At 42.7% G+C, this 118,133-nt stretch overlaps 1 protein-coding gene across 1 annotated transcript; it reads left to right on the forward strand.

Annotated features, from left to right (window-relative positions):
- The first annotated feature begins 18,786 nt into the window (after positions 1 to 18,786).
- Positions 18,787 to 109,254, forward strand: LOC124798666 (UDP-glycosyltransferase UGT5-like). Its single transcript, XM_047262166.1, has 7 exons — positions 18,787 to 18,851; positions 65,335 to 65,584; positions 70,796 to 71,050; positions 88,111 to 88,431; positions 97,957 to 98,179; positions 101,697 to 101,916; positions 108,446 to 109,254. Exons 2-7 carry the CDS (start codon positions 65,348 to 65,350, stop codon positions 108,720 to 108,722), a joined length of 1,533 nt encoding a protein of 510 aa, XP_047118122.1. The 5' UTR covers positions 18,787 to 18,851; positions 65,335 to 65,347; the 3' UTR covers positions 108,723 to 109,254.
- The last annotated feature ends 8,879 nt before the right edge of the window (positions 109,255 to 118,133 follow it).

The following is a 118,133-nucleotide window of genomic DNA, read 5'->3' on the forward strand; positions in this document are numbered from 1 at the left end:
GTTATGTACTGACCAAAGTACACGGCAGTTTAAGACTGAGTATCAGTACAAGTTTCAGCAACATGCATACAGTATATTATTTTCCACTTCATAGGTCTGTCACTTGCATTTCTGCGAAGACAACACATTGTGAGAAACACAATCAGTAGACTGGAAAACTGGAGCTACATTAATTGTACTGCTAAGCAAGCCACAACTCAGGGACAATGCAACTTTGAGCCAATTTTCTAACTGCCCTTTGTATATGTCTAAAGTGATGCCAAGGGTCAGAGAATCTTCTCCTGAAAAACAGGAGACGAGGGAAGCTGCTGCATTGAAAGCACCATTAGGGGCAACATTAAATCACTAGAAGAATATAATAAGAAGCTTTCCTTCAGTTCATTTCGTGACTAAGACAAAAGCTTGACTGTATTACTTGTAGTAAAAAGTGGTCTACAGTGGTGAAATATTCATATATACTCTTTTTTTATTTATATATCTAAAAACAAAGATGATGTGACTTACCAAACGAAAGCGCTGGCAGGTTGATAGACACACAAACATACACACAAAATTCAAGCTTTCGCAACCAACGGTTGCTTCATCAGGAAAGAGGGAAAGAGAGGGAAAGACAAATGGATGTGGGTTTTAAGGGAGAGGGTAAGGAGTCATTCCAATCACGGGAGCAGAAAGACTTACCTTAGGGGGAAAAAAGGACAGGTATACACTCGCACACACACACATATCCATCCGCACATACACAGACACAAGCAATGTCTGCAATGATGCAGAATAATATTTACAGTACTACATATGACTCTGTAAGCATGGATTAAAATAAATACTAAAAGACTGGGAGAAATATAAATGACCTGGGTGACAATCTGAGCAGTTCTCTTAGGTTGTTCGCAGATGATGCTGTAATTTACCATATAGTAAGGTCATCCGAAGACCAGTATCAATTGCAAAGCGATTTAGAAAAGATTGCTGTATGGTGTGGCAGGTGGCAGTTGACGCTAAATAACGAAAAGTGAGAGGTGATCCACATGAGTTCCAAAAGAAATCTGTTGGAATTCGATTACTCGATAAATAGTACAATTCTCAAGGCTGTCAATTCAACTAAGTACCTAGGTGTAAAAATTACGAACAACTTCAATTGGAAAGACCACATAGATAATATTGTGGGGAAGGCAAGCCAAAGGTTTCGTTTCATTGGCAGGACACTTAGAAGATGCAACAAGTCCACTAAAGAGACAGCTTACACTACACTCATTCGTGCTCTGTTAGAATATTGCTGCGCGGTGTGGGATCCTCACCAGGTGGTATTGACGGAGGACATCGAAAGGGTGCAAAAAAGGGCAGCTCATTTTGTATTATCACGTAATAGGGGAGAGAGTGTGGCAGATATGATACGCGAATTGGGATGGAAGTCATTAAAGCAAAGACGTTTTTCGTCGCGGTGAGATCTATTTACGAAATTTCAATCACCAACTTTCTCTTCCAAATGCGAAAATATTTTGTTGAGCCCAACTTACATAGGTAGGAATGATCACCAGAATAAAATAAGAGAAATCAGAGCTCGAACAGAAAGGTTTAGGTGTTCGTTTTTCCCGCGCGCTGTTCTGGAGTGGAATGGTAGAGAGATAGTATGATTGTGGTTCGATGAACCCTCTGCCAAGCACTTAAATGTGAATTGCAGAGTAGTCATGTAGATGTAGATGTAGATCCTAATACTTTTAGAAGCGTCTGTGCAAATGTTGATGTTAATCCTGACAGTCCAAACTTTCTGGCTTATGTTAGGGGGAAAGTATAAAATCTGAATCATCATGATTGCTTTTTACACTCATGTTAGATGATATACACATTAAGCCAGTCATAGACAACTAAGGAGGAAACTTAGTTCATGTGGCACATGACACCACTACTCTTGGAACACCACTACATGTATTTATGGTGCAAGGTGCAATGTCATCATTTAAAGATGTTTATTTATATATTTTTTCTATTTATATCATCTTTGAGCACTTTTCATGCTGTGATTCTTCAGTTTCTCCCGGCATATTTGTTGCTCGAACAGCGCCCGTTGGACACTATGAACCGGCAGTATACCCGTAGACTATTCAAGCATTTTTCATGCTATTGATGTAAATAGTTTGTGCAAATTGAATAATACATATAATAATAAAGAAAACAGTTAAGCCATGTAGATTTGCATAAAGACATATGATGAGTATAAATTAAAATTTTAAATCTTTCCTTCCACAACAAAAAAATTCCTCTGTGCCACAGAAATCCTTTTTTTTAAGCCAATTTTGTAAAAATTTCTTAAGGTTTTTAACGAGGTAGTGTGTGGTTTTGGCAGCAGTGCACTGAACAGTTTTACTCCATGGTATCTATAGGTATTAGGCAACGGGCTTGCCTCAGTGGATACACCAGTTTCCATGAGATCACCGAAGTTAAGCGCTGTCGGGCGTGGTCGGCACTTGGATGGGTGACCATCCAGGCCGCCTTGCACTGTTGCCATTTTTTGGGGTGCACTCAGCCTCGTGATGCCAATTGAGGAGCTGCTCGACTGAATAGTAGCGGCTTCGGTCAAGGATACCATCATAACGGCTGGGAGAGCGGTTTGCTGACCCCACACCCCTCCTATCTGCATCCTCCACTGAGGATGACACGGTGGCCGGATGGTCCCGGTAGACCACTCGTGGCCTAAAGATGGAGTGCTTTTTTATGTATAGCTATTGTAAGTTTTGTAAAGAACTGGTAAATCTTTTCTTTGTGGCATGTATTATGACAATAAAATGATTGCCTTACCTGTAGCTCTCTAGATTTTCTTTTGTGTAGACTATGCAACTAAGAATAAATAATGATGGGACTGTCATGAGACACAGTTTCTTGAAAAGTGGCCTACAAGATACATTGTCTTTGAAAATACTTGCTATGTTTATGATAGCATTTTTCTGCCACATAAACTCTCTTTTTGCCCCAGTGGAGCTGCACCAAAGCAGTATGTTATGTGGCTACGAAAAAATAGAAAGTAGGAACTGACCATCATGTTTTCACTCACACATGTTCTAACTTCTTTATGTGATAGTTAAATGACTCTTGATAAGCTAGTGCATATTGGATCTGTGTGGAGGTTCCTGGTTAAATTGGAATTCAAATGTACACTAAGAAGTTTAACTGACATACAATCATTGTTGGTACAGCATACATTAAAAATTACATTTTCAGTTTTATTTCAATTTACAGTTAATTCATTGTCTTTAGATAAGTTACTGCAAATTCTGAGGTTGGCTTTGCTTTGTTCTTTTGGATCCTCTATGTCATTTCGAGTTGCGATGAAAGTGGTATCATCAGCAAATAGAAGAGATTTACATCGCATAATACTAGGTAGATCATTAATATAGGTTATAAAAAATAAGGATCCCAGTACAGAACCTTGAGTCATTCCTCTTGAAACATCTAGGAATCCAGAGCTCATACCATTAAAGCGTACCTCCTGCTTCCTATTGTCAAGATATGATTCTGTAAGGCCAAGTTCTCCACCTCAAATGCCATAGCATTTCAGTTTATCTATTAGACTCTGATGACTTACAGAGTCAAATGCCTTGCTTGGGTCAACCACTAGAGCATCAATGGATGATTTTACCTCAAAGATACTGAATTGTCAAAGCAGCATTTTTAACAGCTTTCAGTGTAGATGAATTTTTGCTGAAGACATACTGAGTGTTTGTCGGTGTTCCTTTTCAGGTGAGATGTTTGTAAATTTGTTGGTACATGCAATGTTCTACTATTTTCAAAAGTATTGGTACAAGGGAAATAGGATGGTAGCCATCAACACATGACTTGCCTGCTTTTATATGTAGAGTGATAACTACTGTAATTTTTGAGCAGGCTGGAAAAGAACAACTCATAAAAATCCAGTTCATTAGTACACAGAGTGGTTGTACTATCATGTCTGCTATCTTTTTAATAACAAAATTTGACATATCATACAATTCTTCTGATTCTGAACTGCTGAATTTTGCTATATATACTGCAAAATTAGTCACAGTAATTTGTGTCCACTTGAATGAGAATGTTGCAGGTTTGATGTGTGTTATGAAGAACTTTGTTTTTTCTGAATTTTTATTAATTCCTGATTTACAGTTGTCATTTTGTTGAGCTGGATGTCCTTTGTTACCAGAATTAGTGAAGAAGTTGTTCATTTCATTGGGTGTGATATTGGCAGTATCACAAGTGGCTTTATTAGGATTACCCAGTTCTGCTTTGATGATTTTCCAAGCAGCCTTGCATTTGTTTTGTGATTACTGGATACAGTTATCATTTGCCATTCATTTATGTTTTATAATTTCTGATCTATACCTTTTCTTTAGTTGGAGGTACTGAAGTTTATCTTCTTCACTGTTCTTTGGTATGTCATAGAGACTGATGATCTATGTTCTTAATTTTTTGAGGTCAGATGTGAATCATCGATGTAAACTTCTGATTACTTTTACTTGGTTTCCCCTTGCATCTTTTTAATACCTTAGTGCAGTGCTTACTAAATAAATTGGAAACAACATTGTCATAATCTTCATCAACATTTGTAAACTGAGACAGGAAGTTGGAATGTTCTATCATACACACGCCTGTGATCTAAAAGCATTCATAAGAGCCTCAATAACAATTCTAACATACTTGGATTGTTAACATTGCTCTGTGGGATTTTTTCTCAGGGATTTTAACCATATCCCTTAATGACCTAAGAGATACATGGTATTAAAAAGTGCTGTTTCATACATATTTCTTTCCACGTTTGTTATAACATTGTCCAGACATGACAGCTGTCTTGTTCGCTTGTTACTTATGCAAAACATTTTGTATGATCTGAGGACATTAAGTAAGTGCCTGTCAATACAATAACAGCTGACCAGCTGTTCAGTGTAATAAAAAAGTATGGATTGGACTGAAGACTTAGGTTTAAAAGTTATTTGTATTTCTTCTGACAATAACTCAATCAATAGGAAAGCTGTAATTTTGCAGTTCCATCACAGCTTAATATTGTTTACTCACATCCTTCAGATCATTCCAGACCCTTGTTTTATGTTACAAACACTATGCATATTTTAAGTACATCAGAAATAACTGTCTGAATTTGAAAGATGGATCTCTGATATTTTACTTTGCCAGCTTTGACAAGGCATCTGTAAGGAACCAAGCTTCATTTTATGCAGTCAGGTCCATATTTGATGTTGAAGGCAACAAATTATTAAATTTCGTATGGTTTAAGTATGAAACACTATGGCCCTCATCTGAAGGAAAACAAAATGTAAAGTTTATTTATCAAATTCTGTATGACAACATCAGGTGTATTTTACTGGAATCAGGACCTATAAGTAAATTGAAAATTATGAAGCAACCATTGATTTTATTAAAATAATAAGCACATGGTGGAACACTTTGAATGTGAATTCCCCTTTGGAAGGCCTTGGACATAGGATGGAAATGCAAAGGCCTCTAACAAGTCACAAGGTTGATTAAAAGTGTAAATTTCTAGAAAAGTTTCTGTTGGCTTGACAATTGGAGCTCCAGGATTTTTTAAACTGGTAAGCTCAGTAAAGAACCAAAACCATGCACTTGAGAATATAACAAACACATTAATAGAACTGAGAACTTATTGTCTGTCAAAAATTAAAGTGTCATACATGCGACATGGAAATTTTCAGACTGATTCCTTGGAAGCCAGATTTGGACTGGATCAATGGCTGTCTGGATCCCAGTACCATGTGTCAATAAGGCAAAGAAAGAGCTGAGATTATCAGCTTTGTTAGAGCTCTCATTACACTGTGATTCAGTTAAAAAATTAGATCTCTACAAAGTTGTAATCTGTATCTAGATGTAGTCTTGGACACCTCAGCATCAAATATTTTTAAGTGTCAGTGAATGCAATTTGGAACTTATCAATCCAGAGTTACCAGTGCTTGCATTCATTGCTGGATAGTTCTTTATAGTAGAATGAAGAAGTTAAAGTGTGGCAACTGCACTCAATTTCTAACAGTAGATAAGCAGTTGGTGTGTGATGCTGAGCATAAGCTCATTAAGACCTTGACAGAAGTGGCCTATGATATCGACAGAAAATGCTATTGCTGATCATAATGGATTCTTTCTGTTGGGTGCAACAACTATTACCTGATGAGCGCTGTGAGTCCTTCACTAGGCTTTAAAACCAGCAGGTAAATTCATTCTTGACTGCATCATGGCCAATGATGATTTTGCAGTAGATATCTGTGACAGACATTCAGCACTGGAACTGTGGAAATCCGTTGTACAGACAAATGTTAATATTTTGCTTAATAGTTATTGTAGAATGGAAAATGGAAAGATGCATAGGTTATTAAACAAAAGAAAACTGGAAACTCTTGCAGAAGGACATATTTAAAACAAAGAAACTAAAAAGAAGTCTACCCAATTTTCATAACAATTTATCTGTTTTTACTAACTTTATTAAGAAAGCTTTTGCTGCCAACTACAGAAAGTGTAAGCCTTTGCTGATAATTACAAGAGGTTTAAACATTTATTTCCTCAGAGCTGATGTCACAAAGATTTTAGTATTTCCAGTGCAGATAACATACATATACTTCTTGTCTGCTCTATTACTATCACACATCTGACTTAATATGGATGTGGGAGGGTGTGAGTGACCTGTTAGGTGGTAAGACGAAGGGCAAGTAAGTCTGTTTAGTCGTAACTGTTTGCCTTGTTCCTCCTATTATTCTCACAGTGTTTCAAATATATTTGGTTTCTAATATACACAGGTCATTGAAGAGATGTATATTTTGTATTATCACTCTTTGGATGTTGCTTTCCAGAAGGATGAAGTGTATACTACTGCTGACACCTGTTATTCCCATACCTGTGACTATTTTCCCTGATGTGAGATATTATGGTTGTAGATACTATGCAAATGTCAAAGGAGTTGTTTCACACTTCTGTGTCCTGACATGTTACTTAGATATTTGTTAAATATTCTTCTGGTCATTTGCACCACTTTTGGCACTGATATCTAAACTAGTAATGTCTTGGATTCCTAATGTTTAATAGGCACTTTTTCTTAGTTGTGGTGCTTATCTGCTATATAAAATCATTCATTAAATTCAAAATGACTGAAATGTGGTAAATTTATATTGACAGCATAGACTGTGTCAACAGGGATCTCAACAATGAGTATTATATTTTTACTGAACAACAGTTAGTTAATTCCATGCAATGAATGGGTTCACTTTGTAAAAATAGGTGTATTTATATGTACCTTTTCCTAAATAAATATTCTTAATATGGTACCAGTCTGCAGTTGTAAACTAAAAAAGAAAAGTGTTATTTGGAGAAGTACTGATCAGTTACGAAATAAAAAGAAGGTTGTTATTCAAGAAGTGTACTTTGTGAAATTGGAAACAGCTAAAATTAAGACACCAGTTTTTGATGGAGAAGACCATTGTAACTGGAAATGGAGAATGGAACTGTATCTGAAAATGAAGGAGTGCTATACAGAGGCTTCAAAAGTAAAAACAAGCATGGACATGGTGGATACTTGGGATGAAGAAAATCTGACTTCAATGAACTACAATGAATCTCAAACAAGCACTTAGAATATATGAGTGATAAGGAAATTGCATTTGAGATAGTGAAAAATTTCGAAAATTTATTCCTATGAACCAAAGTTTATTAAATTGTGTGCAGAAACAAGTGACATTGAAATACTATAGTTATATGGCATTGTTCTTCAGTATTTTTGGAAAAAAAACAGTGAATGAATCAAAATTAGCAGGTGTGAAAGTGATGGAAAAGGAGAAACTAAACTATATGTTGAGAGTCTTTCTAGAATCCTTGAGCTATATCAAGGACTTGATATAAAATGACTGGCAAAATTTACAAGAAAGAGATTGTTGTAAGTAGTGTCAGTCAGTGTCAATAAAGGAGAAATGGCACTGTACATCTGGACATGTAAATTTAAACAATTTGGATACATTGTGCAAACTTAAGTTAGCAGATGGAATGCCAGCAAATTTAGAATCAGAATTTATAAAGTGTAAAGCTTGTACTAAAAACAAAATGCACAGTTTACCTTTTGAAAACAATAGAAGCAAAGGGAAAGAAACATGAGTGATTATTGATATTGATATGAATGGGCTCACTCAATTTATGGTTGCCATGGAGAAAGATATTTTGTCACTTTTTTTGATGATTATAGTAAAGCAGCTAGAGTCTACAATTAAAATATAAAAATCCAGTTTATGATTGTTTAGTGAAACATGTTAATGAAATTGAAAGTATCTAGTAAAACTGTTAAGAAATTGAGATGTGATACTGGGATATAATATTTAAATTCAGATGTATATCAATTTATAATAGAGGCAGGAATCATTTAAAATGCATGTCCTCCCCATGTACGTGAATTAAGTGGTACAGCTGAAAGATACAACAGGTCAGTTACAGATATGTCAACTCCTGTTTGCTGAAGAAAGAATAGATAGGAGATTTTGACCTGAAGCAGTTTGTGCAGTTGCATACCTTAAAAACAGAACTTTAGCTAATACTATTGAAAGGAAAACTCCTTGTGAGATATTGTTTGGGAATAAATCTAATGTTAAATATTTAAGGTTGTATGGAAGTAGGGTTTCTGTGTGTGTGCCATAACAACTGAGAAAGTCTGAGTGGGACTGTAAAGAAGACTTGTGTCCAATTTTAATAGGATACAGTGAAGTTGGATAAAGACTATTGATTAACAACAAAGTTATCATTGCCAGACAGGTTGATATTGTGGAAGATGACATCAGATGTAATGATATTAAGGATGCTGATTCAGGGAGTGAATGTTTTAGTGATTTTGAGAGCAAAGCATAGATAATGAATTGGTAAACAAGCAAATGGAAGAAAGGGGTATTGAAGGGTGGCCAAGCAATCATACACAAAAATGAGAACAAGAGCTGAGAAAGGTCAACTAGAGAATGTAGAATGCCTGATAGATTTAATGATCATGTCATGAGTAACTTCATTTATGTAAACTTCTGTGGTGTTGATACTCTAGAAAATTTTGAGGAGGAAATGAATAGTAATGAGTCAGAAATTTGGAATGAGCTGTGGATAAGGAGGTCTAGAGTTTAAATAAAAAGAAAACCTGGAAACTAGTAACTATACCAGTGAACATAAATGTTCTTGATGTAAAGTGGGTTTTTACAAGAAAATTAGATATTACTTGTAAAGCAAGATTTGTTGTAAGGAGCTTCCAACAAAAAGAAATTGTAGATGATTTCTATTTGCCATTTGCTGTGATGCAAACATTAAAATTTTTGTTGTCATTCTGTTGTCAAAAGGTTTTAATTGTAGAACAAATGGATCTACAGACTGAATTTCTTAATGATAAATGTTTCTCAGAAATTCATGTGATGCAACCTCCTACATACAAGGATGGAACATACAGAGTTCGTAAGTTAGTTAAGAAATTATATGGCTTGAGGGACAGCCCTAAAGCGTGATATGATTGTTTGGATAAGTTTTTAAAAGGCCAAGATTTTAAAAGAAGTAAATATGATTACTGCCTATATGTACTGACGACTAGAAATTAAGTGAACTATATAACTGCTTTTTGATGATTTGTTAATTTGTCGTAAAAGTAGAGGGGAAATACAAGAAAATCTGTTATCCAAGGCCATTTCAGATGAATGACTTAGGCGAAGTAAAGAATTATCTTGGGATAAGTGTCAATTATAATTATGCAAAGACTGTAATGACTCTTAGTCAGGAAAGTTATTTTGAACATCCAGCTAAGAAATATTAGATTGTAAATTCAAAGTTGTACAGTATTCCAATGGAAGTAAATTTGAAGTTAGAAGTGGCACAAGGTGGTGATGTTTGGTTTGTGGGGCACTCAACTGCGCAGTCATCAGTGCCCGATGACACAAGATGAAAGTCCTGATGTTAAGTACAGGAACTTGATAGGTGTTCTCCTGTACATTAGCTCAGGAACACAGCCAGATGTAAGTTACAGTGTAAACTATTTGAGTAGATTTCAAAATTGCTACAATGATACTCACTTTAAGTGTGCTTTGCAAGTACTGAAATATTTGTATCAAACGAAAGATTCAAAGTTAACATATGAAAGGGGTGAATATATTGATTTCTTAGATTGTTTTATAGATGCAGATTTGGCAGGTGATTCTGTAGATCAAAAATTCACATCAGGCTATGTAATTAGATTATTTGGAAATATAATTCTTTGGAAATCTAAGACACAAGGAATCTTCTACTTTTGTTGAGTATGTAGCATTGTCAGAAGCTGATGTCACTGACATTAAGTTAATTCTAGATATTTGTAATATTTTTGGTGCAAAATCTGACAAGCTTGTTAAAGTATATGAAGACAGCTCAGGGCAGTCAATATTGCTAGATACTGCAACTCGATTAAAAGTGCTAGGTATATTGAAGTACAATACCATTTTGCGAATGAATGCTTTATGAAGGGAATTATAGACATCTGTATAGCAGATTCAGAAAGCAATATAGCAGACAATTTAACAGATCTTTGAGTAAGGATAAAGTTGTAAAATTTTGATAAATGCCAAATGTAATTTGATTGCAATATAAATGTAAGAAAGTGTGTTGGAATGTGGTACATTTATATCAATAGTACCGACTGCATCAACAGGGATCTCAACAATGACTACTATATTTTTACTGCACGATAGTTAGCCAGTTACTTCTATGCCATGAATGTATTCCTGTGTAAAGACAGATGTATTGATATTTATTTTTTTCTAAATAAGTATACTGAACAAAAATAAATGTGTTTTGTCCTTCCAATAATATGCTGGTAGTTTGTCCATATGAGCTGGCTAAAGTTTTGTTTCCAAGAAGATAAGTGTACACATTCAACATGAAATGATATCAATTTTATTGTGTCTAAGATGATTCTCATTCATGTGGCTTATTATCTGTGTGGCATTCTTTCCCACATTGTCATCTTGTAGTGTTGGGTGAGATGTATTTGCATGTCTTCGGCCAGGTACCATGAAGATGCTTCTTTGAAAGTAACTTGTGGTCTGACAAAGATGTCATGTTTATGGTTTTGTTGTCATGTCATGCATTTGTCTGAAAAAGTTATTTTTATGTATTTCATTGAGTATTTGAAATCTGGTAGTTGGATGTGATTTCACCTTTGACAAATGAAATCTATCATTTTCTCTACATATTGTGGTTTGTCCATTAGCACAATTTAGTACCACACTGTTAATGTTTAAGACAAGTTGTAGAAGAAACTTTGCTACCTTTCCCACATGTGTGATACAGTCTCAGTAATTACTATTTTCTATTCATACAGTAACTATTAAGATGCTTTGGGATCAGTCATTATGTCTGTGAAATAAACATAGAAAACGAAAATGAGATTTCTTCATTTTAGATATATACATTTTTTGTGAGTATTGCTACTGTGTGACTCTGTGCAATGTTTCCACAAGCATAATACAGAATGAATGCTTTCATTGTCAGAGTAATGCTGGGCTGTTTCATGCACTGACCCTTGTGTATATTTTGATTGTGCTCATAGGTTTAGTAAGAGAGTTATTGGTAATCTTTTCTCACTTTTATTGTTTATAATTTACTTCACATCACATGTTTGAAATATGTAATGGTTGTCTATTATTATGCCACAGGTTTTCAGTTTGGACATACATGTATGCAGCTTTTATAATTGTGTAATTATGAAGCCTCATACTGCCACAATGTAATACTTTTTCTAAGTTTTTAGTTGAATTTTCGCCATTATTTAGAAGTACAAACAGTATGTTCTACCATTTTATTTGTGGCAGTGTTATGACAATACAGCTGTATCAGCATAAACAAAAACTTTGATATAATTGACAGAGTTGGCAGAAGAAAATGCTAACCCTCAATTTAGTAAGGATTAGACTGAAAACATTATCTGTTGTTTATGGATAGACCATGTACTGGGAGCCTGCTATACAAATTCTTCTATCTTTCTCAATTTATGTTCCTGTCTTTAAATATAAGGAAAAATATAGCAAACAATAACTCAAAATATGCTCTTGTTAGTTAGCACTTGCTTCCGACATCTCCTTCAGTATCATATCTGTTATTCTCCACTGGATATAACAACGCATTCCATCTAAACAGGCCTTGGAAGGCCCAATGGGACCGACCAGCCACCATGTCATCCTCAGCCCACAGGTAGTCACTGGATGTGGAGATGGAGGGGCATATGGTCAAAACACCATTCTCCCGGCTGTATGTCAGTTTACGAGGCCGGAGCCACTGCTTCTCAATCAAGGAGCTACTCAGTTTGCCTCATAAGGGTACCTTGCCTGGAATGCATGATGTCACAGTTGAGCTGTGAGGTGTCGCTGTTTAGGAGACACTGTATGTATTCTGTATAGGGCTGCTTAATTTAAAAAAATAAAATCTTAAGACTTTTTCACTAATATGTAGTCACCTTATAAAGATTGCCTGAGTTTGCAACTGGATTGTGCGTACCTAATTTAAATGAAACTTGCACTAGTACAAACCAAAACCCTCCAAAAGTAGTTGCAGAAAAATGTGTAAAACAAGATAGTAAGTGCTCGGGCACAGAAGAAGAAACATCTGTCTCAACATGTTGCATTGTTCATGCTAGTGGCAACACAATTCCACCTGTGGTGATTTTCCCTAGGGTTTACTTCAAATCCCACATAACTGATCGTGCTCCTTCCTGAACTCTAGGGCCAGCTAACAGTTCTGGCTGGATGACAGCCGAACTTTTCATACAGATGATGAAGCACTTTATTAAACATTCTAGATGTCTGAAACAGAAACCAACTTCAATTCTCTGTGATAACAACAAAAGTGTTTTATCACATGAAGTGTTAGAAATAGTGAAGAACATGTCTTCACAGAAGTAGACTTTGTAGGTCGTTACATCACTGACCACCATTTTGAAGCTTCAGTGGAAAAGGAGTCATTGTTGATGGAAAATGATCTCCAACAAGAGGCTTCATGCACAAATGAATTCCACTCATCAAAGGAAAATTCACAAGTCTTCAAATATGCTCTTGGAAACATCTGTGGTTACCCCAAAGCCAGTAACAGGAAAAATGAAAGACATGGTCACAGGAAGGGCAAAAGGGTCATTGCTTCCAGCACACCAGAAATGAAAGCATGGTAAGAAAATTTAATGCACAAAAAGGTAATATCGTAAATGAAGACGTCACTTTTTGCAAAGAGAAAATGGGATGACTCAGAATCTAACAATGACAACACTGATGATATTATCTTAGATGATTCTGACAAAAATAAAGAAATGCTTGAAGAACTAATGTCATCATTAAAGCCAGATGAGTTTGAGGATCTGGGGAAGGATGCATAAGCAAATGATTGTTTATGGTGCAATTTGAAACTTCCAGCAGGAAGAAATTTTGCATTGGTGTTGCAACCAAAGAAAAAAAATCTATGAAGTAAGCTTTTTTAGGTCCTGCACAAAAAGGAAAATTCATTTCTAAAACCAAAGTTGCACCATAGCCAAATAAAAATGATTCTCTTGAAACCTATTCAGTATAGGCAAACAAAAAGACTCAAGTGTATCTTGTCAATTGGAGCTGACTTTTCTTCTATAAATATGGGATAAATCTCACTGAGTAGTTCCTCAAAGTTATTAAAATTTTGTGTTTATTTGGTAGGTGCAGACATTTTTATTCCACTATTATGAATCATTCAAGTTCTTATATTTAAGCCTAGGTAGCCTGTATCATTTCAGGGTTAAGAGTACAGTTTTTTGAGTGATAATGTCCAATAATTTTCATGCTAATGTGTTTTTGGGTAAAACCAGATAAATGATACACGTTGAAATATTAAAAATGTTTTATCACTGTGCCCCATCAACCATTTGAGTGTTCCCTATACATGGGGCACAGTGAAACAAATATAAGGTTGATTTAAAATTATAATTACAGATAGCAGAAAAATTTCTTGACTCTGACAGTTGTGTTCTACAATATGCCAACAAGTATCTATTTCTCCTGTGTCTTACAATGTTATTGTCATAAATAAAAGTGGATTTATAACTCAATTTATATTATTTGTTTCACTCTGCCCCATGTTCCCCTACTTATTTTCTTCAATCAGAAGGTTACAAGACTGAACAGAAAAAGCTTTGCTCATGTGTGGGCATACCTCTTTGGAGTAAGGTTATTAAACACATTTGAGTCACCAGTAGAAAAACTCCTGGTCAGTTGAAACTGGTTGCAACCATCCACTGAAAGCCGCTCGAATAGCTTTTGCCCAGTCAAAAATCACGAGAACTGGGAAAAGCTCGCATCAAAACATTCGCATGATCCCTATAATTTGATCAGTACATGAAAATCTGTAGTGTTCTCTCGGGCATTAACAAGTGAATAGAAGGCAGCATACACACAATGGCAAAACAATTATGTGATAGTAGTAAGTTCAATGGAAAGTGTACTAAGCAAACCAGTTGCTGAACTTGTGATGATGTGCAGTGCTAAAGAAATACAGCAAAAACACTGTGTGCAATTTGAATGTTGAAGCATGTGATGTTTAAATATGTTAACTGGAACCTTTTTTGGGTCAAATGTGATAAAACAAAAGATATTAGCTAATATGTAACTAAGTTGCAAAAGTTATTTGTAGATCTAAATGAGGAATTAATGAGACATGAAGAGAATGCATTGTATGAGATAACATTAAATGGTCAAATTTTATCTATGCTGGGAAAGAAATATAATTTTAAAAATCTCTGGGACACAATACCAGTCAAGAAGCACAGTTTGAACTTAATTCTTGAAAAATTTTGTGCCACTGAATTGCATGGACAAAATACAACAGACGTAACTGTTTTGTCATTTCTAACACATGGAGAAAGAAGATGCTGAAAGAGTGGGAAAAACAAAAATTTGCGTGTGGTAAATGTAAACAACTAGGTCACTGGCATAGTCTACATTACTCAAGCTGGAGTCATGAAAAGTGGCAATGCTGTGAAGACCGCCTATTGAACTTATGCAGTTCTCTGTTATGAGATGTACAGACTGTGTATGTTCGTCTTTGTTTGCTCTGAGGTCTGCTACTTTTGTTAAACTTTTTGCCATGACGTCTAAAGGTCACTGGTCTGTCTACAAGAGTGAGTTTTCTGACTGATATGTTTCTTTTTTTTCTTTTCTTTTTTTTATATATAGAAGCAAAACGTAAATATAATGTAGAGTGTGAAGCCACATGGTGAGCATCTTACTGATGCGTAGTTTGTTATCTACAGTAAGTGTGTATTACCATTAATTTAATGATATTCCTTCAGATGACAGACAAGTGTTGTATCCCAGGATGCTCAAGCAATTACCGTTCCAGTGGCGATAAAAACTATATGACAGTATTCCGGTTCCAAACAGACAAGGATGCGCACCATGAATGATTAAAAGCCATCCCAAGTAAAGACTGGTTACCCCCAAGAGATATGCAGTTTGCACTAAGCATTTCAAAGAAGAGGACGTAATAAACTTTGATATGTTTAACGATATGCTAGGAAATGAGCATAAGTACTCAGGAGCTTGACTAAAATTAACAGATGGCTCAAATACCAAGAATTTTCACCAGCCTACCGCATTATTTAATCAAACCATCAAAGTCTGATTCTAGAAAAGAGTCAAATGAAAGACGATGAAAGTGAGAGAGAGATCTACATAAGAGTGGCGAAAAGTTATCAAAAGTTTTACAGACCCGTGTGAAAACTAAGTAGAATTGTGCCAGGTGACAAGTGGTGCCATACTGCAATTATCCCAAAAATTCAATTTACTGTAAAGAATTGGCAGTTGTATGTGGGTTCAAGTATGTGTTGGAAATAATATTGTAAGAAGTGCCCATGATCTGCAATGGATAGTGCTTCTAAACTTGAAAATAACTCGGTGGTCAACCCCTAGACAACAATCTGCAGAAGTATGTAACTACTGAAACATCCAGAGAAAGTTGTGAGCATGATTGTGTCACAAAACTAAAAAACTAGGTTGCATATTTAGAGCAAAATTTGACTGAAGACAAAGGAAGCAGCCTTTGTGTCAATTTCTTGTGTGAACAAATTATGTTACGTGGCAAGAAAAAGAAAAGATAACTACTCTGTAAATACATTGCTTTACTATTTCTTAACATTTGAACAGCAAATGGAGAAACTTACTGCTTAAACATTTCGGCAGAAAATAAGTCAAGTGATTGTCATTTTCTTAAGATTGTAGCAGTCATATTGCCTGAAGAGGAAAGAATACATTTTTTACAGTTGGATAAATTTATATTAATCTGAAGTTCAGTTCAAGGGAGGTGTTATAACTAGTGCTACTGAAAATTTGTAAGAACTGAAGCTACAACACTTCTAGCTTTTCTAGTGTCATCTGCATTTGGCAGTATGAGGGAGATTGTTTCATTGCATCCAATGGAAAACATGTCTGGGCATGAATTATATGAAAAACACTAGCAATTTTACAATCTGTAATGTCTTGTGGACTTAAAGTCATAACACTGTAATAACAATACTTTAAATAAAAACTTGTTCATGGAATAACAAAAAACTATGAAAGCAATTATTACTTCCATTTTTCTTTTGACAGTAAAGATAATATGCTGGTATAAGTCATGCATGACACTGTGCATCTATTTAAGAACACAAGAAAAAATTAGATAAACTTAGCAGGTGCAGACAAGATATTTATCTTCCCCTTATTTGAACAGAAATGTGATCAAGTTTTGGAAGCTAAGCTATAAAAGCAGCTCCAAAGCTCAATTACAAAAATTTACGTCCCAATGACATTAAACATCAAAATGTGAGCTTGTCAAATAATGTTTTTCATGACACAACTGTTAATGCTTTGAGTGTTTTGAAGTGCAGAGTGAATGTACAACACACTTTGTATGAATAATTATCGATTGGTGGAAGACAGTGAATGTGAGAAACTCAGTACAGTTGCTTGCAATGACTCTATGCCACAGTTTTCAGAAAGCTTCAAATTTTGATTAAGCAGGTGGCAGTCATTAAATGTAAAGTGCTCATCATTTTCAAGAGGATCACACAAAGCTTTGTGCCACACTAATGAAGTTCTTTGCTTTATTCAGTTATGTTCCAATAATTTCAAAATGCAGAATTTTCTGATTGGAAACTTTCAGACTGATAGTTTAGGAGCAAGATTTGGATTGCACAGACAACTATCTGGAGCAAATTATCACATGTCATACACCAAGATTTGAGAATCTGGAAAAAAAGAAATTGTGTCAAGAGTTTAGTTCGTTTATGGTCTGAATAATGATTTTGGAATGTTCCAGTCTGACTGTGCTGATATGGATCACTGCATTTTTCTAGAAAGCACAGTATTTCAAGGTTCATGTGTATATATAGCCAGAAATTATATTGCCAATAATAATCCTGCTTTTGTTTATGTTTGTGGGTATGTAGCACAGAAGGCTTTATAAAAAGAAGGATCATTTGAAGCTTGTGTTACAGTTCTAAAATCAAGTAATTGCAGCAGCCTCTATTCTGACATACCTAAACACGGTGGCTTAACTTTGCCATCCTCAACAGTTATAAAATTATGCCACCTGGCTATGAGTATTGTGTGTACTGATATCAGATTCCTATGAATCAAACCTTTTAAAAACATGTAAGCAGAAACAGGTTCTAAATTTGATTTTGAAAATAATAGTGTTGTCAAGCACCAGTTTCTTCATGATACATGTGTGTGTGTGGTGATGTGTAGTATGAAGATATAGCAAATACAGATCTGTTTCCAATATTCTGCTTAATAATAATGCAAAACGAAAAAATGATACCATAGTTGCAAACAAAAGTAACAGGAAGCTTCATGTATTTCAAGGAAAATAAAAATTTAGTTACATAGTGATGTTTTATTTGTGCTGGAAACCTATATCAAAGTAATTTCACGCTTTGAACTATTGTTATCTGATTCTGGATTTTGCCTGTTGATTCTCCTGATTTAGAATGTGTGGTATATTAAATCTTTTCTGCCACAAAGCTATGAAAACGGTTACTTAAAAGCAACATTTTCCCTCGAATTATCTAATTTGTGAGCCTTCAGAGTAATTACAAATGGATTTAAGGACACAAGGAACTCTGTGAAAATAGATAAAACGTTTGCTGCTTTTTTTTCTCCATCAAATTAGAAATGTTAGTGCTTCCTCCAGTAAATAGACCCCAATGAAATTCTAATGAATAAAACGATTGCATAATGACGTTACAAACCAACTGATACACTTCTCATTACGTAATACCAATGTAATATCATATTTTACGTTTGTCGGGTTGGAAAAAGTTTTGTTTTTAATGTGCAGTTGATCGTGCTGTTCTATGCAGCTGCACAATATCTTTGTTTTCGTGAAGAATAAGTTTTCTGTGTAAAAACTTCACTCTTGGAAATAAAAATTGGCAGCGTAACAGTGATTTGTTCGTGCACACTTATATCAACCTTAGAATTGCGCTAATTAATGTGCCCACCACACGTCTTACTGCATAATTGACTTCTGCACTATGTTCTGGTTTCGTGTATTACAGTTTATGGCTCTTGATAAAATTGCATTAGTGGCTATTTAAATCGTAAGAATATATGTGTTTCATTCTTGTGTGCATGCTACAATTATACTATTGCACATATTACAAAGTAAAACTGTTTTGGTTTTAAAGTACAACACGTCCGTTCTGTCTAACCGGATGTCTATTTGACACGTCCGCGACGTTGCCATGATGAAGATTCCGGCTTGTGTCAAGTTGGCAGCCTCACGGGGCACCGGTGTGTCGATTGAAGGCTCTTCACTGCGACAGCGCGTGGCAAAACCAGAAGGTGAGTGGAAAGGCAGTATCTGCTTCAAGCGCCATGGATACATGTAACAGAAACTATATTGACGTAAATAAATAATATTGTGATAGCCGTGCCACGAGGCATAACATTCCGAATAAATGGTACTCCGTTTTGTAGAGTGAATTTGATGTTCCTGACGTTGTTTCATTAGGAAGACGAGGTACTAATATGCGAAGGAGAGGAGATTAGTGTTTAACGTCCCGCCGACAATGTGGTCATTAGAGACAGTTCAAGATCGGATTAGAGAAGGATATCGGCAGTGCCCTTTCAAAGGAACCATCCCGCCATTTGCCTGAAGCAGTTTAGGGAACTCAACGGAAAACCTAAATCAGGATGGCCGGACGCGGGTCTGAACCGTCGTCCTCCCGAATGCGCTACCTCGCTCTGTGAACAGCCGCGTGTAATGGCTACAATATAACGTTCTACTGCAAATGTGTTTAGGAATGAGGCTGTCTCCTGTCCCCGCGTATCAGCCCATTGATTTGAGAGCTGGAGCTCTGCAACACCTATCTGTTGACCTACATCTTCGTCCATACTCTGGAAACCACTGCGAAGTACATGGGGTCGGTTCTTTCCACTATACCAGTTATGAAGGCTGCTCCCCGTTCCATTCACGAATGGAGTACGGGTAGAATAAGTTCGTAAAGAGTTTCTGAGCGTACTGTAAGTAGCCCAATCTTATTTTCGTGATCCGTATGGTTGTAGTATATTCCTGGAATTCTCACTTAAAGTTGGTTCTAGAAGATTGCTGAGGAAGCTTTCAAGGCATGGTTTGCGTCTTATCTTCAGGCATTTGTCATTCATTTTTCAACATTTGTGAAGTTCTCCCACAGGTGAAGTTAACACGCTGCGTCCTCCCTTACCAAGAAATCCTTAATCCATTCATAAATTTCTTTTCCTACCCCACACGATCGTATTTTCGACTATAAGCGTAGATACGGTACTGAGCCAAATTTCGGAAGGAACCTGGAAAGAATACCTGCTGTCTCGACCTTAGCGCGTACTCCTACAGCTGCCGCCCTTGGATTTATTATTCTCGACCATTTGTGCACTCCTATTACCACAGTCTAACATAGACTGTGCTACTACTACTCTAGCATTATTTCCAAAATTCAACATTATAAACAACGACTTGAAAGCATATGTGCAGATCAATAAGCTCTACGTACAATGCGGTAAGCCAATAGCGACTGAATGGGTTGGTTACTCCCGAGCGAATGCTACTATTTTTCTGTTTGCTGAGCACAGTCGAAGATATTTGTCAGTTTCGGTCATCAGGTCTGTCAAAAATCTTCTTTATGGATGTAAATCATCTTGGATTTTGTTCCTTTTCCCTGGCTTCAGAACCGAATTTTATTATTGCGGTTTATAGTTAGCAATATTATCCGTATCATGAAAGAAGATAAGCTCAGATACAATTTATCGAATCACACGAAGAGTTTACATAATCACATATCCTCTTATCTTTCACACTGCAATATGATTTCGCAACAAATCTCACTCAAGTGGCCCCTAGTCTGTCAATATTACTGTACAATAATGTTGTGCAATAACGGTATTATTTAAGTTATCTCTAGACTGCTGGAAAATAATGTGCAGTACAAAGTCTGGTTCGAAATTTTGGACGCTCAAAACATTGTTGCTATAGTAATTGCTCTACCTTCTTTCAACCTGAAGGAAGAAGGTGGACGAGAAACTGATATAATGGGAGTATGATATTCACTTAAGATATATTATTAAGAAAATTGTGGTTCTACAAGATAAATGATTAGCGTATTTTATTTTGTGTTTATGGGCCAACATTTCATAAGTTACTGGAAATGGCTACCCTTACGTTTATTCTTAAAGATTTTTTTCCAGAAAGCTTCTCTCGTAATTGTAGGACACAGTACTTCCCTGCGTATTTAGTGAGCACCAGCTTTTCAGAATTATTCTTAATTTTCCGGGTTTTTTAATTCATCTTCCATCCCATAACATCGACAATAATTTGTACATTTAGATGCACTCTAATACGAGTGACTGTAGTATATTCGTACAGTAATCATTTAAAGCCAGTCCTTGAAACTTTGTTAACAAAAGTTGTCGGGATAGTTTACTTCCGCCTTCAACAGTCTTCCAGTTCAGTTCCTTTAGTATCCCTGTGACACTAGCCACGGATTAAACAAACCTGTGATCATTCGTGCTGTTCTTCTCTGTATACGTTCAATATCCCTCGTTAGTCCCACATACTTGAACAACATTCTAGGACGGGTCACATGAGTAATTTCTAAGCAGTCTCCTTTGTAGATATATTGCACTTCCCCAGTATTCTACCAACAAGCCAAAGTCTACCACTTGCTTTACCCGCGACTATGCCTATGTGATAATTCCATTTCATGTACCTTCAATGTGTTACACCCAGTATTTGTATGAGTTGGCCGAATCAACAGTGACTCACTGATATTATAGTCATAGGATACTACGTTTTTTTCAGGTTTTGAAGTGCACAATCTTAAATTTCTCGACATTTAAAGTAAGTTGACAATCTTTGCACCACATTGAAATCTTATCAAGAGCTGACTGAATATTTATGAAGCTTCTTTCTGATAATACTTCATTATAGATAACTGCATCATCTGCAAAGAGCCTGACATTACTATTAATATTGTCTGCAAGATCATGAATATACATCGTGAACAGAAATTGTCCCAACACACTTCCCTGGGGCACATCCGAAGTTACTTCTACATTTGATGATAGCTCTCCATCCAAGATAACATGCTGTGTCCTCCTTACCAAAAAATTCTCAATCCAGTCACAAATTTCACTTGATACTCCATATGATCGTACTTTTGACAATAAACGTGGTGTGGTACTGAGTCAAATCAAAAAATACTGCATCTAATGATTGCCTTGATCCAAAACTTTAAGTATGTCATGTAGAAAAGTACAAGAAGGGTTTCACATGATCGATGTTTTCGGAATCCGTGCTGGTTGGCATTGAGGAGGTCATTCTCTCCAAGGTACCCCATTATGTTTGAGCTCAGAATATGTTGTAAGATTCTACAACAAGTCGATGACAAGGATACTGGAGGGTAGTTTTGTGGATCGCTTCTACTGCCCTTCTTGTAGAAGGGTGTGACCTGTGCTTTTTTCCAAGAATTGGACATGGTTTTTAGTTCGACGGATCTACGATAGATTATAGTTAAAAAGAGGAGCTAACTTAGCCGCAAATTCATTATGCAATCTGATAGGCTTTCCATTGGGCTCTGGAGCTTTTTTCAGTTTTGACGGTTTCATCTGTTTCTCAGCACCACTGACAGTAATACATATTTCATTCATCTTTTCAGTGGTATGAGAATTAAATTGAGGCAATTCTCCTGGATTTTCCATTGTAAAGGGACATTTGAAAACGGAATTAAGCATTTCAGCTTTGCTTTGCTACCCTCAATTTTAGTTCCTGTCTCATTCGCTAGGGAGTGGACCCTAACATTGTTGCCACTAACAGCCTTTACATACGACCAGAATTTCTTTGGGTTCTGTGAAAGATCACTGGACAATATTCTGCTACGGTGGTCATTGAAGGCATCACGCATTGCTCTCTTGACAGCCAAACTCGTTTCATTCAGCATCTATCTATCTATAGTCCTACGCTTTGTTTTACACCTATTACACAGTAATCTCTGTTTCTTTAAAAGTTTCTTTAGAGTGACTGTATACCATGGAGGCCCTCCTATTAGGGACTGTTGTACTAGGTACATATCTACCCAGTGTGTGGTCAACTATTCTTTTAAACTTGTGCCATAGTTCCTCTACGTGTCCCTGCACTGTACTGAAAGTTTCAAGTTACTCATTGAGCAATGGCATTACTGATTTTTTATCTACATTAATGAATATGTGTATCTTTCTGCTTGTTTTGGTTGTTCTTTGTACTTTGATAATCATTGTTACCACAACCGCATCATGATCACTGATGCTGGTTTCGATGGAGACAGCCTCAGAGAGCCCAGGTCTATTCGTTGCCATTATGCCCAACTTATTTTCAACGTAAGTGGGGTTCCTAACTATCTGTACTAGGTAGTTTTTAGAGAAGGCAGTTAGTAATGTTTCACATGATGTCTTATCACGCCCACCACTAACAAAATACTAATTTTCCCAATTAATTGTTGGATGATTAGTCTCCACCAATGATTACAGTATGGTTGCTCAATTTACGTTCAAGCGAACAGAGCAGAGGTTTCCTCTAGATTACGTCAGGAGATGAGTCCGGAGGGCGATAGGAGGATCCAGTTATCATACTGTCACCCCTGATGGTGAGTCTTGCCCAAACCATCTCATGTACAGTTTCAGTTTCTATCTCAGTGAATTTAAGTTTCTTGTCTACTGCAACAAATATACCTCCTCCAGTTCCCATTTGCCTATCCTTTCGATACACACTTAAATTTTCCCTAAAAATCTTACTGCTATCAATTTCAGTTTTCAACCAGTTTTCTGTACACAGTATTATGTGAGCCTCACCGCTTTTCGCCAGTGCTTCAAACTCTGGCACTTTGTTGCGAATGCTTTGGCAGCTTACCATTAGGACTTTAATACTCTCGCCTGAGAGGCGCGTTCCTTTCGATCTTACACTGATGCTTCTGGGTTTCCTATAGCTATCTGGATTGGTTGGAGAGAGTCCTGAAACCATTTAGGGGGCCACTACGGTTCTCAACCCTATGGTGCAATCCAGGAAGTCGCAGCCTAGCTTGTCAGAGAAATTTCGAAATATCTGATTCAGCCCTTCCACTCGATTCAGAACCAAAGAGCCACAACCAGTTCTGGAGGCAATGCTGCAAATTGTGGGCTTCGTTGGAAGTACATGAGCAAGGCTGGTCTTCTCAACCTTCTCTGCCAGTCGCTGGAATGACCCAAGAATGACCTCAGAGCTCAGACGATAGGCATCATTTGTTACAACGTGTGCCACAATCTGCAGTGGGTTGCACCTTGTTTCCTCAATGACTGCTGGAATAGCGTCTTCAACATGCTGAAAATGGTTCAAATGGCTCTGAGCACTATGGGACTCAACTGCTGAGGTCATTAGTCCCCTAGAACTTAGAACTAGTTAAACCTAACTAACCTAAGAACATCACAAACATCCATGCCCGAGGCAGGATTCGAACCTGCGACCGTAGCGGTCTTGCGGTTCCAGACTGCAGCGCCTTTAACCGCACGGCCACTTCGGCCGGCCAACATGCTGAATGAGGCCTCCAAGAATACACACTGAGTGCACCTGGTGCCCTTTCCTGTCCCTTGGCGCCATTTCCCTATGGGGTACCATCATTCGCCGTACGTTTGAACTATCGACGATTAATAGACCCCTACCTTTTGCGTTTGCCTCCTCTCGACACCTGACAAAAAAAAAATACAGGTTTCCGTGTTTCCCAAAACTGGTGAAGTGAGTACCACAGGCTCAATTTCAGTTTCGGTGAGAGACAGCACCTCAGACTTGTTGGTTAGGGGGATCGGTACAACACCGTGAATCCTCCACCGTCCCCATCCACCCTGTTCTTGTACATATTGTATATTACCTATCTTTCGCTATAGCTTACCCCTATTTTTCTCAGAATTTTGAACATCTTGCACCAATTTACACTAGTGAATGTTTTTTCTAGATCGACGAATCCTGTGAGCATGTCTTGATTTTTCCCCTGCCTTGCTTCCATTATCAGGTGCAACGTGAGGACTGCCTGTCTGGCGCCTTTACCTTTCCTAAAGCCAAAAAGATCGTCACCTAACAGATACAGATCTTCAATTTTCTTTTCGATTCCTCTGTGTATTGTTCCTGCATGCAGCGTGGATGCATGAGTTGTTAAGCTGATTATGCGATAGTTCTCAGACTTATCTGCCCTTGCCATCTTTGGAATTGGGTGGATATCTTTCCTAAAATCGGATAGTACGGCGCCAGTCTCATAGATTCTACACACCAGCTTGAATACCGACTTCCCCCAACGATTTTAGAAATTCCAATAGAATGTAATTTACTTATTCTGACTTATTGAATATCTTATTTCAGAGACCTCTGAAATTCTGACCCTAATATAGGATCCCCTATGTCATCCATATCGGCTCGAATTTCTTCTTCCGTTACATTATCAGGTAAGTCCTCCCTCCCAAATGGTTCCAATGGCTCTGAGCACTATGGGACTTAACATCTGAGGTCATCAGTCGCCTAGAACTTAGAACTACTTAAACCTAACTAACCTGAGGACATCACACACATCCATGCCCGAGGCAGGATTCGAACCTGCGACCGTAGCGGTCGCGCGGTTCCAGACTGTAGCGCCTAGAACCGCTCGGCCACTTCGGCGGGCCCTCCCTCTCATAGAGGCCTTCAATGTACACCTTCCACTTGTCCGCCTTCTCTTTTGCGTTTAACAGTGGGATTCCCATTGCACTCTTTAATGTTACCTTTTTTGCTTTGAATTTCGCGGAAGGTCGTTTTGGATTTTCTGTATACTGAGTCAGTCCTCCCGCCGATAATTTCTTTTCTGCATCCACTTCGCGTTGGCTGCATTCCACGTACAATTTATTTCATTCTTAAGATTTATATTGGTGTGTTCCTGTTTTTCCCTGAACATTTTGTACTTTTTTCTTTCGTAGATCAATTGAAGTATTTCGTCTGTTACCCAATGTCTCTTCGCAGTTATCTTCCTTGTACCTATGTTTATGTGTCAAACGTCTGTGATTGCCATTTTGAGAAATATCCACTCCTTTTCAACTGAAATATTTCTCTGGAACTCCTTATCACAGTATCCGCATCCTTAGCGAACTTCAAATGCATCTCGTCATTCCTCATTACCTCAGTAGCCCACTTCCTTCCACACTGAGTCTTTCGAACGATTCTCTTTAACTTCATTCTGTTCTTCATCATTACTAAGTTGTGGTCTGAGTCTGTATCTGCACCTGCGCCTTACTGTCCAATACTTGATATCGAAATCTCTGACCTTGATGTAATCTAGCTTGCGCTGAACCGCCGATCCTGTCGCAGCAACTCAGCAACGATGTCTGCAGCAGGGGAAAGAAAGGCAATCTGCAAACCAAGAGGCTTCACAACAGCCTAACCGTGTACCCAATATCGACAGTCCGCCGCAGATCAAATTATAAGTTCTTTTCTCAGTTTCTTGAAAAATCCATAAAGTAAAACATTAAGCTGTAGCAGATTCAACCTAGAAGATAAGGATAGAAGCTACAAAATTCACCAGTTCCTGTTGTAGAATAGTTTTATCGTAAAAAATATTTTTAACAGTTCAACAAAGTCACAGAGTTTTTATATGTTTATTGTGCGGTCTGACACTCCTTGATATCTTTGCCAGAATAAATTGAAATTCTCCTAATTTTTCCTTAAATAATTAATTAATGTCACTAAAGAATCAATCTTGTTCTCATTTAATGAAATATTCCACTTTAAAACCGATCTTCTTGACCACAATCGCCGATAAAGTTTTAAAACAGAAATTTAATACACTTCATAGTACCGATTATTTTCAAAACGTCAATACGTGTCGACTTCTCATTAATAAAACTTTAAACTAGTTAATTATTGAAGATCGTCCACACTCCTGATAAAATTCTGCCAGAACCTCTTCAAGACGTCTGAAGTTTAAAAAAATTTGCAAATTTCACACATAAGTAATAATTACAATGTACGTCGAAACAAGAGTCAACTGACTGTTTTAACTTCCAATTCAAAGTTTATTTTAACAGTTGATAACCAATTGACATCCAATTACAAACTTTATCATTCCACATTCAACATTGAACTCCTTTTCATTTTATAAAAGAAACCAACATAAAACCTATTTTAATAATGGTCAGCATGATGTTTCAACGGTTCTTCCAGCCGCCGGCCGTCGACTACGATGCAATAGTGGTTAGCTCTCGTCGTCCGCCGCGTCTGGAGTCCCCACTAGATCATTTTGCTGCGACGATCCACATGAAAGAAAAGAAACAAAATCTTTTTAAATAACAAGTCTCCACTTTACATACTACAAATAAATAAATACATATATTAACATTTCTTACCTGGCATCGCTCAAGCGGTAAAGAAACGCGATGTTTCCTGATTAGACTTTTGAAACTCCACAAGCTGGAACCTTCCAATGTTTCCGAGTCTTTTCCTAGTATACCTCCTCCTCTTGTGATTCCTGAACGGAGTATTCGCTATTACCGTCTGAAATTTATCGCAGAATTCAATTAGTCTTTCTCCCGTCATTCCTACTGCCAAGCCCATATTCTCTCGTAACGCTTTCTTCAGTTCCTTCCCCTATAGTTGTGTTCCAGTGCCCCATGATTATTAAATTTTCATCTGAATTACCTGTTCAGTATTGTAATATACTTGCTCTTTGTCTTCATCTGCTGCTTGCGACGTTGGCATGTATACTTGAACTATCGTTCTCGGAGTTGGTTTGTTGTCGAATCTGATGAGAACAACCCTATCAATGAATTTTTCACAGCAGCTCACTCTCTACCCTACTTTCCTATTCATAACGAATCCTGCTCCAGGTATATCATTTTCTGCCGCTGTTGACATTACCCTATATTCATCTGACAAGAAATCCTTATCTTCTTTCCATTTCACTTCATTGGCTCTCACTACATGTAGAGTGAGCCTTTGCATTTTCCTTTTTAGATTTTTCTAGCTTTCCTACTACGTTGATACTTCTCTTCAGAATACAAACAGAAGATTAAAACAATGTAACCCAGCTGTCGTTGGGAGGCGCTAGGTCAACGAAGAGAGAGAGAGAGAGAGAGAGAGAGGGGGGGGGGGGGGGAAGAGAGAGAGAGAGAGAGAGAGAGAGAGAGAGAGAGAGAGAGAGAGAGAGAAACTTGCCACGGTAGTGAGTGCTTTTCATGGCCTGTGGTCGGCGTGTAACAGTCTAGGTATGCTGGGTGAGACAGTATACTGTCCCGCTACGGTTAAATATTTCTCTCTTTTTACTTTTAAAGTAAATATGTGCTACGTATATGGCTGTACGTGGTAGAGAGAAGTACAAGCAATAGCACAAAATGGAAAAATTATTTAATTATCCCTTCTGTTACTTGAGATCATGTTCTCTGAATTTAAATTTTTGCTGTCTTAATTTTAATGCTTTAGAGAGCCTCGAATAAGGTTGATGAACATCATTCTTAGTGAAAATATTTCTATCGGTACGTAAGAACATGCCACAGCCTGTTGCGAAAACACTCATTAAGAAAATGCAAACTGACTTTAAATTATGTTGCTCCCATTCATTAATATGCCGAAAATCAGAATGTATAATTTACTTTCCTGTCTCACAATTTAAAGAAAATTAAGTCTGCCGCATAATGGCGGCGTATTGTTGCGCGGCAACTATGTTATTTCTCGAAGCTGAAGTCTTACGTAAAACATGACAAATGCTTAAATATTTGAGATGGAGGGTGCCATTACTACATAAATAACCGCAAAGTATTGACTAATACATATATTATTGTTATTTCTCACAATATAGACCGTATACAACAGTGTAAGTAATATGCGTCTACATTCCGCTACTCCAGAGAACAAGGTTCATTAATGTCCGATCTTGTGCATCCTTTTAAGAAGAAGACCTCAGAGTTTATTACATAATATGCTATTCACAGACGTTACGGCACTCTGTTAATTCTTTGCGTAGGTAAATAAAATTCTTTCACACTTTTTCTCACATCAACAGTGTTTATCACATTTTCATCGTAACACGTGTGAAAATTAATAATCAGATGCCACATGGGATGTTCTTCACGGTGATGCGTGTAAAATTTTACATTATTTAAAATGTTTCTTCCATATGGGGACGCTGTACCAGAACTTTCTTTCAAAGAATGTTCAGGGATACCTTCTAAGTATTTTAATACGAAGGTCCCAAACTCTCCTGCAGCTCGTTACGTGATTATTGCATTTCCATTGGTTTCTTTCCCCAATTAGCTTTGTATCTGTATTGCACTGAAAATCGTGCACAAAATTTCAAATGTCGGTGATATTCGTTGTGTATAATTTTTTTTTTTCACGCTCTAACTTTGCACTCGATGTTAGGAACCCAATCGATGTACAGTAGTTACAATATTGTTTTTGTCGTGGCGGTCCTCTTCCTTGGCCAGCTTGGTCGCCTGACATGACGCAAATGGACTTCTTCTTCTGGATGCAAGTGCAGAGCCGAATTTACGAGATTCCGGGTGATATTCGCACGGATCTGGTTGTTTGGATTATCGCAGACGCCGAAGTAGTACGCCAAAACGCCTGGAATTCTTGAGCGTGTAAGACAGTCGATGGTGCGTCGCTGAAACACACTGCCATGCTCATGGTGGTCGACAGTTTGAACGAAATCTGTCAGGGAACAGTCCTGCATTTATTACGCGCTGTACTGTACTGTACATCAGCGGCGGCTCGTGACCAGAGAAGAATGTGGTGCACTTTGCTCACGAAGGAAAACATCAACAAAAGAGAGAATGCTCATGTTTTTGTAATGCCTGTTATAAAGACTGCTCGCTCGTGTCACTCCTGCATTTACTCATAATAAAACCAAAAGGTGTACACAGAAAAAAGTATTACTTTTGCAGAATAAAAGGAATTAAAATCAACTGCAGCTCTATGTACTCAAAAAGTGGTAGGTATGGCTTACTAACCTTTTCAGCAGGACTGATGTTAACGCCGTTCCATTTTATCTCTAAATTTGAATGTGGTGGTGATCACTTGTACAGGAACTCCAATCTTCTTTCCTTCATATTTGCAAATCTTTCAATCACTCTCTGACTGATGTCTGCAATTCCTAAGACGAGGCCTCGCTCAATAGAGAGCATCGCAAGTGCTGATAGTCTTTCTTGGTCCATAGTATTCCGCAAGTAGGTTTTGATGCGTTTCAGCGAAGAAAAACAACGTTCTGCTTCTGGTGTGGTCATTGGAATTGGAATTATCGCTTTCAGGAGCTTCACAGATTCGCTCAGTGTATCACAAAGATTATTGTCTGTTATGTAATCCAGAAAGCTCAAAGCTCCACACAAGCTTTTGAACTTCTCTCTTCCATAAATAACAGAGAGTTCTGTTCGAAGTTTCTTTGCTTCCAAAAAAAGAGCAGCATTCTATAGCAGCTCTGAAAGAAGTTTCTGGAAAACAGGAAGAGTAAGTAGCGAATTTCTCTGGTAGAAAGAGAGAGGCTGCAACTAGGTGTCCAGGAAACTTGAATGTTTCTTTTGCCTCGTAACTTATGACATCACATACTTCTTTTGCCTCCCGCAGTAGATTACACATCGCTGCGCCATCTTCATTCAGTTCTCCCTCTTTTATGGTACTCGTGTAAACCTGTTGAATTTTCACTCACTCCTTCCCTAATGTTCGCAATTTCACGCTCAAAAGCTGTCAGCTGATTTTGTGCGTAAGTTGGGTCAATATCCCTTTTTTGTAGCTAGTTGTACAAAATATCCACATGGATCAAGATTTTATGAAAAAATGAAACCCAAAAAATGAACTTTCCATCCTTCAAAATTGTTACCAAGCCACAGGCTTGCAGGATCGTGTTCTCATTACACAGTTATTGACGCTCCTTGAGTGAAAATTCCAACGAGTAGGCACTGGACGTGGCAGTCGTTTTCGTACTATTTCGTCGAGAACTGCTGTTCTTTGAGGAGATGCTGAAAAGAAGCTGCAAAGTCCCTGAAGTTTAGTGAAGAATATTCGCACATTTTTATTATTGGAAGCGGCTTTAAGCATAATGAGATTCAACTGGTTGGCATAACAATGAATGTATGAAGCATTGGAAAACTTTTCCTTGACAAGAGCCTGCACCCCAATGTGACGAACCACTCATGACTGCTGCACTATCATATGTTTGCGCTATTAGCTTATGTGGGCAATTCCCCAAATGATTACCCTTAGGGGGCTCAGCATTTAGTTGCTGGGTACGGGCTTGGCGACCCCGGGGTCCCTGAGCTGGGGACTGGGAAGCGCCACCAGTCCTCAATACCGTAAGCTCTGAGCGTGCTTCAACGACCACCGTAAGGCGCGACTGTGGAACGTTGGACGGTACAGAGCCCGGGGATCTTGGCTTAACTGCCTGGGTCGCGAGGATGGTATAAATCACTATAAAAAAACCTCAATCTCAAGGTGTGCTGCGCGCCGAGGAGACGCATGGCTGTTGATGTAGAACAGCTGCTAGCGGGCGACCTCTGAGGAACCTGCCGCCCCCTGGGTATATTAGGCTTACCCAGGGAAGCAGGGCTCTGTCTGGGTGGACATTCCTTTCCCTAGCTGCTCGTGGGACCACCATGAAAAGAAATACGAATAGTGTGCAAGCACAAGTCTCTAAGAAAGGAAAGTTCAATGCTTTACAGTATGACTCCCAATCGTTCCCTTCCCTACCCACACCAGGGGAGGAACGGCAGTCTAAATTACCTGGTGAGACGTATTCTCCTCGATTTCTGGTTTGCAGCTGAACAGGTGGGGACTCATTTCTGACCACAAAGCCTCAGTTTTTTTGTGGAAAATTTAGAGGACAAGTTTGGAGAAGTTGAGGGCATGTCTAAAATGAGGTCTGGAGCAGTCCTCATACAGACAGCATCCCCAGCACAGTCATGGGCATTGCTTGCTTGTGACAAGTTCGGTGCTGTTGCAAGTCTCCATTACGCCACATAAGATCCCCAATATGGTTCAGGGACTTATTTTTCATTGTGATCTGTTGTTGCAGTCTGACAATAAGCTCCGTGCAAATCTGGAACACCGCGGTATCCACTTTGTACGACGTGTCTTCAGGGGACCTAAAGATAGTAGGGTCGCCACCGGCGCCTCCATCTTGGCTTTTGAGGGTGACACCCTGCCCGAGAAGGGCAAGGTGATGATATGTCGATGTGATGTTAAGCCTTATGTCCCTCCTCCCATGCGCTGGTTTAAGTGCTGGAGGTTTGGGCATATGTCATCGAGACGTGACGCCAACCCTACCTGTTGGGATTGTGGACGTGCCTCCCACGCGAACGTCCCATGTTTGCCGCCCCCTGTTTGTGTCAACTGCAGACAGAAACATTCACCTTGCTCATCAGACTGTGCGGTTTATCAAAAAGAATGGAAGATTATGGAGTATGAGACCTTGGACAGGCTCACTTAGACAGAGGCTAAACGCAAGTATGCCCGACTTCACCCTGTGAGGCTTTCATCGATGTATGCTGCAGCAGCTTTGATGTCTCCATCCCTGGCATTGAGCCCCCAAGCTCAGCCACTTTTTGTAGACCCTTCAACCCGGCTGTCTATTCCTGCCCCTCTGGTAGATGGGGGAACACCCTCTTCCGTTGCTCCCCTGTTTTCAACATTGGGAGTAACAACCCCTCCTTCTATGGGGACATCAATCCCCACCTCTGAGCTGGAGAAGTTCCTGCCTCCTCCAGCTCCCGTCGCGCGGAAGTCATCGCTTGGTGCCTTCCATTCCACAGTTACTGCCTCTCCAGATGTCAGCCAGTGGCTGAAAAAGCCACCACCTGAGGGTCATAGGGCTTCCAGGTCTTTCTTGGTCCATGAGACTGGGTCAGAAAAGCCCACGCAGCCTGATAAACCAAAGGACAAATGGGACCCTACCAAAAAGAAGAAAAAGCAAAAGGAGAAGGACATAGAGACATAAAAGGAGTTCACCACTGCACCTGAAGATGATGTGGAGCATCTAGCGTCCACTCAGGAGCTAGATGTTGCTCGACCCAAAGCTCCTATGGAAGTTGATTAGGCTACTTCACAATTGGTGGCGGCGAGTGCTTCTAAGGCATGACCTATCCCCACCCCCCCAGGTTCTTTCATGTCTTCACAGTCAGATACCATTATCCTTCAATGGAATTGCTGTGGTTTTTTCCACCACCTTGCTGAGTTGAAACAGCTTTTGTGCTACTTCCCTGCCACTTGTCTGGCCCTACGGGAAACCTGGTTTCCTATTCAGCGGACCCCCTCCCTCTGTGGCTACCGGAGTTACTGTAAGAACCGCGTAGAATACGACTGGGTGTCTGGTGGTGTCTGTGTTTATGTTCCTGCCACTGTTCCTAGTGCCCCAGTGCCACGTCACGTGGCTCTCGAGGCTGTGGCTGTTAGAATCCGGGCAGGAATGGAGCTTACCATCTGTTCCCTCTACCTTCCCCCAGATGAGATTGTCCCTCTTGGCCGACCTAGCTGCCTTGTTTGCCCAGCTCCCCTCGACATTCCTCCTTTTGGGGGACTTTAATGCCCACCACTCTTTATGGGTTGGGGCCCAGATCTTGGGCCAGGGTAGGAATGTTGAGGCTCTCTTGGCACAGCAGGACATTTGCCTCCTTAACAGTGGTGCTCCCACATATTTTAGCTTGACTCATGGCACATACTCGGCCATTGATCTCTCTCTTAATAGCCCAGGTCTTCTTCCATAGCTCAGTTGGAGGGTCCATGACGACCTCTGTGGTAGTGACCACTTTACTGTCCTGGTTTCTCTTCCTCTATCCCAACCCCTTGACCAGCTGCCACGGTGGTCTCTTTGTGGAGCTGATTGGGCAGCCTACACGTCAGCTACTATGGCCATTGCCCCGCTTCCTGGTGACATTGATTTGGCAGTGGACGAGGTCACTATGGCCATTGTTTCTGTTGCCGAGGCAACTGTCCCCTGCTCTTCAAGCACCCTAAGGCGTAAGTCAGTCCCTTGCAGAAGCTATCTGGGACTGCTGGCGAGCCCTACAACGACATCGGCGTCATCCTTCCCTAGAGAATCTGGTTGCCTTTAAATGGCTGTGGGCCCGGGCTCCGGTTAATCCAGAGGAGAAAACAGGACTGCTGGGAACGATATGTTGCCACCATAGGTTCTCGCACCTCCCCATCGCAGGTGTGGTCGCGGGTTCGGCGCATTTTTGGCTTTCGCCCTCATGCATCTGTCCCTTGCCTTTCTCTTCGGGGTACACTGTGTACTGATCCAATCGCCATCGCCGAACATCTGGCAGAGTACTTCGCTTGTAATACTGCGACAGCAGGATACAGCGCAGAATTCCGCGCCATTAAAGTGCAGGCTGAGCATACACAGTTGTTTCGCACGCACCGTTGGGAACGATACAATGCCCCGTTTAGTGAATGGGAGTTCCAAAGTGCCCTTACAGCTTGCCCCGATACATCTCCAGTTACTTCGCCATCTGTCGGTGCACTGTCAGGGAGAACTACTCGCCCTGTTTAATCGCATCTGGATGGAGGGCGTTTTCCCAACTCGGCAGGATAGCGTTACCATCCCAGTGCTGAAACCTGGTGCAGATCTGCTGGTGGTTGATAGCTATCACCCTGTCAGCCTCACCAACGTTATGTGCAAACTCCTGGAACAGATGGTGAGTCGGCGGCTCATGCGGATACTCGAAGCTCGAGGCCTCCTAGCCCAGCAACAGGGGTGTTCCCGTCAGGGCCGCTCAGCGATTGAAAATTTAGTCTCGCTAGAGTCGGCTATTCGTACAGCTTTTACCCGGTGAGAACATCTAGTTGCTGTTTTCTTTGATCTTCGGAAGGCGTATGATACCACCTGGCGCCATCATATCCTTGCTACACTGCACGAATGGGGCTTACGGGGTCCACTTCCGATTTTTCTACGGAATTTTCTCTCCAATCGCTCCTTTCGGGTTAGAGTTGGCACTTATTTTAGCTCTACTCATATTCAGGAGAACGGTGTCATGCAGGGCTCAGTTCTCAGTGTTCCCCTCTTTTTGGTGGCAATTAATGGTCTTGCGGCTGTGGTGGGCTCATCAGTCTGTTCCTCTCTATATGTCGATGACTTTTGTCTTTATTACAGTTCCCCAAGCATCAGTGTCGCTGAACGGCGGCTGCAGGGAGCTATCCGTAAGGCACATTTTTGGGCATCCAACCATGGTTTCCAGTTCTCAGCCTCTAAGACCCGAGTGATGCATTTCTGTCTTTGTCAAATGGTCCACCTCCATCCAGTGCTCTACCTTGCCAATGAACCCCATATTGAGGAGACGCATCGCTTTCTTGGCATGCTGTTTGATGCTCAGCTCACCTTCACACCTCATCTTCGCAGGCTTAAACAACAGTGCTGGCAGCACCTCAACATCCTTCGCTGCCTGAGCCACACTGTTTGGGAGGCTGCACGAACAACCCTCCTACAGCTCTATAAGGCCTTAGTTCAGTCCCATCTCGACTACGGGAGCGTGGAGTACGACTCAGCAGCACCTTCAACATTGCAGATGGTGCAGGGACTTATTTTTCATTGTGACCTGTTGTTGCAGTCGGACAACAAGCTCCGTGCAAATCTGGAACACCGCGGTATCCACTTTGTACGACGTGTCTTCAGGGGTCCTAAAGATAGTAGGGTCGCCACTGGCGCCTCCATCTTGGCTTTTGAGGGTGACACCCTGCCCGACAAGGGCAAGGTGATGATATGTCGATGTGATGTTAAGCCTTACGTCCCTCCTCCCATGCGCTGGTTTAAGTGCTGGAGGTTCGGGCACCCGATTCTCCATTGTGGCGTCAGCCTAGCGACAGGTGCCTTCCGCACTAGTCCGGTGACTAGCCTCTTGTAGAAGCTGGAATCCCTCCCCCAAGATACCGCCGACAACAGTTGCTTGCGTCATACATCGCCCGCGTCCATGCCTCGCCCGACCACCCAAACCGCAGGCTCCTTTTTCCATCTTCTGCACTCCCCTCCCGACGACGGTCACCTAGGTCGGGTCTCCCGATCGCGGTCCGCATTCGTTCCCTTCTCTCGTCACTCGAGTCCTTTCCCCTTCCTCCATACGTCCGGCCGTCTTCCTCTACCCCTCCTTGGTCGCTCCCTCGCTTGCGGCTTTTTTTTTTTTTTTTTTTTTTAAAAAAAAAAAATTTCTTTATTCAAATTATTTCATACATAGTAACCCACCACCTAATACATTAGTGGGTCTTAGATCTACATTACATTTAATTGATATTAGCAGCATTGTTAACTTCTATTACTAGTGTTAGTGAACTTACTTGCTACAGGAAATGAGGAGTTAGTTTCTTGTTGGGTAGGATCTAGTTTTACTCTTAGCTAACTAATCTAAGGGCTACTTCCTGCAGCGTTACAGGCGTGCCAGTTGTTTTAATATAAACCTACTGTGTGGCCGTGCCCACTGAGCTAACCCCAGTGAGCATGCCCCTGGCACTGGGCTGGCCTTAAGAAAGTCGCTGCAGGTTCTTTTAGGGGTCTTCTATCTCCTATCTGCTAAGTGGTTAATTAGTTCTAAGTCACAATCGGTGCGCAGTTGTCAAATTCGGGTATTGGTGCTCCCTCCCCCTTGTTCCAGGGCATGGCGGATTCCTACCGTCACGGCGATTGGCCAGTCCACGCCCTGGCGGAATGGGATGGGTCGCCTTCAATTATGTCATGTCTGGTGGCTTATATATTTTCCCTAAGGTATTCTTGCAGGACTTTTGCTGACACCTCGCTGGCAAGGCGATTTAATATGGTGAATGTAGTAGGGTCTCTAATTAGCTGGTACGTGTTATTGTGAGGCAGCTGGTTTCTTAATTCCCCGGCTACGTCATCAAAGACCGGACACTCATAGATCACGTGATCCGGAGTGCCCCACTCAGCTCCACAATCACACGAGGGGGTAGCCCTTTTCCCGAATCGGCAAAGATATGCCGGATACGGTCCATGCCCTGTGAGGAAGTGCACCAGTCCCTTGCTTGGTTGAAAATGCGAGAGTTGGAGGCGTTCTTTGATGTTGGGGAGCAGCTGGTAAGTCCTTCGGCCTGTTGTTTCTGTGTCCCAAAGTTCTTGCCATAGCTCTTCTCCTCTCCTCTTAATTGCAAACTTGTCCCCCACCCGCACTCCCATGATGCTCTCGGTCTTTTCTATATCTCCCCTCTTCACCCAGTACCAAGCTGCCTGTTCCCGGATTTTGATGTCCAGGGGACATACCCCCATGAGTGTTAGTAGTGCCCCTCCTGGAGATGTTCTGTACGCTCCAATGGAGCGCAGAAGCATGTTACGTTGCACCCTCCTCACAGACATAGCGGGCACGACCCTCGTGAGCCTGTGTGCCCACACTCCGGATCCGTAACCCACGATGGAAACGAGAATGGTGTTGTGGTACAATTTTATGAGTTCTGGTGGAAGGTGAAACCTACTGTGTCCTATCATGATGAGATAATTTAGAGCTTCAAGTGATCTTTGTGTAACTGTTTCGATGTGTTTGGCAAAGTTCCACCTTTCATCAATTGTTACTCCAAGGTGTCGGGCCTCTCGACGCCGAATCACTGGTGAGCCCTCAATTCTTACCGTTGGATTCCTGGCCAATTGGCCTTTTAATAACAAGTATGTTGACTTGCTAGGCGCAATAGTCATTTTTGTGTTTTGGCACCACTGTGTAAGAATTGCTAGTGTCCTATTAATTTTAGGTTCGAGGTCCTCGCGACTTCGGCCGCCAACCAGCAGAAGGAGGTCGTCAGTGTAAGCTATCGCCTCTAGCACATCCACACTATTTTCCAAGCTCTCCAGGAGAGGCTCCATATTGATATCCCAAAAGAGTGGCCCCAGGACAGAGCCCTGTGGACACCCCTTCGTGATTTTCTTACCAATTCGCTCGCTAGGGGACGATAGCCAGACCTCTCTTTCCATACAATAGCTCCTAAGACAGCCGTATAGCGGCCCTGGACACTCCTTCTCCCGCAAGCAGGAGAAGAGCGAAGGCCACCACAGGTTATCAAAGGCGCCACTGATGTCCACCATGATGCCAACTATGTACTTGTGCGGAGACGACCCACAGACCTCGGATGCGAGGGCAATTGCGTCACACGCAGATCGCCCCTGCCGAAAACCGAATTGTCTGTCGCTCATCCCGCACAACATCCGGTGTGCTGTCAGTCTATCAGCTAGTAACCTCTCCAGCAATTTGCCTAACAGGTCCAACAGACAGATGGGTCTGTAAGATTTTGCTTCTTTAGGGTCTTTGTCCCGCCCTTTTTTGATTATTACAACATTGGCCTGTTTCCAGATTTTGGGGAATGTTCTGAGGCGCAAGGCCTCGTTGTAAATTCTTGCTAAAGGTGTCACCAGTTGAGGAGCGAGGTATTGCACCACCTCCGCGATGATGCCGTCTGGTCCTGGGGCCTTTCCTTTCTTTAGTAATTTTATGTGGGCTGCCACTTCCTCTTCTGAAAAAGGGTACACCATGGTGTTATTCTCGTAGTCAGCCTGCATAGCCTGCCTAATTAGGCATTGTTCTTCTGTGTCCTCTTCCTCTTTATCATCAGGGAGGAGGGAGTGGAGAAGGACCTCAGCAGTTTCCTGCCAAGATCCAGTCATCCGGTTCCCGTCCCTGATAGTGGAGAGCACCATTGGCGACCTGATTTTCTCTCTTACTATTTTGTAAGGAGTGCCCCAGGGATCCATAGCCAATTGGCTGTGCACATATTTCTTCCAGCTTTCCAGTCTGACAGTTCGCAGTTCCTTCTGGAACTGCTCTTTAGCTTCCCTGTATGTTCGTAGCCATGTTTGTTTTTCTTCCCAGACGACACTTCGCTGGTAATACCTCCTCGCCCTCCTGACAGACTGACGCATCTGCCCCAGTTCCGCTGACCATGGTGATGGAGAAGCCGCAACGGCTCTCCTCCTGGTTGGTACGGCAGCCTTGACTGCCCTGGTAAGAGCGCCCACCAGATCTTCGGCGTGTTTGTCGATATCTTCGTCATCATCTGGCCATGTCGGAGTGTCAAACTCTCTTGCGAGGCGCTCCCAATTGGTCTTGTTATAGTTTAGTTGTACTTCCCACCCTATGTCCCAGTGGCACTCCCAATCTGAAATTGTAAATGTGATCCAAGTTGTGATCGCTGGTTGTTTCTCCATCAGTGACAATCCAGTTTTGTATATTGGCAGCGATGTTGGTGGTCATCAACGTGATGTCGATATTAGTTCCATCTCCTCCCCCTCCTGTATAGGTGGGGGGGTTTCCTGGTCTATTGGGAATGAGGAGTTGTAGGGACATGATAGTCTCTTCCAGCTTGCCTCCTCTTTCATCTCGGGTGCCACTGTGCCACAGGGGGGATTTGGCGTTCGCGTCCGGCACCACAACTGCCTTTCTGCCCCTCAGCACCGTTGCCACTTGCGTGAGTTGGTCAAGGTAAACGTCAATGTCTGTACCGTATTGAAAATACATGTTTATTAAGTATATCACGCCAATTGGTGACTGAAGTTCGATGACATTGCAGTGATCGTCCGAAAGATGTGAGAGCACCGTTACTCGCAGTGCCTTGTTGGTTATTATGATGGTGGCTTTCGGGTCATCTCCGAAACTAACCACTTGCCAGCTCATGGCAGCAAAGGCTATATTCCCCGCAAGAGAGTATGGCTCCTGCAAACAGAGCACATCAAGGCTCCTCTCCTCCACCACTCTTCGAAGCTCCTGCATGACCAGCCTACTATTATGTGCATTTAGCTGCCCTATCTGTATTTCTGTAATTATGGGAAATATGTGTGTACATATGATGCTGGGAAGGTTTTCGTCCAGTCGTAGGCTATTCTCCCATTGGATAGGACAGACTGACTGTATATTTCATCTAAGTTGAAGGTCTCATTCCTTCTCTCAAACACCTTCTTTACTAGGTCACGCAGGGCGCCAAAGTCGGTGGGGAGATTCATAGTCTTTAGTTGTACCCTATCAACAGCCTCCATGACCGAGAAGGTGACCTTACGCCCGTACCTATGTCCTACCCGCACTAGATGTCGCAGTGCAGTGGTCAGGACAGCCGGCTCCTCCAGGCGGGATAATTGTAAAGAATGTTCAAGATTAGGGTATATTCTGATCGGATCAACCACTGTTCTCACAGCTGTTGGTTGTCTCGAATCAGTACTAGCGTTGGTGTTGTTGGTTATTTGTGTATTTGAACTTGTAATTGTGTTGACCTGCACCGGCAATTCCAGTACAGGACTCCCCTGAACGAATGCTGGTCGGCCCACCGCTACAGGACGCCTGACTTGAGTTGCCTGATTTCCTGGCGTTCGTGATCCCCAGCAGTAGGGAGAGGGAGCTGCCGCTTGTTCTTGTGGATCCGTTTGGACACACGCATCCTTCATTCTCTTCCTACCATCTCTTCCTTCTGCAAGTGTTGCAAGGAACTGTTTGAACTGGGCTGCTCTTGCCGCGTCCCTTCTCCTCTTGCATGGGGATTTTCTTTTAGGCATCCTGGGTGCCGTAGTTGACTCAGCCATAGTCGGTTCTTGATATTAGCCTCTGCTCCAGCATCCTGTACGTTGGGCAGTTGCGACCAGAGGCATTACAGGTCTTTTTACCTCTTCTCACGCAGGGGATGCATATTGCAGATTTTGTGCAGTTTTTTCTAATGTGATTTTCTTCTCCACACCTGGAGCAAGCCGACTTCCTTTCACAATATTTATGCACATGGTCAAGATCGCCGCAATTATGGCAGCGAGGTACCACCAAAAAGTCCCGCACATTGATGGCGTGAAAGCCAATGTAGATTCTACCCATTGAGGTTAATCTCTTCCACATTTGGCCAGAGACTTCTGCTACATGATGTACAACGTCTTTGTCTCTTGGCCCCGTTTTAAATTTAAGTTTGAATTCGTTTTTAAATTCATCAGTACTCATATCATCAAAATTCTGATTTCGTATTGTTTCCTGGAGTTCATTATTATCAAATGTTACTGGTATGTCATACATAATAACAAGAGGATTTCTCTTTCTTGGTGGCTCACATTTTACTGCTTTACATAGTTTCTGGTTGTTTAGTATCTTATTCCGGTCATCCTCCGTTGCCACATCGACTATTACCACATTCTTTGTAGCTTTTACTTTATTTATTTTTATTTTATCTTTAGCAGGATTGATCGTTGTTGTAAAAATTTCCTGTACTTTCTTAGTGTCTTGACTGGGCAGTGGTCTCAAAAAGACAGCAGTATCCGGTCTTTGTGACACTTTTACTATGGTATCTCTTGTGGACTGGCTCTTAGGTGCCGTTTGAGCGACTACATTAGCCCATGATTTTGTTGGCTGCTTGCGCAGCCTTTCGTTTTCCTTCTGTAATTCTTCAACTCGCCCCTCGAGCTTCGCATGGGCGATAGCGCAGGAGGCGAGTTCATTTTTTAGGGTCATGATCGCAGCCTGGCTTATCTTTCCATTTTTTACATTGGCTTCCAGGTATTGTGTAATCCTGGCATGCCTCTCACTAATGCTTTCCTCGATCTGCCCCGTGCCCCCTGATGGGGAGGGAACAGTAAGCAAAGAAGCCCTCGAAGGCACGCATGAATCGCTTGTCTCTGTCTCAGCCATGTTGTTGACAAGCGAAAAAAGGGGTTTGGAGCCCGTCTCTTGCCCCGGACCGGCTCCTCTGGCATGGGGGGGGACTCTTGCAGCTCGCCCACCGACCTCGCCCCTAGGTCAAGGGCACTCCAGAGCTGCAGGGTTCAGCGCGCCGTTGCCAGCGCACTGGTCCCCGTCGAAGGCCTCGTCGTCGACGATTTCACTCGACGCTCCTCGGCAAGTGCACCCCGCACTCCGGAGAGGCGGATGCACCCCTCGCCCTTCGCCGCCTACTAGCCCGAGTTTCCACCAGAAGGCCAGGGACCCACTCCTACTCAGGTGGTGGGTCGGTCTCCCAGTCGTTCGGCGGTCTGGGCCCATCTAACCTAGCCCAGGCGATGTCACCACCTCCTGGGTTTGGCAGAACACGCCCCGGTTACCCAGGGGCGCGGCGAAGCACCCTTGCCGACTCGCGCCGTGATCCCACGCCGACAAACGAGGTCGCCGGCATGCAGAGCACCTGCTGGTCTGTGCCCTGCGAACAGAAAAGGGACTGGTGTTCGGTCCCTCGACACAGCTCCCCCTGTGCCACGCACCCTTCGCTTTCGCATCGGGTTGGGTCGCAGCTCTCCCTTTTGACGCAAGGCAGAATGCCGAGCTTGACGTCTGGCACCACGGGAAGGCGGAAAGAGCCACTTGGGAAGGAGAGGCTGTAAGAGACGCTTCACTTCCCCGAGTGAGGACTGCCGCGGCACGCCCGACTGGAAAGCGATACGCCCCAGTGCGAGCCACCGTGCCTTACGGCGCGCCGGCAACGGGCCGGCCCGCGCCGAAACGCGCCGTCAAGCGACTGACCTCACGCCAGACTCGCTTGCGGCTTTGCTTGGATTTGTCCTGTGACTCCAAGTCCTCCGTTCCACCTGCCAGTCTTCGTCAACAATTCGTGGCTCTTCTTGCCATGTTTCGCGACGAAGATGTAGTCTACACCGATGGTTCTGTGGTCGATGGACGCACTGGGTTTGCTTTCCTCCACGGCGACTACATTGAGCAGCATTCCCTGCCTTGTGGGAGCAGTGTTTTCACTGCGGAGCTGGTTGATCTTTTCGTGCACTCGCTCACCTTTCCTCCTGCCCTGGGGAGTCACTTGTCATATGCAGTGACTCCCTGAGTGGATTGCAAGCACTCGACCAGTGTTTTTCTAGGGATCCTTTGGTGCGCGGTATTCAAGATGCTGTTTTTGCTCTCGCCGAGTGTGGTCGTTCAGCGGCGTTTGTGTGGACCCCGGGCCATCAAATAGAGCGAGACATAGATTATAGTGGTTTCAAGGGAAGCAATGGATGGTTGCATGACTTCAAACAATGCTGTAGAATTAAACCACGTAAGATAGCGAAATGTCAAACAATTTCCAGGGTATATATGATAGTGATCTACCACGTCATGCACATGAAATTGCACGCGACATAGATTATAGTAGTATCAAGGATAGCAATGGGTGATTCCATGACTTAAAACAGTGCTATAAAATTGGAAGAGGTAAGATAATGAAATGTCAAACAACGCGCCAACTTGACGATGCGCAGCAAACCGCAGAATCGGCCCGAAAATTTTTAGATGAGGTAAACAAACTTATCCTATCGTTCAGTAAAGAATTTGTGTTCAGCTCTGAACAATCGAAATTTGAAGCGGAAATGTATATGGAAGGAACTCTGGAAACAGAGGTACCAAGATTAGCTAACATCAGTGCCTTAACGTATTCGTATGCAATTATTCCGAGTGTTAATCTGGATGGTAAATTGGCTGGAAAGTGATTTACTGTGCTGCGAGAAGTTGGGAAGGCCCTGCCCCCTACGATTCCTTCTCGTGTACGCGATCTTGCAAGGACATTAGGGAATATTTACGTCACAGCAAGCAACAGTGGGAAAATAGGCGTAACAGAACTAAAACTATCGTATGAGCATTGCTTTTGGCCAATAGCTGGTCAAAATAACTTGCTTTTGCTTGATTCCTGGTCTGCGTATAAAAATTATACTCCTTTAGAGCAAACATTCCCTCCTCAAAAGTATATGACGTTGCACTTTATACCACCTGGAACCACTGGACAAATTTACGACCTATGGGTGTTTGTGTTTTCCGTGCCTATGAAACATATTATCGTACTATCTGCAATTACGCCTTAGAGGAAAGCCACTTTTACGATAACCTCCAGACTGTTTCGCATTCGGTTGCATGCCATAACATTCCATCAATTCTCATCACCACGTTACAGTAAAATGTTTCTATATACATTCTTCAAGACTGGATTACCTAGCTGAACGTGCTGTATGATTTGTAACTTCCAAGGAGTTTACCTTTGAGCTTGATGGTGTGAACCATTGTGGTCACTGTGCCGTGCCATTTTTCATTCGGTGTTTGTGGTGCAAGTTAATGGTTTGTTTTGAATATGTCCTGAATGTCGACGATATCCACCTTGTGACGTGTAATGCATACATCGCACAGAAAGTTGATCTCTGCACCTCCCAAACACTCATTTTCTGTCGCCCTCCTGATGCACTCTTTAAATCTTTTTTTTTTTTTTTTTTTCCTTCCTCTTCCTTCAATCTTCTGACTGGTTTGATGCGACCCGCCACGAATTCCTCTCCTGCACTAACCTCTTCATTTCAGAGTATCACTTGAAATCTACGTCCTCAATTATTTGCTGAATGTATTCGAAGTTCCGTCTTCCTCTACAGTTTTTGCCCTCTGCAGCTCCCTCTAGTACCATGGAGGTCATTCCCTGATGTTTTAATAGATGTCCTATCAACCTGCCCTTCTCCTTGTCAGTGTTGTCCACATATTCCTCTCCTCTCCGATTCTGCGCAGAACCTCCTCATTCCTTACCTTATCAATTCATCTAATTTTCAACATTCGTCTATACCACCACATCTCAAATGCTTCGATTCTCTTCTGTTCCGGTTTTCCCACAGTCCATGTTTCACTGCCATACAATACTGTACTCCAGACGTACATCCACAGGAATTTCTTCCGCAGATTAAAGCCTATGTTAGATATTAGTAGATTTCTCTTGGTTAGAAGTGCCCTGTTTTGCTAGTGCTATTGTGCTTTTGATGTCCTCCTTGCTCCGTCCCTCATTGGTTATTTTGCTGCGTAGGTAGTAGAATTCCTTAACTTCATCTACTTCGTGACCATCAGTCGTGATGTTAAGTTTCTGGTTGTTCTCATTTCTGCTGCTTATCATTACTTTCGTCTTTCTTCGACTTACTCTCAATCCATATACTGTACTCATTAGACTGTACATTCTATTCAGCAGATCATGTAATTCTTCTTCACTTTCACTCAGCGAATCTTATCATTGACTTCCTTTCACCTTGAACTTTAATTCCACTCCTGAACTTTTATTTTATTTCCGTCATAAGTTCTTCGATGCACAGATTGAAAAGTAGGGGTGAAAGGCCACATCCCTGTATTCTACCCTTCTTAATCCGAGCACTTCGTTGTTGGTCGTCCACTCTTATTATTCCCTCTTGGCCCTTGTACATATTGTATGTTACCCGTCTCTCCCTATAAAAATGTGAGTGAAATCTTCCTAAGCTTACATACTACTTAACCTAAATTATCTTAAGGACACACACACACACACACACACACACACACACACACACACACACACACACACACACACACACACACACACACACACACACACGCGCGCGCGCGCGCGCGCGCGCGCGCGCGCGCGCGCGCGAGGGAGGACTCGAACCTCCGCCGGGACGAGCCCCACAGTCCGACTGCAGCGCCAAAGACCGCTCGGCTAATCCCGCGCAGCTCTCTCCCTATAGTTTACCCATATTTTTCTCAGGATTTCGAGCATATTGCACCATTTTACACTGTCGAATGCTTTTTTTCAGGTCGACAAATCCTGTGAATGTGTCTTGATTTTTGTTTATTCTTGCTTACATTATCAACCGCAACGTCAGAATTCCCTCTCTGAGGCTTTTTCCTTTCCTGAAGCCAAATAGATCGTCATCCAACACATCCTCAATTTTGTTTTCCATTCTTGCGTATATTATTCTTCTCAGCAACTTGGTTGCATGAGGTGTTAAGCTGATTATGCGATAGTTCTCGCAGTTGTCAGCCCTTGCAGTCTTCGGAATTGTGTGGATGATATTTTTCGGAGAGTCAGATAGTCTGTTGCCAGATTCATACATTCTACACACCAGCGTGAATAGTCGTTTTGTTGCCACTTCCTCCAATGATTTTAGAAATTCTGATGAATGTTATCTCTCCCTTCTGCCTTCTCTTAAATTCTAATACTGGATCCGCTATATCTTTTAAATCCACTTCTGATTCTTCTTCTATAACATCAGACAAATCTTTCCCCTCATACAGGCCTTCAATGTACTCTTTCCACGTATCCGCTCTTTCTTCTCTGCATTTAATAGTGGACTCCCAGTTGCGTTCTTAATGTTACCTCCCTTGCTTTTAATTTCACCGAAAGTCGTTTTGACTTTCGTATATGCTAAGTCAGTCCTCCCGACAAGCATTTCTTTTCCGATTTCTTCACATTTTTCACGCAGCCATTTCGTGTTAGCTTCCCTGCACTCCGAATTTATTTCATTCGTCAGCGACTTTTATTTCTGTATTCCTGAATTTCCCTGAACATTTTTATACTTCCGTCTTTCACCGATCAACTGAAATATTTCTTCTGTTACCACTGGTTTCTTCGCTCTTACATCTTTGTACCTATGTTTTTCTTTCCAAATTCTTTGACTGCCCTTTTTAGAGATGTCCATTCCTCTTCAACTGTACTCCCTACTCAGCTATTCCTCATTGCTGTATCTATAGCAGTAGAGAACTACAAGCGTATCTCGTCATTCCTTAATACTTCGTATCCCACTTTTTTGCGTATTGATTCTTCCTGCCTAATCTCTTGAACTTCAGCCCACTCTTCATCACTACTGTATTGTGAACTGACTATATCTGCTCTTGGGCATGCCTTACAATCCAGTATCTGATTTCGGTATCTCTGCCTGACGATGATGAAACCTAAGTGAAATCTTCCCTTATCACCCGGCCTTTCCCAAGTATACCTCCTCCTCTTGTGATTCTTGAACAGAGTATTCGCTATTGCCCGCTGAAATTTATTACAGAGCTCAATTTTTCTCCTCTCTCATTCACTGTCCCAAGCCCATATTCTCCTGAACTTTTTCTTCTATTCCTTCCCCTACAACTGCACTCCAGCCCCTCATAATTATTAGATTTTTCATCTCCGTTTATGTACTGTATGACCCTTTCAATCTCCTCATGTACTTTCTCTATCTCTTCATCGTCAGCATGTATACCTGAACTACCGTTGTCGGTGTTGGTTTGCTGTCGATCCTGTTCAGAACAACCCTATCACTGAACTGTTCACAGTAACACACTCTCTGCCCTACCTTCCTATTCATAACGAATCTTACTGCCGTTATACCATTTTGTGCAGTTGTTGATGTTTACCCTAAATTCATTCGACCAGAAACCCTTGTCTTCTTTCCATTTCACTTCATTGACCTCTACTATATCTAGATAGAGCCGTTGCATTTCCCTTTTCAGATTTTCTAATTTCCCTACCACGTTTAAGCTTCTGACATTCCACGCCCCGACTCGTAGAACGTTATCCTTTCGTCGATTATTCAGTCTTTCTCTCGTGGTCGCCTCCCCCTTGGCAGTCCCCTCCCAGAGATCCGAATGGGGGACTATTCCGGAATCTTTTGCCAACGGAGAGATCATTATGACACTTTTTCAATTACAGGCCACGTGTCCTGTGGATACACGTTATGTGTCTGTAATGCAGTGGTTTTCCGTTGCCTTCTGCATCCTCAGGCCGTTGATCATTGCTCATTCTCCTGCCTCTACGGGCAGTTTCCCACCCCTATGGCAAGAGTGTGCCCTGAATCTCTGTCTGCTCATCTGCCCTCTTTGACAAGGCCGTTGGCAGAATGAGGGTGACTTCTCACGCAGGAAGTCTTCGGCCACCAATGCTGCTTATTAATCAAAATTTAAGCGGTGGCGAATTTTGAACCAGGGACCAATGACTCTACTCCCCCTTTTTTTGCAGTTTGTTCGTTATTGTTCGTTGTATTTGGGCGTAGCGGACGTCACATGACGTCCGTTGAAGTTCGTTGTTGATCCCTTAACTCAGTTGTCGTTTTTTTTTTTGTTTATATATATATTACAGAGACCACCTAGCTCTCTCACTGAACGTGCTGAGCTAACGTGCCCGCAACCCCTAGACCATCCGTCGGTGGCTCAAATGGCTCTCAGCACTATGGGACTTAACTGCTGAGGTCATCAGTCCCCTAGAACTTAGAACTACTTAAACCTAACCAACCTAAGGACATCACACACATCCATGCCCGAGGCAGGATTTGAACCTGCGATCGTAGCGGTCGCGCGGTTCCAGACTGTAGCGCCTAGAACCGCTCGGCCACTCCGGCCGGCTCCGTCGGTGGCAGCTTAGTTTTTTTTTTCCTGTCGTAATTGTTAATAGAAGACTTTCACTAAATATTGAACATGTGACCTCGCACTCAAGGGGTTCCTACTTAGTTCCGAAATTTTAATTCGATCACACGAAACCGCAATATCGACGACTGTTTCGTTACTTGAAGTCAATTCTTCCTTTAAAACTGAAGTAACATCTCGCAGCACAAGCGCTAATAGTATTGTGAAACGTTGCTACCTGATACAGCCCACTGACTCAAAAGCAAAGTTTCAAAATAATTATTAATGAGTTTAAATAAACCTTACTCCCTAAAATCCTAACAAAAGAACGAGTAACCCTTTCGGAAGTACTTCAACACGAGTTATCTCTGCTTACCTGTTCAGTGCTTCACGTTTATTCTGAACGGTAGAGCTCAGGATTCTAGTCTATCTGGTTACATTCACATAGAAGCCTAGTTTTTTTTTTTTTTTTACAAAAAGTAAAAAAAAGAAACCGCGATAAATGGTTCAAATGGCTCTGAGCACTATGGGACTTAACAGCTGTGGTCATCAGTCCCCTAGAACTTAGAACTACTTAAACCCAACTGACCTAAGGACATCACACACATCCATGCCCGAGGAAGGATTCGAACCTGCGACCGTAGCAGTCGCACGGTTCCGGACTGCGCGCCTAGAACCGCGAGACCACCGCGGCCGGCAACCACGATAAGCCGAAAGGAACTGAACAATATTACTCAAGTACAAATGATTTATCCTTGTGCACGTTAGTTTAAATTTTTGCGTATATGAAATAGGATAAGGCCAGTGTGTTGCTCGGCGTAGATATCTATGTCAGGCAATGGCGTTCACATTTGGTAGCCTGATGCCCGCTTCTTGATAGCGCAGGGCTGTAGTCGATAAGATAGTAGCTTTTACTGGGGAGCTGGCAGCCTCGCTGGAGTGTTTCGATAAGGCAACCGAAGATCGAGCAGACATGCAACGTGGACGGTCGGCACCTGTGGGCATTTCAATAGCTACCACGCCTCCGGTAAGTACTGCTCATCCCATGGAAGTTTGTCACTGTGTACGCCTTTGGCAACTGGACGGATCATAATTTCTGCACTCAATCTAGGATTGCTACAGGCAATGTATGTAGTGTAGATCGTTCGGTACCACTTCTGCAATCTCGTAAGCAGTATGTGAAGGGCCACACACACGAGCCACCGTTCCAAGCGATCAGTTGCGTGGGAAACCGATCGCTTCGTAGACGGCACATTTGTGGACAAATCGAAGCGATCGGCCGCTAATTGCTTGAAGTCCCAGGCAGTCTGGTGGATCACATGCGATTCGTGTACGCAATATGGCTGCCTGGCTGGTTAGCAGCGGTGTGTGGCAATATGGCTGCGATCCGTTTCTCTGGTTATCAAGCGTGGTTGAGCAGTTTTGTTTCATTTCGCTTTGCCCACCTTCAGTAGGAAATTTACATTAGAATTTATACTTATCCAGCGATCACGAACTACTCAGAGAAGTGAAATGGAAGCCGGAGTTGCCATTTACATTAAAAAGTAGTACAACAAACCCTTCTGATTTTGCAGTGATTAGCATTTTGAAGATTGTGCTGTAGAAGTGGAACTGATGGGAAATTCATTGTAAAAGTCGTGATACAGTGCGCACCTTATTAGGATTTTTAGTTTTTATGAAATAATTATAAGCATTATTAAGTTTTTAACATTTAAACAGAATTACATCATACCTTCTGTAGTGTTAAGAAGACTTTTAATTTAAAAGTTCAGGGTAAATCCATTATACAGTTATACTTAAGTCTTTTGCCATTTCATATAATCTCACTCTCCTTCATACAATTTATAAGAAGAGTTACGATAGTAGTGTTACTATTGACAACATGTCTATATTTGGCACATGAAGTAAATTGTGTAAATACTTACAGTTTAAAACATAAGACTAATGGATAAAAAGGAATTGAGAACTAAGAAATGTAAAACGAATTCTATTGGCACACAAGAAAAATGAAAATAGCCCATTTGATGTCTGTGAGAAATGTAATATATTCTATAAAGCAACTAAAGGTTCACAAGAAAAGCGTTTCAAAACGAGTTTAATAAATTATAATTCTTGTTTATTTTAATTTATGTTTTGCAAGTATTGGTGGGGATACGGAAATCAACTGCAATGACTGCTAGACATGGCAGTTCATTTTCCATACCAGAACTTCTTGACACCAGGAAAAATTTTCAGTTTTGGGAAATCTGACGGAGCCATATCAGTTGAATAAGGCGGGTGTGGCAACAATTCGTGTAATTTTGCCATGGCGACGGCACATGCGTGCGGGCGCGCATTGGCTTTATAGAAGATGACTTTCTTCCTTGCTAAACCTGGCCTTTTTCGCGTATCCTTGGTTGCAATTTGTCCAGGAGGTTAGCATAGTACTCTCCAGTAATTGTTTGCCCAGTGGGGAGGTAATCTACAAACAGAGTCCCCTTCGCATCCTACAACACTGATGCCATGACCTTTCCCGAAAGGAATTGTATTTGTTTTCTTTGGGGGCGGAGAATCAGCATGTTTCCACTGCTTTCACTGCTGTTTTGTCTCTGGGGTATAGCAGTGCACCCAAGTTTTATCTGAGGTCACAAACCGGCACAAAAAATCTTGTTCCTTTCTCCTAAAACGGGCCAAACCTTGTTCTCATATGTTCATTCTCATGCGTTTTTGATCCAGCGACAAGAGTCGCGGCATCCATCTTGCAGATATTTTTTTTTTTTCGTTTCTAATTCTGCAGTTAAAATGTGATATACCCTTTCAGATGACATCTGGCAAGCGTGAACAATTTCACGCACTTTCAATCGGCGATCCTGCATGACCATTTTGTGCACTTATGCAATGATTTCTGGAGTAGTGACTCATCTTGGCCGACCATTGCGCGGATCATCGTCTTAGCTCTCCCAACCAAGTTTAAATTCACTTGTCCACTTCGCAACAGTTGCTTATGAAGGAGCAGAGTCCCCCAGAGTATTCTGGGAAATCAGCATGAATGTACTTTGCTTTCATACCTTTCTTTACCAAGTACTAATCCACTGCTCGAATTTCGATTTTTTCCATCCTCGCAAATCAGTATGCGGGAACAGCAACAGAGCCACGTCACCGCCACAGCTCAAGAGTACTGACGTGGCACGTTTTTACAGGCAACAGTCCAATGAATATTACGTGAATAACTCGTTGCGCTGGCGCTGACCTCTCGTGGTGATTCTGAGAACTTTTCAAACCACCCTCGTAATTCATTTCATGTATTAATATACTTTAAATTTGATCTCTTTTGTTTAGGAGTCTGACGAGATCTGTGTGCTACTCCAAAGTTATTCACATACTCAGTCGGACTCATTCCCAACTCAGGCCTAGTCTTGCGTGAAAATGTCGAATTCTGCCTCCGATTCACATGGCTATGACATATTGTCCTTAATTTATATTCACGGTGCACAAGAAATGTGACCTTGGAAGATTGTATAGCTATTAACATTTTCCAGTAGCTACAATATATGAATATTGACGTGTTGGAAATCTTGTATCTATTGCGGATGCTTCTTACCAGTTTGGAAAGAAAGTTATAGATCGAATATAAGTTGTATTTGTCTATGCACATTCAGTGACATTTCAGTTGTTTCAGTCGGTGGTTATATCGCTTTCTCTAGCAGACCAATGGAAGAAGCGACAAGAGAGTATTAAGGTCGGATGCACATCAGCTGACCGCACAGAAAGCCATTAGAAAAATAACTTTTTTTTTTTTTACTTTAAATTCATGTCAACACTGAAATTCTTAAAAGTTGACTACCAGGGAAGAAGCAAACTAGGTTTCGACATAACGATTCGGACTGTTAACTTGTTAGTTCTTACTTGAGTGCCCGAGAATTTCATTTGGTTATACCGTGAAGCAGCTTGGTTTTATTTCCAGAAAGGAAGATCGCATGTAACGGATTTGGTACACCTAGCTGAGGCAATAAATATTTTAAGCTCAATTGTCTCTACTTCATTTTTATCCTTTTTCGACCACTAGTCTATTAACAGATGCACTAATCAATTGAAGGACAATGGCAGCTCAGAATTTTCAGTTAACACCTACAAAACAGTAACACTTTGAGTGTTATCGTCACATAACTAAAGAGACACAATATCGAAATGGTCTGTTTTTTTCCAACGTACAGTGGTGAGTGGTTACCTTGGATTTATGTAGAAATACAGCCTGAATGAAACGTACGAAGCAATAGAACAAACAAGTTTCTGCTCGGTGACGCAAGTTAAAGTACAACGCGATGGAAGGAAGAGCCAAGAAATATTCTACAAGTAAGTAAAATAAAAACAGGCAATCGGCTGTGTGGAAAATGAAACACAACATGCAGACAATAAACGCGAAAACGTAGAGTACATTAGATTAGATTAGATTAGTACTTGTTCCATAGATCATGAATACGACACTTCGTAATGATGTGGAACTTGTCAGGTTAATAAAAAATGTCTATACAAGATATTACATTACACAAAATATTATACATGACACTTAATATTTTTAATTTTTTTGTGGGGGTTGCGGAAATTACCCACTTACTATATCAAAAACTTCATCTAATGAGTAGATGGAGTTGCCATTAAGAAATTCTTTTAATTTCATTTTAACTGCTAAACGGCTATCTGTCAGACTTTTGATGCTATTAGGTAAGTGACCAAAGACTTTTGTGGCAGCATAATTTACCCCCTTCTGAGCCAAAGCTAGATTTAACCTTGAGTAGTTAAGATCATCCTTTCTCCTAGTGTTGTGGCCATGTACACTGCTATTACTTTTGAATTCGTTCGGATTGTTAATAACAAATTTCATAAGTGAATATATATATTGTGAGACTACAGTGAAAATCTCTAGCTCTTTAAATAAGTGTCTGCAGGATGATCTTGGATGAGCTCCAGCAATTATTCTGATTACACGCTTTTGCGCAACGAACACTCTTTTACTCAGTGATGAGTTACCCCAGAATATGATGCCACACGAAAGCAGAGAATGAAAATAGGCGTGGTAAGCTAATTTACTGAAATGTATATCGCCAAAATTTGCAATGACCCTAATAGCATAAGTAGCTGAACTCAAACGTTTCAGCAGATCTTCAGTGTGTTTTATCCAGTTCAGCCCCTCATCAATGCATACACCTAGAAATTTTGAATATTCTACCTTAGCTACCGATTTCTGATCGAAGTCTGTATTTATTAATTGTGTCATTCCGTTTACTGTATGGAACTGTATGTACTGTGTTTTGTCGAAGTTTAGTGAGAGCCCATTTGCAGAGAACCACTTAATGATTTTCTGAAAAACATCGTTTACAATTTCACCAGTTAATTCTAGTCTGTTGGGTGTGATAGCTATACTTGTATCATCGGCAAAAAGTACCAACTTGTCAAATAACGCCCAAAAACTATGTTAAAAAAGCTGTTCTGTATCTAAACTTGTATGAGAAGTGCCTTGACGCATCTAACATAGGCTAGTAATTCGTGGGTATTAATTCGTGTGACCAATAGTTGGTCAGCAGTGTTCACTTCAGGTAACAGTTAGCTTCAAAGACTGTTAACGCAAGGTTGTAAAGGTGGAACACTCCCATTGGAGAATTACAGGGTCTGATAGATTGTGGTACTCGTGGATCGTACACGTTGAGTTTTACAGATAAGCTGATAATAAAGAGTGAGTCAACAACAAGTGTCGCAATACGAAATGGAGATAACTTTGAGCACGTACTGTACACGTGACACCGCGTGGTCGTTTGGACTTACAAATTCCCTTATGAAAAAAATGCGCAACACCAAAAAAATAATTAGAGTAGAGTAATGAAATTTCGGGAATACGTTTATCTAGGCAACATATTTAAATAATTACCTTGCAAGATCGCAGGTTAATGTACCCGCAAAATAAGCCATTGCAATGTGAAATGGTGGTACATTAATAATCGGCGCAAAACGTGCATGCATTATGTCTTACAGGTGCCGGATGTCAGTTTGTGGGATGGAGTTGTATGCCTGTTGGACTTGGTCGGGCAATATAGTGACGGTTAATGCTGTTCGTGGATGACGCTGAAGTTGTAGTCCGATGATATCTTATAAGTGCTCGATTGGAGACAGATCTTGTGATCGAGCAGGCCAAGGCAACATGTCGACACTCTGTAGAGCATGTTAGGTTACGAGCGTTATCTTGTTGGAAAACGCCCTCTGGAATGCTTTCGCGAAAGACAGCACAGCAGGTCGAATTACCAGATTAACGTACAAATTTGCAGTCAGGGTGCGTGGGATAACAACGAGAGTACTCCTGTTGTCGTACGAAATCTCACCCTAGACCATTATTCCAGATCTAGGTCATGTGTCTCTTGCACGCAGACAGGGTTGTTGCAGGCCCTCAACTGGCCTCCTTGTAACCAGCGCACGACCATCACCGGCACCGATGCAGAACCAGCTTTCATCAGGAAACACAACAGCCCTCCACCCTGGCCTCCAAAGAGCTCTCACTTGGCACCACTGAAATCGTAAATAGCGGTGGTGTGGGGTCAGTGAAAAGCACGCTAGAGGGCGTCCGGCTCGTAGCTGCCCTTAAAGTAACCGATTTGTAACAGTTCATTACATCACTGTGGTGTCAACTGCTGCTGAAGAAGCAGTCCGATGCGCCAGAGCAACAGGTCGAACACGATGGTCTTCACTCTCGGTAGTGCCACGTTAACTTGCGACCATCCACTCTCTTGACTACCGCTGCCAGCAGTTACGTACAGTGGCTACATTTCTACTAAGTCTTTCTGCAGTATCGCAAAAGGAACATGCAGCTTGTCGCAGCCGTTACTAGCGCCACTCTTATGCAACTGGCGCGAAATTTGAATAGACAAGGAAGGAGACAAAAATTGCCCATCTAGCTATCGTCCAATATCTCTGACACCTATTTTATCTAAAGTTTTGGAATCCGTGATCAACTCCCAGTTGTGTGATTATCCGACAGGTAATAACATTATTACTGCAGTACAATTTGGCTTTAGGAAGGGCAAATCCACCGTCCATGCCATTGACTCCCTGATTAAAAAAGTGCTTAATGCTTATGAAGGAAAAAGGGAAAAATTTTGCTCAGGCTACCTTTTGTGATCTTAGCAAAGCCTTCGATTGTGTGGAGCATATTTCACTCCTCAACAAACTAGTTTATTATGGAATCACAAACAGTGAAGTTGACAACATATTCGAGTCTTTCCTCAGCAACCGTAAACAAATTGTTTGTATTGGTAAACAGAGATCACACTTAGTAGCTGAAGTTAAGTGCAGTGTGCCACAAGGCTCAGTATTAGGACCTCTGCTATTTATCCTAATGACAAACGATCTACCATCTTACATAAATACTCACTCCATTCTCTATGTAGATGATACCACTTTTTTCAGTATCAGCTCAGACGTGGATATGCTCCAAACTGTGGCAAATGACACAATATCACAAGCATCAGTCTGGTTTCGAGCTAACAGGTTCCTGCTTAATGAGAGTAAAACTCAAAAGATTGCATTTAGATTAAGATATCTGCCAGGAGCAGACTTCATGGATAGTGTTAAGTTCTTAGGTATTGTTATAGATAGTAAATTGACTTGGGAGCCACATATTAAATACATTAGTGCAAGGCTGTCTAGAGTGATGTATTTGTTAAGGAATTTAAAAAACCATGTACCTGCGGCCTGTGTAAGATCGGCCTACTTTGCTTTTTTTCAAAGCATTATATCTTATGGGCTTTTAATATGGGGCAATAGCTCACACCTTCAGGACATTTTGATACTTCAGAAGAAAGTAATTCGAATTATCAAAAACAGTGATTAACTAGCCCACTGCAAACCACTGTTTATCAACTTAAAAATATTAACTGTTATAAAATTGTATATTTACACTGCCCTACTGCGTATAAAGAGCAATTTATCAGAATACCAGCGTAGAAGAGATGTACACTCTCATGGAACCAGAAATAGTAGCCATCTTGACATACCTTACTGCAGATTATCCAAGTCACTGAGCAGCTACGAAGTGGTGGGCATGAAGATGTTTAACAAACTGCCACTAGAGTGGGTAGAAGCTCCATTTGATTTATTTAAAGACAAATTATTCAGTTGGTTAGCTGCAAATCCTTGCTACTCACTTCAGGAATTTTATGACTCTAAAATATCATAGTGGTACCGGTTTGGAGAGTACAGCATAATTTCCTTAACTGAGTAATTTATGATGCAATGTTTTCATATTATTTGATGTTAAATATTGTATTTTATGGAAAATCAATAGTAACAGAATGATCTTCATGTATATATGCTTTATAACTTGTCAATTGCTGTAATAGCTAAACGACAATAAAATTTCATTCAATTCAATTCATCGTCTTTCAGATACAGAAACACGTCTGCCAACTTAATAAATGTAGTAACACTACAGGTGGTCTTCTAACACAAGTTGCAACTAGAATGTCATCAGATGCTTTCTTTCGTTGATTATCTGACTGTTCTTCACCATACAGGCTCCACATGTTCGTAGGGAGCGATCTGTCATTGATGAATAGGGAAATCTTCTGCAGCCAAGATCACTTGGTATTTTTGCTATATTTCACAGTGACCAGTTTCGACAGAATCTTGCTGTCATCATCGGGTCTTCGGAAAATTCTTATTAACGTACACACATAGCACCAATACAATGAAGACACGTTCCGCCCATAGGACCCGACACAACGTTGGTCTGTCAAACACATGAAAAGAATTTATAAAATATTCATTGCACCGTCTCTGAGCTCAGAAGTGAAGGTGAACAAAGCGGAAAGTACAGTCCTAGCCCAAGCGCAACAAAGAGTTTCTTTGTGTTTGCTTCATACAGTGTTTTGAGAGCACATTTAATCATTGTTGGGAAACTGATTGATGAAATGGTGAGATGCAAGCAGTTACAAACTCGGATTCAGACGTAGCACAGCCACACGGAACACTGTCCTGCTTACCGTGGACAACACGGTAACCCTTTGGCAACAGCCTGTGACTACCTGTGGTGTCGGACGTATATCTGGGCCATACGCACACGTTTCTTCAATATTTGGGTGTATTGGATCAACATTAACAGCTGCAGTATTTCAGCAACAAATAAATGTAAAAAATGGCCCGTTTGGTTCACATTAGGGAGCGGTAGTGCAATCGTTGGGCTGTATGCGTCTAAATGACATAGGTTATTTGTTTGCGAAACCATTGGAATGCCATATCTCGTTTCTCTGAAAGAGATCGTACTCCCTTGCGCTTCGATGTTTTTCTGTCAAGAAGTGGATCTTGCAGTCGACTGTTTTACCGGCTCGCGTAACGTAAAAACCGACGCATATTCACTTAGACTATCACAGTTTGTGTGTGTGTGTGTGTGTGTGTGTGTGTGTGTGTGTGTTTTAGTCGAACTTCGGCTTTCTGTCAAGTTCTACCACTTATAGCTTCACTGTGGCATATAAAATTTAAAAAAAATATCACTCGATGGATATCCCCTTAGGCTCATTCTCTAACGGTCCTAATTAACCCTAACGGCTATTACTCTGCAGAACTGAATTAGCTAAGACTGTTTTACAAGATCTGATTAAATTTAATAATCGTTGAGATAAGCCAGAACACTTCCTTCTGTAATGGAATGTGATATCCAAATCCATACTTTCATCCCAATGTCTATAATGCTCTGATAGCAAGTGTTCAATGTACTGTCGCAAACACTTAGCACATTAAGCGTACAGCGTGGTCACATCTGAACCTTCTTGACCAACGTTTATTTCAAAGTGCCAGGCCCCTTTAGGCAGATTCTGCTTAACGCAATATGCTCCAGTTCGGAATGAATGGACCTATAAAATGGTATTGGATCTATTGTAACGATAATTGCTGAAAAGTTAGCTGTTTATTATCGAAAACGGCTACGTGGTGAAGTAAATAAATTGTGTTTGATGTGGTGTTACACAGACAAAAAGTGAATACATGCGCAGTAATTATGCATATTGCTGTTCTGTATTTCGGAAGATTTTCAGTTCTAAATTGATAACAGACATTGAATACTGTAATATCAGTTTTGTATGAAAGTGAAAAGTTTAACGAGAGAGAGCCATAAACTGAAAAAGGGCTTCTGAATAAAATATGAGATTCAAGATAAACGTTTTGTTTTTCTTTTGTGTCACGACAGGTCCTATCCTTAATCTTGTTCTTGTTAAAAAAATATTTTCGTCAGTCCATTCCTTTTATAACTCTCGAACGTATTTAGTGAAATTATTTCAGTTATGACAAGATTATTCGAGTGCCAAACGTAGAAGCATAATATGATACATACACAAGTTGCAATGCTTACACAGTACCGGTTATACAACACCTACCCCGTGTAAGAACCGTGCTGCATTGGCTGGTTGATACAGTTGAGGGCCGTAATTGGAGGTATACTTCATCAGGTAATTCCACAGTTTTTTCTGTAGAGAACTCATCTCACGTCTTCTAAACATGTCCCTCCCACTGCAGAAGATAACGCTCAGTCGTGGCTTCATATACAGGGCTACTACTAATGATTGAAGCGATTTCATAAATTCACTGTAGCTCCATTCATTGACATATGGTCACGACACACTACAGATACGTAGAAAAACTCATAAAGTTTTGTTCGGCTGAAGCCGCACTTCAGGTTTCTGCCGCCAGAGGGCTCGAGAGCGCAGTGAGACAAAATGGCGACAGGAGCCGAGAAAGCGTATGTCGTGCTTGAAATGCACTCACATCAGTCAGTCATAACAGTGCAACGACACTTCAGGACGAAGTTCAACAAAGATCCACCAACTGCTAACTCTATTCGGCGATGGCATGCTGAGTTTAAAGCTTCTGGATGCCTCTGTAAGAGGAAATCAACGGGTCGGCCTGCAGTGAGCGAAGAAACGGTTGAACGCGTGCGGGCAAGTTTCACGCGTAGCCGCGGAAGTCGACGAATAAAGCAAGCAGGGAGCTAAACGTACCACAGCCGACGGTTTGGAAAATCTTACGGAAAAGGCTAAAGCAGAAGCATTTCTTAAACAGGAGATTGGAAAACTGATGGATCGGTCGTGGTGGAGATCATGATCAGCAATTCATGTCATGGCCTCCACGCTCTCCCGACTTAACCCCATGCAATTTCTTTCTGTGGCGTTATGTGAAAGATTCAGTGTTTAAACCTACTCTACCAAGAAACGTGCCAGAACTGCGAGCTCGCATCAACGATGCTTTCAAACTCATTGATGGGGACATGCTGCGCCGAGTGTGGGAGGAACTTGATTATCGGCTTGATGTCTGCCGAATCACTAAAGGGGCACATATCGAACATTTGTGAATGCCTAAAAAAACTTTTTGAGTTTTTGTATGTGTGTGCAAAGCATTGTGAAAATATCTCAAATAATAAAGTTATTGTAGAGCTGTGAAATCGCTTCAATCATTTGTAATAACCCTGTATGAAGTGCTGCTGCAATTTTGATGATCATAGCTATGCCTATCGAGTAAATTCTTTAATGAAAACTAGCCGATTACCTATCGCTTACATTATTCAATATTTTTTACATCCCCTCCACTAATCTGGTCTGTCTGTTCCAGCTGGTTTTCTATTATATTCCATGACTTACCTTTATTGACTTTGTTAACCCAAACATAGATCTTTTTATTCGTAATGTTACTCACTTACCTTTGGTTGTTCTCTTAACTTGTACAACCTTTAATCATCACATCTACCATGCTTATGTTTGTGTGCGCAGACAGATTTGGTTTATATTACGTCTGTATGCGTAATAATGAATTCTTTGTTTTTGTCTCGTTTGTAAGCAAGTTATACGTTTTTATGGTACATCCTATCGTACCATCAAATATTATTTTTGTGTATCTCTCTGCACCTGTTAAGTTATATGTTATCTTGTCTCTTGATTTATGACATATTCATTACTTCCACTACTTCGTGTGTCTCAATCATGACTTGTCTTTTAGAGACAGCTACAGAGAAAGTAGCTTTACGCTTTGAAAGATTTATAGAATAACAGAAGATTCTCTGGAGATACAAGCAACGAAACAGAAGCAATATCGTCAGTAACTTGGGATCTTGTAGTCGCAACCACATAGTTTGCAAAGTACGAACTCTCTGAGGTTGTACTGTAGACTACTGCACTCAGATTTTACCATATAAATACTGAACTCCTCATGGTTTTCCAGTAACTCCATTTCCAGTTCCTCACCTTCGGCACTGCTTTAACTTTCCACATTTTCTATTTGCAGTCTCATTTGGTGGATCAATTCGTAAAAAGGGGTCCATACTCTCGTCGGCAAACCAGTTGTTATAACTTTGGCTGTTGTTTCTCGTTTGTAATTTCTTTATACTGTAACTTATAATCCTCCCTTCCACTCATAATCAATGTTTCCTAAAGCACAAATGTTCAACGAGTCATCGTTCCATGGATTTACAAATGGATTAACAAGACAATCAAATTATATGGAGTGTACCTCTTGTAGCACAAGGTAGATTGTTTGCAGATGACGCTGTAATTTACTGTCTAGTAAAATCATCAGACGATCAATTCCAATTACAAAATGATCTAGAGAGAATTTCTGTTTGGTGCGAAGTGGCAATTAGCTCTAAACAAAGAAAAGTGTGAGGTCATCCACAAGGGTACTAAAAAAATCCGATAAATTGTGGGTGTACGATAAATCGCACAAATCTAAGGGTTGTCAATTCGACTAAATATCTGTTGTTGTTGTTGTGGTCTTCAGTCCTGAGACTGGTTTGATGCAGCTCTCAATGGTACTCTATCCTGTGCAAGCTTCTTCATTTCCCAGTACCTACTGCAGCCTACATCCTTCTGAATCTGCTTAGTGTATTCATCTCTTGGTCTCCCTCTACGATTTTTACCCTCCACGCTGCCGTCCAATGCTACACTGATGATCCCTCGATGTCTCAGAACATGTCCTACCAACCGATCCCTTCTTCTAGTCAAGTTGTGCCACAAGCTCCTCTTATCCCCAATTCTATTCAATACCTCCTCATTAGTTATGTGATCTACCCATCTAATCTTCAGCATTCTTCTGTAGCACCACATTTCGAAAGCTTCTATTCTCTTCTTGTCTAAACTATTTATCGTCCACGTTTCACTTCCATACATGGCTACACTCCATTAGGAATTACAATTACGAGCAACTTAAATTGGAAAGACCACACAGTTAATATTGTGGGGAAGGCGAAACAAAGACTGCGCTTTGTTGTCAAAACACTTAGAAGATGCGACAAACCCATTAAAGAGACAGCCTACATTACACTTTTCCGTTCTCTGCTGGAATATTGCTGCGCGGTATGGGATCCTTACCAGGTAGGATTAACGGAGGACATCGAAAAAGTGCAAAGAAGGGCAGCTCGTTTTGTGTTATCGCGCTAAAGGGGTGAGAGTGTCATCGATATGTTATGTGAGTTGGGGTGGCAGTCACTGAAACAAAGGCGGTTTTCTTTGAGGAGAGATCTATTTACGAAATTTCAATCACCAACTTTCTCTTCCGAATGCGAAAATATTTTGTTGACACCCGCCTACGCAGGGAGAAATCATCATCATAATAAAGTAAGAGAAATCAGAGCTCGAACGGAAAGATTTAGATGTTCCTTTTTCCCACGCGCCGTTCGAGAGTGGAATGGCAGAGAAGTAGTATGAAAACGGTTCGATGAACCCTCTGCCAGGCACTTACGTGTGAATTGCAGAGTAACCATGTAGATATAGCTATAGAATATAACTTATGTCGGAGTCTGAAACTACATGCATGCTTTCTTCACAGTCAGATGATGCTTTTACTTGTGTGTACCGTCTATATATTATCTTTGCATATATTATCCACCTCCTTTCCACGTGAATCTTACTTTCTTGAACTATTGTCGTCTTATTTTTTTTGCTAAACTCAATTTTGTTTTATGCGGTCCTATAGATCTGTGATCGGACAACAATGAATATGAAAACATATACATGAATGTAAACCGCCTGAAGATGGGCACAAGCCCGAAACCGGTCGTGTGCTAAATAAAATCACCTTATATTGTGATTGGTAGCGGTTATTACTCTGTGTAGAAATATTACGTATACAGATACGTTACAGATATTACAAATTAGGCAAATGAAATTGTTACATTATTGTGGAACCACACTGTCATTTATAATGTATAGAATGGTTGCTGGCGAATAGAATCAGTTTAAATAGACGTGGTCTTTTTTTGTTGCATAATTTTAACCCAGAAAAAGAAATGGTCAAAGTCATGTTCACAGTTTTTAAGCAATGTTCTCCCGTTCAGAAAATGTGTGGTCTTTACTGCAATGATTAAAAGTCACTGTTCTGTCGTAAAGATAAAGCCACTGTTATTACAGGTTCACTGTTCGATTTTCCTACAATTATTCACCGTCACAGTCAATCCAAATCAATCCTGCGACGGATGCCATATACAACATCCCCACTCTGTAAAAACCGTGCGTGGGTGGCTGGATATAACAGCCTAACTATACACATGTGGGCTGAAGGCTGTAGTCAGAGATATGCTGCATCAGTTACATCGGCAGTTTATCTAAACGAAGGGACAGTTTGACAGGACAAGTCCTGAGCCATCAAGAAATACTTAGTTTGATAATGCAGGAAACCGTGAGAGAAATAAACTGCAGAGGGCGACCAAAAAGTGATTAATGTAGGCAGATGAAAGTGGATGAAGGTTTCAGTAACTACGCAGAGTTGAAGAGGCTTGCACAGAATAGACTATCGTGGAGAACTGCATCAAACCAGTCCTTGGATTGAGGACCACATCAACAACACAAAAAAATGCTGTGTTCGTGTTCTTGTACGAGGGCCGTTCAGAAAGTAACCTCCGGTTGATTTAAAAAAATACACCAAGTTAAATAAAAATATTTTAATATATACATCTTACAACTACATCTTTGCACTATTTTTCTACATAGTCTCCATAGCGATTGAGGCACTTATCGTATCACTTCACAAGCTTTGAAATTCCTTCTGCATAAAAATCACCCGCTTGTGCCTGGAGCCAGCCTGTGACCGCATCTTTGAGCTCTTCGTCGTCATCAAACCGCTGTGACCCGAGCCATTTCTTCAAATGCATGAAGAGGTGATAATCACTTGGCGCCAGGTCTGGGCTGTAAGGTGGATGGTTGATAACGTCCCACTTGAAGGACTCAAGAAGGGCCGTTGTTCTGCGAGCAGAGTGAGGACGGGCGTTATCGTGCAAAAAAACGATACCGGAAGTCAGCATACCACGGCGTTTGTTCTGTATAGCCCGTCGTAACTTTTTTATTGTTTCACAGTACACGTCTTGATTAATGGTCGTACCACGTTCCATGAATTCAACCAACAACACCCCTTTGGCATCCCAAAACACCGTTGCCATCAGTTTTCTGGCAGAAAAATCTTGCGAGGCTTTTCTTGGTTTGGTAGGCGAATTTGAATGTGCCCACATCTTTGATTGTTCTTTTGTCTCAGGGTTCACGTACTTAATCCAGGTTTCGTCAACGGTCACGATTCTGTTTAACAATGGTTCTCCTTCGTCCTCATAACGTGACAGAAAGTCTAATGCAGAGGCCATTCTTTGAGTTTTGTGGTGGTCGGTAAGAATTTTGGGCACCCATCGTGCACAGAACTTACGGTAACCCAATCTTGCTGTCACTATCTCGTACAAGAGAGTCTTAGAAATCTGTGGAAAACGAGTAGACAACTCCGACATTGAGAAACGTCGATTTTCACGAACTTTTGCATCAACTGTCTGAACGAGTTCGTCAGTCACCAATGATGGTCTACCACTCCTCTCTTCATCATGAACGTTTTCTCGTCCACTTTTAAATAAACGTACCCATTCACGGACAACTCCTTCACTCATAACTCTTGGTCCGTACACGGCACAAAGCTCACGATGAATAGCTGCTGCAGAATATCCTTTGGCTGTAAAAAACCTTATGACAGCACGCACTTCACATTTGGCGGGGTTTTCTATTGCAGCACACATTTCAAACTGCCACAAAAACTAAACTAGCGCAGGTACGACGTTCACTCGACCACGGCTTGATGCCGACTGACCTGTTGAGTGCGTGAACGCACAGATGGCGTCGCTACTCCCCCCACAACCCCCACTGTGACCAATCGGAGGTTACTTTCTGAACCGCCCTCGTACATAGGTGCCATTCCACTTATACACTGAAGAGCCACAGAAACTGGTACACCTGCCTAATATCGTGTAGGGCCCCTGCGAGCTCGGAGAAGTACCTCAACACGACATGGCATGCACTCGACTAATGTATGAAGTAGTGCAGGAGGAAATTGACACCATGAATCCTGCAGGGCTGTCCATAAGTCGGTAAGATTACGAGGGGGTGGAGATCTCTTCTGAACAACAGGTTGCAAAGCATCCCAGATATGCCCAATAACGTTCATGTCTCGGGCATTTGATGGCCAGCGGAAGTGTTTAAACTCGGAAAGAGTGTTCCTAGAGCCACTCTGTAGCAATTCTGGATGTGTGGGGTGTCGCATCGTCCTGCTGGAATTGCCCGAGTCCATCGGAATGCACAATGGACTTGAATGGATGCAGGTGATCAGACAGAATGCTTACGTACGTGTCACCTGTCAGATTCGTATCTAGACATATCAGGGGTCCCATATCACTCCAACTGCAGGCACCCCACGCCATTACAGAGCCTCCACCAGCTTGAACAGTCCTCTGCTGACATGCAGGGTCCACGGACTCATGAAGTTGTCTCCATGCCCCTACACGTCCATCTGTTCGATTTGAAACGAGACTCGTCCGACCAGACAACATGTTTCTAGCCATCAACAGTCCAATGTTGGTGTCGACGGACCCAGGCGACGCTTAAAGCTTTGTGTCGTGCGGTCATCAAGTGTGCCCAAGCTGGGCTTCGGCTCCAAAAGCCCATGACGGTGATGTTTCGTTGAATGGTTCGCACGCTGACACTTGTTGATGGCTCGGCACTGAAATCTGCAGCAATTTGCGAAAGGATTGCACCTCTGTCACGTTGAACGATTCTCTTCAGTCTTCGTTGGTCCCGTTCCTGCAGGATATTTTTCCGGTCGCAGCGATGTCGGACATTTGATGTTTTACCGGGTGTCTGATAAGCACGGTACACTCGTGAAATGGGCGTGCGGGGAAATTCCCACTTCATCGCTACCTCGGAGATGGTGTGTCCCATCGCTCGTGCGCCGATTATAACATCGTCTTCAAACTCACTTAAATCTTTATAACCTGCCATTGTAGCAGCAGTAACCGATCTAACAACTACACCAGACACTTGTGTTGCATTGGCGTTGCCGACCGCAGCGGCATATCTGCCTGTTTACACTTCTCTGTATTTGAATACGCATACCTATACCAATTTCTTTAGGCTTCAATTTAGTATATACGTTCTTGCGATATTACTCCATTCAAACGTCCATGGGGTGTGGTAGAGCTAAGTTGGTACTAACAACCATCCATGAACAAAATTAGGAACGGTGAGCAACTATTAAGACAGGATAGCTTAGGTTTTCTTCTGATGACTTCCATCCACATCTTGATCTGATTCCATGGAAAGTTGTTACAGTCCTTCAAGGTTCTGGAGTGTTCGTCTAATGTCGGATGCTGCTGAATCGCTTTTGTGCTATCATCGTGTTCTAAGCTTTTAGATTTACACCAGATATGGGACACAAGGCAGCGTTTTCAGTGACTTCTTCGTCTGCTCAGGCACAAGACCACCATGTCTCCGTTGGCGGTGGTCCTGCTGGCGCTGGCAGTGGGTGTTCCGTCGGAGGCGGCGAACATCTTGGCGCCCGTGTGGTTCTCTGGCGCCAGCCACTTCGCCATGTTCGGGCGACTCTTCAGGGAGCTGGCGGCTAGAGGCCACAACGTCACAGTCATCAGCCAGTTCCCGCTGAAGACTCCTCTCAAGAACTACCGCGACGTGAGCATAGCATCAAACGAGAAGAAGCCAGAGGTTAGTTATCGCCGCACATTCACCTTCCTTTACTCATCAATCTGGAAGTCGATAATTTGCTTCACGTGTCGCTAATCAGTTGGATCGTTTATTGATTAGTACGATTTTAGTAACCCGCTACTCAATACAGCACTGAACAATAATTAACAGACATACAACAGCAATGAAACTTCTTGTAGTTACACATTAAACACAAGCGTGTGCATTTCGCTTCAACACATCATCGGCGGGAAATTAGGAACGTTCCGGAACTTTTTGAACAGACCTCGTATATTCAGTTAGACAGCGCCCGTTTCATTATTGTTTGAAGTATACAGTAGGCAATCGCTAAGCCGCTGCGCCGTGTCGCAGCTGTTTAAAGAAGTGTTGTTACATGGTTGTAGATGCGTGAGATTTGATTGAAAGGAAGACTTTGAACAAAGTCTGGAACATAATACTATAACAGGAGCACGAAAATTCAATAACCGATACGGATGATTCCGTTTTGGAGGATGTAAATGAGATATCGACAAGCATGCAGATATGCTAGGAATGTGATGCCGATGATATGAAAGAGTAGCTCACTTGTGACTGTAATGATCAGATCATGTGGGATGACGAAATTATTGAAAACATATTGCAGGCAAACGAACACCAGGAAATGCAAGAACATAAAACAAAAGAAGCCGTAAATGTAGAAAATGATGCAGGATCACGTCATGCGGAAGTATTTCGAGCCCTGGAAACAGTTTTCAAATGGTTCGAAAATAAAGCGTGTGATATCGTGAGTTTACTACAATTAAAACGAATTCGTGATGTGGCAGCAATAAAGAGAAAAAAATGTTTACATCAGATGACAATTACTAAATGTTTTAAACAAAAACTAGTGTGACTTTTGTTAGGTATTTCATGATTAAGCTTGCAGTATTTTAGTAATTTTATTAAAATATGTAGCTATGTACGAAAATGTCTCTATTTTCTTAATAAACATTGTTTTTATTGAGTTTAATAAGTTTAATTTGTTTTTGTTATTCTGAATAAACACCTAACATTATTTATTAATCTTAGAAAGATAACAATATGACAGTGTACCTAAAAGCCAACCAGACACAGGAAATCTAGATGGTCTTTCTATAGTTAATAACACAAAAATCGCTTTTCTTCAGCCATTCAATTATTCGGATTTTCTATAATCCTAAAGACGTACGGCAACAATTAGTCCTGTTAATCGAGTCTCCACTGTGGCAGGAAGAATGCATGACGGAATTTGTAGGCGAATTGTGGTATACAGGGTGCAAAATTTAGTATATAGAGATGCCACCTATGGGAGCAAGAGTGGCTCTAATCCGGCTGAGCACGACTGAAGTGAGGTAGGTTGACAGAAACGCTGCTTCAGATCTGTGCCAGAGTTCACCAGTCGTTGCAGCTGGTGAATGGAGGCATACCAGTGTCTTGGCAACCCGTGACCAGATGTTTTCAGTGGGTGTGAGATCTGGAGTGCACGATGGCCGGGACAGCACGGACACCGTATGGTTTTGCGTTATCTTGTTGAAAGATAACGACTCGGCAACCTCGGCCATAGTGCACAGCCGGTTGCGTTAATGTGTCAGAAGTGTAATGGCTGTTGTCCAAATTATTGACTACATGATCCAGAAGTGATTGTATTGTGTACGTAATAGCATCCCATACCATGATGCTTGGTCCTGCGGCCATATGGGAATAATGAATGCAATCGAGCAACATTCGTACTTCTTGGAGCCTCCTACATGGTTACGTATACCATAATGCTTTACACAGAACCAAGACTTGCCTGAGAGGTGCCACGGTGCCACTTCCATTGTCCAGTGTTGCAGCTGGACGAACCACTCTTGGCATACCTCTCACTGCTGCCATGTCAGGGGAAGCGACAACACTGGTTGCCGTGCTGGCAGTCTGTCGTACTCCACATCTGGAGCACTGTTATTGTGGATACGTGTTTGGCTACAAACAAACCCAATTCCTGAGTCAATATTCTTAACCAATGCAGCATGATGGTGCACGGCCAGGCGAGCAGTGTACAGGGATCAGACAAAAATATAGAAACACCGCGTGAAATGCATATTTGAACATAAATGCAGATGCTAGCCAAGTTTGCAAGTTTTGCTGTTGTGCTTGACCACGAATAACGTCTGTACAGTGTCCTCAATATGTTGCAAGTATTAGTCGTGGCCAGAACAATGTGTTATGTAATTGAGTATGCATCACATGGGAGCTAATTGTGTTCGAACGTGGGGAAATTGTTGTTGCTCGTATGGTGAGTGCTTCCATAATCAAGGGAGCCAAAATTTTTGATGTTTCAAAAGGCACCACATCGAAGATCTGTGGGGAAAGCGGAAAAACATCATCTGCTAAGTCACAATGGGGACGAAACTGTGTGTTGAGCGATACTGACAGACAGTCATTGAAGAGGATTGTGACAAAAAGTAAGAGGGCGATAGCAGCAAAAGTCGGAGCGGAACTGAATGGCGCCTTCACGAACCCTGTCAGCACCAAAACTACAAGAAGAGAGCTCCATAAGCAGGGAACTGCACAGCGTGCAGGAATTCCAAAGCTAGTTTTCAGTGATGCAAATACCCATAGCAGGTAAAATTGGTGTAGGATCCATAAGACGTGGACTATGCGGCAATGAAAGAAAGTCATTTGACTGGAGTCTTGTTGCACACTGTTTCCGACTTCTGGTCGAATTTACATCCGAAGAATGAAACACAGCGGGGGTTCTCCGATGATATGTGCAGCTGTATCGTGGTGGTCCATGGGCCCTCGTTACTGCCAAGGGTTACATGGACTTTTTGACTGTCCATCCCATCGCACAATGTTTGCTCCCCAATGGTGATAGTATGTTCCGAGACGATGGGGCCTATTCACACAGCTCGCATGGTCCAGAAGTGGTTTTGCAAGTACAAGAATGAATTATCGCATCACTCCTGGCCACCACAATCACCATATCTCAATATTATCAAGCCTTTGTGGTCTACTTTGGAGAGAAGACTGTGTGATCACTACCCAATTAGATGATTTTTTCCAGTTTTTGCCACTATTTTGCAGGGGGAATGGTATAATATTCCCTTCAAAATCATAGAGGTCCTGTGTATACGTGATGTCTGTTTTTCGGAACTGTCCTAAAGAACAGGCATCATTTTGATCAAACAGCATCTATCAATTAAGACACATAGGAATTACAGACATTGGCTGGGAGTGAGTATTGCTGTAAATCAATGGAGTAACTTCAAAATTTATGCTAGATCAGGATTCGAACCTGGGCTTGCTGCTTACTAGGCTATCCAGACACAGTGGTCTACTTGAAGTCTGAACGAACAGATACCTCACATAGACTGCAGCGCTATGCGTATTCAAATACGGAGATATGTAAACAGGCAGAATACGGCGCTGCGTTGCGGTTAGCTATGCCTATGTAAGGAAACAAGTGTCTGGCGCAGTTGTTAGATCAGTTACTGCTGCTGCAATGGCAGGTTATCAAGATATAAGTCAGTTTGAAGGTGGTGCTATAGTCGATGCACGAGCGATGGGACACAGCAAATGCGAGGTAGCGATGAATTGGGTATTTTCCAATATGACCATTTCACGACTGTACCGTGAATATCAGGAATCTGGTAAAACGTAAAATTTCCAACGTCGCTGCGGCCGGAAAAATATCCTGCAAGGATGGGACCAAGGCGACTGAAGAGAATCGTTCAACGTTACAAAAGTGCAACCCTTCCGCAAAATGCTGCAGATTTCAATGCTGGGCAATCAACGGCTGTCAGCGTGCGAACCATTCGACGAAACATCATCGATACGGGTTTTCGAAGCCGAAGGCCCCCTCGTTTACCCTTGATGACTGCATGGCACAAAGCTCTACGCCTCGCCTGGACCCGTCAACATCGACAGTGGACTGTTGATGACTGGAAACGTTGCCTGGTCGGACTAGTCTCGTTTCAAATTGTACCTAGTGGATGGACGAGTACGGAAATGGAGACAACCTCATGAATCCATGGGCGCTACACGTCAGCAGGGGACTGTTCATGCTGGTGGAGGCTCTGCGATGGTGTGGGACGTGTGCAGTTGGAGTGATACGGGACACCTGATACATCTACATACGACTCTGACAGAGACACCTATGTAAGCATCCTGTCTGATCATCTGCAGCCATTGAAGTCCATTGTGCATTCCGACGGACTTGGGCAATTCCAGCAGGACAATGTAACACTCCACACATCCAGAATTGCTACAGAGTGGATCCAGGAAGACTCTTTTGTTTTTATACACTTCCACAGGCCACCAAACTTCCCAGTCATGAACATTATTGAGCATGTCTGGTGCTCCTTGCAACGTGCTGTCCAGAAAAGATCTCCACCTCGTCGTACTCTTACGTATCTATGGACTGCCCTGCAGAATTCATGGTGTCAACTCCCTCTAGCACTGCATTAGTCAACTGCATGCCATGTCGTACTGCGGCACTTCTGTGTGCTCACGGGGGTCAGTGTACCAGTTTCTTTGGCTCTACAATGTACAATTAAAGCGAGGCTGGCCAATGATTACTTCAGTGCAGATGGACACCACACTTGAACTCTTGCAGGAACTGGCGGAATTCTGTGAGTAATGAGAATAATGGGCAATGGGTAGTACGTTAGTAGTCTGTGGATAAGTTGCGAATTTGGGTATGACAGGAGGCGTCTGTGCAGTTGCAGTTGCGATGACCACTGTGTCGGGATGGTGCAGTGGTCAATACATCTGCGTAGCAAGCAGGAGACTCGGTTTTGAGTCCTGACCTGGCACAAATTCTCAACTTACCCCACTGATTTATATCAGTGTCCACTCGGACCAATGTCTGTAATTCCTTTGTGTCTTAATAAAGGACCTGCATTTATCCATTCTGGAAGTTGTTTTGAATGCCAAAGGTTTTCCTACACCATATTAGGCATGGCAATGTATTGTGTTTCTGGGATTTCCATGCTTTTGTCCGCCCCCTGTATGTCCTCACGGGCACTAGTCGCATAGAGTTGTTGAGAGTATGGCCTCGAGTATAGCCCTCCAGATCTCATCGATCCCTTATGGCGTTGCAATTTCAACATCCAGCAGTTTTTTTGTGCTGATCCAAGTGGAATAGGAAACGAGTAAATAGCGAGCTTGCAAACAGCGCGCTACTGCCTGGTCCCATAAACTGTACAGTGTGTGTGTTTGTTCCGACTGCAGCTGACGTGGGACCTGATAGAGCGGGCCCGCTCCCCGCCGGTGAGCGCCATCATCATGAAGTACATCGCCAGGCAGCAGTGCACCGACGCCCTGGCACTGCCCCAGCTGCGGCACGTGCTCTCCTCCGGCGACCACTACGACCTCGTCATCACCGAGTTCTTCCACGCCGACTGCATGGCCGCGTTTGCCGCCAAATTCGGAGTCCCGCTGGTCGGCATCACTTCCAGCATGGCTCTGCCTAGGGTGTATGACAGGGTGAGTATGTCACCTCTAGCACGACTGTGGTGCATGTGCCAAAAGCCGCGTGAGCTGCGAACGTGACCTCTTGCACATCAGGTGCTCCAACGGTATGCAGATTAGAATGATGCAGAATCACCCCAGATCATATAAAATGATACATTCTATTCAGAAAAAAACAGAACGCCTTGAACGACTAAAGATAGGACGTTCGTGTTCACAGCACATGTACATTAGTATGTTCTGCAGTAACGATTGGCATTCGTACCATGTGGACCCGCGGGTTCAAGGTCAACAACGACATCGCGACACAACACCACCTACCGGTAAAATGTGCCTGCGGCTCTCGTTGTTGCTATAAAACGAAGGTAATGCATCGGTGTGACTTGAGCAGACGTGCAGGATGCCTCGCAGACGTATGTGTGAACCGCACTATGCGGCGGCGCGGTTCTTTCCGTCCCTTTACGACGAACTCGCCCCTACCTGTGAACATTGTCTCAGCATATCATCAGCAAGGAAGCCGAGCGAAACCTATTGTACTTCGATGTGAACCAGGCTGCAATTAAAGTCACTAATCTACGTTTCGGGAGAAAGTTTTCACACGAAATGAAAGGTTGGAAATTTTGTCCTCAATTAATATATTCTGAAACTTAGGTGAACAAGTATCACTGCCAAGCCCGTGCCAGTCTTAACAGAGTCACTCACAATCCCTTTCACTCACGTCATCAAGTTTATGGTGTTGCATTTCCCGAAAACGTAATAGCTACAAAAATACTTATTGTTTTTGATTGAGAATGCTCGTCAAATATTAAGTCTGTCGGTACCAAATGCAGTCACAGTTTTTAGCCACCGACCTGTTCAATATATGTCTTTTCTCGTCACAAAATTCACTTAAGAATTCCGAAATTTCTACACACCCATCGGAATAATTATGCCGTCACTTTACCACACTTTTGATGTATGAAACACTGCTAGATCCGGCAACTTATTTCCATCGGAACCACCACTACACGCGTCCGAACTGTTTCATGGCTAAGCTCCGACTCTTCTCTAGAATACTCTAAGTCCTCTTTACCAGCAGAGAATAGCGCGCGAAGAATATTGCTTTACCATTTGTCAGTTTACTAAACAGCCAATAGCAAAACAACATTCTCCCGCGTCAGTCCACGCTTTTCATCAATAACCAATCGCAAAATAGTAAACCTAACGACTGCACTTTTGACCGACGTAATTATCTAATATGCTGAAGTTTTGTTTATGCATACAGTTATTTACTATTGTTATTTATACCTGAATTAACTTTCCCTTTACCATAAACTTACTTTACAAATCTATTCTACGAAAATCCCCTTTGTGCACATCCATACTTCTTCGAAATGTTCCCACACTAAATCCCACTACATAACTCGTTAAACAATTATCTTTATATTAACCTTAAACCACACTGACGCACATTCATACTGCTAAAACACATTTATAACATTTTACCTACACAAAAAGACATAATAACACTTGATGAAAATACTGGAACGGTTTATGAAAAACATTCTATTACTTTAGTGCACTCTAGTGGGCACAATCGCAACTAAATCAGTCCCCTATCCAATACTGTCCTCTATCGGCTGATTCATAAACTACGTGCGCGTCCAGTCTCGCGTCACCATCTCGCTCTGAGACACATCTCTCATTTAACCGCTTCCAAGGCAGGATCGGTATATGGCGCTAAGTCTCAACTATCCAATCAGTGAATTTGAAAGAGGGCACATTATTGGCATGATGGAATGTGACGCATGAATCTGGGAAACTGCTGCTCGCGCGGGACGAAGTGTTTCTCCAGTGCAACGGGTGTGTGCAGAATGGTTCACTGAAGGCCGTAGAACACGGTGAGATCGGCCGGGTCGCACAACCCAGACCACCCGCCGAGAAGGTCGACATCTCATCCGAGTGGAATTGCAGGACAGAACTGCGTCCTCCTCGACTCTGACGCAACAGTGGAACAGTGCAACCCATCGTACACTATCAGTGGTGACAGTGCATCGCCGTTTGTTATAGGTTACGTGCGCATCGTCCACTTCTCCGCGTACCTTTGACGAATGTGCAGAAACATGCAAGAGGCAATGGTGTATGGAACGACGTCACTTGGGGCAGTCATGGGGTCAGATAGTGTTTTCGGGCGAATCCGGGTCCTGTTTGTTTGAAAACGATGCCTGCACATTGATTCGCAGCAGACAGGGGGAGCGGCATCACAGTGACCGCAAATACACAAGACATACAGCGCCAACTCAAGGCCTTATGGTGTGTGGTGCTGTTGAGTACAACCACAAACCACAGCTGGTGCGTGTCCAGGGCACTGTGACCAGTGTGACCTACGTGAATGACACCCTTCGACCTGTAGGCTTACCCTTTCTGCACAACACCCCAGACACCATTTTCCAACAAGACAATGCACGACCACATGCTGCTGCACGAACACGTGCGTTCTTGGTGTCACAGGATGTCAACCTTCTGCCCTGGCCCGCCAAATCAACAGACTTGTTGCCACTCGAAAATGTGCCGTATATGGTGAAACGACAGGTGCAGCGCTGTGACCCAATGCCAGCCACCACAGATGGACTTTGGAACTAGCTGAATGCAGCATGGATGGCTATACCAGAGGACACCATTCGTGCATTATACGCGTCGATGCCATCATGCATTGAACAATTTGTCAGGGTCGTTGGCGGACCCTGTGCTTGCTAGGGAACATAACATATGCTGAACACAGGTGAGTGAAATGCTTATCATTTCTGCAGACTGCGGAACATACTAATGTACGTCTCCTGTGAATATTAATGCCCTGTCTCTAGTCGTTCAAGGTGCTCTGTTTTGTTTCTGAACATCAATGTAGATTACCCACCATACAGCTAATAGGCTACCTGAAAAAATCAACTGCCACCCACACGTCGGAAAATATTTGGTAAGTTCCTGAACTCGACAGGGGCCGCGCCTATTGCTAATGATTGGAGGACGTGGGCACTTCAATTGAATATTTTACTTTAATGGTTCCTGAATGATACAGTTTGATCTGGTAAAAATACAGGGTTATTACAAATGACTGAAGCGATTTCACAGCTCTACAATAACTTTATTATTTGAGATATTTTCACAATGCTTTGCACACACATACAAAAACTCAAAAAGTTTTTTTAGGCATTCACGAATGTTCGATATGTGCCCCTTTAGTGATTCGGCAGACATCAAGCCGATAATCAAGTTCCTCCCACACTCGGCGCAGCATGTCCCCATCAATGAGTTTGAAAGCATCGTTGATGCCAGCTCGCAGTTCTGGCACGTTTCTTGGTAGAGGAGGTTTAAACACTGAATCTTTCACATAACCCCACAGAAAGAAATCGCATGGGGTTAAGTCGGGAGAGCGTGGAGGCCATGACATAAATTGCTGATCATGATCTCCAACACGACCGATCCATCGGTTTTCCAATCTCCTGTTTAAGAAATGCCGAACATCATGATGGAAGTGCGGTGAAGCACCATCCTGTTGAAAGATGAAGTCGGCGCTGTCGGTCTCCAGTTGTGACATGAGCCAATTTTCCAGCATGTCCAGCTACACGTGTTCTGTAACGTTTTTTACGCAGAAGAAAAAGGGGCCGTAAACTTTAAACTGTGAGATTGCACAAAACACGTTAACTTTTGGTGAATTGCGAATTTGCTGCACGAATGCGTAAGGATTCTCTACCGCCCAGATTCACACATTGTGTCTGTTCACTTCACCATTAATAAAAAATGTTGCTTCATCACTGAAAACAAGTTTCGCACTGAACGCATCCTCTTCCACGAGCTGTTGCAACCGCCCCGCAAATTCAATGCGTTTGACTTTGTCATCGGGTTCAGGGCTTGTAGCAATTGTAAACGTTAAGGCTTCTGCTTTAGCCTTTTCTGTAAGATTTTCCAAACCGTCGGCTGTGGTACGTTTAGCTCCCTGCTTGCTTTATTCGTAACTTCCGCGGGCTACGCGTGAAACTTGCCCGCACGCGTTCAACCGTTTCTTCGCTCACTGCAGGCCGACCCGTTGATTTCCCCTTACAGAGGCATCCAGAAGCTTTAAACTGCGCATACCATCGCCGAATGGAGTTAGCAGTTGGTGGATCTTTGTTGAACTTCGTCCTGAAGTGTCGTTGCACTGCTATGACTGACTGATGTGAGTGCATTTCAAGCATGACATACGCATTCTCGGCTCCTGTCGCCATTTTGTCTCACTGCGCTCTCGAGCGCTCTGGCGGCAGAAACCTGAAGTGCGGCTTCAGCCGAACAAAACTTTATGAGTTTTTCTACGTATCTGTAGTGTGTCGTGACCATATGTTAATGAATGGAGCTACAGTGAATTTATGAAATCGCTTCAATCATTTGTAATAGCCCTGTATATGGAAAACACGTGTCGCTCCATTCCCACATACAGACTTTTTTGTCGGAAATTGTGGAAACGTTGGGCTTCACACAGCATTCCCATGGGAAGAGCAAAATTTGGAAATTTTCAAACGCACGATGGCGGGAGACCATACACAGTGGGATAACAGCAAGTGGACAGTTGAGGACTTCACCAAAAGGTTACACCTATGTAAGGATCCTGTCTGATCATCTGCAGCCATTGAAGTCCATTGTGCATTCCGACGGACTTGGGCAATTCCAGCAGGACAATGTAACACTCCACACAGCCAGAATTGCTACAGAGTGGATCCAGGAACACTCTTTTGTTTTTATACACTTCCACAGGCCACCAAACTTCCCAGTCATGAACATTATTGAGCATGTCTGGTGCTCCTTGCAACGTGCTGTCCAGAAAAGATCTCCACCTCGTCGTACTCTTACGTATCTATGGACTGCCCTGCAGGATTCATGGTGTCAACTCCCTCTAGCACTGCATTAGTCAACTGCATGCCATGTCTTACTGCGGCACTTCTGTGTGCTCACGGGGGCCTTACACGATATTGGTCAGGTGTACCAGTTTCTTTGGCTCTACAATGTACAATTAAAGCGAGGCTGGCCAATGATTACTTCAGTGCAGATGGACACCACACTTGAACTCTTGCAGGAACTGGCGGAATTCTGTGAGTAATGAGAATAATGGGCAATGGGTAGTACGTTAGTAGTCTGTGGATAAGTTGCGAATTTGGGTATGACAGGAGGCGTCTGTGCAGTTGCAGTTGAGATGACCACCGTGTCGGGATGGTGCAGTGGTCAATACATCTCCGTAGCAAGCAGGAGACTCGGTTTTGAGTCCTGACCTGGCACAAATTCTCAACTTACCCCACTGATTTATATCAGTGTCCACTCGGACCAATGTCTGTAATTCCTTCGTGTCTTAATAAAGGACCTGTATTTATCCATTCTGGATAAATACAGTTGAGGACTTCACCAAAAGGTTACACCTATGTAAGCATCCTGTCATCTACATCTACATCTACATCTATACTCCGCGAGCCACCTTACGGTGTGTGGCGGAGGGTACTTATTGTACCACTATCTGATCCCCCCTTCCCTGTTCCATTCACGAATTGTGCGTGGGAAGAACGACTGCTTGTAAGTCTCCGTATTTGCTCTAATTTCTCGGATCTTTTCGTTGTGATCATTACGCGAGATATATGTGGGCGGTAGTAATATGTTGCCCATCTCTTCCCGGAATGTGCTCTCTCGTAATTTCGATAATAAACCTCTCCGTATTGCGTAACGCCTTTCTTGAAGTGTCCGCCACTGGAGCTTGTTCAGCATCTCCGTAACGCTCTCGCGCTGACTAAATGTCCCCATGACGAATCGCGCTGCTTTTCGCTGGATCATGTCTATCTCTTCTATTAATCCAACCTGGTAAGGGTCCCATACTGATGAGCAATACTCAAGAATCGGACGAACAAGCGTTTTGTAAGCTACTTCTTTCGTCGATGAGTCACATTTTCTTAGAATTCTTCCTATGAATCTCAACCTGGCGCCTGCTTTTCCCACTATTTGTTTTATGTGATCATTCCACTTCAGATCGCTCCGGATAGTAACTCCTAAGTATTTTACGGTCGTTACCGCTTCCAATGATTTACCACCTATGGCATAATCGTACTGGAATGGATTTCTGCCCCTATGTATGCGCATTATATTACATTTATCTACGTTTAGGGAAAGCTGCCAGCTGTCGCACCATGCATTAATCCTCTGCAGGTCCTCCTGGAGTACGTACGAGTCTTCTGATGTTGCTACTTTCTTGTAGACAACCGTGTCATCTGCAAATAGCCTCACGGAGCTACCGATGTTGTCAACTAAGTCATTTATGTATATTGTAAACAATAAAGGTCCTATCACGCTTCCCTGCGGTACTCCCGAAATTACTTCTACATCTGCAGATTTTGAACCGTTAAGAAAGACATGTTGTGTTCTTTCTTCTAGGAAATCCTGAATCCAATCACAAACCTGGTCCGATATTCCGTAAGCTCGTATTTTTTTCACTAAACGTAAGTGCGGAACCGTATAAAATGCCTTCCTGAAGTCCAGGAATACGGCATCAATCTGCTCGCCAGTGTCTACGGCACTGTGAATTTCTTGGGCAAATAGGGCGAGCTGAGTTTCACATGATCTCTGTTTGCGGAATCCATGTTGGTTATGATGAAGGAGATTTGTATTATCTAAGAACGTCATAATACGAGAACACAAAACATGTTCCATTATTCCACAACAGATTGACGTAAGCGAAATAGGCCTATAATTATTCGCATCTGATTTATGACCCTTCTTGAAAATGGGAACGACCTGCGCTTTCTTCCAGTCGCTAGGTACTTTACGTTCTTCCAGCGATCTACGATAAATTGCTGATAGAAAGGGGGCAAGTTCTTTAGCATAATCACTGTAGAATCTTAAGGGTATCTCGTCTGGTCCGGATGCTTTTCCGCTACTAAGTGATAGCAGTTGTTTTTCAATTCCGATATCGTTTATTTCAATATTTTCCATTTTGGCGTCCGTGCGACGGCTGAAGTCAGGGACCGTGTTACGATTTTCCGCAGTGAAACAGTTTCGGAACACTGAATTCAGTATTTCTGCCTTTCTTCGGTCGTCCTCTGTTTCGGTGCCATCGTGGTCAACGAGTGACTGAATAGGGGATTTAGATCCGCTTACCGATTTTACATATGACCAAAACTTTTTAGGGTTCTTGTTTAGATTGTTTGCCAATGTTTTATGTTCGAATTCGTTGAATGCTTCTCTCATTGCTCTCTTTACGCTCTTTTTCGCTTCGTTCAGCTTTTCCTTATCAGCTATGATTCGACTACTCTTAAACCTATGATGAAGCTTTCTTTGTTTCCGTAGTACCTTTCGTACATGATTGTGGATCTTTCCCCTCGCTTTGGACCTTAGTCGGTACGAACTTATCTAAGGCGTACTGGACGATGTTTCTGAATTTTTTCCATTTTTGTTCCACATCCTCTTCCTCAGAAATGAACGTTTGATGGTGGTCACTCAGATATTCTGCGATTTGTGCCCTATCACTCTTGTTAAGCAAATATATTTTCCTTCCTTTCTTGGCATTTCTTATTACACTTGTAGTCATTGATGCAACCACTGACTTATGATCACTGATACCCTCTTCTACATTCACGGAGTCGAAAAGTTCCGGTCTATTTGTTGCTATGAGGTCTAAAACGTTAGCTTCACGAGTTGGTTCCCTAACTATCTGCTCGAAGTAATTCTCGGACAAGGCAGTCAGGATAATGTCACAAGAGTCTCTGTCCCTGGCTCCAGTTCTGATTGTGTGACTATCCCATTCTATACCTGGTAGATTGAAGTCTCCCCCTATTACAATAGTATGATCACGAAACTTCTTCACGACGTTCTGCAGGTTCTCTCTGAGGCGCTCAACTACTACGGTTGCTGATGCAGGTGGTCTATAGAAGCATCCGACTATCATATCTGACCCACCTTTGATACTTAACTTAACCCAGATTATTTCACATTCGCATTCACTGGATATTATTGAATTCTTTACTGCTATAAATACTCCTCCACCATTGGCGTTTATCCTATCCTTGCGGTATATATTCCATTCTGTGTCTAGGATTTCGTTACTGTTCCGGTTTTAACCAACTTTCCGTTCCTAATACTATATGCGCACTATTTCCTTCAATAAGAGATACTAATTCAGGAACCTTGCCCTGGATACTCCTGCAGTTTACCAATATTACGTTGACTTTTCCTGTTTTTGGTCTCTGAGGACGGACGTTCTTTATCAACGATGATAATGTCCTCTCTGGTAAGCCGTCAGGTATTTTATCGTTTCGCCCAAGGGGGGGTCCCTCTAACCTAAAAAACCCCCGTGTGCACGCCACACGTACTCTGCTACCCTAGTAGCTGCTTCCGGTGTGTAGTGCACGCCTGACCTGTCTAGGGGGGCCCTACAGTTCTCCACCCAATAACGGAGGTCGATGAATTTGCAACCATTATAGTCGCAGAGTCGTCTGAGCCTCTGGTTTAGACCCTCCACACGGCTCCAAACCAGAGGACCGCGATCGACTCTGGGCACTATGCTGCAGATATTAAGCTCAGCTTGCACTCCGCGTGCGATGCTGGTTGTCTTCACCAAATCAGCCAGCCGCCGGAAGGAACCAAGGATGGCCTCAGAACCCAAGCGGCAGGCGTCATTCGTTCCGACATGTGCTACTATCTGCAGCCGGTCACACCCAGTGCGTTCAATAGATGCCGGAAGGGCCTCCTCCACATTACGGACGAGACCCCCCGGCAAGCACACCGAGTGCACACTGGCATTCTTCCCCGACCTACCCGCTATTTTCCTAAGGGGCTCCATAACCCGCCTAACGTTGGAGCTCCCTATAACTAATAGGCCCGCCCTCTGTGACTGTCGGGACCTTGCCGGAGAATCGGCCACTGGCCCAACAGGCGAGGCATCCTGTGGTGGCTCGGAAACGATGTCATCACCACTAGGAAGCACCCCGTACCTGTTGGAAAGGGGTAAGGCAGCTGCCACGCGGCCAGATCCCACCTTCGCCTTTCGGCCAGGCACGCGCGAGCCCACCACTGTCCGCCATTCACCCTGGAGTGATGGCTGACCGGTAAGATGCTCACTGCCGGAAGACGCAGCGACATCAGGGGTTCCATGCGATTCCAAGGCCACCGAAGTAGGCATAGGTCTCACCACAGTTGCCCCAACGCCACTACGAGCCGACGCCTGCGCCTCGAGCTCGATGAGCCTAACAGACAAAGCCTCCACCTGCCCCCGAAGAGTGGCCAATTCTCCTTGCGTCCGCTCACAACAACCACAGTCCCTACACATGACTATGTTTACCCTACAAGCGAACGGTGCACTCGCCTTATTAGCAGCAGGAAATCGAAGTGCTCTCTCACTGACGGTCTAGCCGACACTGAGCTGTTCTAACCAAACAAACAAAAGCCTGTACGATACGAGGGTCAGTAGCAACGGCGATACTGTACACTACACTGTTATTAAAATAAAAGGTTGTGTCTAGTAGGCACTCAAACACGCAAGAAATTACAAAATAAAATAGTAACTACCCAGATAACTGAAAATAAGTTGTACCTGTTTGAAGCTCGTAAAAATGTGTAACAAGCGAACGGTGTACTCGCCTTATTAGCAGCAGGAAATCGAAGTGCTCTCTCACTGACGGTCTAACCGACACTGAGCTGTTCTAACCAAACAAACAAAAGCCTGTACGATACGAGGGTCAGTAGCAACGGCGATACTGTACACTACACTGTTATTAAAATAAAAGGTTGTGTCTAGTAGGCACTCAAACACGCAATAAATTACAAAAATAAAATAGTAACTACCCAGATAACTGAAAATAAGTTGTACCTGTTTGAAGCTCGTAAAAATGTGTAACAAGCGAACGGTGTACTCGCCTTATTAGCAGCAGGAAATCGAAGTGCTCTCTCACTGACGGTCTAACCCCCTTCTTCCAATGGTTTCCTGTTCTACTATAGACGACACCAGTTTCCCATTCTGCTGCTCATTGTCTCCTCAGGCTCAACCAGGAGGATAATCCCCGAAAGGCTCGATTGTCTATCTGTGCAGTCTGCTCGTGTCGGAGCTGCCTTCTTGAGTGGCTGACAGTTCTTCCAGAGAGTATGAAATTTCCTCCTCTTTTCACCCGAGTGAAAAGGAGTTCCTGTGGTCAACACCAGATTCATTTAATGGGAAAAACTGTTTTGAGAATGAAATGTTAGTTTAGGTACAGAGAGGTGGCTACCCCACGTTGCTACAAGCTACTCCTAACCACTCATGTAATCAGCGCGGGATACCGGTGAAAAGTTGAAAAGCAAAAACTGAATCGGAAAGTAAATGAAGCAAGAGAGTCTCGTATGCAAATTCAGTATGATAATAGGATAAAATGTGAGCAGAAAAGCCTGAAACAGCCGCTGGCTCACGCTAGGGCTGTTGTTAAAATATCGACATAAGGGTGTATCAATATACAGTATTTCCCAAAAGATCGCTATTCATATGCTGTATTTATTTCACCCACATATGGATAACGAAACAGCAATATCGAATGCCGATATTTTTATTTTATATTACACTTCTTTCGCAATTTTCGCTAAATGTTTGAAATTGTTCTTTTGAAATTGTAGTAGAACGTAATTTTACTTTCACTGTGTGAAAGAGTCTTAATACTTTTTGAGCTTTCATCACGTCCACTCTTTCTCTTTGTCTGTGTGAAGCAAGTACAGACGGTACAAAAAAGAAGTCCTATTGCACTGGGAGGGGGATATCTAATAATAAATCAGTATTTAAATACACAGTTCTAAAACAGGCAGTATATTTACAATGCGCAGCAGAATTTTTTGTGGCCTGTACGTCGATATACCTTATATCGATACTATTTCTCGGTATGTTGACTGGCGGCAGTAGTAGAATTTTAGATATAGATATATCGGACTTCCGATATTTTTAAGATATCGTCAATCCTATCTCACTCATGTACTTAACATGTAAGTAGTGCATAACCCCTTTATTCTGAAATTCATGACACAGAGAACAAAAGTTGCTTCTGAGGCATGCGATTAAATTCATTAGCAGCATATCCAGATCACCGTATAAAATAAAAATTTGTGTAACGGCAAAATTGTCTGTTTCCCATATTCTCCTTCTTTACACTGCACTCCTCAACAATGCCATAATGTAGTGGAAATATCTTGCTCGGATGCATGCTTGAATCTGTCGTTGCTATCGTCGATGAATACCATCGATGAGATCAGCAAGCAAGCCGTTGTCTAAACTGCCCCACTCTTCTATCGCGATTCTGCGTAAAGCCGGGTTCACACACGCAACGAAAGTATCGCCACAAGTCAAGTCATTCTGGAGTGGCGCTGTGAGCTACAGTTCACACAGGACGCCACAAATTCTTTGTAATTGCGCAGTTTGCAAAATGGCGTCACCTGTCTCAGCTGATTAAGCGGCTGTACATATTACTAAATAAGATGTTTTGGAAACATAATAAATGTAAAATATTACTTACCAAAGTGTTTCTCGTCTCTCTTGTCTCGACTACATGTTTTAAGAACCGGTCTGCAGCTTCAAACCAAGCAAGGCTGGGTTTATAAATACCGTCTGTAGACGCACCACTCTTAAGTGATTTCAGTACTTTTTTATGTTCATTCATGTAAGCATGTCGAATGCTTCGAAATTTTAATTTTGTTCTAGCTACATCAATTCCAGGTACATATTCACGCATACTGTTTACTATTTCAATTAATGCAGCATCGCTCAAATTTCTGTCTTTGTATGATTCGCTTTTGTGGTTCCAAAGGCATTCTCGTTCTTGATACACCTCCAAGAATCTCATAATTGTCGCTGTTGACCACTTTTTCGACGTATTAATAGCAAACGCACAAACAAAAACACCATCTGCGAACGAATACGCACTAGAAAGGTTTGAATCCAGCCGCGAGGTAGCAACTGAATAACGTTATTCGATTGTGGAGAAGGCAAAATGGCGCAACAAAGTTGAACTTAAGTAGAACCAAGTTCAACTTTTTGTGGCGTGGCAAAAGTCGCGCTTCTTAAATGGCGCCACCGAAAACTAGGGGTTCACACATGCAACTACAAAGCAACTGCAGTTCGCCATTAGCAGTGGCGATACTTTTGTCGCCTGTGTGAACCCGGCAAGTCGAGCAGAGTATGTGGGCGTTGTCTTCGTCGTCTAAAAACAGCTTGTTTCAATCTCTCCCACACATGTTCCATTGGGCTCATTTCGCGGGAGATAGCAGGCCACACCGTTCTGGAGATCCTAGCCTGCTGAAAGAACTTGTTCATGAGAATAGCACAATGAGAAAGCTCCTACATGAGCATCAAGATGAAAGTGTCACCAAATTGTTGTCGATACCGTTCCGCTAATGGTAGCAGCATCTCGTCCACACACCATAGAGCAATGAGATTACCCTCAACAGTTACGAGAGATATATGGTGGCTCCTTGTAATGCTGGCCCAGAACATCACTCCACCACCACACATTTGTATATGTGAGACAGTGTTGGAGAGGTTCAATATTCCCAGGTTTTCTCCAATCACGTCGTCTGCGGCTGTCAGCGTACAAACACATCCGAGTTTCCAGAATGAGATTTTCACTCTGCAGCGAAGTGTGCGCTAATATGAAACATCCTGGCAGATTAAAACTGTGTGCCAGACCGAGACTCGAACTCGGGACCTTTGCCTTTCGCGGGCAAGTGCTCTACCAACTGAGATACCCAAGCACGACTCACGCCCCGTCCTCGCAGCTTTAATTCCACCAGTCCCTCGTCTCCTATCTTCCAAACTTTACAGAAGCTCTCCTGCGAAGCTGTCCTGTAAAGTTTGGAAGGTAGGAGACGAGGTACTGGCGGAATTAAAGCTGCGAGGACGGGGCGTGAGTCGTGCTTGGGTATCTCAGTTGGTAGAGCACTTGCCCGCGAAAGGCAAAGGTCCCGAGTTCGAGTCTCGGTCCGGCACACAGTTTTAATCTGCCAGGAAGTTTCACATCCGAATTTCGTCCGTAAACGACATTAGATGCCAATCCTGCGCGTCCATTTTCTTGCCCGTTTGTAACGGAGTCAGTTGTGTTGTGGTGTACGGCGTGGTGCTTGCCAAAACCGTCGGCAATGGAGATTCACATCATGCAATCGCCACCTAACAGTTTTATTCGATACGTGAGGTCCTGTAAGTTTCTTTGGATGCCGAATTCATTTCGGGATCACTAAGCACACATTTCCTTTGACTCGAAAGTCGTAGGTATGGATCATCCTGTGCACCTGTCTAGCGTGCACGGCTTGTGCGGTGTAAATCCTAAACACTACCTGTCAATTGGAATCGATTCCATGTCAGCATCACATCACTTTAACTACGATGCACGTAATATGATGGTGTAGATCCGATCGTTGCTCGTGATTGTTGCTCGTAGCGTGATGGATGCTGACTCTACAGTTTACAGACGTTTCTAATGCATCCTTACTGGTGCTTTGCTTTCAAGTAAAATGCTGCAAGCCATTCGAGTGCGGCGTTGTACCCTTAGGTAGCGCTCATTGTAACTGTGTGTACGTGTACATACAACATCTGTGGTCAACGTTTCGGTACATGAACAGACACAATGCATCACACTTGCACCACATACTAGGTTGATGTGTGTAGTTGGAGGCAGGTATAACATACAGCAGAACCCTGATTATCTGTCCTAATGCAGACCAAAGAGTGCACGGATGCTCGAAAACATGGGTAACCTCAAATACGCACCTCGTTACTGGAAACTACTTTTTAATGTATTTACAAAATATGCTATACGGGGGATTCTTGTGGCAGGCAAAGTTACTTCTGTTGAATGCTGCACTTCACATCAAAGTGACACAGATACATGGCACTGTTTTTCAACATTGTGACGAAGTCTTTGTAAACAACGGTTGGTACGTTCTACCAATCGTGCGCAGTTCATCGACGATAAAAGTCGCTCCTTGGTCACAGAATTATTTGAGAACCATTCTGTGAACATCCTCATCGTCGGAAAATTTGCTACTGCCACGACTCATCTACGTCTACAGCTATTTGGATACTCTGCATATTACACTTCAGTGCCTGGCAGGGGGTTCATCGAACCACCTTCACAACAATCCGCTATTATTCCACTCTCGAACAGCGCGCGGAAGAAACGAACACCTATATCTTTCCGTGCGAGCTCTGCTTTCCCTCATTTTATTATGATGATCATTTCTCCCTATGAAGGTCGGCGTCAACAAATTATTGTAGCATTCGGAGGAGAAAGTTGGTGACTGGAATTACGTTAGGAGATTACGCCGCAACGAAAACCGTCTTTCTTTTAATGATGTCCAACCCAAATCCTGTATCCTGTAAGTGGTACTCTCTCCCCTATTTCGCAATATTACGAAACGTGCTGCTCCTCTTTGAACTTTCTCTATGTACCCCGTTAATCCTATCTGGTAAGGATGCCAGACTACGCAGCAGTACTCCAAAAGAGGACGGACAAGCGTAGTGTAGGCAGTCTCTTTAGTACATCTGTGACACTATCTGTGTGATCTTTCCAGTTTAAGTTGTTCGCAAGTATAATTCCTAGGTATTTAGCTGAATTTACAGCCTTTAGATTTGACTTAGTTATCGTGTAACCGAGGTTTAACGGATTCCTTTTAGCGCTCATGTGGATGAAATCACACTTTTCATTACTTAGGGTCAGTTGCAGATATTCACACCATACAGAGCCTTTTCTAAATTGTTTTGCAATGAGTTTTGATGTTCTGATGACTTTACTAGACGATAAACGACAGCATCATCTGCAAACAACCTAAGACGACTGCTCAGATTGTCTCATAAATCGTTTATATAGATAAGGAACAGCAGAGGGTCTACAACACTACCTTGGGGAATCCCAGAAATCACTTCTGTTTTACTCGATGACTTTCCGTCAACTATTACGAATTGCGACCCCTCTGTCAGGAAATCACGATTCCAGTCACATGATTGAGACGATATTCCATAAGAGCGCAATTTCACTTCAAGTCGCTTGTGTGGTACAGTGTCAAAAGCCTTCTGGAAATCTAGAATAGCTGTATGAACGTGTTTATTCGGAACTACCGGTTTCACCCCAGTATAGACGCATCTTCAGGTTTATCTGTCAGAAATACAAATCACTGTTTGGAATTTTTAAAACTGCAGAAATACGGAACAATAGTGTTGACATTCAACAAGAAGCAATGACGAGCAAGCATTGTGGTCTGGGTAACTTTCCGAAAGCTGGGACTCCGTAGTTGTCCATATAAATTATGGAAATATTGTTTCTTGAATATTGTCAACATTATGGTTCTGTATTGGTATTGTTGTTGTTGCTGTGGTCTTCAGTCCAGAGACTGATGCAGCTCTCCATGCTAGTCTATCCTGTGCAAGCTTCTTCATCTCCCAGTGCCTACTGCAGCCTGCATTCTTCTGAATCTGTTTAGTGTATTCATCTCTTAGTCTCCCTCTACGATTTTTGCCCTCCAATACTAAATTGGTGATCCCTTGATGCCTCAGAATATGCCCTACAAACCATCTCCTCTTCTCGTGAAGTTGTGCCACAAATTTCTCTTCTCCCCAATTCTATTCAATACCTCCTCATTAGTTATGTGATCTATTCATCTAATCTTCAGCATTCTTCTGTAGCACCACATTTCGAAAGCTTCTATTTTCTTCTTGTCTAAACTATTTATTGTCCACGTTTCACTTCCATACAAATACTTTCAGAAACGACTTTCTGATACTTAAATCTATACTCGATGTGAACAAGTTTCTCTTCTTCAGAAACGCTTTCCTTGCCATTGACAGTCTACATTTTATATCCTCTCTACTTCGACCATCATCAGTTATTTTACTCCCCAAATAGCAAAACTCATTTACTACTCTAAGCGTCTCATTTCCTAATCTAATTTCATCAGCATCACCAGATTTAATTCGACTACATTCCATTATCCTAGTTCTGCTTTTGTTGATGTTCATCTCATATCCTCCTTTCAAGAGTCTGTCCATTCCGTTCAGCTGCTCTTCCAGGTCCTTTGCTGTCTCTGACAGAATTACAATGTCATCGTCGAACCTCAAAGTTTTTATTTCTTCTCCATGGATTTTAATTCCTACTCCGAATTTTTCTTTTGTTTCCTTTACTCCTTGCTCAATATACAGATTGAATAACATCGGGGATAGGCTACAATCCTGTCTCACTCCCTTCCCAACCAGAGATTCCCTTTCATGCCCCTCGACTGTTTATAACTGCCATCTGGTTTCTGTACAAATTGTAAATAGCCTTTCGCTCCCTGTATTTTATCCCTGCCATCCTCAGAATTTGAAAGAGAGTGTTCCAGTCAACACTGTCAAAAGCCTTCTACAAGTCATTTCAAAAATTTCAATAATTCATATTTTTGACAGATAAATCTGATGATGCGTCTATACTGACGTGAAGCCGGCAGCTGCAAATAAAGCACGTTCATACAGCTATGTGCCTTTTGGAAACACCTCATCATTCTTGACTTTTTAATTTTTGTAACTTTTATGGTAATTTGAAGGGTTATTGAGTATTGAGTGTTGTTATTCTTATTTGTAATGTGTCTGAGCTGTGGTCGCCCTCCTGAGAAAGTTGTTTGTAACAACTAAAACTATTATTGTGACGAACGCATGGTACTGCTAGTGATGTAGCTCAGCATTCAGCGATATAATTGAGTTTCAGTTGATCTGTGCGATGGCCAGCAGTTCCACACTCCATCTATCTATCTATACCCGAATCCCGCTCCAGCTACTGCCGGGTCTGGGTGCTGACGAATCCTCTCCATTTGGCTCGGTCCTCTCACCATTTTTCTTCCTCCACTTGCTGCCTGGTCACACCTCTCCTTTCTACAGATATTCTCACTCCCATTTTCCACTGTGTTCTTGGGCGCCCTCTAGGTCTTTTCCCATCCATCTTTAGTTCTTCCACAATTTTGGGAAGTCTCTGCCCATGCATCCTCTTAACATGCCCATACCATCTTAATCCACATTCCATACGAGTGCTAAATCTCGCGGTTGCAAATCCTGTGTTTTCCAGATTGGGAATCCGTATAACCCTGCATACATGGAGCAGTACGACCTGCATCTGAAGGCGCCCTTCAGCTTCTGGGGCAGAGTGCAGAGCACCCTGGTGCACCTCTTGATACGCGCCGCTGACTGGTGGATAACTGAAGCTTTCCTCGAGGAGAAGGTGCGTGCAGTATTGGGCGGAGACACACCCCAATTGCGGGATGTGCTGCGCAACACCAGCCTGGTGCTGGTCAACAGCCACTGGAGCTGGGACCAGCCGCTGCCAGCGGTGCCGGCCCTCGTGCAGGTGGGCGGCCTCCACGTCGAGGAACCCCGGGCCCTGCCGCAGGTACAGTGCTCCAGTTTCCCTCTCATTTCACTTTTGCATTGATGCTGAGCAGTAGAGGAGTGGGAGAAGTGGACCTATTGCATGCGGTGCACGCTGATGAGCCAAAACATTATGACCATTGTAATGCAGGAAACAGATAGCACAGTAAGCCGGTTTCAAACTTGTTTCCAGATGTAAAGTTCAAGTATATAAGCTCAATCAAAGCTGGAATATTCAGGCCTGTTAGTTGGATTCAAGCTTGAAACAAACATCAAAGTGGTTATCACTGTTAGCATTCAACTGCGATTCTCTTACATATATTTTAACAACGCGTTACAAGAGACAATGCTCTCATCATCAGGTTGTAAAGTCTATGTCATGAAATTAAACGGACTAAAAAGACAAAATACCATCACAAATAGTTGGGAAGTCCATAGAGTAAAACAGAATTAAAAGTATATTGGACTGTGGGTCCTCGTCTTACATTGAAGTTGTTGACACAAGTCGATGGCCGTCCCATAGCTACCAAGTATGCTGTCGCACGGTGCCGGCTCGGGAGCTGTTGTGGACTGACGTGCCTAGGTGTTGTGGCGTGGTTACAGCCGTGTGCTTGGCGGTAACGCTATGCTATTGGGCGCCTTATTTCCTTATTGCATTGGTCTGCCATCGTTAGCCTCTCGCAACTCCGTCAGTGACATGCTACAAGTTTAAAGTCCCATACTTACCCTAAAACAATTCTAAAAACCCGCTAAAAATCTCATTTCTTTAAAATTATCTTGTGCATTTAGAATATTGTTTTGTTTCTTTTCATGGATAGCTATCTCGAATTCCTCTAGTAAATCAAGTTTTCTCCCTTTCTTTTCTACATGCAATATTTCCACGTTATCTTCTATGCTATTAAGGGGATGGCCTGTTTCATATATATGGTTCGCAACAGCTGATTTGTCATAATTTCCTAACCTGATCGCATCTTTATGTTCTTTATACCAGATCGCGAATGATATTCCTGTCTGCCCTATATATTTTGCATCACAAGTTCTGCATTGAATCTTATAAACTCCCGATCTTTCAAACTTATTTCTCTTCTCGCCAATATCATGCTTAAGGCTATACCTCACTAGGTTGTTAGTCTGAAAAGCTATTTTAACATCGTATGGCTTAAAAAATATTTGCTATCTTTTGTGAGACTGTTCCGTAGTATGGCATCGTGATAATTTTCACTTTCTCTCCATCAGGTATTTTCTTTTTGCGCTTATTACTTTTCCGTAACAGTTTTTTAACCATATCTATTCTGTAACCGTTATTCATCGCTATTCTCTTAACGGTATTAATTTCAGTCTCCCTATCTTTTTTGCTCATAGGTATATTGACTGCCCTATGCACGAGACTACGGAAAGCAGCTTCTTTATAAGCCTGCGGATGGCATGAATCAATCGGGATCACAGCATCAGTCGTAGTTTGTTTTCTATAAACGGAGAAGACATGTTTGTTGCCCTGCTTTTTTATATTCAGGTCCAGGGACTGTAAACAATTGTCAGTTTCATACTCCACGGTAAATTCTATTTTATTATGTGCGTCGTTGAACTTTTTTACTATTTCCTCACTGTCCTCACGGGAACCATCGACAAGTAACAGAGTGTCGTCAACATAACGTTTGTAATAAACAATTTTATCCATAATGTTATCGCCAGAATTTAGAACTTTATCTTCAAGGTCGTTGATAAAAATGTCCGCCATAGTTCCTGAAATTCTGGACCCCATGGCTAACCCATCGTCCTGAATATAAAATTTCTTATTAAACGTAAAATAATTAAAACTTGTAATGAGCTGTAGGAGTTCAATAAATTCAATAGTCTCTTGCGTTGAAATTTTACCGTATTTAAGGAAATTTCTCTTAATGATTTCTACAGTTTCGTTAACCGGAACACTGGAGTATAAGTTCTTAACATCCAACGAAACCAAACGGGAAGTGTCAGTGACTGGCGTATCTTTAATTTCACCTATCATGCTCATACTACCACGCACCGAATAGTTATTTTTATACACGTAAGTCTTTTTCAGAATTTGGTTCAACAATTTCGTTATTTTGTATGCTGGACTATTTCGACCGTTAACAATCGGACGAACCGGATGCAGATCTTTATGTATCTTCACCTGTGATCTTAATTTGGGGGCCGTTGGATTCATGATAACACATCTTCTTTTTTTGACTTCTCTCAGCAGGAAGTGTGTGCGTTTAAGAACATTTTTTAGTTTAATTTGGAAATTGGCTGTTATGTCTTTCGGAATTTCCGTAATACTACACTCCTGGAAATGGAAAAAAGAACACATTGACACCGGTGTGTCAGACCCACCATACTTGCTCCGGACACTGCGAGAGGGCTGTACAAGCAATGATCACACGCACGGCACAGCGGACACACCAGGAACTGTGGTGTTGGCCGTCGAATGGCGCTAGCTGCGCAGCATTTGTGCACCGCCGCCGTCAGTGTCAGCCAGTTTGCCATGGCATACGGAGCTCCATCGCAGTCTTTAACACTGGTAGCATGCCGCGACAGCGTGGACGTGAACCGTATGTGCAGTTGACGGACTTTGAGCGAGGGCATATAGTGGGCATGCGGGAGGCCGGGTGGACGTACCGCCGAATTGCTCAACACGTGGGGCATGAGGTCTCCACAGTACATTGATGTTGTCGCCAGTGGTCGGCGGAAGGTGCACGTGCCCATCGACCTGGGACCGGACTGCAGCGACGCACGGATGCACGCCAAGACCGTAGGATCCTACGCAGTGCCGTAGGGGACCGCACCGCCACTTCCCAGCAAATTAGGGACACTGTTGCTCCTGGGGTATCGGCGAGGACCATTCGCAACCGTCTCCATGAAGCTGGGCTACGGTCCCGCACACCATTAGGCCGTCTTCCGCTCACGCCCCAACATCGTGCAGCCCGCCTCCAGTGGTGTCGCGACAGGCGTGAATGGAGGGACGAATGGAGACGTGTCATCTTCAGCAATGAGAGTCGCTTCTGCCTTGGTGCCAATGATGGTCATATGCGTGTTTGGCGCCGTGCAGGTGAGCGCCACAATCAGGACTGCATACCACCGAGGCACACAGGGCCAACACCCGGCATCATGGTGTGGGGAGCGATCTCCTACACTGGCCATACACCACTGGTGATCGTCGAGGGGACACTGAATAGTGCACGGTACATCCAAACCGTCATCGAACCCATCGTTCTACCATTCCTAGACCGGCAAGGGAACTTGCTGTTCCAACAGGACAATGCACGTCCGCATGTATCCCGTGCCACCCAAAGTGCTCTAGAAGGTGTAAGTCAACTACCCTGGCCAGCAAGATCTCCGGATCTGTCCCCCATTGAGCATGTTTGGGACTGGATGAAGCGTCGTCTCACGCGGTCTGCACGTCCAGCACGAACGCTGGTCCAACTGAGGCGCCAGGTGGAAATGGCATGGCAAGCCGTTCCACAGGACTACATCCAGCATCTCTATGATCGTCTCCATGGGAGAATAGCAGCCTGCATTGCTGCGAAAGGTGGATATACACTGTACTAGTGCCGACATTGTGCATGCTCTGTTGCCTGTGTCTATGTGCCTGTGGTTCTGTCAGTGTGATCATGTGATGTATCTGACCCCAGGAATGTGTCAATAAAGTTTCTCCTTCCTGGGACAATGAATTCACGGTGTTCTTATTTCAATTTCCAGGAGTGTATTTTCGACAAAAACGCTAAGGTCTTCGAAACGTACTCCTCCTCTTTTAATATTACGAATGATTGGTGCAATAGCTCCGTACTTGACAATCACTCGACGGAAGATCGGTACCCAAAGACTGGGAAGTTGTAGGGGTTAAACCGATATTCAAGAAAGGCTGTGGGAGTAACCCACTAAATTACAGGCCAACATAATTAACGTCGATTTGCAGCAGGATTTTGGAACATACATTGAGTTCGAAAATTATGACGCGGTGGATCTCGTAAAACCGAATTCTCTCACAATTTCCAGAATGGAATACCTCATTCGTCTAGAAGCAACTGCCGGCCGCGGTGGCCTCGCGGTTCTCAGCGCTTCAGTCCGGAACCGCGGGACTGCTACAGTTGCAGGTTCGAATCCTGCCTCGGGCATGGATGTGTGTGATGTCCTTAGGTTAGTTAGGTTTAAGTAGTTCTAAGTTCTAGGGGACTGATGACCTAAGATGTTAAGTCCCATAGTGCGCAGAGCCATTTGAACCATTTAGAACCAGCTACCATTCCGTGTTCAAAGTCTGTTAGTTTCCGTCGTACGGTCACAATCACGTCGGAAGTCTTTTCACGTGAATCATCTGAGTACAAATGACAGCTCCACCAATGAACTGCCGTTTTATACCTCGTGTGCGCTGTACTACCATCATCTATATATGCGCATATCGATATCCCGTGACTTTTGTCACCTCAGTGTAAATTACACTGGCAGAGGGCACAAAATTATGGCCTGGTGTCTGGGAATGAGCATCTCGAAAATGGTGAAGCTGCTCCGATTTTCACGTGCCACTGTCATGAGCATCTATCGGAAGTGGTTGAAAGATGGTGAAATTACGAGCAGGCGACAAGATGTTGGACGTCTACGTGACATCACATAACTTGGATGTGGAAAGCTTTCCCTCTCTGTAAAGGAAGATATACGGCGATATGCGACTGACGTGATGACCAAGTGTCCAGACGAACTTTCGCGGATTGAGTTACGAATGCGGGGACTCAACAAATGAACACCATGAACTGTTTAGTAACAGGCATGTGAGTCTGGACCTGCTTGTTGTTAACTAATGGGCACGTCACTGTTCGATTTTAATTTCCTGGCGGCGTTGCAGACTGAGGTAATCAAGCAATACTGAGGGCACTCTTGTCCTCCCCTTGGCCGACGTGTACGGATACCTGCCATCGGCGGAGAGCTTTCTGATGGAGTTCTACTGGACATCAACCAGGAGAGCGACATGCCACAACGGTTGTGACTACGTTGGTGTGCGGGGCACTCACTGAGTTGAAACTATGGACTTCCACGTGTCGTCGTTGCGGCCAAGGAATGTTATTGGGTTCCTCCCGTGGCAGTTACATGCACCGGATGATCAAAAAGTCAGTATAAATTTGAAAATTTAATAAACCACGGAATAATGTAGATAGAGAGGTAAAAATTGGCACATGCTTGCAATGACATGGGGGTTTTATTAGAACAAAAAAAAAAAAAAATTGCTAGACGCGTGAAAGATCTCTTGCGCGCGTCGTTTGATGATGATCGTGTGCTCAGCCGCCACTTTCGCCATGCTTGGCCTCCCAGGTCCCCAGACCTCAGTCCATGCGATTATTGGCTTTGAGGTTACCTGAAGTCGCAAGTGTATCATGATCGACCGACATCTCTAGGGATGCTGAAAGACAACATCCGACGTCAGTTCCTCAACATAACTCCGGACATGCTTTACAGTGCTATTCACAACATTATTCCTCTACTACAGCTATTGTTGAGGAATGATGGTGGACATATTGAGCATTTCCTGTAAAGAACATCATCCTTGCTTTGTCTTACTTTGTTATGCTAATTATTGCTATTCTGATCAGATGAAGCGCCATCAGTCGGACATTTTTTGAACTTTTGTGTTTTTTTGGTTCTAATAAAACCCCAGTCATTCCAAGCATGTGTGTCAATTTGTACCTCTCTATCTTCATTATTCCGTGATTTATTCGGTTTTCAAATTTATACTGACTTTTTGATCACCCGGTGTTTTAGGTCGGTTGTTTGTCGAAGTAATCTTATTGATTAAGTCATTTATGCCGCGTCACCAACTCACCAGTTACAGTGTTCCTTGCTTTAATATTCTGTTGGTGGAGTCTTGTTCGTGTTTGCTGATTTTTTTTTACAACATCTGTTGCTCTATTGTCGGGAGATCGCAGTGCTACACCAAAGTCAGCAACACACATCGATACCACAGACGTTAGAGAGGTTTCGCTGCAAACCGCCATGACAAATCGGAGGCGCTCCTCAAGACCAGTGTCTCGCAGCCTCGTTGAAACTCAGTGAGGTATTGACAATGGCGCCTGTGTCGCCTTAAAGGCCTTTTTGACTAACGTCAACTCACCACGTCCAGTCTCAAAGGTAACTAACGTTCACGACCGTTACAGCGTGTATTTAAAGCAAACCTGAATTTCATCCTCATAATAGCGCTACTAGCGCCACTCTTACGCTAGTGACGCGAAATTTGAATAGACGCCACTGTTCAGATGTAGGAACACGCTTACCAACTTTCGTTCTTTTCCCACAACTTTTTCTTGGTGCTGCGTTTCTTTTTCCGTCAGTGTACATGATCCAATCACATTAATGTGACCACTGCCTATGTTTGACGTCAACGTGAAATAACCACTCACAGTAGTTGTGTTGGCTGAAGAGCCAACACCGTGTTACTAGAGGAGGCCGAAGTGCACGCTTTTTAGCTCACGCAGGCTGGCGTGAGGAGGGAAGAACTATACTGACGTGAGGTCTGGAACATGACAAGGAATTAGAATTCAGAAAGCGGACGTAATTAGTTTCATACTTAACTTTAATCCATTAATGATGAACGTCGCTCGTGACGGTACATGAGTCACAACATTATCTGTTCAGAAGACATAGCAACTGAATATGGCGCCTTGCTAGGTCGTAGCAAATGACGTAGCTGAAGGCTATGCTAAACTGTCGTCTCGGCAAATGAGAGCGTCTGTAAACAGTGAACCATCGCTAGCAAAGTCGGCTGTACAACTGGGGCGAGTGCTAGAGAGTCTAGACTAGACCTGCCGTGTGGCGGCGCTCGGTCTGCAATCATTGATAGTGGCGACACGCGGGTCCGACGTAAACTAACGGACCGCGGCCGATTTAAAGGCTACGACCTAGCAAGTGTGGTGTCTGGCGGTGACACCACAGCACTACTGGCATTTGAGTGCATATAAAAAATGGGGGGGGGGGGAGGGGGTACGGGGGTGCGAGTAACAGTGCAGTCATTGCGATGCGGAAACGGGGAGATTCACCTCAAGTCCATAAGAGCATGATCATTAGCTTCCTGGCCAAGGGTGGAAACATTTACAAAACAGCAAAGTCTGTAGCCTGTTCAAGTGCCGCCGCATGGCAAAATGGCGCTATGCAAAACAGGCGCCGGTATAGCTGTGGTGCATCACGCGCCGTTGATGTCAAGGCTGAATGGCAGCTGCAGAGACGTGTACGGGCGGCGGCTCAACGACTGTTCAGCAGATCTTGCTGCGTATGGGTCTCCGCGACAGGCTCGTGCTTCGTACACCCGTGCTGACTGCTGTTCATCGGCGACGAAGGCTGGAATTTGCACGCCAGTACCACAACTGGACATCCACTGAGATGGCCTTTTTATGCTTCATCAGAGAAGACATCCTGCTGAATTGTTGGAAGGTTCCAAGCCAGTGGAGGGAGCATTATGGTCTGGGGAATGTTTTCGTGGTATTCCCTGCATGACCTTCTCATTCTGGAAGGCATAGCGGATCAACACAAATATGCATCTACCCTCGAGGACCATGTCCACCCTTACATGCAGTTTCTTTTTCCTCAGCACGATCGAATGTAGCCACAGCACAATGCAACGTGTCACACAGTTTGCCGTATATGCGTGTGATTCGAAGAGCACCAGCATGCATTTACCGTACTCTCCTGGACACCAAACTCCCCGGATTTCAACCCAATCGAGAATTTGTGGGACCATCTCAATTGGGCTGTACACGCCGTGGATTCTCAACCGAGAAACCTAGGGCAGCTAGCACTGAAGTCGCCATGGCTCCACATCCCTGTCAGTACCTTCCAGAACGTCAACAGCTCTCTTCCTACATGTCTCGCAACGGTCCACACTGTAAAAGGTGGTTACTCAGGCTTTTGTCAGGTGGTCACATTAATGCGACAAAAAAAAAAAGAAAAAAACTCTGCCCGAACAGGCCATGAGGGTCCAATGGCACTGACTGGCTGCCGTGTCATCCACAGCCCACAGGCGCCGCTGGATGCAGATATGGAGGGGCATGTCGTCACTACACCACTCTCCAGGCCGTATGTCAGTTAACGAGACCAGGGCTGCTACTTCACAGTGAAGTAGCTCCTCAGTTTGTCTCACAAGGGCTGAGTGCGCCCGCTTGCCAATGGCGCTCGGCAGACTGGATGGCCACCCGTCCAAGCCTCCCACAGAAGGACATCGTCCCTCAGAAGGACATCCAAGAACTCTATCAGTCAATGCCAAGCCGAATAACTGAGTGCATAAGGGCCAGAGGTGGACCGACACGTTATTCACTGAACTGTTTGTGAAGCTCTTTCTCTTGACCAAATTATTAATTTTTTCTGAAAATGTTACCATTTGTTTATCTGTACATGTACCGATTTCCATCCCATTCGGATAATTCCTTTATGGTGCATCTTTTCTTTTTTCTTAGAGTGAATTTCATGCATTTTAAGACGTGCAACTCAATTTACATCGTCTGCAGTAGGGGCAGATGATGTAAGTTGGTTTGCCTGTCTTAACGTACACGAAATTCTTTCTGGTCCCATTTTTTATTTTTTGCGCCCTGCTAATGTGTTAGCCAGTTATGAGTTTGTGTTTTCTCCTTAAGTCTACTCAGACTTCATGGTACAGGAGTTCATAAGCAGAAACAACTTTAACTTATACAGGGTGCTACAAAAAGGTACGGCCAAGCTTTCAGGAAACATTCCTCACACACAAAGAGAGAAAATATGTGGACATGTGTCCGGAAACGCTTACTTTCCATGTTAGAGCTCATTTTATTACTTCTCTTCAAATCACATTAATCATGGAATGGAAACACACAGCAACAGAACGTACCAGCGTGACTTCAAACACTTTGTTACAGGAAATGTTCAAAATGTCCTCCGTTAGCGAGGATACGTGCATCCACCCTCCATCGCATGGAATCCCTGATGCGCTGATGCAGCCCTGGAGAATGGCGTATTGTATCACAGCCGTCCACAATACGAGCATGAAGAGTCTCTACATTTGGTACCGGGGTTGCGTAGACAAGAGCTTTCAGATGCCCCCATAAATGAAAGTCAAGAGGGTTGAGGTCAGGAGAGCGTGGAGGCCATGGAATTGGTCCACCTCTACCAATCCATCGGGCACCGAATCTGTTGTTGAGAAGCGTACGAACACTTAGACTGAAATGTGCAGGAGCTCCCTCGCGCATGAACTACATGTTGTGTCGTACTTGTAAAGGCAAATGTTCTAGCAGCACAGGTAGAGTATCCCGTATGAAATCATCATAACGTGCTCCATTGAGCGTAGGTGGACGAAACTAAAATGAGCTCTAACATGGAAATTAAGCGTTTCCAGACACATGTCCACATAACATCTTTTCTTTCTTTGTGTGTGAGGAATGTTTCCCGAAAGTTTGGCCGTACCTTTTTGTAACACCCTGTATTTGAAAATATTTCTTCTGTCTCTCAGACATTTTACTTCCACGTCTCTATACACAGGGTGAACATATTCTTTTTACATTCAAGTGCTGGTTCTGTTTAGGACTTGCGTTCGTACATCGACAAGAGCCGTCACGGAGTGATTTACTTCAGCCTGGGCTCCATGGTGAAGACCAGCTCATTACCGGCGGAGAAGCTGCGCTCCATCATTGATGCCTTTGCTGCAGTGCCGCAGAATGTCCTGTGGAGGGTGGACCCCTCCTCTCTGCCACCGCTGCCACCCAACGTCAGGGCAGAGACGTGGATGCCGCAGAATGACATACTCAGTAAGACTTCCCAGCAAGGCAGCCAGTCCATAAATACTGTTTTATTCCAGTGGCAGGCATTCTCCTCACAGGGAATTCTGTTTAATTCTGGGAATTAATTAGGTGAAACAGACAAATTTACAACAATTATTACACCTAACACTATCCAGCAAGAAGTGTGTGTGATGTATGCATCTGGTCAGATTTTAGCCCAAAAAAGACTTAAATACATGGGTGTTTCAAATTGTCGCTTGCAGTTCTCACGCTCGAAACCATCTTGTAAGCTCCCGAGAAAACACTACTGTCTGTGAATAAAGGTTGCATTAGTAGTTCATTGGGATAATGCAGCCAGTCTACAAAGGAAATTGCTTACAAAATCCTGATACTACCCATCCTAAGATATTGCTTAAGTGATTGGGATCCCTACCAAATAGGATATTAAACTATACAGAAAAGTGCAGCACATATCGTTACATGTTTGTTTGTTCCATGCAAAATTATGCTAATGCTGGCTAATGTCTGAAGATGAAACTCTCGCAAAACACTGCTTACAAAGCTTTAAGAACCAGTATTTAGTAAGAAATCTAAGAATATACTACAGCCCCTATGTAGGGTTCACCCTTGTAGGGTTCACAAAGATGAGATTAAACTAATTACAATGTATGCAGATGCATTTAAGCAGTCATTTTTCCCACACTCTGTACGCAAACAGATCAGAAAGAAAGCCTATCATGTACAATAGGAATGGACTTCACAGCCATTTGCAGATTGTGAATGTATGGTGTCTGACATCCATGTAAATGAGGAGCACTACTCTAAACAATGGCAAAGCTTGATTGATGTTTAAGCAGCCAATCACAGCTCAACTTTCAGGACATATGGCGATGGTCACAGCTTTAAACACAAACCAGCTTCATATCCTCACCTGGCGAGGGTCGCAGTGAGAAGCATGGTAAGCAGCGATGCTGTAGGCTAAATGCACCAGCAAGACTCAGCGACAAGCAAAGGTCCCGAGTTCGACTCTCGGTCCGGCACACAGTTTTAATCTGCCAGGAAGTTTCATGTCGCTGACAGATAAGTTACTCAGGTGGATCCAATGAGAAGTCAACAAGCAAGTCATTGAGCTCTTCTCACGGATTTATGCTGCTGTCACTGGCTCTCTGCAAACAACACAATAGTCCCTGCCTTCTTTCATAGTAGCGAGTCCACCTGTCGTGACATTTTTGGGCAATTCTGAATTATTGTGTGTGTGTCCGGATACATTTGACCAGATAGTCTACGGGATGGTTATCATGAAACTTTCGCTACTGAGCCAATGTAGACGAAAACTATTTACCATATGTGTAACAAACTTTATAGGAATCATGTTCAGACTATGCACCGCAGGATTTATGTTGTTAGTAGTGTTAGTGTCATGACTTGCCTTTAAGGAGTGGTACTGGTATGGCAATGTGGAGTGGAAACATGTGCATCAGTGTGAATTACGGTTGGAGACAGTCAACATGAGTCTGGACAAGATGAGCAGGGCCTTAGTTGTGAAGCTGTTTTATCAAAACAACATCAGCAGTGCTGCTGCTCTTCATGGGTATCGACGCCACAGAGGAATATAGAGAGATCTTCTTTCTGCACCAGGGTTGAAGAACATGTTTCGGAAGTTTGAATTTAATGGCGATTTGGGAATTGCTCATGGGAGAGGCCAACAGCCAATTGCACCACAAATTCTTCTATATCTATATCTAAACACATCTACTTATATACTCCACTATCCACCAAGCAGTGGGTGACGGAGGGCACAATTCGTGCCAAAGTCATATTTCCCCCCCCCCCCCCCCCCTCTGTTCCACTAGTGGATTGCGCGAGGGAAAAACGACTGTCTGAACACCTCAGTACGAGCTCTTATTTCCCTTATCTTTGAATGGTGATCATTGCGCGATTTGAAAGTTAGTGGTAATAATATATGCTCTACATCCTCGGCGAAGACCAGACTTCGGAATTTAGTGAGCAACCCCTTCTGTTTAGTGCGTCGTCTAGCTGCAAGTGTGTCCCACTTCAAACTTTCTATGAGATTTGTAATGCTCTCATGATGGCTAAATTTACCCGTCTCGAGTCTTGCCGCTCTTCTTTGGACCTTTTCAATCCTGGATCAGACCCAACTGGTAAGGGTCCCATACAGACGAACAATACTCTAATACTGGATGAACTAACGTATTGTAAGCAATTTCCTTTCTTGAATGACTGCATCGATTCAGGATTCTACCAATAAACTGCAATCTAGAGCTTGCCTTGCCCGTTACTTGTGTAATCTGATCCTTCCATTTGAGATCATTTCGAATAGTCACACCTAGATACTTGATGGATGTTACCGCTTCCAAAGGCTGGGCATTTATTTTGTACTCATACATTAATGGGGATCTTCATCTTGTTAGACTCAGTAGGTTACACTTACTAATATTGGGAGATAATTGCCAGTCATTAGACCACTCATTTATTTTCTGCAAATCCTCATTGATTCATTCACAATTTTCATGTGATACTACTTTCCTGTAGACTACAGCATCATAGGCAAACAGTCTAATGCCGCTGCCAATACCATCAACCAGATTGTTTAGGTAAATCGTAAAAAGCAGTGGACATATTACGCTGCCCTGGGGCACACGTGAAGTTATGCTTGTTTCTGTTGAAGTCACCCCATTCAGGATGACATACTGCTCTCTGTCTATTAGAAAACTTTCTATCCAATCACATATGTCATCATATAGACCGTAAGCACTCACTTTTTGGAGCAAGTGATAGTGCAGAACTGAGTCGAACACCTTTTGAAAGTCGAGAAATATGGCATCAACCTGGGAGCCGGTATCTAGAGCCTGTTGTATATCATGCACAAAGAGAGCCAGCTGTGTCTCGCATGACCGCTGTTTCCTAAAACCTTCTTTCCGAAAAACTTCTTGAAGAATTTCCTGTTGCCATGGCTGAGAATGCTGGATGTTGAAGATGAGAATAGAGAGGGAGGTAGCCAAAACCCCACCTGAAATGTTATGGTCAACAACAGAGCAATCTCTAATGTGGTTCCAGGATGACGTGGATGCAGATGGTCGTCACAGTGAGCAACGTTTGTATTATGGAATGTTAACATGCTATTAAAAAATGATACCCTATCATGTGGAAATTAAAATTTGTTTCGTTCAGTGTTTCATTCGTAATTTCTTTTCTACACGCACTTACAAATGTTTCCAGGAAGTTCCATTGTCCTGTGACCTCTCGTTTTTCACCCTGATGTTCCTTACGGTATTCTGTGCCCTGAGTGGTGTTCGCGGAGACTTAGGCATGCGTTCCTTTCCTCCTCTTGGCACTTTTTGTGATATATATGTGTGTGGCGGTATGGAACTGTTTGTGTTTTAGTTGGGGTGGGACAAATTTGCTGTCAGGATATCTATTCTATTCAGAAATGTGTCACTACATTGTAGAAGATGTGTAATGGTCAGAGCACTTCTCATTCAAGGGGAGAGTGGTCACAAAAATGAGTCACTCTCGGTTTCAGACCACCCAAACCTGCACATCCTCATAACGCATGGTGGACTGATGGGCATCCAGGAGGCTGTGATGGCAGGTGTACCAGTGCTGGCGGTGCCTCTGTTTGCCGACCAGTACCTCAACGCAGAGAGGGTCGCTGCCTCGGGCAGCGGAATCTGCCTGCACTTTGAGGACCTTACCACACAGACGCTGAGGGCTGCACTCGATGCTCTCGTCAACGACACCAGGTAAAGCTGCCAGCCCGTTCTGCATCCGAAACATCCACTGTGTCCTACACTCTCACCAACCTTCATCACACAGTGTTGGCCTATCTCAAATATTCTTAAAACTTGTGAGAATTTTTGTATGGTGGAAGCCCTTTCCTATTACAGTAAATTACCTCACCTTGATGTTAGCACTACCTCAGAGGCGGTCTCACAAGACTGGAAAGGGAACTTATCTTAATTGACAAATGGATGAGATCATGCAAGTGTGATTCAGGTAAGCTGTTCACTTCAACTATTTCTGGAACCAGTTAAGATATTGAGAGTCTGTTTTCACCTAAAAAACTGTGAAAAAATCCTTACCAAATGACTTTTAACGTGAGACTTCCTGGCAGATTAAAACTGTGTGCCAGACTGAGGAGTTTCGAAGGAATGAGACAAGGTACTGGCAGAATTAAAGCTGTGAGGATGGGCTGTGAGTTGTGCTTGGATAGCTCACATGGTAGAGCACTTGCCCAGGAAAGGCAGAGGTCTGAAGTTCGAGTCTCGGTCCAGTGCACAGTTTTAATCTGTCAGGAGGTTTCGTATCAGTTCCGTGTAGAGTGAAAATTTCATTCTGACATGCACTGTCATATCACAGTTATATAAATTACAGAGATATTGATATCAACTTCACTTTCACAAAAGAAACTACAGTAATTTCTGCTGCCACTATCGTAGTTGTAAAATGTACAAATTCCAAGGTGTTTTACTCTTCAGAATCAGATTACCAGTTTCAGAGTAATTATATTATTTAGAACTAAGGTTTTATTTGTTTTGAAAATGAAACCGATTGCTGTCTCAAGCGAAAATTAGAATTGTTGTACCAATATGGAACTTCCTCAAACAGTACTCTAAGCTAGGTAACATTGGCTGCAGGCACAAACAAATGACTATCAGCTGAAGCCTTTCAATTTTTGCCCCTTCTACCAATTCAGTACTATAGTCTGATTACAGTTGTTACCTGTTAGTTGACGCCTGTCGCTTGCCGCTGCAATGTTGCCACATCAGCTGCAACTGGGCAATAGGCGACACACAAACAAGGTATGTCATTTGACAAGTGCTGTTATGTATAATGTGGAGTAATGTTGCAACCAGCCACCATGAGGCATGGAGGGAATGCCATATGCTCTATTGACAGCTGACCAATGAGTGAACTGCGGCAAATGACACATTTTGTTGCACGAATTTAAATTCGTATCCTAACCTAAACACAACCTCATGATGTACAATGCATCTTGAGAAAACAGTGGTTAGCACCTTGTGGCAGAGCTATTAACCATACTCACTTTGTTCATAGAAATTAAAGCTAACTTCTAAAAGCAAACTCAAGACAGATATAATAAAATTGTAATTTCTCAGTTTCATTGGTTATCTGACACTGTCCTCACAATAACTACATGATCTGACATGTTAACAACTAGTGAGTAGTGGTGGTTGATGCTGTTGTATGTTACACACGTCACAGGAAATGTTTTATGGACTGAAGTATTTTTGTATTTAAAACCAAGGCGCTGCAGAACCACTTGCAATGATGATTAGCTGCCTTTAAAAGTTCAGTGTCACATAGTGTCATGCAAAGCTTATATAATGTAGGCCGATCTCTATGATGAAAATGATTTATTGTGAATGTTAAGCTTAAGCGCATCTTACATTAGAAGATCCACATTTGTTATGTGTTTCTGAATAATTCTGCTCTTTCCTGGCATATGAAGACAAGAGCGCCCTGCTTCACTTCCATCCTTCTCGTATACTTCTTCACCGGTACAAAGTGTGGCCATTTCACTAAAGTTAACCACGGCTGCGGTTTGCATGAATACTTTGGGAACTGATAATGCACTGTCCTGTGTGAACAAACTGTTGCGAATGAGGTGCAGCGTGACGACCACACAGAATTATCAGTGGCCAACGGTTGAGTTGTCTCCCATGTGAGCGCAAACGCATGGGGCATCGGGCGAAGCGCTGTAGTCTACCGCCTCCTTCTTAGTTGCAGCTGTTGTCCACAGTGTGCAAAGTCATTTCTGAAGATTTGAGAAGAGTAAGATTACAATAAACTGTTTAGTTTACTCTTCTTTTCTTGTAGAGTTTGCTCCAGCTCTTCTTGCCTAGGGGTCTGATTCTTGAAGCTGAAATTATCACATTTCACGTCCTCATGGTTGAATTGATCTAAATAATTTTGAAGATTGTTGCAGCAAAATTTTTGTTTTTACATTAATTTATTTTGTCACATTTTAGTATACCACACAGTCTTTTGATTTTTCCCATTAACAAAGCCAAAATTCCATTGTTTTTCTTAAATACAAAAATACATCCAGTCACATCAGAAGCATGTTTACAACTACATACTTCACTTTGTAGCAATAACAATATTCCAAATGGTTTACAGATTTTCTTGACAAATGAATTTATATTAGTTTCGATTATTATTTTATAAATGAATCCAGAAATAAACATAATATATGGTACTAGATTGTGTAATTAATAACAAAAATTTTAAGTGTGCCAAATAATTCATAATTTCAAATATTTCTAAAAAAGAATAATTTTAACTGTATATTCAGAACTAGTATTTATTAATTATAACATCCAAAAAACAATTCCTATTCATAAATTTTAGTTTGAAATATAACATATTGTGTAAAAAATTATATGATATTTTTCAGAAAAACAGCTGAGATAATACTGACTTGTCCAAAATTAGAAAAATATTACTAGTATCGACTACTACTGTTGAGGAAATGTAATGCTAGAGGAGGACATCCCATTACAGTGTGATGCAACGAAGCAGACGCAATCCTTCAGTTTGATACTTCCACACGAAGTGGACACGTTTTGCAGCCTTTTGTTAAAGTGTCTGAAATTCTAGTCAGAGCTATTCAAGAACGTTTATATTGTGGACCAAGAGAAATAAAATTGGCACTTAATTAAATGTGGAAAATCTTGGTAGCAATTTAATTTATTGACGTATTTTGGTACATCATCATTGGAACATAGCCGTGTTAAAAAAAAGTAAGAACTACAGTATGAAATCCCACAAAACAATTAATGCACAATGGTCAGTACTTACAAAGAAATAAAAGATTGAGCCGAGAGTGGGCAAATAAGGTAATGAAAACAGTCCATACAAGTGCAAAGCATAGTGCCAGACTGTACATAGAGACCAGTAGGGGCGAGGAAAACAAGTGCCATCATCATATGGTATTGGCAACTAATACGGCACATGAATGACTAACAAACAAAATAACCAACAAGAGATACATGCACCAAACATCGATTATGTACTACACAATTTGTAAACCACAGAGGAATCATGCAGACATACTGTTTTAAAAAAATTGTGTGGAGCACAGGATTGTAATAAATACCATAATTCAACAAAATATACAGATTTCATACGGAATCATAGTTGCTACAATTACTTAACACAGGGAAAGTATCAATAAGATTATTTGTATGAAGCTATGTTGTATTCTACACTCACAGTGTAGTCATTTATGAACATAAATTGTATTGCTTATGTATTTCATGTCTTTCACGTTGTTATAATTTAATCTTATTGATACTTGCTCTATGTTTAGTAACTGCAGCAGCTAACATTCCATATGAAATCTGCATATTTTATTATATTACTTATAGTTATTCTCTCTATCACATAGATTTTTAAAATACTATGCCTGTATGATTCTTACATGGTTTTCAAATCAATCCTCAGTGGATGATCTCCTGTTGGTTACATTTTTTGATAATCATTTATGCACTGTATTAGTTGCCAATGCCATCTGCTGATGGCAGTTGTTTTCCATGCCACTGCTTATCTGTATGTTCAGTTTGGCACTAGACTTCATACATGTATTGGCTGTTTTCAATACCTTACGTGCAAGAGGGCCCATACAAAAATTTGTAGGGGTGACCGACACCTAGGGGCATGGAATATTTTTAATATTGACACTCCTTGGCAATCATGGTACTTTGCTTGAGCTCCACTGGAACCGTGCATGTCCATGTGAATGTTCCCCAGAGCGTAATGGAGCTGCCAGGTGCTTGTCTCCATCCTGTAGTACAGGTGTCAAGGAGCTATTCTTCTGGAAGACAACGGATTCACGCCCTCCTTTAGGCATGATGAAGAAAGTATCAGAATTCATCAGATTGTGTAGCACTCTGCCATTGCACCAACATCTTTTGCCTTTGGTCAGGTGCCCATTTCAGTGTAGTTACTGATGCCGTGGTGTTAACATTGACATGTGCATTGGTCGTCGGCTATGGAAGTCGATCATTAGGAGAGTTTGCTGCACTTTAGTTCAGACATGTTTGTGCTATGCCTAGCAATAAAGTGTGATGTTAGTTCCACCACAGTTCGTCCCTGTCCTGTCTTACCAGCCTGTGACATCCACCATCTATAATGAGTGGTGGCTGTCCAACCGCACAATGTCTTGTTGTGGTTTCAGCTTGGTTTTGCCATGTGTTGAATTCACTCACCACAGCAGTCCTCAAGCACCCAACAAGTCGTGCAGCTTCCCAGATGCTCATGCCAAGCCTCCAGGCCATCACAGTCTGCCCTTGGTCAGTCTCAGATAGATCATTCGCCTTCCCCATTCTACACACTGATGCTGCATGCACCATGAGTAGCAGTCATTCCTCGCCAGGTGATTTGCTATCGCCTGTACAGGTTTATATCAGTAGTAGGTCGGTAGTCTTAATATTCTGGTTGATCAGTGTAATAGCTCTGTGGCTTTTCATATTGTAACTCTTCCTTTCCTTTTTAACACAGTTAAGCTATGATGATGATGATGATGATGATGATGATGATGATGTATCAAAGCACATCAATAAATTAAACTGCGACCAAGACTTTATGAATTGTAGAAAGTGCCAATTCCACATGGTCGCCCATCTCATACACAGAAGCACATATCTATGAAGTAAAGACAAGAGAAATAAAAATTACAATACCTTTTAATATCATATGAGAAAGCATGTAAGTTTCCAAAGTAATTGGTACTATACATAAGTACACACAACAGATTTATTAATAATCATATTTTGCAATCTTTGTATAGTATTTGGTTCAGAATACAATTTAAAATTTTTCCCTCACCTTCAAGACTGCTCATGATGAAACATTATATCTGTTTTGTAAATTGTTGTGCAGTTTTTGATATATTTTGGTATAAATCCTGGAAAAAATTGCAGTGTTGGTCTCATTTATTGATTAAAGATCACACGTAATGTGTAATACAGTTATAGCATTCACAATACGTACTGCATTTTCTGCACTGGTTTTGATAGGTTTATGCAAAATTTCAATTTTAGATGTTATAAAGGATGATACCGTGATGATGTCACAAGCTTTCAGGCATGACAGAGAAGGGTATATGTCTCAGTTTGAGGTAAGAGACCCTGGACCAGGAATGACTGAGTCAAAAGTTACAAGTGAAAATTGTGCTCATACTTCTGACTGTGGACCTCGTCTACTGCAAGCTCTTTGATTTCCATATTTTGCAAGGTGTTAGTGTGGGCCAGAAGAAGAAAAATATGTCTAGTAAACATTGGGTCTGAGATGCATGTCCTAAGACCTATGACCGCTTGTTCACCTTCACAACTGTGAAACCTCTTCTACTGAATAACTTCTCATAGCTCCTAAGGTAAGCATTTTAGAGCCCGTGTTTACTGGGAATGGTTTTGTTGTTTCAGTCTATAGTACCTCCTCCCAAAATAGGAAAGCAAGGACCTTGGATAGAAGAAGTCCACTGTCAGAATTGCCAGAACGATTTTCTCTTATAACTTTTGACTCAGTGGTTTCTCGACCAGGGTCTCTTGCCTCAAATAGATACAGTTACTCTTTCCCACCATTCTTGAAAGTTTGTAGCATCATCACAGAATCACTATGTAGACTCAAAAGCACATTCTACCACTATTTTTTTCCAAGATAATTGGTTGCTGCATGTGTCTTTAGCATCATCTACAATCACTAACCTTTCAGGAAAGGCCTCATGAGATATTTCTTTAGAGAAAATGCTGAATCTCCTAGGAAATCATATGGCCACATTCATGCAGTGTCGACACCTATCCGTCTGCGGCATCACTGGGTCTGAGGGTAACATTACAGGGTGCCACACTTTTGCACTATTGCAGAGGAAGATTGTAGACACTTTTGAGCCAAATTTCAAACTTATGTGTCACAACAAGAGGCAATTGCAGCATTTCTAAATTGTGATCCTTCAATGGTGCTGCACAGTGTACATTTCTATGTTACACAAGAAACGTATAAAAAAATCGATACAAAAATATATTAAACAATACAAATAATGCAGATATTCTGTATTACTGTCTCATAAATTTTTCATTTACATTTCTGGTACCATATTATTATAGTACCTTAACTTCATGTGTTATGTGGAAGTAAAACAACACACTTAAAAATATGAATATGTGTTTGTGAATAGGAGTCACTTAGTTCATCAGTGATGTTAAGTAAGCTCCATTTCATGCCACATCAGTTGCTCACTGTGTGCAGGTATCGGGAGCAGGCGAAGCATCTGTCCCTGCTGTTCCGTGACCGCCCTCGGCCGCCACTGGAGGAGGCGGTCTACTGGGTGGAGTATGTGCTGCGCCACCAGGGGGCACGACATCTCAGGTCCGCCGCCCTTGACCTCACCTGGTACCAGCTCCTGCTCCTAGATGTTGCCACCTTCCTGGTGGCAGTGGCACTGACTCTGTGCCTTATCTTCTGCCAACTCACATCATGCCTTAAACGCAATTTCAGCCAAAAACAGAAAGTTAAAATTAACTGATCAGTGAAATTTGTCTTGACACTTACAGCAGATCGCTATCTTCTTTACCAAGGAATATGGGAACAGCCTTCCCGACATCTCCAAAAGCATTTTCTATTTAATGAAAGGCATCTTAGTAAATAAAACTTTCAGCATCAGTTACTCCTCTAGTGGAAACTCTGGAAAGGTTTCATCTGGAATTGAGTGTAGCATCGATGTCAGATATTCGATATCCATTGAAATGTGATGCAAGAGCTGTGTACTGAGACTACTGTGATGGCCAACCCAGCTTTGAATGGAACTGGTTATACCAAGCCTCACCCTGTGTTATGATGATTTGCAGGAAAGATGATTCTACAGATACATGAGGCAATGAAATCTCTAGCAGTTACCATTTGTGATGTCTTCTACTTGTCACATCCTCCACTTACCCTATCCTTGTGAATGATGGCATGAGCACTAGCCTTGTTAATGCCAAATTCATCAGATACCTATCTCACTGGCCATTCCAATACCATATGGGGTGTAGGAGGGTTGAATGCTTAAATGCTTCTGTGAATGCTGTGATTAGTGAAATCTTGTCTTGGCAGAGTCAACATGGGAGATACATAGGGAGCTAAAGTCTATTCCTAAATTCTTTACTTCATACTGGTTCTTGAAACTTTGTAAATAGACTTTCATGGGATAACTGGCATCTATCTTCAAGTTTATACCAGTTCAGATGTTTCAGCATTTCTGTGGAATTCTCCTAGGAGTCAAACATACCTTTGACTATTTGTGCTGCTCTTTTTTTATATAATTTTAATATCCTCTGTTATTCCTCTTTCTTACGGGTCCCACACATATGAGAAATATTCTAACAACTCCTTGAGTGCAAGATCGCAAGTTCAGTGTTTAGTAAGGCTCATTTAAAATTGTTGTGTTAACAATTATGACAGGAAAAATATTAGTTCCTAATGACTCGATGTGAGCTTCAGGAGGGCGAAGAAAATGAGTGTCCGGGAGATGCAGAGATCAACCATCTGTGAAATGTATGTATTACACTTCACGAAATGAACATTACCGTCATTCAAGAAATGTTCAAAATAAACTATTAACTTGCACCATGGACACTGAATGAAAAATGGCACATCACAGTGATCCCAAAGGTTCACACCATCAAGATCAAGGGTGAACTACTTGGGAGGTGCAAACAGTGCAAGATGTTCAGCTATGTATCCACCCTTAAAGAATGCATATATTGGTGTAACAGGGTGAAGACAACTGATGGAATGCGGTGGCATCAGACAGAATGTGACACAGTCTGTCATGGAGCATAAGCTCCAACTGGCTATCTCTTAAGATGTAGCTGCAGATAGTGTGGTAATATATTTTACACACATGGAAAAAACAAAGATCCAGAGACTGTATTTGGCCAGTTGTTCCAAGTGGTATGGATTGCAGTGTCACACGCTTTTCAGAAGGGATAGTTTGCTCTAAAGGAGAATGATTTTTGTACATAGACCAGGAATCGATGAATCAAGCAAAAGCAAGTTATTTTGACTAGCTCTTGGCCAAAAGCAGTGTTCATACCATAGTTGTAGTTCTCCTACACCCATTTTCCCAGTCTTGTTTGCTGTGACATAAATATTCCCTTCTGCCTTTGCAAGATCACATACACAAGAAACAATCATAGGAGGCAGAGCATCTCCAACTACTTGCAGCACAATAAATAACTTTCCAGTCAATTTAGCATCCAGATGAAGTTACCATAATTGTATTTGAATTTGTTAAGGCATTGATGTTAGTTCAACTTGGTACAACTCGCTCAGTACCTCTAATTCCCAGGGTTTTTATCTGATGCATTTCCACTTCAAATCCCAATTGGTCAGAGCTGAAAACAAACTCTTTACTGAACAATTGGTTAAGTTTGTTTATCTCATCTAAAAAAATTTTGGGTCAATTCCACAGTCTGCTGTGCATTGTCAAATTGGTGCTTTGTTTGACATTTTGTTATCTTCTGTCTTCTGATTCTGTAGCACTGTTTCAATTTATGCAAACACCCACTGCTTCCCTTGAAATCACTGTAATATATATCATGTGCAGTTTGATGTGCATAATGTTATATGTGCATAATGTTATAGGTCTGCCCATCCTGTAAATTGTATCTATCATCCTTGAAATGCCAAACACCAGTTTTTGTAACAAGTGCACTTTCTTCTCCCTTGAAAATCCATAGTTTTTCTTAAGCACTATGTGGTCATATTGCTGTGCACTTATTCAAAATCTGTTCATAATTATTTTTTTTTACTATGCTGCGGGTAATTATGTTTAGTAACTGCTCCTTGTACAAGAATTGTCCTTTACTATATTTCAGGATTTGTGGCTCCCTGTCTGACAAGGATGATAAACTACTTGGCCCAACACCTGTTTCAGTATCACATTCACTTTTTAAGCATGTGTCATCATCATCATTGTACTCCTCATCTACATTGTCTGCACAGTCAAGCGTATATGACATCGCACATTCCACTGACTCATCTTGCAGAAAGGCTAACCTTCGATCTGCTACTTCTTTCTCACTCTGCAAAATTCCTTGGGTTCTTTTCTGATGAAATGTTAACTTTGGCAACTGTTGTTGTAGATATAATGCAAAGTTTGGTCTGTTTATTGTTGCCATTGCTCTGCTTTGTATGAACACTACTAACACTGTAGCACCTCATAAGCTACACAGTTCAACTATGCTCCACAGCCTTATCTGAGCTCATTGTATGTCTTCAGTCCTGCCCTCTGTTGCCATTAGAAGCCAATATTGTGGTTAGATGGTAGATAATATGTGCAGTTTCAAATGACGTAAATATCATTAGCCTTTTGCGAGCTTCCACTCAAGGGGTTCATTGTAAGATGTGATGCACAAGTGTTTTGTAAGCAGTGTCCTTTATAGACTTATTGTAGAAACTCAAAGAATGGTACCACTTAAAGCACACACATGGAATAGTTCTTAAAGCATGACATCTGTATTTAGGAAATAACAAAGGGCATTGTATAGACAGAAAAGATAGACATTTCACTTCAGCACATCCCCCAAATGATGATATTGCTAAAAATAGTACTAGACACATTGCAGTTAATGATTTTAAATATTCAAGTTGAACATGTGGCATTATGTTGGTGAGAATATCTGCAATTTGTTTATTGCCAGGTACAAGTCCAATAGCTAACTGGCCTTCTTGAATTTTCTCACAGACGTAGATCATATGTATGTCAATGTGTTTTGATCTCTTGTGCAATTCAGAGTTTTTGGCCAGTTTAATGGCACTTGCTTTGGGGGGGGGGGGGGGAGATTAGTGTTTAACGTCCCATCGACAGCGAGGTCATTAGAGACGGAGCGCAAGCTCGGGTGAGGGAAGAATGGGGAAGGAAATTGGCCGTGCCCTTTCAAAGGAACCATCCCGGCATTTGCCTGAAGCGATTTAGGGAAATCACGGAAAACCTAAATCAGGATGGCCAGAGACGGGATTGAACCGTCGTCCTCCCGAATGCGAGTCCAGTGTGCTAACCACTGCGCCACCTCGCTCGGTCGGCACTTGCTTTACAACAAAAACAAAAGGAACACTCTCCAGTTGGGAAATTTTTTCATAGAGTTTTCATAGCCATATTGCTTCTCTTGCCCCTTCACTGTCTAACATCTCCCACAACAAAGGTCAAAATTTAATAATGATTGTGCTGTTGCTCACGCTGCTAAATACTGCATTTTCAGGTAACAACAAAGTTATTATGTGGCAGGTGTCATTAGAGCACAGTTAATAAAGTCATTTCATGTAATAATGAATAAACTAGGCATTCATCTTTTCGTGTTTCCCACGCTGGTCTCGTTGTAAAATCATGGCTCAGTCGGCAAAAATCTAGGTGGTGATGATTCCAAGCTCGGATGCAAAGACGCCTAGGTTTTATTCTGCTATATTCACAAGTTTTGTATATGTGTTTCACAAACCATTTTTGAAGGTTACACTTTTGCAGGACAATGGTGATGTAAAAAAAAAAGTAATCAGCACTCCGAATTTAAGTTACACTTCCTTTTAATGGCTTTTATTGCAATATCACGTAACATACAAAACATCACTTCACAATACAAAACATACTTGAAAAAATCTTCCTCACTGTTAAAGTTCACATTTTATAAGCTGACTACATTATGCGTCTTCCCAACATGACGTCCAAGACTTGACTTTCTCAAGGTCCGACTCTCTAACAAACTAATAATCGCTTACGCGCCCAAAAATCAGAGTTACAAGTACGACAAAGATCATAGTGACAAAAGAAAGAATACACATAAGAATAATATTATTGCAACATAAACATATCGATGTATCAAAGTACCTCTACATTAATGAAATCAAACCTGAATGTTGTCTCAGAAATATGTCAGCTACTTTACAGAAACACAGTAGAATATTGCTGGTATCGAGAGGTTGAGTTGAGGTGCCGTAATGGTTACGTAATTAAAGTACCTACAACTGGCAGCCGCATATCCTGACTTTGTTTTCAACAATAATATGTATTGTTGCTATTCACTTGCACATGTAGTTGCTTTCCTATTCATTTGTGCAGGTGGCTGCTCCTCCACTAAATTCTGTAATCACTCCACTAACTGAGCAGTGAGTTGCTGGATCAGTGGCATAAGCAGCATCAGTATATATCTCAAGTCTTCCGTCTGTGGTGAGTCATGTGTCAAAATGTTTAGAGAATCCTCAAGAGAATCATTGGCCTTTGGTAAAAAATATGTCAAATGTTCAGTGTCATTGGGTATGAAGTACATAACTAGCCATGCAAATGGATGGCAGTGCATTGGTTGCCAAGGAAGGGAGGGGGGAGGGGGGGGGGGCATGTAGACATGCAGAGATGGAGATTGCGTCGCTCGAGGCAGGGCCAACAGGGTGGTCAAAAATAATAGTGGGGACATCACCTTGTACATCACCAGGCACAGCTGCCACCAGCAGCTGACAGGAATACTCTCATGAAGCTTGCAGCCCAATGTACATCTGTGGAGTAAAGCTGAAATAGTTTTTTATATATTTTTTGATATTTTTATGTGAAGAAACTCTTTCAACTTTATTCCACAGATGTATGTTGGGCTGCAAGTTTCAGGAGGTCATCTCTATCAGCTGCTAGTGGTTTTTGTGCCAGATGAGGTCCAAGGAGGTGCCCTGCTGTTAGTTCTGGCCGACCTGTTGGCCCCTGTCCCAAGCAGGACAGTTGCCACCTCTGCATGGCCTCCGCCTGCCATCCAATCCAAGGCATCCATCTGTCCACATTCCTAGTGCCAATGTCAGCAGAACATGCTGTCAGCAGCCAAACCAGGGATACAAGAGTGGCAAAATGCTGTAGTGTGTTCTGCCGTCTGTTCCTGTGTCCACCACTGCTCTGCCCTCTACCAGGCACCTCACTGCCTTCACGTGTTCGTGGCTGCTGCCCAGTGCAAGCAGTCCTGCTGTGTAAGGCCTCCTCTCTTGACCCCAAGTCTGCCCTTGCCACTAGCAGCAACTTAAACTCCTCCACTGCCCCATCCTGAGATGGCTGGATCAGCCTCTTGCCCTCCTCCTGTCCAGAAGAGTTCCTGGTGCCTCAATGAGCAGCCGACTCACTCCAGTCACATTTTCAGGCTGTCTGCACACCATATCAGTCCAGCCCTTCATGGCCATTACTTTATAGGCGTGGGCCTTTATGAATGTGATGGCAGTATGCCTAAGGCAGGTAGGTGAGTGCCTCACTGTGAGAACAGCTGTGGCAACCGCAGTCTCCACGTTCAGCTGCGCGGCCACCTCCTACTCACACTCTGCCTTCCAGGGCAGGGGGTGGGGAGGGAGAGGTGGGGGGGGGGGGGAGGGTTGGAGGATGTACAGGTAGGCCAGCAGCTGGCGCAGTACTGGACCCTCGATGTTTATGATAGTGATTTGCTCAGTGCCAGCCTCCAGATGCCAGCCTGCCTAAGGGTGGTGCCCACCCACAGCTCCTCCACTGCCTCCTCTTGTGGTACCTAGATAAGCTTCTTGTTCTTTTGGTGTCCAACAAGGCTCAAGAGCACCTCAGTCAGCAGTTGACTCACTTTGATCACATCCTGAGGCTGTGTGTGCACCTTGTCAGCCCAGCCCTTCGTAGCCATCACCTCATGGGTACAGGTCTTCATGAATGTGATTGGCAGACTGTCTGAGGCTGGTGCGAACAGCTACCCCACTGCCCCCTCTGAAACGCCTGGCTCAGCCACATGCACTTCTCCTGTCCAGAAAGGCCCGTGAACATCTCTGTGAGCAGCTGACTCATTTCGATCAGATCCTCAGGCTGTGTGTGCATCATACAGCCCAGCCCTTCGTGGCCGAAACCTTGTGGGTGCAGGTCTTCGTGAATGTGATGGCAGTCTGCCTGAGACTGTTGCAGGAATGCCTCAGTGTGAGAACAGCTGTGGGAGCTGTGTTATCTACAGGCAGCTGTGTGGCCACATTTGTCCACACTCTGCCTTCAGAACCAAAATGCTACATTTATCTGTGGCAGTTGGAGGACTGGAAGATGTACAGGTGGGACAATAGCCCTGTCAATACCAGGACCTTTATGTCTGTGATAGTGACCTCACCACTGATGATCTTCAGTATATCATAGCGGAACATGGCCTCGAAGACCAGACTTCTACCAGCCAGAATGACCCTGTGTGCCACCAGTTGAGTGTCCCCCATCAACAAGGTCATCACAGCATCACCTCTGGCATTCAGTAGGATACCTGGTCTATAGTGGCATTCTGCTGAAATTCCTTATTAGGTTCCATCCTTACTGACACTGTGAGTGCAGCAATGCAGCAAAAGAACTTGTCTGTGCAGCAGCAGTTGGGGGGGCAGGGGGGGGGGGGGAAGACTGGAAGACTGGACCATGTACAGGTATGATAGCAGCTGTCACAATTGACGTCGAAGTCTGTGGTAGTGACCTCACAACTCCTGGCCTCCAGTATGACATGGTGGAACGTGGCCTCAAAGACTGGGCTTCTAGTAGCCAGGATGGCCTTATGTGCAGCCAGATGCATGTCCGTCACCACCAAAGTCACCACAGTGCATCTGTGGTATCTAGTAGGGTACCTGGCTCTACAGTGGCAGTCTGCTGAACTTGCTTATTAGATGCCATGGTAGTTGATCCTTACTGACACTGTGGGTGCAGCAGAAGAATGTTGTGTGTGTGTGTGTGTGTGTGTGTGTGTGTGTGTGTGTGTGTGTGTGTGTGGGAGATGGGGGGGGGGGGGGGGGGAGGGAAGGTCATACTGCAGGATGTACAAGTAGGATACCAGCTGCCACAGCACCAGGACCTGGATATCTCTGATAGTGACCTCACCACTGCTGGCCTCTAGCACTCCATGGTGGTACATGACCTTAAAGACCGGGCTTCTAGCTGGCATTGTGACCCTGTGTGCCGCAAGTTGCCTGTCCCCTGCCACCAAAGTCATCAAACTGCCGTCTTTGGCACCCAGTAGGGTATCTGTCTCAGTACCAGGACCCTGGATGTCTGTGACATTGTGGGTGCAGCAGAAGAACATTTCTCTGTGCTGCAGTGTTGTGTGTGTGTGTGTGTGTGTGTGTGGGAGACGAGGGGGGGGGGGGAGGTAATACTGGGCTGTAGCGCATCATGGCGGAACACAGCCTTGCAGACCGCACTTCCAGCAGGCAGGATGGCCCTGTGTGGAACCAGTTGCATGACCCTCACCATCAAAGTCACTACAGTGCCGTCTCTGGCATTCAGTAGGCCCCCGGGCTTTAAAGTGGCAGTTTGCTGATGTTCTCTATTAGGAGCCACTATGGCACTGTGTGTGATGGGCAAAAGAACTTGTCTGTGCAGCAGATAGGAGGGAAGGGGGGTTTTGGAGGACTGGAGGATGTAGAAGTAGGCCAGCAGCTGTCTCAGTACTGGGACATGGATATCTGTGATAGTGACCTCGCCACTGTCGGCTTGTAGCAAGTCATGGTGGAACGTGGCCTCGAAGATTGGGCTGCTAGAAGCAATGATGCCCTTGTATGCAGCCAGTTGCATGTCCCCTGCAACCAAACCTCAGTGGCATCTCTGGTATCCAGTAAGTGACCTGAGTTTACGGTGGCACTATGCTCAACATCCCTGTTAGGTGATTCAGTAGTTGATCCTTACTGACTCTGTGGGTGTGGCAAAAGTACTTCGTTGTGCAGCAGTGTGGGGGAAGAGGGGGAGGAATGTGGTTGGACGTCTGGATTATACATAGGTACGCTAGTAACTTTCTCAGTACCCGGTCCTGGAGGTCTGTGATAGGCATTGTTGGCCTGTAATATGTTACGGTGGAATTTAGCCTGGAAGATAGGGCTTCTAGCAGCTAGGGTGGCTCAGTGAGCCATCAGTTGTGTGTCCCCACTGCCCACAAAGTCACCACAAAAAATTTGTCTATTGCAGTAGTGTGGGGTGAGGGGTGGTTTTGGAGAACTGGATGATGTACAAGTAGCCCAGTAGCTGTCTCAATACTGCAACCACGATTTCTATGATAGTGACCTCGCCACTGCTGGCCTGGAGCATGTCATGATGGAACATGGTCTCAAAGACTGGGCTTCTAGCAGCCAAGATGGCCCCATGAGCAATCAGTTGCTTGTCCCCCACAACCAGTCACTACTGTGCTGTCTGTGGCATCTAGTAGGGCATCTTGGTATACAGTGGCATTCTGCTGACCCTCCCTGTTAGGTGCCAGAGTGGTTGATCCTTACTGACACTATGGCTGCAGCAAAAGAACTGGTCTGTGCAGCCACAGCATGGGGGTGGGGGCTGGAGGACTGGAGGACTGAAGGATGTACAAGTAAGACAGTAGCTGCCTCAGGACGGGGACCAGGATGTATGTGATAGTGAACTTGCCAATACTGGCCTCCAGCACGTCATTGTTGAACATGGACTCGGAGACTGGGTTTCTAGTTTCCAGGACTGCCCTATGTGCTGTCAGTTGCATGTCCCTCACCACCAAAGTCACCATAGCACCATCTCTGGCATCCAGTAAGGTGCCTAGCTCTATAGTGGCTGACTGCTGAACTTCTTTCTTAGGTGCCATGGTAATTGATCCTTATGCTGCTATGGGAGTGGCAAAAGAATATTCCCTGTGCTGCAGCATGTGGCGAGGGAGGGGGGGGGGGGGGAGGGAAGAGGGAAAGAGGGGAAAGGTGGTGGTGGCGGACTTGTGTTGTAAAAGTTGGATACATGTGTACAAGTAGGATAGCAGCTGTCATAGATGACTTCAAAGTCTCTGATAGTGATGTCACCAATGCTGGGCTCTTGCATTACATGGCATTAAGGGGCCTGAAAGACCGGGCTTCTAGCAGCCAGGAAATCCCTGTGTGCCCCCAGTTGCATATCACTCACCAGCAAAGTCACCACAAAGAACTTATCTGTGCAGCACTTGAGGTAGGGGGCGGG

The sequence above is a fragment of the Schistocerca piceifrons genome, chromosome 5 (genome assembly GCF_021461385.2).
Source record: "Schistocerca piceifrons isolate TAMUIC-IGC-003096 chromosome 5, iqSchPice1.1, whole genome shotgun sequence".
Lineage (NCBI taxonomy): Eukaryota > Metazoa > Arthropoda > Insecta > Orthoptera > Acrididae > Schistocerca > Schistocerca piceifrons.

What these genes read in the sequence shown, in the direction of transcription:
- LOC124798666 (XM_047262166.1), top strand. Translation starts at nt 65,348, where the DNA reads ATGTCTCCGTTGGCGGTGGTCCTGCTGGCGCTGGCAGTGGGTGTTCCG. An exon ending in TGCCTAGGGTGTATGACAGG is followed by an intron (nt 71,051 to 88,110) that starts GTGAGTATGTCA and finishes TGTGTTTTCCAG; the next exon opens with ATTGGGAATCCGTATAACCC. An exon ending in GCTCTCGTCAACGACACCAG is followed by an intron (nt 101,917 to 108,445) that starts GTAAAGCTGCCA and finishes CACTGTGTGCAG; the next exon opens with GTATCGGGAGCAGGCGAAGC.